The sequence below is a fragment of the Marmota monax genome, unplaced genomic scaffold, assembly GCF_021218885.2.
Source record: "Marmota monax isolate L192 unplaced genomic scaffold, Marmota_monax_Labrador192_F-V1.1 WCK01_AAM20220418_F8-fsc00002, whole genome shotgun sequence".
In the NCBI taxonomy this organism is placed as follows: domain Eukaryota; kingdom Metazoa; phylum Chordata; class Mammalia; order Rodentia; family Sciuridae; genus Marmota; species Marmota monax.
In genome coordinates this window covers 35,307,284-35,451,462 of record NW_026693571.1, presented here as the reverse complement: position 1 = coordinate 35,451,462, position 144,179 = coordinate 35,307,284, and the positions used below count along the sequence as shown (strand labels likewise).

The following is a 144,179-nucleotide window of genomic DNA, read 5'->3' as shown; positions in this document are numbered from 1 at the left end:
GCAGCACAATGTTTTCATTTCCTGTACTAACTTTGGGTTAATATTATCATACATTTGATCTCTATATACAACAGTCTCAAAAAATTACTATTTTTGTTGTAAGGAGTCAATTGTATTTTAAGGAGATTTAGATATTAACAAAGCATTTTATTTTCACCCACATCAGTACTGTTTCTCATTAAATTATGTGGATCAAGATTCCACCTGATGTTATTCTTTGATTGACAAATTTCTTTCAACACTTTTATAGTGAAATTCTGATGGTGACAAATTTGTTCAACTTTTATACATCTAAAAATCTTGGGTTTTAGCATTTGTTTTCTGAAGATATTTTTGCCAACTGTTGAATTCTAGTTTGCCAGCTTAGGTTTTTCCTTTTCAGCACTTTGGTGACTCTCACTACTGTTTCTGCACTTGATTCCCATGAAATGTCTTTTGCTATTCTTACTTTTATCTTTTTGTACCTATTTTTTTCTCTTTTCACTGTCTGCTTTTATGTTTGTCTCTTAATCACTGATTTTTAATTTATTGATTGCAATGTTTCCTGAAAGAGTTATCTTCACATTTCTTGTACTTGGGATTTTTAACTTCTTAGACTATGTCTCTACAGTTTTTATCAAATTTGGAAATTGTCATGTTCCCTCATCCTCTCTCCCTCTCTTTTAAGGACTTTAATCACGTATAGTTGAGGTACCTTGGAGTTTTTCCTCATTCACTGATACTCTGTACACTTCATTCTATCCTTTTTCTCTATTTCAATTTTAAAACTTTCTTTTACTATGTCCCCAGTTCACTAATATTTTATTCTGCAGTGTCTAATCTATGAATCCTAGTCAGGTTTTACATCTCTAGAAGTTTGACTTCAATGGTTTCTGTTTGCTTATTTATTTTTAATCTTTCAGGTATCTCTTTGACAGGTTTTTGTTTTTGTTTTTCCTTCTTGAATGTATGAAACAGACTTTCAGTACAACTCCCCAACTCAAGGAGACTAGGAGGCTGTCTTGATTTTCTTTCCAGTGTCTGGGTCTAGTTAATAAATTAAGACAGAGTTTATTGATTATTATAAATATAGAGTTTATAAATATATCAGGCTTATTCCTTCTCTTTCAGAGATAACTCTCCTATTCTGCCTGATGTCAATCTCCAAGCATAACCTTATTTAATTTTTTTTTTCAGTTCGTTACTTGTTTCTCAGACCACAGTAAATCTGGTTCATCTTAGTTCAATGTGACTAGAACTATGTATGGATTTTAGAGTGTACTTTTAACATTTTAATGTACTCTCTATTTTAATTTCATCTTTACATAACCTATATAGATTATTTAAGGAGAGCTTAATTGTGTTCAGAGTACACCTTTGAGAAAATCCATGTTTATCTATAATCACACCACTTATTTAGTGGAAATGTCTACACTAGAATCTAATGCATCACATCCAACCATAATTTCTGTACAAACAACTGTGCCAACAAAAGGACATTTTTGTGTGAAATATAAGTAATTTGGAGTTTTTCAAATATCACTTATATATGAGACTATTATATGTATGACCTTTCCCCTCATACTTTTGTTAAACTATTTCTACAGAACACTGCTCCTATTTTCTTTTTGAATAAAAGACTGAATTGTTTTAATCTGGAGCTAAAAATTTCCAAAAGAGTTGTAGATCTATAAATATAGAATTGACAATATATTATTAATGTCATCTTATCAAATACACCCTTCAATTTGAACTTTCTGCAGTTGATTTTGATGCATAAATTTACTGCTTAGGCTGATGTAAAAATATATGAAGAAATTTCCAAGGTCTGTTTTAAAGGAGGAAATCAAAAGCAAGTCCCAAAACATATTCTAAATAATGTTTCAGGGAAAGCAATGTGAAAAAAAATATTAAAAATTATTTTTTCAATATAATTTAACAATTTTATTGTATATTTAACACATTTTAATTGTTAAAAGTTTTAAAATGCAATACAAAAGGAATATGAAGCTAAATTATCCTTAATTTCAGAATCAATAATTCTCTCAGTTTTTATTTTTTTCTCTTCATATAGTTGATTATTTATATGCCTATTTCTATTATAAAATAACATAGTTAAAATATACCTATTTTGTAAAGTTACCTTTTTAAAAATATTAATACCAGCTCATAGGTTTCTAAAAGCTTCATTTCTCCCTATTTGTACTCTAATATTCAAATTATGTTTGCATAAATTTCACTGTGTTAAATAACCAAATGTTTATTACTTATGCCTATTACTAAATCTTACACTAAAATGAGCAAATCCAATAGAGAACAGTCACACGCATACATACACACACACACACACACACACACTCAGTATCCAAAATTCTAACATTTGTGTTAAGTGAAATGTCCATGGTAAACATTTAATTAACGTTTGTTGATCATCTATTTGTTGAACCAATCTTTGTTTTGGGGATGAAAAAGTCTTCTAAAGCTTGGTTTCAGGGATTTCCCCCCACCCCATCCCCCACAGTTTTTTTCCCCATAGGTGTGGTGAGCCGCTTCTGCCGTTTCTGCAGATTATGGTCGCCATTACAAGATGACGCTGGCTCCGCTGTGGTCTGTGACAAACAACTCCTTATCTGGGAGAGTTGGCACATGATTTTTCACCACCCTGTGAGAAAGCTCCACGCGGCAGCTTTGCATTGGGGCTTGGGATGCTTTATTAAGGCTGGGAGGGGCATCCAAGAGAGAGAAGAAGAAATATCAAGGGCCTGAATAAACTGCTGAAAGAAGATTCCTGAGTTGCGTCTTCCTTGCGGGCAAGGGGTCGCGACAAGTGGTGCCGAAACCCGGGAACCAGAACTTTCAGCAGTCAGGGGTGGTGCACCGGTTAGTCCCAGGTAAGTGGGATCCGCAACCAAAGCGGGGTTAGTCCCAATAAGTGGGATCTGCGATCAAAGCGGGGTTAGTCCCTAGTAAGTGGGATCCGCGACCAAAGCGGGGCAGCTCCTCTGTAATGAAAGAGAGAGCCTTACATTTTATTGCAGCTGCACTGTGTACTTTTGCTCCTACTTTCGCTTTCTTTTTTTTGTGCTTCCTTTGTTGTTGTGTCATGGGTGCCGCATCTTCAAGTCCGCTTCTCCTGGCCCTAGATGGCCTGTTATGTTCCAAGGGTCTGGAAGTGAAACATAGTACTTTACAGAGATTTTTACAGAAGATAGATATCGCTGCACCGTGGTTTGCATTTTCGGGCAGCCTTACTGTGCCTAGTTGGGATAAATTAGGCAAAGATCTTGACTTTGCTTCTGAGCAGGGCATATTAGAGGGTGGGGTGATACCCCTTTGGAAAATGGTCCATGGTTGCCTTACAGATGGTAAATGCCAGGAAGCTGTGAGTGAGGGTCAAGCTATTCTTGAGCAATTGCATGAGGAAAAATCTGAAGGATCATGTAGTGAAGTGGCAGAGAGTATTAAAAGTAACAGTAGTGAGAAGGCAAAAGAGCCTGAAGATAAAAATAGGAGAAGGCTCTACCCAGACTTGACCGAATTAAAAACGCCTGAGAACACAAGCGACTCAGAGAATTCTGAGGACCTTGATATATTGTTACAACAACTACATAAGATAAAAATGAAAAAGAAGAAAAAGGAGACACAGGGCACGCAGGCCTACTGTAAGAAGGGGAAGGGAGTTAACATCAGTCAACAAAACTCTGAGGAGGAGGAGGTAGAATATCTAGAAGAAGATATGGTGCCGATTGCCCCACCTCCGTATGTGGGGGGAGCCAAGGTTCCGGGAGATCTTTTCATGCACAAGTTTGGAGGACAGTTAATACAGATATGGGACTTGCATACCCTGTATTTCAGGACAATAACAGGGGAAGATATCATGAGCCTTTAGACTTTAAGATAATTAAAACCTTGGCAGAATCTGTCCGCACTTATGGCATAGATGCCGCTTTCACTCTCACTCAGGTGGAGGGACTTACTAGATTTTGCATGACTCCCTCAGATTGGGCTAGTCTAGTCCGCGCTTGTGTTTCCCCAGGGAAATATTAGGAGTCCAAAGTTGGCTGTTTAATGTTTCTGGCAGTACCCAAGACTCGGAGTGAGGTAGGAGGCTTAAAATTTCTGCAAATAATTCACAATTATCTAATGCTACATTACCCTCCGCAGCAGTCCGTCTCCAATCTCCGTTCCTGTTTCTTTTGGCTAATGTTACATTACAGGGGATGCTTAATTGTTCTAATGTTACTTGCTACTTGTCTGAGTGTTGGAATGGCTCCTGGACTACGGCAGTGGTTATGAAAATTCCAACCTTTGTCCCGATTCCGGTTACTACAGATCCAGAGTCATTTCCTATTGTTGAACTGATTAGAGCCCGTAGAGATTTTGGAATTACGGCAGCCATAGTGACAGCTGTGGCGGTATCTGCTGCTGCAGCAGTTATAGCTGGAGTAGCCATGGCCAGCCAGGTACAAACTGCTGCCACTATTAATCAGGTTATTCAACAAACATCCACCATACTTGAGTCTCAAAGTAGAATTAATCAACACATTTTATCTGGGATTCTGGCTGCTAATCAAAGGATAGATCTGCTTCAAGCTCAAGTTGAGGAATTGTCTGACCTAGTACATTTGGGTTGTGTTGATCAACGTGCACATTTATGTATAACCTCTGTCAGATTTTATGATTCCAGAAATGCCTCCTGCATCATCGGGGAGTATCTATCCGGAACCTGGTCCATGGAAGCAGAAAACTTGATCCAGTCTCAACTAACTCGGATTGCTGTTTTGAATAGCACCCGTGTCGAACCAGTGACTTTGGGTCAATTCACCAGTTGGCTATCCTCTGCCTTTTCCTTTTTTAAGGAATGGGTGGGAGTGGGCATTTTTGGTGCTATGTGTTGCTTCAGTGTTGTACTCTGTTTGTGGCTTCTCTGTCGCCTTAAAACTCGCCATGCACAAGAAAAGGCTATGATCATACAAGCTCTTGCAGCTTTAGAAAATGGCAACTCGCCTCAAGTCTGGCTTGCGCATCTTAAGCAGTAAACCTTTGTCATGGTCGTTACACCCCAAGTTATTATAACATTGCACTGGGATCGACATGACTTTCCTTGTTATTCTCTTAGTGTTGGAAAGCCCTTGCACTCTGCCGGTCTTACTGCCATTGCACGCAGATGGGTTTCCACACTAGTGCTTTTCTATCGCCTTGAAGTTCGTGCCTTTCTTTCAGGGTGCTGTCAACTTGTTTGTCCTTATAAACAGTCGCAGTTCAGCCTCAGCTACCCCCCTTCGTCCACCATCGTCACGATACAGGATGCGAGGCAAGGCACTGCACTTGAGTGATCCTTGATGTGGACCTCAAGGAGAGCATGTCCTATTGCATGCGGGTTCGACGCGTCCACGCCCCGCCCCACGAAAAAAGGCATCGGCTGATATGGCCTCAGATCTGGGGAAGGCGCCTCCTTAGGACTGAGCCATACTATGCAGCCACTTCTGCACAGTGGGATAGGACCTCTACTCTCGCCTGTATTGTTTTAAGAAAACAGAAAAGGGGGAACTGTGGTGAGCCGCTTCTGCCGTTTCTGCAGATTATGGTCGCCATTACAAGATGACGCTGGCTCCGCTGTGGTCTGTGACAAACAACTCCTTATCTGGGAGAGTTGGCACATGATTTTTCACCACCCTGTGAGAAAGCTCCACGCGGCAGCTTTGCATTGGGGCTTGGGATGCTTTATTAAGGCTGGGAGGGGCATCCAAGAGAGAGAAGAAGAAATATCAAGGGCCTGAATAAACTGCTGAAAGAAGATTCCTGAGTTGCGTCTTCCTTGCGGGCAAGGGGTCGCGACACATAGGGATTGGTAGAAATAAGTTAAGCATTCCAAACCTCTAGGAGATGTCACTCCTATAGTAAATAGTCCACTGCCTACTCTCAGCTAGGTGTCAAAAGGTAGATCTTACAATGGTAGGGAGGGTATCAAGGTGGCAGCAGAACCTTCAAGCATTTGAATCTTACAAGAATAAAAATTCCTATTACTCAGTAATTGCAAAAGAAGGTAGCATGAATGACATGCTTTCCAACCTATGTGGCAAACAGCTTATTCTAAATGGGGAGGTATAGTTTTTACATCTGTTTCCCAGTTATCTTGAGCAAAACAATCACTTGGGGAACCTGTTAAAAATCCAGATCTCTGTCTTTCCACCAGATCCACTGAATTAAAATTTCTAAGGGAGATTCATATTTAAAAATAAATAAAAATTTTAATGTACAATTTTTGGAAAATGACACTATATGAATGACCTTTTTCCTCAGAGTATTAAATTCTAACCAAAATGGAATCCTGTTGTTATATTGATATCTCTGCTGATTCAAAATGGATTTTAAAACCTTACTGACTTTTAAGGGCTGCTTTAACAACATACATTATGGAAGTTTGGGGGAGGATGAATTTGTGTTATGGAGAATATTATTTTTTTGCCATACCACAATTAAAAAGAATATTCATTGCAATGAAACTATTTAGATTATAAGAAATAGAATGTCCTATTTTTATTCATATAAATTTCATGTACAGATAGTGTTTAGCTTATTTCAGGATGCTCTATATAGCATTCACTCTTGAATTATGCTGTTTAGCAAGGCACTGTGGTTATCAAACTCCAAGTTGTTTTGTATAAGTTTATTTGTGGAGATGATATGTGTCATTATTTTAGGTTTCACCAAATTAATGACGATTCTTATAAAATTAGTCTTTAATTTCTTTCTCACCTGGGCTGAAACTCCTAGTGGAGAGTTTACAGAGTAAACTCTTTAACCAGGATACCATAGTCAGATTTAAGGCAGTGGGAGTTAACAGTGAGTCGGATGTACCTGTCAATTTAAAGGAAAGGTACAGAAATGGCTGCTGAATGGATCAGCTTGGTGAAACACAATAGTGGACAAGTGTGAAAAAAAGAGCTTAGGGGAAAAATTCTTCTAATAAGTTGGTTTTCTAGGTTCGAAAGGGGTGCCTTGGGAAAACCGTGCACTGGCATCCATAAATCTTGACCATCTTGTTGCTATTTGCCTGGTTACTAACAACCCAAGCAAGTCACTGATCACAAGTCTCTACCCTTCCTGTTTTGGTTTTGTTGGGTTTTGTGTGCTATCATAAGCTTTACCTATTCCTGCATTTTACTCCTTTATGTAAGATTGTTTTCCATATTGATGCTTTAAAAGATTACACGTAAGTATGGGGAAGTTAGTAATATAAGTTCAGCATCTACTAAGAGTTGCTGCTATTTATCTTTAAGAGTGCAATTTATCTCTTAACATGAAGAGAGAAGAACATAGCTATGAGGCTGATTTTCCTGCCAGTAAGGAAGTCACTGCATGGAGAACGGCAACCCTGGGGCACCAGGGCAGAGCACAGTCTATGTAATGCAAAATGAGTTGCCAAATTGGACGCACATATTTCGAGCGTGTGTATCTCTGGCTTTCCTTCCTTTAATCAGTAAATGGACTACAAGCAAGTAGCAGACATTTCCCTTGAGATAAGGTACATGCTTTGAAACACTGAAAAAAAAAAGGAAGAAAAATTCATTATATGCTATTTATTTCAGTCTGGCATGCAGATAAGATTCTTCTGTTATCATGAATTATAAAGCATCAGTTCTGCTCTTGGATTTAGGAGCCTTAAATTGTCAGAACATCATTTCCATAACTCATCCCTACTCTTTAATTAGTGTATTTGATTTTATTGATTCATTAAGAAAATAGCATCAATAGCCTCAGTAGCTATTTTACATATGCTACATTTGTACATGCTATCCTGAGACATGGTATATTCCCTCCCATTAAACTAAGACTGCATCTTAAATTATGCTAGATTCTTCAGGGAATTCTTAGTTTTTTTTTTTTTTAGTTATAAGGCTTACACCCAAATGTGTCATGATGGTCTTAAGGACTGAGTTAGGAAACTAATGCATTCAATCTAAAAATTATTGTTGGATATTATGCTCCATAAATCATTAGAATAAGGAACTGTCTAAGCTCAAGAGAAATTAACTACATTATTGGACCACATCAGTGTGCCTGTTGGACCTTACAGGAGTGTGACTGGTAGCAGGGACCAGGTGGGAATGAGAAGGAGGTTGGGGTGATGACTTCAGGCTCAGGTTTCAGAATGAATTAAAGTGAGATCAAACACTATCTCATGATCTCACTAAACAATCATTGAGGATTGAATGGAGGAAGCATAGAGAGAATGAAGAAAGAAGGGAGGGAGGGAAAAGGATCTGAAAGCAGAAAACACAGAAGAGAGTGGGGAAAACTTTAGGGCATCACAAGCAAGGATAGAGCCACATAAAGGCCCAACATGTTATATCTGTTTTCCTTGTCATGAAAGCCTTTCCCTCTTGGCCTGAGCTTTGCAGATTTCTGCTGTTTCCTGTATCATTTATGTATTAAAGGCCACAGTCACTTATGGTAATAATTTTCTGATTGCTATGGTTTTAGTCAGTGTCCCCCAGAGGCCTGTGTGTTAAAGGCTTTATTACCAACTTGCAGCCTCATTGGGAAGTGGTAGAATCCTTAGGAGGTAGGGTCTGGCAGGAGGAAGTTAAGTCACTGGAGGCTGCCCTTTAAGGGGATATTTGAGCTCCCCTCGCTGCACACATGTAATCCCCTTTGCTTTTGCTTCTCACCCACTGGGAGATGAACAGTTTGTCTCACCACTACCCACCATAATATGTTGCCTCATTAGACCACCAAAAGCCCACCTGTTCACATACTCAAAACTCTGAAGTTGTGAAGCAAAAGAAATCTTTCCTTTTTTTAAGTTGATTTTCTCAGATATTTTTGCTATAGTAATGAAAAACTATCTTATTCCTTTCAAAGGTCGTGGTAGTAAAATTTTGGAAGAAAGACAACTTTATTTAATTATCCAGTGCTATTTGCTTACCAAGAAACCTTTCTGAAAGGGAAAAACATGAAAAACAGAATTATCATGTTTAAAAGCTGATTAGACTTAAGAAATTCTGTGCTTTCCAGATCTTGTGAGTAGACAGAACACGATGACCACTATCAATTCAAGTAAACCAATTGCATCCCAACAGCCCTAGGATCTCATGTCAAAGCTTTTATATTCTTAGAACACAACAAACCACAGACACTTGGACCTTTTCCTAAATGTCTTAGGCTTTGATTCATTGCCAAAACTGTTAAATTATTTAATGTAAAGCATGGAAAATATATAATTATGAATTTGGCAAAGGCCTACAGAAGAGATATGTAAACAGAGGGTTTGGGATACACGTACTTCCTGATGGTAATTGGCCCCCTATTCTGTACTACATTTATCCAGAGGAGCTCTTCATTTTGGTGACTACTTAGCAGGTCTCGTCCACTGAGTCAGAAATTTTCTACTTCTTAGACTAACTTTACATGTTACAAATGGGAGCTTGTAATTGATGTGATTTCTATATCCTACCCCGACCCTTAGCTCTTTGGGAATCTCCCACATAGGACAGGTATATTTATATACCAGAGGACACCCACTGAAGGGTCACTTCTGTTTTTCTGTCCAGCAGTGTGTTTGCTCATACACCTTGTCACACTGTTTCTCTTAGTCTATGTTTCCATTTACAGCAAAAGAAAATCAGTGTAGGAAGGGCAGCAGAATAAAATAGACACTAGTATTGCTGTATGTATAAACGTGGCTGTATAACCAATGTGATTCTGCAACCTGTACAGTTGGAAAAATGAGAAATTATACCCCATTTGATTCAAATGTATGATATGTCAAGATCATTGTATTGTCATGAGCAACTAATAAAAAAAAAGAAAATCAGTGTCAGCACATGGCAACAGAGATATGTATTTCAACTATTTCCAAGGGATCACTTATTTACAAATGATCCATATGTCCATTGAACTATATAGTCTCAAAACCAATTTACTGTGGAGGTTTTTCCCAATTGAACTGCTCTTTGGGTATGGTTCTTATTTTCTTACTTGAACACAACCACATTATTTTTAGTGCCATATTAATTCTATGACATTATTTAAATCATCAATCCTGAATATAAATAATCAGTGCAATATCCACTCACCTGTGCAAACATATCCATGGCATTTTTTCTCTCTCATATGATATCCTGAAATTTCAATAGTGTAAAAGGTGCCAACATAATGAATATATTCTAGATATATATGCAAGAAAATAATTATCTTGATTTTATACCTTACTTTGAAGAAATATCTACTTTCAAATGGATTAAACTAACTTCATTAACATTTTTTTTCTAATCTTTTATAACATAAACCACTATTTCAATGGGTTAAAGCAATGACCACACTTGGAGAGGTGCTAGAATATTCTGTTACGCTTTGTAAGTATTAAATAAGAGAGATTTATGGGGGTTAAATATTTTGAGATTTGTTATTCAGTTTATGATACATTCATAGAATGAGATAATAGTCAGCCAATAATAATGATAATAAAAGTAGCTCATAAATACATATCCTTTACTATGTGCCAGATGTCATAATGTACATGTACTAACTTATTTATTTATCACAGTGACATTTTGAAGTGAGAAAACCCAGATGCAAAGAGATTAAGAAACTTATTCAAGGCCATACAGTAGGTAAGTCACACATGGGGAATTGTACCCAGGTAATTTAGCTCTAAAGTCCAAATGACTAAACACTACATCATGTTATTTCCATTTGAAATCACATTGCAGATAAATGAGAAGCCTTATAAACATGTTCATGATCTATTGTTTAAGGACAAATCAGTGTTAGATCACCTCCTTTAAATATATTTGTGTGTAAAATGTGTTACACACATCTATATATCTCTCTATACTTATGCTTGCATGTATACACAATACATACAGACACATAAATACAAAAAAAAAAAAAACAGAAAAAAATATTGGATGATTATTTTCTATATCAAAAGTTTAATAGAAGTTAACCCTTGGTGATGAACATATTCTTTCTTTAGAATGTTCTATATTTTCCAAGACTTTCTATATTTTCCAATAACTTGTCACTATTTTTACAATTTAAAAAAAGGTCAATTTTAAATTTTTTTTCGTGAAGGGACCACATAGTCTTTTTGTTATTATTTTTTATTTTGATTATTAAACTGGCATTAGAATAATAAAACAATATACACATAGGAGCTCAAAAACATACTAATTTTCTTTCCAAACTCCATTTGCCAACAAAGTATTGCATGGGACATGTCCAGTGTGGAATTCTTTTCTCAAGGCTCCCCCCTTCTAACTTTCATCAAATGCCATAATGTTTTCATTTCTTTGCCCATTAGGGTAGGATTTGCATGACCCTTTGTTCATGCTCTTTCTCCAGTAGCAAGCAACACTTCAACTCCCTAAGAGGTCAAAGGAAACTTCTGAGTCTCCAAGGCTTTCTTTTCCAATATGTTACCCCTATCCACACAAGAATATTTAAATCTAAATTACATCAACATTAACAATAACAAGTTCAGTGCACCCAGTCATATTAGCCACATTTTAATTCCTCAGTAGCCACATGTCACTAGTAGCTACCATACTGGGCAGAGCAAACAGAGAATTTCATCATTGCAGATAATTCCTTTGGATAATCCTGATCCAGAGGTACTCTGAGTTGTAACTGTTCTCTTTCCCTCCTAATTGTGCTGCCTGATTGAGAAAGTAGTTTTTCAAGTCCTGGAATGTGCTTGGCTTACTCTTGTAGTCACAGATTGCTTTTATTTATTTTTTCTTTTCTGTTTGTTTTACTCTTGCCAGAACATCTAGGAATAGCAGAGTTATTCCAGTGCAACGGTTAATCTCTTTCAATGTCCCGCATGGGTTCTATAGATGAGATCTATGTTTCTCTTCAAGCATAACTATTGCCATTTATTATACTAAAACACTATGTATTTTTTTTCTCAGGTTTCAGTAACATAACAGAGCACTGTTCAGGTATACCTTGGAGGAACTGTGTTCAATCATCTTGAGGAGACATCCCTATATTTCCAATTTGGGCAAATTCAAAAAAATAAAAAATAGTAACTTTGAATACACAGTATCTTATTATATCAAAGATAAGAAATCTAGAGGTCTGGATTAGGGATAGTGGGGTTTATTATTTGAGGACTTTTCAGTTTATAGTTAATAATGGAAGTTGTTATAATTGATGTGTTCATCAGTAAAGGGAAATGTAACTGCTTTTTATGATTTTTGTAGAAAAACAGAAGACGATATAAACAATTATTGCCTAATGCATGGTTCAAAAAGTGATAAAAAGGGAAATAGTCCTTACATCAAGAAATAATTTTGTTCACTAGCTAACAGTAGAGATTAAACAACAACAATAACAACAACAGGGGTTTATGCATAGTAGAGATTTATTTTCTCATGTAATAAGACCAGAGGTAGGAATTCCAAGGTTGGCTCAGCACCTCAATGAAGTCCTCAGGGGCTAAGTTTTGCCTTCCTTATCAAGTAACTGCCAACTTCAACATCCCAAAATAGTTATGGGAATTATAATCATTACATACATTGTAGCAGACAGAACTGCTAAAGGGAATCATTACATTCTGTGGGTTCTGATATTCTCCCCTTATACAACTTCTTCCCCAGGATTGTGGGCAAGACCTGTGTCTTGCTTCTTATCAATAGAACATGAAAAATGTGATGGGATGCCAGGCCCATGGTTACAATACATTATAGAACACTTTGTCTGCCTCGTGGGCTGACTCTTGAGTATTCTGTTTACCCATGTTGAAGATGCAAGCTACCTTGATGTAAGAAGCCATACTGGAGAAGTCCCATGGCAAAAAACTATGGGCAGCTCTTAGGAGCTGAAAGTGATTACCTAGCAAGAAACTCAACCCATAAGACCTGCAGTTGCAAGGAAATGAACTCTGCCAACAACCTGAGGGATCTTAGAAGAGATTTCTTCTGTAAGCCTATAGTGAGGCATTGGTCCTAGTCAACAGCTGGACTGAAGACTAAAAACTGGTGAGACTCTAAAGCTGTGTCTGAGTCTCAAACTCTTGATCCACAAACTGAAAGATAATGGATGCATACTTCTGTCAGCCACTAAGTCTATGACAATTTGTTATGGAGCAAAGAAAACTACCATGCCTATGAGAGAGAGAGAGAGAGAGAGAGAGAGAGAGAGGGAGAGAGAGAGAGAGATTCCAAGAGAATGAGCTAGAGCTAACAGTGGCAAACATAAGATGTTTTGTCAGTTTAAAAGAAGTTCCCTTGATGACCTATTGGATACCTTTTGTTAATGTCCCATTGGTCACAATTAATTACATAATCACTTATCTATTATTTCAAGTGATGCTGATAAATGAAATCATACTAAGACACAATGTCTCAATGAATAGATTCACAATAGTATTATGAAAAGTGAGGAAAAATATATTGAGAATCAATTGGCCATATTTGCCATAGCTTCCATTTTTCAGTCTTTAGGTTATTACTCTTACCATGCCCAGCAAGTTTGGGCCACTATCCTGTAATCGTTGAATTTATTTCCTGTCTATAACAGTATTTTCCAAAGATGCATTGTTTTTGCCATGTGAACTTGACATTGTCCAATCAGTAACAGTCTATTTCTCTACTGTCTTAAAATGTGTTGGTCTTTTGATCATTCCGAATATGTTGAAAGTGTCACTATTGCATTCGCTTCCCCTTACATTAGCTAACTGGAAGCTTCTGCTTCCTTCCTCTTATGAGTCAGCCATCATGTAAGAAAGGTGAACAGTTAAAAGTCACCTGTTTGGGAAGCCTAGTCACATGGCAAGGTCATGAGAATGCACCACAGCAAACAGTCCTGAAAAGATTCCAGCCAACAACTGACTACCATTTCAGTGAACATCCCAGGAGAAAATGCCAGGTGCCAGTGGTGATCATAATTTACTGTAGTAAGTTAATATTTGGGGGGGGGGGGGTTACATAACAACCAAACATTCATTCATTGACAGTTTCTTCGACTTATGTTCCAATTATTGGTGAACTCAGTTTCATTCTTAGTGATTTGTCTAATATCACAATTTCTCTATTACTCACCTCCTCTCTTCTATTGTTTGTCTTTTTTACTTTTTTCAGTCATTCACTTGTCATTTCCATAAATGTTAAACCTTTAAAGGTATCAATTTCATACACCTGAATCTCTGGCTACCACACAGGTGTTTTTAGCTATGACCATTAACTTTATGTATCCATGTGACTGAGCTAAGGGATTCCCAGATAGCCTGTAAAGCATTGTTTCAGGATTTCTCTGTATGGGTGGTTTGGAAGAGATTGGCATTTGAATCAGTAGATTGAGTAAAGATTCACCCTCTCTGATATGGATGAGTATCATCTAATCCATTGAGGGCCCAAATAGAAACAAGAGGTAAAAGAAAGGTGAATTCATTTTTTTTTTAGCAGAATCTTTTACCACCTTCCCTTAGACATCAGCGCTCTCAGTTTTCAGCCTAGAAATTTTTGCTAATTTTCCTTATTTATTTTCTATCCCCAATGTTATGTAAGTTCCAGGAGACCATTTTCTTCACCCTAATTTACCACTATATCCTAGCACCTGCAAAGTTTTATTTCCCAAATAAGAGTCTAAGGTACAGCAGAGAAATTACATTATAATTTTTAATGCAAATGTACAAAATAAGTGATACAACATAGTCTGATTCTTGAATGAAAATGCAGAACCCAAAACATTAAGAAGCAATCTACTTGGTGATTTAAAAATATATTAAGTATAAACAATTGACATCTTAAAAATCTCGTACATTCTGTCCTCTTATTAAGAAACTTATTCAATCAGTTTACAATTTCTCCAGTTGTGGAATTATCCCATCCATTAATTGATTATTTTTTGTGAAGAGAGACTCTTAAGATTGCCATCTCAGAGGGCTGGGGATGTGGCTCAAGTGGTAGCACACTCGCCCGGGTTCGATCCTCAGCACCACATGCAAACAAAGATGTTGTGTCCACTGAAAACTAAAAAACAAATATTAAAATTCTCTCTCTCTCTCTAAATAAGTAAATAAATAAATAAAAAGATTGCCATCTCAGAAATGTGTGCATTTGAGGGATCAGTTAATTGCATTCCATGTTTGTATGATTATGTCAAAATGAACCCAATATTATATATAACTATAATGCACTAATAAAAAATATTCAACAAATTCTACTCTATGTATAGTAGAGGCACATCTATAAGTAGAAGCAGAGGTATCCTGGGTACAACCATAAAAGACAATCGATTAAAGGGATGATTCCACACATGGTCTTCCTATCCTGGATCCCAATTTGTCTCCTTTTTAAAACTAACCGGGCATGGTGGTACACACATGTAATCCGAGCAATTTAGGAGGCATAGAAGGAGAATTACAAATTTGAGACCCGCCTCAGCAGCTTAGTGAGGTCCTGAGCAACTTATTGAGATCCTATCTCAAAAAATGAAAGAAAAAGGCGTAGGTGGCAAAGACTTCCTCCCATTCTGTAGGGATGTAACTTTGTGATAAAATTCCCGGGTTCAGTTTGCAGTGCAACAAAAATAATAATAAAACTAGATTCCCTTGTCCAAAGTCTTCACACCAGCAGACATGAGAAATGGATATTGGGAATGGAAATCATTTACATGTGGAAATATGTTTGACCCCAAGTATTAGGAAAAAATATGACCTTAATTTTCTTAAAAAGATTTTGTTCACTTTAGTTACATGGGACAGTAGAATGTATTTTGACAAATCATACACACATGGAGTAGAACTCCCCATTTTTGTGGTTGTACATGATGTGGCATTACACTTGTTGTATATTATATGGATTATAAGAACTTAGAAAAGTTATGTCCAATTCATTCTATCGTCTTTCCTTTCTCCCTTCCCTTCATTCCCCTTTGTTTAATCCAGTGAATCTGCATCCCTTCCCCCACTTATTGTAAGTTAGTATCCACAAAATAGAATATTCAGACTTTGGTCTTTGGGGATTGGCTTATTTCATTTATAATGATCATCTTGATTTCCATACATTTATCAGCAAATACCATAATTTTCTTCTTCTTTATGGCTGAGTTGTAATCCATTGTGCATATGCACCACATTCATTATCCATTCATCTGTTGAAGGACACCTAGGTTGGTTCTATAACTTAGCTAGTGTAAATTGAGTTGCTATAAACATCAATGTTGCTGCATCACTACAGTATGCTGATTTTAAGTCCTTTGAGTATAGACTGAGAAGTGGGATAACTGAGTCAAATTGTGGTTTCCATTCCAAGTTTTCTGCGGAATCTCCATACTACTTTCCAGAGTGGTTGCACCAATTTGCAGTTCCACCAGCAATGTATGAGTGTGCCTTTCCCCCAATATCCTTGCCAACATTTATTGTTACTTGTATTGCTGATAATTGCCACTGGGATGTGAGATGAAATCTCGGTGTAGTTTAAACTTGCACTTCTCCAATGGCTAGAGATACTGAACATTTTTAAATATGTTTGTTGACCAATTATGTTTCTTCTTCTGTGAAATGTCTGTTCAGTTCCTTTGCCCATTTATTGATTGGATTATTTGGGGGAATTTTTGGTTTTAAGATTTTGAGTTCTGGAGATTAATGCTATATCTGAGGTTCAGGTAGCAAATACTTTCTCCCATTCTGTAGGCTCTTTTTTCACGTTCTTGATTATTTCCTTTGCTATGAAGAAGCTTTTTGGTTTGATTTGTCCCATTTATTAATTTGTTATTTTACTTCTTCCACTTTAAGAATCTTGTTGAGGAATTCTGTTCCTAAGCCAACATGATGGAGAATATGGCCTACATTTTTTTCTAGTAGGTACAGGGTCTCTGATCTAATGCCTAGGTCCTTGATCCACTTAGAATGGACTTTTTTGCATGATGAGATACAAGGGTCTAATTTCATTTTGCTACATATGAATTTCCAGTTTTCCCAACTTATTCTGTTGAAAAGGATATCTTTTTTTTCCAATGTATGTTTATGGCACTTTTGTCTAGTATGAGCAAAGTGTATTTATGTGGGTTTGTCTCTGTGTCTTCTATTTTGTACCATTGGTCTTCATGTATGTTTTGGTGCCAATACCATATTGTTTTTGTTAATATGGCTCTGTAGTATAACTTAAGGTCTGGTATTGTGGTGACTCTTCTTCACTTTTCTTGCTGAGGATTGCTTTGGCTGCTCTGGGCCACTTATTTTTCCAGTAAATTTCATGACTTCCTTTTCTAGTTTTATGGATAATGTCATTGGAATTTTAATAGGATTTTGATTAAATTTGTATAGCACTTTTGGTAGTATGGCCATTTGATAATATTAGTTCTGCCTATCTGAAAACATGGGAAATCTTTCCATCTTCTAAGGTCTTCTTCAGTGTCTTTCTTTACTGTTCTGTAGTTTTCATTGTAGTGGTCTTTCACCTCTTTTGTTAAATTGTTTCCCAAATATTTGATTTTCTTTGAGGCTATTGTGAATGGCATAGATTTTCTAATTTCTCTTTGAGTTCAAATCAATAAACGTAATTCATCACACCAGTAGACTTAAAGACAAGAATCACATAATTATCTCAATAGATATAGAAAAAGCACTTGGCAAAATACAGCATCCATTCATGTTCAAAACACTAGAAAAACTAGGGATATTAGAAACACACTTCATCATTGTAAAAGCTATATATATTAACCCTGAAGCCAACATCATTCTTAATGGAGAAAAATTAAAAGCATTCTCTCCAAAGATTGGAACACGAAGGGAAGCCCTCTTTCACCACTTCTATTCAACATAGTCCTGGAAACTCTAGCCAGAGCAATTAGACAGAAAAAAGAAATTGAGAGGATAGGAAAACAAATGCTCAAACTATCCTTATTTGCCAAAGACATGATTCTGTATTTAGAAGACCCAAAAAGCTCCACTGAAAAACTTCTAGAACTCATAAATAAATTCAGCAAGTAGCAGGATATAAAATTAACACCCATAAATCAAATGTGTTTCTATAAATCAGTAATGAATCAACTGAAAGACATGAGTTTTCTAATAGGTTCACTGTTTCTTTGTGATTCTGGCATTTTAGCAAGATTGTTCAGTGCACGTTCTCGTTCTGTCCTCTTATTAATTTGTACTTGGAACACAACTCTATAGATGATAAACTAAAATATGGAGTAGTGCTCTGACAGGAAAGAAGATAAATATAATATCTTAGTGGGACAAGTCCTGCCCCTCCACTTGTTTCTCATCCTCTATCTCTGTGTCCACCACTGGCCATTTGAATATAATGAAGTTGGTGTTGTAAGATTCATTCTTGGAGATGAGAATTCTAGTAAGAGATGTCCTGAACATAGTTTCTGCTTTTTGTATAAATAAGGAAGATAAGTGATTTATGATATTAAATATAATACTGTTTTGAATTTGAATTTTAATTTTAGATTTACAAACTTACTAAAATATAGTCAGGCATATATTCTTGGTGAATAGTCTATCTGAATTCTTAGTAACTCCATGTAAAACCTGAAGATCTAATATACAATCATTGAGTAATTGTTCTTGCCAGAAATTTAACTTCTTTAGTTCTCAATTACTTCATTGCTAAATAAGAATGACAATTCATGTGGTTTAAAAGCACTGTGAGTCTATAAACAGTCTAATCTTAAAACTTTAAGAAATTCCATTTTGCAACTGAACTTGAATAAGTTCCATAAAAGTATCACAAAATGCCTATTTGTATGGTCTGTACTCAAAATTAACAGTACAGTTTCAAGTTGGAAAATGCTAACATTATCAGTTGAGAAACATAAGGACATTTCATTTCATTTTTCTGTGTGTAAGTATATACAGGAAAGATTGCTAATGCTAAAAATATATTTATGCAGATGTGAATTGCTTCAAAGGACAGTGAGGAAAATTAGAAGTTGTCAGTCAAGTTATTTGAAGGGAAGTTATTTCTGGAAGGTATCTGTAAATTTGGATAAGTAAATATCATGTAGTTTGAGAGATACAGGTAAGATTCATTGTTATACAAATTGTCCATGAAATCTAGCTAGATATCTATGTTTAGGTGGGTTAGACTACCTTTCTGAAGTTTGAACACTAGCACAGAACAATTTCAACAGCTATTATGATACACCAGTTTCTGTTTTACTTTTTTAAATGTGCATATTGTTTAATTTTTAAACAAGTTACTTTCTTAATATATGATAATGAATAAAAAGACCTTCTGTGATGACTAAAATTTAATTTTATTCCTTTTTTTCTAATAAAAATTAATAAGTGTAAGAAAGCTTTTTTTAATGCTTAGCATAGTGAATCTGTTTCACTAATGATATTGGTCCTAGATAAAAAAAATACCTATTAAGTTTTGCAAAAGAGTTTGAAAATATTTGGCTTATATTTTAGCTAAGAATGATCAAGATCAAGTCCCTCATAGAAGATGAAAAAAACTTTTTGATATTAATAATCTGGAATCTAATTAGAATGCTTTCCCAAATCTTGAAAGAACTTTAAATGAACATTGCAATATCTGTAGCATGCCACATTAGGAAGAAACCATGGGTACTAATAACTTTTAAATTGTTTATTGATAAAATATTGAAGGTAATTGTGACTACTGTCCAAGCCACAGTAAAAAAAATAGAAACAACAACAACAAACAAACAAAAAACAACCTAACTGCATTCACTCTTAATTTACAATGACTTTCTCTACTTTCTTTCAGATCAGAATACCTTTAAATATTAAGCAAAATCAGTGGACTCAGATCCTAGCACATCCTTCTCCTTAGTCACAGGGAGAGTTGATATCTCTCTAAGTTGAGCAAGGGACCTGGCAACTGAGCTACCATCTTGTAAATACAGTTGCTCAGTTTAGAAACATATCTATTGGTAGCAGTCAGACTCACAACACCCAGGAGAGAAAACTCTCTGATAACCCAGGAAACAAATTTAATCATGGGCATTCATGCATTCAGTGAAGTGACAGATGTTTACTGTCTTAGCTCATGTTGTGCTGCTAGAACAGAATACGTAACGATGGGTAACTCATTTCCTCATAATTCTTCAGACTGGGAAATTCAAAATTAAGATACAAGCATCTGGCAAGAACTTTTATTTCTGCCTTGTCACATGATGTAATGCTTCAGGCAATGAGGACATGGGGTGGGAGAAAGACAAACGGGGATGAACTTGCCCTTTTATAATGGATGAATTCCACCCAAGAGGCAGAGCCCTAAGGTCCCATTTACCTCTTAAAAGTCTAACCTCTTAACACTGTTACAATGGATATTAAAGCACAATATGAATTCTGGAAGAGACAAATATTTAAACTATAACAAGTTCTGACCTTTCCCACCTTCCCTGATGGGAAGGAGTATGGTTTCAGTCCTCAATAGGAGATTCAGCAATACAATGTCTACTGACAATGAGAGTGAGAGGAAGAGACTGGAGTCCCATAATTCCCTGTGGGTACTGGTACCATTCACCTAAGACCCTCCACTGGGCCCCATCTCTTCAAGGTTCTACCATGTCCCAACAGCACCAAGCCTTCAACATATTGGCTTTCAGAGAACATTGCAGGTCCAAGCTGTAACATCCTTTTTCCTGTCCTGTTTGTTATCATATCTCCTTAGCTTTAATTTTCTTTTTCTACTCCTTTATTCTCCATCTCATCTGTCTCTTTCACTTCCACCTTCCCTTTTATTTTCCTTTAGTTTTTACTTGGACTGCTCCAATGAGCATATATCACTCAAAAGGTTAAGGATCCCATTCTGGATACAGACATTCCAAAGAACTTGTATTTAGAGAGGGTGATATTTTGTCTAGGTCCATTATCTCAATTGTGTTTAAAAATTAAAGATGTGTCAGAGAATATAAAAAGTTGAGTACAAAATTTTGTGTTAAATTGTGTATTGTCTTCACATCTTGTGTATGAAGTGTATATAAATAAATTGTACAAAACTGAAACACAAAACAATTGTGTTTCATATTCTTTTCTGAGTCTCAGAGCTACCTGAAGTCTCAGCAATCTGCTTGTAGAAAGAAAATAGTTCCAACTTCTCCAATTTTCTATTTGATAATGGAGGAACTGATATAGATAGTTAATTATAGAATTCAGTGCTTCTTAATACTCTCCGCACCAATAAAATTGTCTTTCATTTCTTCCATCTAAAGTTATTAGTTTTATCTAAGAAACATCTTTATTTATATCAGAGTTAATAAGTCAATCCTGAAACTCCATTATTTCACTGAGGCCAACACATATTATACAATACAGGCCATTTTCCAGAGTGACAACCAAATAATACATATTGAAAGAAGTTTATGTTGCTGTTGTTGTTTTCTTTTTAAGTAAAGCAATATGTATGGCCTGATCATTTGCATTAAATTATAGACCTAGAAGCTGAATTTGACTCCATACTCACTGGCATCTGTTTGCTTACAGTCAGAGGACTAATAATATTTGGGAAAGCATTCTAATTAGATTCCAGATCATCAATATCAACAAGTTTTTTTTCATCTTCTATGAGGGACTTGATCTTGATCATTCTTAGCTAAAATATAATCCAATCTTTTATGAAAACATTCTGAACTTCCTCAAATAGGCAAGTAAGGTGAGTGGACTTTGGGGAAACCTATTAGCTCTTTGTCAAAGAACAATTAATTCAAAACAGATTTAAATAAGGGAAGTCATATGGCATTGGGTTGGGAAGAAGAAATGGAAAATAAAAACTTGATTTGTGTTTCAAGTGGGTTTACGGGATTTCTTTCAAGTCTAAAACTTATAATCAAAAGAATATAAAGCTTAAATGGAAATAATAGCAGTATGAGTCTTGGAAAAGAAACACTATCTTTTTTCAGAAAGATAATCAGTACATATGAGGGATCTTCTAGACCAACAAAACCATCATGTTTATATGGATAAATATAGAGCAACAGAGAACAGTGTAGCTATTGGACCCAAAGTTGTGTTAAAATAAGGCAAAACAACACATAGTTGACCTTAGAAGAGTTGCTTTATAGTGTAAGTAACCGTTAACAACAGAGGTAATGTCACTGAGCTGACCCTTGATTTCAGCTTCAGCAATTGTTCCTACAGCTTGGTTCCAATAACTTACATTATCAAATGATTTCATATTAAATCAATTTCCTGATAATACATAAGAATGAATCCATTTCAGCTGAAAAGTATGATGTCCATAAAACCATACAAACATCTATGGAAGGATATATTATAATATTAATTTTTATTTACTTTGTAAACATCTAAGCCATTTGTAAGAATAAACTACTTCCTTTGGGTTTTGATAACTATCTATGCCAGAATTCCCACATTAATGGAACAAAATAGGAAAATGTACTTGAAACCATAAGTTATATTTAGGTATTTGTCATGAAGCCAGATTCCATGGGTTTTGTATATCTGACCCTTTGGCATCTTCCCACATAATCAACCCTTTAACCCAGACTTGGAGTAAAGAGAATAACAGTATTTTTTTTTCCTTCTCTGTTTAACTTGGCTTTACTCCTTTTGTAGAAACTCCTTTTTCCCACAGCTTCATTCCAAACAAATTGTAATGTTAACAATACCCTAACTGTGGTTAACTCAGTCATTTTGCCAGATAACTTGATGAAAGGCCAATCATTAGATATCATTTCCTTTTTAGGTGAGAAAGCAATTAGGAATTTCAACCTAAGTTTGACTGCATTCCTATTAGTGAATTTCCTTTTCTCCTCCCTCCAGTGTACTTGAGCAGAAATTCCCATTCATGGGGAGATCCAAACCGGAAAAAAAAAATCACAACAGAGAAAATATCAAATAATCTAGAAAAATGTACTTGTTTCCTTCACAAGTCACCAATAAGTAAAAGAATGTAAGAATGTTAGGAAATGTCCACAGGAAAAAAACCTTTTAAATTGTAAATTTTTCAGGGGAAATTTGAATGGGTTGAAAACCTTTTTTAATAGTCCTCAGAGGCAAATATAAGAATTTACGACTTGAATTCATTTCCTAAATCAGGAGAAAACAAAATAATAAAATTATCTGTGACACTTTGGATAGAAATTAGAGAGCAGCTGGGGTTTGAAGAAGTAAAGCAATCTAATCCTGCAAAAAGGAGTGGAATAAGATACTATCAGGGGGTGAATTATTTCAGTCTTGTTCTTGGTTTGCTAAGGTCATTTGACAGAAGAGCAGTAACCAGGACATATTTCAAAAGTGCTCTGTAATGGGGATTAGGAGGTTGTGGGATTGTAGATCTGTTGGACACAGCACCGGGCAACAGCTTTCTGGCCTGTGTGTCAGCATTTTCCACATTGAGGTCAGTGGGACGCTAAAGTCCCATAAAGAATTTGGATGGTGTCCACAGTGGTGGGGGTAGGGAGTTGTGGGTATTAGTATTATATGATTAAAAATGATTGATAAATGCTGTTAAGTCTTTAATGACTTGGAAATTTGCTGTGCTAAACAAATGCTTTACGTTTGTTGAATCCAGCATCTCTAAAATTTCAATTAGCAAGGAGCTTTCCTTTCTGCCCCTCCCCATACACCCACACCCCACATCCTTAACAACTAATGTTTCCAAAAGTACCTTTTGATAATGGTGATCTTCATCATCGTCAGTTGTCTGAACCAAAAGTTGTATGGATTGGAAAAGAAGAGAAAAATACTAAGGACTTTGTAAATCCTAAAATATAATCAGTGGTCAATGCTATCGGGGAAGATTAAGCCTAATCTCTTTAGCACCTATAGATGAATCATGTAGAAGCTTACTATTAAACCATTCAGAATACCCCATGCAATGACAGTTTCCTTCTCCACTCTGAGCTACTCTATCCCTACCCACATACTCTGACTTACACAGTATGCCTTTTTAATTTTATTTTTCATTTTTTTTCTCTATGACAAATGTTTCCTTTATCCCATATGTGTACATCTTATCCAATATCAACTGTGAAGATTCTTAATATTTTAGAATTGCTCAAACTTGTCCATATATACAGCTTCCTTTAAACTGTCAGTTACTATTCCCTGATTGGCTACAATGTAACATCTGATCTTCCATAGACTATTGAACTTGATCATGCCAGATTACCACGTTGAAGTCAGGGGAATTGTACCAGGAATTGAAGTCAGGAGCACTTGACTACTGAGCCATACTTAGCCCTATTTGGTATTTTATTTAGAGATAGGGTCTCACTGAATTGCTTAGCATCTCACTTTTGCTGAGGCTGGCTTTAAAGTCACGATCCTCCTGCCTCAGGCTTCTGAGCTGTTGGAATTACAGGCATGTGCCACCAAAGACATCTTTATCTTTAAATATGGCCCAGTTCCCTGGTATCCCAAGTACTAAATCTACCTGTGAAAACAAATATGTCTCTAGACCTAGAAATAAGATGAAGTCATTTCACAAGTGCTACATAAGATGCCTAGTTGCAAACAATAAAAACTGACCCTGGTGACCTTGAACTAGAGATAGAATTTTTGAAGAATGAGGGAACATACAGCTAATGGGAAGGTGAGGTCCTGGCCAAGGAAACAGGACAGCACAAAGGCACCTTGGCAGCAGTTAGTTCCTAGAGTCTGAAGCAGCCTGATATTCTCACACCATAGACACTGTGTTTATTTTAACCTCCAAACTTTATGTAAGAGTCAAGTCTTACTTCTTCAACCAAAGTCTAAGTCCTAGGGAAAGCATCTCAATGGACAAGCTATAGCATCTTCCCACATCTCCTTTTACTTCCAATCCTGGCTGTTTCCACATATTCTCTCTATACTTAGATACCAAAGAACCATTTTAGTGTTAGTTAGAGTAAAACACCTCTAGCCACTCCTTGGCTTCTTTTGCTAGAAATGCTAATTATAAGCCCAGACAATTCTCTTTTTCTTGTCTCCATAGTGTTTTTTTTTTTCAAACTCACACTCAATGCTTCAAAAATACCACTTGCCTCTCTACATGTATTATCAACTCTGGTTTCCCATTTATCTGTTTAATTTCCTCTAGTGGTTGGATATTTCCACTTAGATGAATTACTCTCATCTCAAACTAAACTGATCATTTTCCCTCTCCTTCCTCTAAAAAAATTAAAAAAAGAAAGAAAGAACAAAAAAGAAAAAGAAAAGAAAACTTCTCAGCATGGTACTATCCTAAGCACATTCATGCTATCTGTTGGCTTTCCACCAAGCTGAAAAACTGGAGTTATTTTTAATTCTCAGTTAACCAGTGCTCTAGTTCCTATGTTCTCTTCCAACTCATTTGTCTTGGATATCAGTTTATTTAACATGCTTTCCATTAGTGACCCCTAGGTGCAGAATACCAGGTGCTCAGCAACAGGTCCACTGGTGGGCTTCATTTAAAATGCAAACAACAGTAAGAACAATGAGGCCCAGAAACTATTTAAGAAAAGGCACTGAAATAACAGAAAGATGGAAGGAAAGATATAAACCAAAGAAAAGAAGAAAAAAGGGAGGGAGGGAGGGAGGAAGGGAGAGAAAGGGGAAGAAGGAAGAAAGGAAGGAAAATGTAGGGTGGAATAAATAAAAGGCACTCAATAAAATTTAAGACTCTATTTTACATTTTAGTAAGCTTTTCTTTTATCTCTGTGACCAAAATACCCAATAAAAACAACTTAGGAAGAAATTTACTTTGGCTCACAGTTTTAGGTCTCATTCCACGGTTGGCTGACTGCATTGCTCTGGGCCTGAGGTAAGGCAGAACATATGGCAGGAGGGCTTGGCAGAGGAAAGCTGCTCCGTTCATGGCAGCCAGGAAGCAGAGAGGGAGAGAGAGAAAGGGGCAAGCTGCAGACATGGTCCAAAGCCACACTTCCAGTTACCTGCCTCCTCTGGCCATACCCACTTGCCTACGGTAACCGCACAGTAGTCCAGTCAGCTATTTATCCATGGGATGTGTTAATCCACTGATGAAGTCAAAGCCCCAACCATGGCCTAAAAGCTCTGGACCTAGTTGCATTGGGGATCATACTTTCAAAACATTTCAGGAGACATTAAATATCTAAGCCATAATATTGACCTGCTTTTTCTGTCCATGATTATTCACTAATTAGCTCTAACCATTAATCAACCTCTGTCTTTACGTATCTTCATTTAAGAGAACAGGCATTAGTCTGTGGGACATAAGATGGTTTCCAGTCTTGATGCTTCATAACTTTTGTTAGACTGAATCATCAGAATCCCCTAGGGTTAAGTAGAGTTCCAAGCAAGGCCCAAGTAATGCTCACAATGCTGGAGGAAACGGAAAGAGCATGTGATTAAGCCATTTTCCCTTTCTAAGAAATCAGAGCTGGAAATGCTGAGCTAAAGGTGGTATGCGGAATCTGGAAACCTGGATCCATTACAGGATGAAACATCTCTTGACCATGACTTACAAGAGTAGCACAGAGAGGAATCAAAGATATTATTTTAGGAAGAAAGTAAATGAAAAGCCTAGTAGACCACCCAATCAGCAGTCTAGGAGGGTGAGACAAAAGAGGGGTGTACACGGCACCGATGGTGTGCTTGTGTGGAAGGGTAAATTGAGTATCACCAGAAGAAGACACACAGGGGAAGCACAAGAAAACAAAGTCTGCTATTCTTATAGTTCCAAGAGAGGAGGTCACTGCAGTGCCATACAGGGCCATACAGAAAGCACTAGGTGTAGGTCAGGTGGCAGAAGACAGGAGGCAAGGGAAAGCATTAGGTCAGGGCCCTTTGGAGAGTTTCCTTAGGAAAGAAAAGGCAAAGCAAAGAAAGCAGTTCAGGACTGGGTCATTAGAATAACTTCACTAGGTTAGGGGTGGTACCTGCTTGCCTGGCCTTGGCATGATTAAGGCTCAATCCTGTACCTCCCAGGGTGCACTGGCCAGAGGAGGTCTGGATTGGATTGAATGGTTTGCGTGTGAAAAGCTAGCTCCAGGCTGAGCCCTTTATGATTTCTAGGAATTTACTAGCCCCAGGAGGGGGTCTTTTTTATAGCCAGAAAGACTTTTGAGATATCGAAATATCATAATATAAAGAATTTTTTAAAATATAGACTGTAAGCATGAAGATAGATTTGAGGAAATCTCCCTTAAAATGTTGTCACAGAATTTTAATAGACTCCTGGTGTGTGTGTGTGTGTGTGTGTGTGTGTGTGTGTGTGTGAATCTGAGCAACATATTATAGGTAAATGGTAAGAGATACATGTATTTAGGGAAATGATGTCCATCTCATTCCACCATATTTTTTATACCCCTAGCTCCCTCCCTTCTCATCCCTCCACTTTGTCCTATCTAGATTTTGTCTAATCTTCAAATACTTCCCCTCCCAACCCCACTATGAATCAGCTTCCTTATATCAGAGAAAACATTCAGCATTTGGTTTTGGGGGATTGGCTAACTTCACTTAGCATTATATTCTCCAACTCCATCCATGTACCTGCAAGAATTAAAATCAAGAATTAATAAATGGCATGGATTCAAACTAAAAAGCTTCTTCTCAGCAAAAGAAACAATGAGAGGTGAATAGAGAGCCTACTGCTTAGGAGCAAATTTTTTTCCACTTGCACATCAGACAGAGCACTAATTTTTAGGTTATATAAAGAACTCAAAAAGCTAAACACTAAAATAACAAATAACCCAATCAATAAATGGGCCAAGAACCTGAACAGACATTTCTCAGAAGATGATATACAAATCAATCAACAAATATATGAAAAAAATGTTCAACATCTCTAGCTACTAGAGAAATGCAAATCAAAACTACTATAAGACTTCATTTCACTCCAATCAGAATGGCAGCTATTAAGAATACGAACAACAATAAGTGTTGACAAGGATATGGGGGAAAAGGCACACTCACTCATACATTGCTGGTGGGACTGCAAATTGATGCAGCCAATATGAAAAGCAGTATGGAGATTTCTTGGAAAATTGGGACTGGAACCACCATTTGACTCAGTTGTCCCTCTCCTCTGTCTATACCCAAAGGACTTAAAAACAGCATACTACAGGGACACAGCCACATCAATGTAAACTGCAGCACAATTCACAATAGCTAAAATGTGGAACCAACCTAGATGCCAGACAGTAGATGAATGGATAGGGAAACTTTGGTATATATACACAATGGAACATTACTCAGCATTAAAAGAGAATAAAATCATGGCATTTGCAGGTAAATGGATGGAGTGCACAAACTTTTTTATTTTTCCGTTTGAGATACGGTCTTGCCAAATTGCTGGGGCTGTCCTTGAACTTGATATCATCCTGCCTCAGCTTTCAAGTAACTGGAATTACCGGTGTCTGCCACTGTGCCCAGCTGACTTAATTACTCTTGAGGTCTTTCATTCATTTATTTTTCATTTACTCGTATAATATAGTTATTGCATAACATTTAGGTAGTAGGTACTAAGAAGCAGAAATAGAATAAACAAAAAGAAATGGGCCATGCTCTCTCGGAGTTAACCTTCTAGTGGGAGACATAAAAAATAAGCAATAAATTGTAATGCAGTCTGCTTACATTTAACTAGGCCAAGTAGCTCACCAGGCCACATCTATAGGCCAAGGGCATATAATCCCTCATGTATAGGAAGAAGCATCACAATAATATGATCTGAACTTGACAGAAAAAAAACTTGGAACAGTGGTATAAAGGGAGAGATGCAACAAATAATTTGTCATAACTTGAGACTTGAAATGAATTTTTTCAATGTCTCTCAAGCTTACATGGGAGGTAGAGAGTGATGAGGCCTGAAGCTGGGTCAGTAAACATGAGCCAGGTCAAGGAAGTTCCACAGATCACTTTAAATAGGTAAAGCTTTAGTGCCTTGGGTAGCCATTGATGCTGACTGTGAAGTGAAAACCAGATTAAAGAAAGGCCAGGTTTGAGGAAAAGGGGTCAGTTAGGAAGTATAGGCTTTAATCTAAGTTAAAAATCATGTGGGCCTGACCTAGACAGAGATGGTACAAATGGAGAAAGACAATGGGACTTAAAGATGTTTAAAGGATTGTGAAATGCTGGGAGGTGGAGGGCCTAACAGTGAAGAAGGAAGGATGAAGTTCAGGTTTTGCTCTGTTGGTAAGGGGTGGGACCGATCCCAAAGCCGACAACACCAATGGTGAACAAGTGTGGGAAAAAGATGGCAAATTCCATTTGAAGCATTTGGAGTCCAGCATTCTAGTATAGTAGGGGTATCCTACAGGCCTGACAGTATGGAATAAGGGAAAGGTGAACTAGATATATCAATATGAGAATCACCAAATATAGGTTTTAAACAAAGCTGTGGAGTAACTAACTGCTAGGGTTTGGATATGTTTTGAGTGTGTCCCCCAATGTTCACAGGAAGGAAATTTACTTTCCAATGTAATTGAGAGGTACTGAATCTTCAAGCAGTAGGGCCTAGTGGAAGGTGATTAAGTCATAGGCAGCACTGTCAGAAGGGATTAATGTAATTTTTTCAGGACTTTCTTCTTTACTCTCTCACTGTGTGATATCTAATGCACACTGCCACTATGTGATTCCAACCGTGTGCCATGTTGTGGCACAGTCAGAAAACTGTCACCAGAGGCCCATAGGATTGGGCTGCCTAATCTTGGACTTTAATCTTTTACTTTATAAAACACCCAGTCTCAGGTATTTTGTTATTGCAACATGAAATGGGCTAAGACATTGATGGCATCCAGGGAGATTGTAAGAAATGAGAAAAAGAGAAAGGAGAAAAAATTATCCTGCATAATACCCCAAATTTTCCCATGGAGAGATTTTCTGGGGCTTTTATTAAGAACACAACAGCCTATAAATTTATTACTGTCAGTAGAAGAAGAACATTTGTTCTTGAGGAAGGTCAGAGGTTGTGCTTCCTCAAGACCTCCCACAGTTCTCAACATAAAGTGGTCAGAAGAACAATTAAGTAGTGAGTCAGACAGTTTGAGTTTTAGTTTCAGCTTAGTCTTATAGCAAAGTTGTGCCCTTAGAAAAAAAAAGCAATTCATCTTCTATGTATTAATTCTTTCATTTGTAAAGCAAGGGTACAAATATCTCCACTCTATACACAGGAAGTTTATGCTAAAACTGCATAATCTAGTTGAAAAATTCTTTGGAAACTGAAGAGTACTTTTAAAATACAAGTTAGTGTTATAATGTTCACGTTAGTGCAGGGGGGAATTCCTAAATCTATTTTGAGATCTCATAAAATATAAAGAAAATAGAAAGTCCTGTGCCAAACCTCATAAAAGCAAAATTGACAACATTTTGGATATGACTCATTCTTCTTTTGAACACCAACTATCAGATAAGGGTCAACTCATTTTAAAAAAGAAGCTTTTGGAAAATAAGACTTTGAAAAAAGCCTTTCTGGAGTCACACTTTTCCATGTGGATCATTTTGGGTGTGTCTATTATACATGAATTATACATGAATCTAAATTATACAGGAATTAGCGTATACATCTCCAAATCCTAGAGGTACTCCTAATCTTTATATTTTACTGCCATAAAATGCAGACACAGAATCTGCAATATGTATACGGGGTAAAAATGGGAGTTCATAATCTGCTTGAATCAAATGTATGAAATATGATATGTCAAGAGCTTTGTAATGTTTTGAAAAACTAATAATAAAAAAAAGAAAAAAAACAAAAGAAAAAAAATGCAGACACATCTTATGGTGGTAAAAATGATTAAAATTTCTAATTATGTCACAACTGTACAGTATTTCTTGTAGAGCTCTAAGTATTAAACAAAAGCTGAACATCGTTATGCTTACAGAAATATAAATTTCAGAAGACTTGTATAGACATAAGACACCAGGTATTATAGAGCTTACAATGCCCATGACCCTATTGAATGTATTCCCTATAATTGAGATTTCCAAACTGTAAATATTATTTTCTTTTTGACAATTTTTAGTTATTTGAATGAGAGCCAAACTTCACTGTTATTGTGTATGTGTTTGGGTTCTTGTAACTCCAGTTTAAAAACTTTACTACTCAAGTAGTTTAAGATAAATTTTTGACTCATGGTCGTATAGCAAGTCTTAGTTTAAAAATACTCTGCCAAGAATAGAACTTAGGTTTTCTATATCTCTTCATTTCCTTTGTACAATCAAAAAGTGTCCCAAAGGTGAAAAAAAAAAATAAAACAAACCCCACAAAGCATCATGCATCACAGAAAGGAATAACTATGAACTGGAGAAACAATAATACAAATTTCACAACATATTTATATTTCTTTAGGTTGTATAGGATAAAATGTTAATTATGCATTAAGGAATATATAAGGAATTGGATTTTTTTCTGTTTCATTAATTTCTAAGCTATATTTGATCCAGGCATAGTAAACATTAGGTTCATGGGCCATCTTCTGGTTTGGATAAATGTCCTCTAAAGACCCATGTGTTAAAGGCTTGATTCCAAGCCTGTAGTGCTCTAAGGAGGTGTTGAAACCTTTAAGAAGCTGGGCCTAATAGGAGGAAGTTAAATCATGGGGGAGGCGTGAACAAGATATTGGACTCCCAGTCCCTTCCTCTCTCCTACCTTCATCAAAAGGAGAGTAGCTGCTTCCACTTCATGCTCCCATGCTTGAAGGAGTATTCCATCATAGACCTAGAAGCAACAGAGCCAGCCCATCAATGACTGGGACCTCCAAAACTCTGAGCCCAAAGAAACCATTCAGCTTTTAAAATGGATCTGTCTCAGTATTCATTACACCAACAGTTAATGACTAAAACAGGCCACTCCCACCTCAAACTTCAGTAACCTATCATCCACTTTTCCAATGAGTCCTCAGAATCATTCTGGACACAATGTTCCAAGTAGTCACTCTCGATCGATTATAATTTTTGTTGGAGAAAAAACCTATTTACCACCTGGGAGGCCAACAGTCTGGATAGGTGATAAATAGCAAGAATCAAATGTATTTCTCCTCCTTTATCTACAATAGCTACATCTCCCATGTAAATTTTATTTTTGAATATTAAACAAAACTTCCTGTAACTTATCATATGCTACAATTACTTTAACATATAGGCTACTATCTCCTTTTCTATAGGTATTAACACTACTATGAGTAATAATTGTTACCATCCTACTAGTACTCTATTTCTCCTTTCACCCCTTACTACCATGCAAAATCAAGGAAGTGTTTACCAATTAGTAAATGCTCATTTAGCAATTATCACTAGACATATTTTGAACAAACTGGTAATTTAGAGAGGTAAGAGTATGTTGGTTTTGAGATTCTATGCAAACAATTGTTTTATCACTTCCATGACTATAGACTATTCTTTTTCAAAGTCTGCTAATCTTTTCATTACTATGTGTAAAACAATAGCAAAGCACATATTTATTATGCCCCTAATGTGGAAAATTATCATTATTCTTCCAGGATACATTCTTTTGACTCTTATTGGAAGGCATTTTTCTCTTTTTTTATATTCCTCAAGACTCTCGTCCAATGAGACTGCACTAATTGCATTGTAAAGTCACACCTGGTAGCCTTTGAAATCACACAGATGTGTGTTGACAAAACAGATATTTCAAGTATTGTACATGGCCTTGAAAAGAGTGTCTTAATGAGTAGGAATGGAGATCTGCTAAGGAAAGCAAGTTGAGAATAAGCAGATGTTTCCGTTTTAAATGTTCCATCTGTTGGGCCACATTTAGTGTCTGTTCCCTTTATCAAGTCAAATCTTCAACAAATTCATTGTGGTCATTCTTCGTTTAATAGTAAATGTCTGGTAGTGTATAGTTTTGACATTTGTGATCACATGGTTGCTGGACGCCATATAATGCACACTACTCATATTTATTAGAACATATAGTTCTTATTTGACAGCATGAAATAGATGTTTAACTGCCATGGGTAGGGAAGATAATATTGCATTGCATCTACCGCTATAATGTGTGATTTTACAAAATGAAGCTCTCGTAAACACCTGATGTGTTATTCAGCTTTTGGTTACTGCAATCAAAATGTCTGACAAGAACAACATAAGAGGAGGGAAATTTTATTTGGGGCTCTTAGTTTCAGAGGTTCAGTCCATATTCAGTGAACTCCAGTGCTCTGGGTCCAAGATGATGCGGAACATCATGGCGGAAAGGCATGGCAGAAGCACTGCTCTACTCATGAAAGGCAGGAAACAGAGGAAGTGGAGAAGGGGCTGCAGAAAAGATACACCCTTCTAGGGCATGCCCACAGTGACCCAACCCTCTGGTGATGCTCCACCTGCATCTTCTCTCTTAGCATTCCTGCACTGGGTATAGGAACTTTTAGGGATACTTCATATCCAAACCATAAAGCCTGAGAATACTGGCATCTAAAGTGTTTTGTATCAGCATATAATCTCTCTTTTTATAAGAGAGCCAATATCTGAAACTCACTCAGAGTTAACCTAATGAGTCCCTGCTATGAAAATCTTTTATGACTACCTATAAAATACCCCTCTGTAAGTAATAATAATTAATAGTCAGTGTATTAAAACTTAGTTGAATCAAAGCTTTTCATCTAGTAATTCTTCAGTTGACAAAATTAACTGAGCAAATTAGCCTGTTGTCCAGTAAAAGAGGAAGGAGAACCTCACTGATTCTACTGTAGAAAATATGATGCCACCCACAAAGACTCAGAATCCCCAGCATTTTTAATCTCTCTTAAAAAGCCACATATCCCACTGGAGAATTAAAATGACTTATACTCTAATTGTGTGACATTGATGAACACCAGAGAACTAAAGAGGTCTAATTCCCATGAGTCAAGCATATTGTCTGGGAAAAATACAAGTTTCCCCTCTCAGAACCAGAAATCAATGACTTAACGGTTTCTAAATGAATTTTATGACATGCTATTAAGACTTCACTGGATAACAATAAAACTGGTGAAATGTCAGTACAAAACAATCATATGAGCAAAGAACCATTTTAAATTTTAGCAAAAAGTTTTAATATATTTACTGATGGATACAAATGAACTATAACCAATAATTTGATTTCTCCTCAAATAATAGTCTCCTCAGTAAAATATAGAAAACAAATCTAATGAATGAAGTCACAACTGTCTAGGAGTCCAGTATTCATAAATCTATGATCAGTAACTTGACATCAACATACCACATAATAGCCTAGTAAAGGCCTTCAGAGCCCCTGTGTGTAATGATGGTGTTAAACTTCACAAGTCAACAGCATATGTGACTAATTCTCCTGGGCTTGTGCAGTGTGCAATCAAGACAGCAATACATGGAGTTCTGAGAGGCTGTAAGTGGTGTTATATTAATTTTTATTTTTTATATCTATTTTTTTTTGTACCAGAGATTGAACTCAGGGGCACTTGACCACTGAGCCAAATCCCCAGCTCTATTTTGTATTTTATTTAGAGACAGTATCTCACTGAGTTGCTTAGTGCCTCACTGTTGCTGAAGCTGGCTTTGAACTCCCAATCCTCCTGCCTCAACCTCCCGAGCAGAGCAGTTGAAATTACAGGCATATGCCACCATGCCCGGCTCATATAAATATTTTGATTAAGAGTTTTGATGATAGAAATTATATTGTATGATCATGATGTGAGTCTCACTTTTATGTCAAGATTGGTTCTAAAATAAAATATTCTCTAACAATTTGGTAAGAGTTACTCCAATAGCAAATATACCCCAAAGTGCTTCTATTAAATGAGATAGAAGTTCTGAATTTTGTTGGCCAGCATGTGTGAGGCTCTGGGTTCAATCTCCAATACTATAAAAACATAATTTTATTTTGTCAACATCAAACACATTTGAGAGATGTATGAAAAATATTACTAGTTTTAATAAAACTCTCAAGTATGTGAAAAAATTTGCTTAAAGTACAGATTAGAAAGAATTCAAGGTTATCTACAAAAGTGTCACTGTCATTTGCATTTCAAAGTGTTTTCTTGAAGTTGAGAGAAGGAAGGACAGTCACAGCCATCACCTTGGGGGCTCTGCTAGCCTTGCTGTCTCTCACCTGTACCACAGTTCTTGTGGACCCTGGGGAATGTGCGGAGCTCAGCAGTTTGTTTTCTATGTTCAGGGACAGGTACTCTGAGAATGGATTGAACTCCCACATGCAGAGTAGCCAGAGGACGTTCATACTTCCATGTGAAAATGGAAAAGTGAAAGAAACAACCCTGATACCCACAGGCACAGGCAGCACACGAGGCTTCTGGCCAGATTAAATGCCTCGGATGGCCACCTCTTGATGATGATAGCAAGATGAGACCACCTGCTAACTGGGCCACTCAGCTCAGATAAAGCCTAAAGGGAACAAATTCACTTCTAAGTTTGGACTTTTGAGTGATTACATGACTTTCATTTATTTCCATTCAATTGATATTTATTAATTGCTACTAAATAGTATATGATACTTATCCTCATAAAGTTTAGAGTCAAGTAGTACAGATGGAAATAAGCAAAATATGGCAATGAATCCTGAATACACACACACACACACACACACACATACCAGACAAGAAATAAAATTTGTTTTTGTTTAAGGTGCACATATAGGAAGGGAGGAACTCACATTTGAGAGGATGTGAGAGAAGACAGGTGGGATCCAGCAAAATGTCAATACCATCCTTGTATTCTTTTATCTCCAGAGTATGAAAAGAGGAAATCTCCATACAAGGATCTGCATGGGCCTGGACTGGGCTTCCTTATAGCAGAGCAGCATTGTCTATATCCTGAAGGTGGCAGTGCCTTCTATGAAGAGTGTAAGAATGTAGGGTATGACAGGGGTCCAGGGTGAGTGTGGTGATTATGAAAAGTGTCCTCCTGTTCCTTCCTGGACCACTGGACCTTAAAAGGCAGAGCAGCACCAGAGAAGGTTGTTCTTTTCCATGCCCAAGGCCATTCTTTTTCCCTGCAGATCCCACTCCAGCCACATTCATCTCCTCTCAGTTCTTCCAACATACTCAGTTCCCTTTCCTGAGGGCTCTTGCATTTGCTGTTCCTTTGGTCAGGAACATTCTCCTCCCCAGCACTCCCTTCCATTCTCATGCACACTTCAAGTCTCAGCTTTGACTTCATCTGCAGAGAACACCTTTGCCTTTAGAAGGTCTCTGTAGAATCTTTTCATAGAAGCTAGGTGGCTATTTTTAATCATATGCCTAGTCTGGTTCCCTTCTCACAAACTATGGATCAGTGACCAAAATATCAACTGTTTTGTGCATCACTTTATATCTCCCACCTAGCAAAGAACCTAGCACATAGTATGCGTTCAAAATATATTTGTTGATCAAATGAGTGAATGTGGACATTTATTCTCATTGTAGGAGAAATAAAGGAAAATGGGAGTATTTTTTAAACAAATTGTCATATTTTCTTAGTCTTCTTCCAGCTAATTCTACACACTGTTTGGAAATTTGTTATTGATTTTTTTTTCAAAAAAAACACTTTTATCTTAGAATAGTTTTAAAATTACATATAATAAAGAATTCCTGTATCCCCCTCACAGGTTCCCTTTGGTTGTTATTTGTTTTGTTTTGTTTGTCCCCCATAAACACCTTACACTAGTAGGGTATAAGGGGATATTTTTCACAACTTACTAATCAGTACTGATGCATCCCTATTAACTGAAGTCCATTCTTTATTAGAATTCCCTATGTGTGAACCTAATGACCCTCTTCTGTTCCAGCATCCCAGGCAGAATCCATGTTACATTTAGTTCTCATGCCCCCTCAGTCTTCTCTTGACTGTGACAGGCTTCCCTTGCTTTTGCTAACCTTAAAAATTTTGAGGAATATTATTCGGGTATTCTGTAGACTATCTCACAACTTGCATTATTTGATGTCTTTCTAATCGTTAGATGGGAGTTTACAGGCTTTGGGGTGGAAGGTCACAGAAGAAAAGTGCCTTTCTCATCCTATCCAGGGTGCAAACTACTAACATGACTTACCAATGTCAATGTGAACCTTGACCCCTTGGTTGAAGTGATGATTGCCACGCTTCTCCTCTGTAAAGTTCTCATATCTCTTCTTTCCTATTTTTCATTTTTTGGAAGGAAGTTGCTATATATAGCCCATATTTAAGGGGCGCCAATGGAAAAAGTAGACAACATGCAAGAATGAGTGCGGAATATTTACATCATTTATTTAGGATTCTCCTCTATTGGACATTTGTCTACTGTCACCCATTTATATGTTTATCAGATTAATAATTTATATCATCATGGACTCATGACTATTATGTGCTTTAGATTATAACCTAATATTAATTTTTAATTTTTTTTCAAAATTATCCATGTTTGAACCCTGTAAGATCTTTCAGATCACTCCTTTGACCTTCTGACATATGCCCACCATGTTCTTGTTTGAACACTTTCTCTTTGTGACCCTACAAGATGCTCCAGTCTAGAATATTCTCTGACTCTTTTCTCCATTGAGCTCTGGTTTGTTTTACTACAGTGTCAGATTACAAATACACATTTGGGCTCTAGATGAAGATTATTTTTTAAAAGACTAGTTTTAATTTCATCCAAACGTTTTAATGTAAAAAGCCAATATTACAAAAATGTTTCCCTAATGTTGACATAACATGGAGATGCTTGTATGCTTTGTTAACAAGTTTCTAGTCCCGGTCTTATTTCATAAATAAAGAGTATATGTTTAATTTATTTTTAAAGTTACTGTTGACATTCTCCTCTCTTGTTCTACTTTAGTGTAACCTCTATTTCTGAATCCCAATGGAAGATTCATATCAAATATGTTAGATCTGCCCCACTGTACCCTCAACTCTTTTTTCAAAAATCCAAAGTTGAAATATCTCTGCTTTTTAAAAATTAATTAATTTTTTTGCATTATAATTCTCAATACACCATTATATAATAATTTATCATATCTCTGATTATATATAAGGCATGTTGACACCAAATTCACATCTTCATACATGTATTTTGTATAATGATGAGGGTCTCCTTTCACCATCCGTGCTATTCCCCTTCTCCCTCCTTTTCCCTCCCACCCCTATTCCCTATCTAGAGGTAATCTTCCTCCCTTGCTCTCCCTCCCAACCCCATTTTGAGTCACCCCCCCCCCCTTATATCAGAGAAGACATTCGGCATTTTTTTTTTTTTTGGATTGGCTAACTTCACTTAGCATAATCTTTTTTTAAGCATAAGATTTAGGGGCAGTGGTGGGGGGGGGACTTTAATATCAACTTTCTCATCTTTGCTGTTCTTTTGATTTATCTAACTTGGCAGAAATGAAATTTTTCTTCTGAGAAAGAAAAGACCTCTGAACCATAGGTCCTTCTAATGTGGGGCATAGGAAATTTCTCTTATAAACAGAGGAAGTCAGATGTTTCCTTTTTCCTAACTTCTAAGAAAATTATTATAGCTAACATCTACTCCCACCTAGCAATAAAAATAACTGAATACAAATCAAAGAAAACTCTTCATTTTAGAAGTTGATCTAATTTAGAGAAATAGACATTAAGCAATAGTCTCATTAATGTGATGGGATATTTGCTGATCATACATAATATAGGCAAGTATACATTAATTGTTACAAAGTTTAATAATTAAGATATGATTGTATTAGAACACATTTAAACCTTGCAATGGTAACTAGGCAGTCTTTACAAATGGTTCAGAAGAAATTAAAGTCAAGCACTTATACAGGGAATTATAACTGTAGGTGTTTGATTCTTTCTGTAAAATTCATAGTTCAAATCAAACACTTTTAAGACAGATTAATTCACAAGTCTGTACTAAATTCATTGAAATTTTATAATTCTAAGATGTGTAATTATAAATTTTATAATTTCTAACTGAAAATCAACTATTTTTCTGGAAACCCTTCAGAGTACTAAACCTTGAAATCAGAAAGAGAGAAAAATTCAGAGGATCTTGGCCAGGATCTACTTACCATCAACAGAAGCCACTGGAGATATAATCGTGTAGGAACATTTAAAAATGGTAACTGATGAATTGCAAGAGGCTGAATGTGGACTACAGTGAGAATAAGAAAGTCCTGGGAGTGACAGTTTTGTAAGGGTCCCCACACTTTAGTGGATTTTATCTCCAGGAATGTCATCAGATTTCATTATGAAGGTCCAAGAAAACTCCCTTCTGGCTCTGGTAGGAGAAGGGAGATAGAAATCTTTGTGAAATAGCCACAGTGCTTTTTTTTTTCTTTTTTCTTTTTTTTTTTTCATAAGGGAAATTCTACTCTTCGTGAGAAAGGGTTTTCCAGAACCTGGTGGAGAAAGAAGAATGCTTTTCTTCTTTCTCCACCATTTCTGCTTCACCTAGGGAGAAATTAAAACTATGTCACAATAGACAAACAAGCCTGTCAAGATTATGGTGTTCTCTCCCACCTTCCACACCTTAACACCACACCAGCAGAGGTCCTTCACAATCATATTTGCTTGTAGTTGAAATTGCTGTAAGACATAGACTTTCGATGGGATGAGTATTTGGGGAAGCCCAGAGTCCAGGGGAGTGATAAATACAAGAACACTAAAGGGATTTGAAACCTCTGGAACATAAAGCTAAAGCAAACATCAAACACAACCAAAAACTTTCTTAACATAAATCCTCACATTAAATGACTATTTTCCTTAGTTCTTAATTACCCAATAAAACATGTCCAGATTTCACCAAAAATTATAAGGCATGTCAAAACAGTAATAGAAAACACAGCCTGAAGAATAAAAGCAAGCATTAGAAGCAGACTCAGATGTAACACAGATGGTGGGGTCAAGAGATCTGGAATTTACAGTAAACAAATTAATATGTTAGGGGCGCCAATGGAAAAAGTAGACAACATGCAAGAATGAATGGGTAATGCACACAGAGACATAAAAAACTCCAAAGAATAATAAAAAGAAAATGGTAGAAACAAAAAAGACTGTAATAGAAATGAAGAATGCATTTGATTAACTCATTAGTAGACTAGTGTATGAGCAATCAAATAATTGAGAAATTTGAAGACATGGTGATGGAATCTTTTCAAACTACATATAAAGAGAAAAAAACTGGAAAAAATAGAACAGGACATTCAAGAACTGAGGTACAAATTCAAAAAGTATAACATGTGTAATTGGGATGTTAGAAGAAGGGAAAAAAAGAGCAGAAGAATATATCTGAAGAAAAAATAGCTAATGTACAAGCTATGATTGTTCCCTAGTTTTTGACAGATTCCAAACTGCAGAAAACACTAAGCAAGATAAATACCAAAAAATATATATACTTATGCATGTAATAGTCAACATACAAATATACAAAAAAAATCTTTAAAATCTTTTTAAAAATCTGAAAAAGAGGAAGGACTATTATCAATATAAGATTAAGGTAATAATTATAGTGGTCTTCTCATTTGAATTCACGTGAGAAGAGCATGGTATAAAATGTTTAAAGCATTTGCTGTGGTTTGCATAAGCGACCCCCTGTGTTAATCAGCTTTTCACCTCTGTGACCGAAAGACCTCACAAGAACAAAGCTTAGCCTTTAGATTGGTACTGTTAGGAAGTGGTGGAGCCTTTAAGTGGTGAGACTCAGTAGAAAAAAAATCAGGTCATAAGGCACAAACACTTGCAGGTAATATTAGAACCCTACTCCTTCCTATTCTCTCTGCTTCTTGGCTGCTATGAAATAAGAAGTTATCCTCAACCACTTACTACCACAACTCTTTGCTGGCCTGACAGAAATGGGGTCAACTGAGCAGGGACCAAAATCAAAACAAATTTCTCTGTCTCATAAGTTATTTATCTCAGATATTTTATTACAATAATGGAAAGCTTAAATTCCAACCTGGAATTCTATATTGGCAAAATTAATCTTAATGGGTGAAGGAAAAATAAAGACTTTTTAGACAAATGAAAACTGAACAATTTAATTGCTAACAGATCTGTCTGCTAAAAAATGTGAAGTTATTTAGGGAGAAAGAAAATGACAGAAACTTGGATCTACATAAATAACATATAAAAAATAGTATATGAAGGGCTTTTTTCTTGTTTTAATTGGTATAATAGAAAACTGCTTAAAGTAATAGTGTTAAGAGTTTAATGAGTGATTGTAACATGACCAGTGACATGAATGGCATCAATGTCACCTGGATGGGATGCAGGAATTGGCAATATTCTATTGTAAGGTCAGTACACTACACGTGAAGTGGTGTAGTGTTTTTTGTCAATAAACAGATTAATTCAAAATGTATGCTTGGAAACTTGAGGATAAATACTAAAAAATCTTTTAAAAATAAGTGTGATTGATAAGTTAATAAGAGGAGATCAGATGGAATCATGCCAAAGGCTTGTTAAAATTAGAAAAAGCAGAAAAAAATGGGGACAACAATAGTTAAATGCAATATATATATAAAACAGCTACAAATATGGTAAATATTACTCCAACTATCAATGAACACTTCAAATGTGTACTGTATAATGCACTAATTAAAAGAGATTGTCATAATGAATTTTAAAAAATACCCAGCTACATAGTCTGCAAGAAATCCAGAAACACAGTATGAAGAAAAAGATAAGTTATAGTAAACTACAGAGTATGGTTCAGTAGAACATGTGCTTAGTATGTGCAATGCCCTAAGTTCAATACCAAGCAATCAATCAGTCAGTTAATAACAAACCTATGGATTAAGATAAATCATGTTAATACTAATAAAAAGAAAACTATAATAGCTGTATTAATCTCTGACAAATCAGACTTCAGTGTAGAGAACATTATCAAGGATGTAAAGTCGCTTTAGATAATAAGAGGGTCAATTTTTCACAAAAGTCTATCAGTACTAGTGGTGAACATATGAATAAAACAGCAAAATATACAAGAATATGCTGGTAAAACCAAAAATAAAAATAGACAATCCATTACTATTGCTGATAATTTTCAATGTCTCCATTTGAATAATTGCTATGTTCCCTCTAAAACTCAAGTCAAATTTAAATCGCCATTGTAACAGTATTGAGGAATGGGATCTTTAAGGGTTGCTGAAGATCCCCATCCTTGTGAATGAATTAATGCCTGTTTTAGTCAGCTTTTTCACTGCTATGTCCAAAAGAGAAGACAATAATTGTAGGAAAAAAAGATTGCTCTGGGCCCAAGGTAAGGCAGAACATCATGGTGGAAGAGTGTGATGGGGCAAAGCAGTTCAGAACATGGAGCTAGGAAGCAGAGAAGGGCCGTTCCCCTCACCACAGACAAAATATAAATGCCAAAGACATGCTCCCAATGACCCTCCACCTTTAGCCTCACCCCACCTGCCTGTAGTTAACACTCAGTTAATCCCTATGAGTGAATTAATGTACTGATTAGGTTAAAGTTCTCATAACCCAACCATGTCACTTCTGTAAGTTTTTGCATGGTGTCACACATGAGCTTTTTGGGGGACACCTCATCCAACCATAATAATGCCATTGTCACAGGAGTGGACTCCTGATAAAGGCGCAGGATAAGCCCAAATCTTCCCCATATTGCCTGCATGCTCCCTCACCACGTGGTGTCTGACCTCGGGTTATGACACAGCAAGAAGACTCTCAATGGATGTAGCCCTTCCACATCGAACTTCCCATCCTCTTGAACTGTACAAATAAATTTCTTTTATTTGTAAATTACCCAGTTTGTAGTACTCTGTTATAGCAGTAGAAAATGAATAAAGTCAGAAATTAATAGATTAAACAGGCAGAAAAATCAATGAAAATAGGCTTAACCTGAATAGGACTATTCATCAATTCAATATTATTGTCATATATATAATAATCAACTCATCTGAAGCCCCTGTGGACCATCTGCAAACATAAAACACATTCTTTGTCACAAAATGTACATTAACAGATTTAAAAGAATAGAAATCATAGAGCATATGTTCTTCTTAGACAACACAAAATTAGGAATTAATAACAATGACAGCTTAAAATTGCCCTAAACATTTGGAATTTTTTTGAGGGTTTCAAGTACCAGGGATTGAACTCAGGGGCACTCAACCATTGAGCGACATCCCCAGCCCTATTTTGTATTTTATTTAGAGATAGGGTCTCATTGAGTTACTTAGCACCTCAATTTTGCTGAAGATGGCAAAACTCTCAATTCTCCTGTCTCAGCCTCCTGAGCTGCTGGGATTATAGGCATGCACCACTGTGCCCAACCACATTTGGAAATTAAATAACACAATTCAAACTATGATGAGCCAAAGGAATTTTAAAATATATTGAACTAAATGAAAATAAAAATTCAACTTATCAAAATATATGGGGTATGATGAAAGTATCCAGAGAGGGAAATCTATAACATTAAACTCATATATTAGAAAAGAAAAATGATCTACTAAAATAAATAACAAACTTCTATGCCAGGAGACTAGAGAAAGAACAATTTAAACTTAAATCAAAGGAAAAAAATTAAATGATAAAACTTAGGGCAGACACTGGTGAATTGAAAAGGCAGTAATAGACAAAACCAACAAACTCAATAACCCATCTTCTGAAAGATAATTAAAATTGATAGAACCCGCTATCTAGTAAGCCTAATGAAGACAAAAATATAGAGATACAAATCACTAATATCAGGAAATAAAGATGATTATTATTGATCCTCTGGGCATTCAAAACACTGAAGTACCATTAACAACAATATATAGACAGCACACAACACACTTTTTGAAGAATTCATGTCTATGATATACTATTATTGCTTTTAATTTTTTATAAAATTGCCTATAATCTTCTTCAAAATAACCATCTATGATCTGAGCATAGGACTTTGTGAGCTAGTGCCTTTGTGCTTTGATAGAAGGATACCACTTACATTACAACTGAAGTAGGATACAAATTGTCTTTCAAATTCTTCTACATGTTAAAATGAAGTCTTTTTATTGCAGCAGGAGAAACATCACTATAAGGCAGAAAGGCCTTTTGCACAAAGTGATGGGCTGCTAAACCTCCCTCAAATCATTACAATGTAACTGCTAGTTGCAATGCTGCATTTAAAAACAAACAAACCAAAAACCTGGATTAGTTCTAATCCAGGTGTAACAGTGCAACAATAGGCATAAAGAGGAACTGTCCCAGGGGCCATTTCTGGTAAACCTCTCATTGTTATCTCCCTATTCTTTAATTAGCTGAATGAGTTATAGACATGGGCTGACACTAGCCATGTCAGTAGTATTCAAGCTATGAAAACTGGTTGAAATCTGATAGGTGCATTCTCTACTTTTGCTTCAGTAAACCCTAGTGTCTCCATGGTGGTGACTGAGTCTTGATCCCTAAATGGCTCTGTTTCCAACAGTGGGTTCTGGTTGCCAGAAGCTGACTATAATGGGAAGAGAATTCTTCTGCTAGAATATTTTGACATCTGCCACTAGTGAAACGGTAATGCCCAGTGTGGTTATACATTCTAGGAGGGGAAAGGTAATCAAATTTAGAGGCTAGGTTATAAGAGCTGTTTTTTTGTTCTTTTGCTAATGAATATTTACACAATGAGTACACGAGTACACAGTTTGTGTGACAAAATTCAAATGAGATTTGGTTTCATTATAACATGTGCTAACGTTGTGAGGAAAAAAAAAGTTAAACCTCACCCACTTCAAGAAATAATTCAAGAGAGGAGTGGAAAAGAAATTTACAATAATGGTTTTTAAAGACATTTTCCATCTAAATAAATAACATTAAATGTATTAGAATATCTGAATGTGAGATTAATTTATTCAGCTGAACCTTAAAGAATGTTCTATAAAATGCCTTATATACATTTCCCAAATAGGATTACAAATATCATTAGAATAAAATCTCTTTTACTGATAATGTAGTGTTTTGAATCTTATATATAACTAAGCTCAGTAAAACACTACTTTAAATATGGCACAAAATCTCTACAATAGTAGAGTATAATTGTTTCACATTTTCCAAATATAGACAAGTATATGACTAATTCAAAAGGCAATAGGATTTTTAAATGCTTAAAATTTTAATTTTTTCCTCTTTTGAATACCTTTTATTCATGTTAACAATAGTAAATTTTCGGATGTCTTGTTAAAAGATAAATACAGGACCTCTTTAAAATAACTGTTTAATTAATAGTCTATAACATTCAAATTCTAAAATAATAAAACATCCAGAAGAGACCACAGTGCTAGACAAATAAATATATTAGACAATTAATTGTATGGTTAACTAAAATACATTAGCTAAACATAAAGTCATCTTTATTTAAATGTTCAGTAAAAATGAAGTATCAATGATGAAGGCATTCATTACTCTGAATTATTCATCTTTTAAGAACTGATATTGAGAAGTCCCATGGGAGATGTGATTTGGGTCTAATGCTATGTGTAATTTCTGAATGTATAGTTTTGGTATAGTCAGGTCTCCTTCACATCTAAAAAGGCAAGTTTTTAATGTATAAAAACCTCAGTTCTTCTGGGGTTTGTTAGGTCCATTTAAAATTCTTCTGGTAGCATAAAACCAGTCTATTTTGGATGTTTAAACAAACTGGAAGGAAACCTATGTGGAACAAAGTTGACTTCAGGAAAAGTATTTTAAGGGATTCTTTGCTTCCCATTCAAAATTAAAGTGACATTTTGGAGTCTCTAGGGAAGAATTATATTTTAATGGTACAGATTGCTTGTACTTGATTATATAATACCATTTTGTGGAGGAAATGTGTGCTGCTTTTAGCCAGACAACAAAATGTTAACTACTTACTCTCTTTTTGAGAAGAGGCCCCCATGATGACTTATTGTCTTATATATCCTTTATTGAGACTTTTAAAATTCACAAAAGTGATGTTACTAGCATCTTTTGATTTTTATCCTGGATGCAGTCCTTCGCAATAGATGTCATTAGGGTTCCACTTTGTATATGGATAAACAAAATTTCAAATGGCAATGGAACTTTTTATGGAAACACTGCATGTTACGGTCCCTATTGATTTGGTGCCCTCTGCACCACATTCACTGAGTTCCAAAGGCCAGACTCATTCTGGGGAAGAGAGATATACAAAACATGTTACTGGATCCCCCAGCAATTCAGGTCTCCCTGTCTATAATTAAAGATATTTTTCATACTGGGCTTGGGCAGGAACAGGCACAGAGCATTGTGTAAATAGGAATAACAGCAGCTCTTTCTGTGATGACCAGGTTGGGTGGCTGGTGCCACCTGGGTCCTTCACCCTACCTAGTGCACAAGCACCTGCAGGGATACTGTAGGCCCATATCCCTTCCAGGTGGCCACTCCATTTCAACACCTTAGCCCGCCGCTGTAACCCCATGTATTTCATTAGACATCTCAAAGGTAAAGTGCCCTGTGCTCAGTAGCCAGTGCCATCAAAAGAAAAAAAAAAGAAATAAATAAAAGGCCAATGGGTCTGTATACAAACGCATCTGTTTGACTTAGACTTCTATGTAGAGTGCAAAGGAAAATGTTGGTAAGCCAAAAAAAAAAAAAAAAAAAAGTGAGAGAGAGAAAGCATAGGTCTGCCTGCCTGGTAATGTATTGGGAGAATAGGCTTTTAAATAAAAACTGGTAAGAAAATTGTAACCTCGCCAAAATCAAAGGTTACTTTGAGGAGACTAGCAGAAATACACATTTAAAAATAGGTAGCTGACCCAGGAGGATTGTAAGTTCAAGGCCAGCTTCTGGAACCCAGTGAGACCCTATCTCAAAGTAAAAAATAAAAATAAGGTTGGGGAACTGACTCAGTGGTAAAGCACCCCTGGGTTTGATCCCAGCACCAAATTAATGATGATAATAATTATAATGACAGCTTTTCTTAAAAGTTTATATTTTATTAGAGAAATAATAATTAATACAGATAAATACACAAATCTTTATACAGAAATATTTATATATGTCATATATAAGGCAGTTATATATTATATGGAAATGATTATATATTTTATATGTTGAATTATGTATAATATATAGTATGTGATATGTACATGGTAGGTGTCTACATATACATGGGGAAGAGAGAGAAAAAGAATGCTCTGAGACAAAAAAATTTATAAGTGTGCAGTTTACAAAATATTATTTAATCTCAAATGAACATGGTATCATTAGTAAATTTGTATTATTTAAAGATCAGTAAATGTGACTACATACATATACATATCTACATCAAAGATTGAAAGAATATACCAATACAAGTGGGAATACAAGAATAAATTTATTTTTTTTTTCCTTTTTGGTACAGGAGATTGAGCATGCTAAACACATGCTCCAGCAGTAAACTACATCTCCAGGTCCAATTTTCTTACACTTTCAAAAAGATTTCCCAGTTTAGTTTGCTAATTAGAATTTTAAAACTTCTTAAAAGAAGTTTCTGCCTAAAAGACATATGTAAGGCAATAATTTATTTTTAAATAATATAGAAAACAAAATATGCTGAAAAATAAAGGACAGACCCAAGATTTGATATTATTGTAAATTTAAACAAAGCCACTTGAAAATACTATTACCTACTTTCCACTTTGAATATTTACTTTTGAATGAGAATTATAATAATTATTAAAATTAATAAATTTTTGCTTTAGACAAAAAAAAAACTATTCCATAATCCTTTGTGTTGGGGTTCTCCATAGAAACTGAGCCAATAGAATTTTTATGGAGATATATATATATATATATATATATATATATATATATATATATAGTTTTATTATAGGAATTGGCTCACATGGTTTGGAAGCTGAGAATTCTCACAATCTGTCAGCTGCAAAGTACAGAACCAGGAAAACTACTGGTGTAATTCAGTTTGAGTATAAATATGTGAGATGGAGGAGGGGTAGGCAGGGATGATGGTGTGAGCCCCAGTCAGAGTCTGAAAAGTCTCAGGAGCTCTGATGTTCAGAGCAGGAGATGGGTGTCCCACTTCAAGCAGAGAGAGTGAATTCACCCATACTGGGTCTTTTTGTTTATTTAGGCTCTCAAGGGATTGGATAATGACAGTTCACATTGGTGACAACAGTCTTTCTGACCAACCCATTCAGATGCTAACCTCTTCCATAAACACACACACACACACACACACACACACACACACACAAGATCATGGTTTAATTAATAATAGTTTACATTTGATATGTAGAACTATTTTAGCCCCATTAAGTTGCCACATAAAATTAACCATTACAAGCTTCTTTATGTCATTAAAATGACCATGCTCTGTGAGATTAGGCTTACTGGGAAGATTATGAGCTTTTCAATAAAAATACAAACAATGTTAATAGAAGAGAAAAAAATAAATACCAGGTTTTGTTTCTGTTTTCTGTAAACAGCACAAAATGAAGGTCACATTTATGAGACCACACATGTTGCAAATGACATAATGGTCAGTGTGTTATGCAAGATAGTCCTGAAAACCCTCACTAACACTAATAGAATTTAAATAAAGACTGTGTCTGATTATTGGCAACTATGGTGTAATATTTTGAATGGTGGCTGCCCCAAAATATGTTCATCTGGCACATCAGAATCTTACCTTATTTGGATGAGGACTTTTGCATTTGTAATTAAGATTAGACTCTGGAGATGACTCATCCTGGATTAGGGGAGGCATTACATTCTATGACTCTATAGTACACATAACAGGAGAAAATATGGAGACATAGAAGGGAAGCCCACTGGAAGCTACAGGCAGAGTAGGGAGTGATATGACTACAAGTCAAAGAACACCAAGCGTGGCTGGCAGCAACTGAAGCCCCGGGAGAGGCATGGAGTGAATTCTCCCACAGTCCCTTCGAAAGGACCCAATCCTGCAGACACCTGGGATCCTGAACTGTGAGAAAGATGTTTCTATTGGTTTAAGCCATCAAATTTGTGGTAATGTGTTATGGTACCCGGTAAATACATTTGTTACATATGGAAATTATTAGATACATGGGGCGAATAGATGGCCTATAGATTTAAGAATCTCTAGCACCTATTTTTGAGTGGCATGGAACATGAGTGAAGTGGAATAGGTCTTACCTAAGAAAGGCCTACAGACATTGATCTTGTTTTCTTTTTAAATATGTAAAATGAGAGGCTGTTCTCAAGGAAATTTCCAATTATCTTGAGGCTAATGCTTATTTGATTAAATTTAGTTGACTGAGATGAATGTTGGGTATCTGGATGACTCAGTTTTGCTATCAGTACAGCTGAGCATTTGTATAATTTTGATATCTCCCATTTTGTTTGTAATGAGTTGACTTTGCCTCTCTTTTTGGTGGGACTTACGTCCTATGATTTGAAAAAGTTACTGCTCTCTGATCATCATAAGCTCAGCGCCAAACATTTACGTATTCCATAGTACTCATTGGAAATAATATAGGTACCTTTGTGTTTTCACTATGAATTTCTGACTATTAGAGAGGAAAACACGAAACAAACCTGAGAACATTCAAAAAGATGAATAGTGGCCTTTCCTGAAATTAACAAAAAGCATTCTTTCTTTTCTGATAGTCATTAAAACATAAGTAGAAGAGAATTTCAAGGGTTTGTATGACTATTTAATTTACTAAGCAATTTAAAAAGCCCCAAGAGAATACAACTGTACAAAGGTATTATAATTTGGAAGGATTCATTCTATTTTGTTATGAAACAAAATCAGGTTTAAATTAAGCATGATCTAAAAATAAAGTTTATATAGAAAGAATAAAAATAAAATTTATATTTAATTATAGATCCCATATTAATTATTGTTTCACTAATTCAAGTTTGGAGTTGCCCCTTGTTTTAATCAGGTTTTCATCACTGTGACCAAAAGACCTCATAAGGACAATTAGAAGGGGAAAAGTTTATTTTGATTCCCAGTTTCAGAGATTCAGTCCAAGGTTAGCTTACCCCACAGCTCTGGGCTCAAGGTGAGGCAGAACTTCATGGTGGAAAAGTATGATGGAGGAAAGCAGCTCAGGACACTACAGCCAGGAAACATCAATAGAGTGAAAGTCACAGGGACAGAATATAAACCAAAAATGTACACCCCAGTGACCTGCTTCCTCCAATCACACACTACCTTGCTTGTAGTTACCACAATTATTTCATGTCAGTGGATTAACACCCTAATTGGGTTATATATCTCATAGACTAATCAGTTCACCTCTGAAAATTCTTGCATTCTTTTATTGAAGTACATATTTAAAGGAAATGCAAAAGTAAATTTTAAACACGATTCTTCTGGGATTGGCTAATGTTCATAATTATCATGGTTATTTGAACTGTTCTTACTCCCATGAAAGAGCTGCATTAAAGATTCACAGAGAATATTTATTAAAGAATAATTAACTGCATGTGAAGAAATTGAATGATAATTTTTTTATTTCATCAATCCTTAATCATTTCCAAATTCTTTGAAACCCTCATGGGAATTGGAGGTCCTATGTTCTATTTTAATGTTCATATAATAGAGTCTCTTATAAAATTCCCTTTAAAAAAGGAGAATTACTGTTAAATACTTCCAGTATTAAAGGCATCTGCACTTTTTATGCAGGTTGAATTCACTGACATGAGACCAATGATTAACAAGTATGTTAATTATCAAAAAGTTGGTAAATAAAATTTGCTTCTGGTGACAAAAACATAGTTCACAAGTTAACAAATAAGATTTTCTGGAAAATATTTATATCCTCATATTTATAACTCAATATTTTTGAAAATATTAAAATAAATATCTTATATAATAGGAACATTGTTTACTTATTTTGGGGGAGCACAATTAAGTTCAGAAGAAATGAACATTAGACTTTTTATCTTAACATTGGCATAAATAATCTATTTTCTGGCCTAAACAAAAGGAACTGTTTATTTGGTACTGACCAGTTGTCAAAAGTGCATCAATTTTTTGTTGTTCATCTATATGCTGAAGGTGTCTGTTTTCTGAAGTGTTTCCCTTTCTTATTAGTCTAAATTTTATCCAAGGTTAAAACATCAGTAGGTAGCTGATTTTATATGACTTGTCCTACACAGAAATTAAGTGACCAAAGTCTCTTAGTGACATCTGAACCTAGAGTTTCAAATTAACTCTAATATTTGTACTCATATCCTTCATTTAATGGGTAACTTAATAAAGCCAAGATATTTTTAATCTACTGACTGTACTTGCCTTGTTTTATTTCTCTGATATAAAAATTACAAGTTAGTGTTTATTACCAAGTATGTCAAATTATTTTACATGACAAATTATTTCTGTATTTCAGCTGATGGTGTTAAGATCCTTAAAATCAATTCCAGTTTATGGACCAAGATCACTTTGTGTGGTGGTAGGAAGGGAAATTAAGATGTAACAACTCTACCGTTACGATTTTTTTAATCTAGCAAACAGTTGTTCTATAACGTATCAAATTTTATATCTTATAATTACTTATTTTTCATATCTTAATTATAATTTATATCTTAATTATAATTATATTAAATCCCAAAACAAAACAGAAATAATTTGTAGAAGAAAGCAGATAGGTAATAGAATATAAATGTTCTTACTGCTCACGATGAATAGAATAGTTAAGACCACTACATATCTTGTTAAAAGAGCCTAAACATTGTTATTTACTTTCCATGGCTTGTAAACCAAAATTATTGTTTCATAAAAGGAATTAAAATAATTTAATATCTCAGTTTTTATGTTTTATCTTATATAATTTAATTTTTATTACAAACACTGAAGAAAGCAGATATAAATTATTTAGGGAATCTTACTAATATTTGTTGAATAAATAAAAAGACACAATTAAAGCTTTTGAATATACTTGAATATTCTTCAGATCTTTTCCCCTTTCTTCTGTTTTGTTTCGTTTGTTTTGGTGGTGTTTATTTGTTTTGGTATTGGGGACTGAACTCAAAGGCACTCAACTACTGTTTGCATTTTATTTAGAGACAGGGTCTCATTGAGTTGCTTAGCACCTTTTTCTGTTTTTTCTGATGCTGGCAATCCTCCTGCCTCAGCCTCCTGAATCTCTGGGATTACAGGAGTGCACCACCACACCTGGCTCCCCTTTTCCCTTAGTTTCCTTTTTTAAAGTTAGTTTCACTGAATTTAATTCTGTGTGAAACTAAGCTGTTTTGTGTTTTGACTTAATTCTGTGTGACACTAAGCAGTTTTGTGTTTTGTTGTTTTTACTGTTAGTATTGTTTGACATGTTCTTTTACAATAAGAATTTTACCTTCCTTCTCTTAAAATACAACTAGAGATTTAACAATAACATGAACCCATTATAAAGCATCTTATTTTCTGAAATTTGAAGATATACACTTTAGAAAACTTTAATAAACACTAGAATACCCTCATATGCTTTTGTCTAGACATCAAATCACTCCTCACGCTTGCATTCACTTAACAAATATTGATATTAAGAATTTCTATATCTTATCAGGTGTCACCAGCCAGCAGGGCTGGCAACTAAAAAAACACACAAACACAGAAATACCTTTTTGGTGGGTCAGAGATGGCTTTGAGACCTCAGGTGTTACCTCCCTCGCTGGAACAAGGGGAACAAGGGAGGAGAGAGAGAGAGAGAGAGATGCTTGGTGATGTTTTGTGGTCAGCTGGTTGATTGACATCTTGGAAAGCCATACCCATCTCAGGTGCTTTAGGGATCACAGGCAGAGGGGGAGAAAAGGCACACATGTGGTCGCACAGCCCAAGAAGCACATAATACCAGACAGTCCCCTCATATGCTCAAATGCACATAGCTCACATACACAGCCCATGTATATAGTAGGAACATTATCCTGAAAATCAGGCATTATGCTGGGCATTGCATAACTTGAAAAAGTTACTTAAGCTCTCTGAACTCCAAATTCCTGATCTTTACAATTGGGATAACAATTTATACTTCTATTTGAAATGTGACTAGGGAACTTGAATTCTTCATTCAGTGATCTAAATTTTTCAAAATTATCCATGACCCTTCATGGTTTGCTAAGGAACCCTATGATTGTTTCTGTTTTATCATTTGTGTCACTGTGTTGCAATTAATTTCCAGTTTACCTTTCCTCCTCTAGACTTGAACTACAGAAGAACCATGACTAGGTCACATATATTTTTCCATATATATATATATATATATATATATATATATATATATAAACATATATGTATATATATATATATATATATATATAAACATATATGTATATATATATACATAATATATTAATGAATGAAATGAAAAAAAGAATGAATGAATAAATGAATTAAAGAGATTAAAGCATATCATTAAAGGTGTATGTTCATATCATGAAAAGTTGAAATAAATGTTTAAATGTATAGAATACATAAATATGAAATATAATCAATTTAATTAGAGTTCATACTACTCCTGAATTTTTTAAACCTTACTTTATCTCCCTAACAACTCATAAAAGAAATAAAACTATCTTTCCCTTCAGTCTCATCTTTACTTCTCTACCTTATTCATCATTCAGCCTTTTCTTACCCTAATACCATCTCTCTATGCTCCAAATTTCTGGTTAATTAACTGAAAACTGGTGAATATCTTTATACTTCATTATCCTATAATAAACATGCCATATGGACTAGTTGGATAAAATTCAGTATACTATAAAGATATATTATAGAGACTAGTTGGATGAAAGCAAACTTACGTTGTTTGCAGTAATAAATTCTTTTTCATGCTTTCTCATTTTATCAGAGTATCTATTATCAGCTCAGCACCTTTCCTGCCCCTTTCTATACTAGTTTTGCAAATAAAGCTGAGAGCACAGAAAAGGCAGCTCCTGGAATCCCTTGCCAACAAAGTGTCACTTAAATGGCAGAGAAAAGAAAAAGCACAATTCTACTTTGGCAGCAGTAGATACCAGAGAGGAAAGGGGTTTTGAGGTTTCAGTCACCCACGTGAATGCTTCAGGCAGCTGATGTCATCAATGGTATTTTCCTCTCATCCCTGCATCCCTTTTCCAGGTCTTCTGATAGTTCTGTTAGCACCCATTTTTGTTTGAAATGCATGAAGTCATTTCTGTTTTTCTGAAGAAAAAGAAATCTGGCACAGGGATTATGTCAAAATATAAATAGTTTATACCAAAAAGATTTTAAAAAGTAACAACTTAATGATGGAACACATCCTACCTTACCATTCTCCTATCAATCATTCATCTTTGCTTATTTTTCACGATACATCTATTTCCATCTGACATCCTGTCTTTTTAATTGTCTATCATATCATAGTGAAGGTGCTATGACAACAGGGATCCTTGTTTTTATTTTCCCCAATTTCTAAAATCACATCTGGATGTAACTGTTATTCAATGAAAGAATTATAATGAATGAATTAATGTTTTAATACTCTCTTTTTCTGTTTTTCTAATTAGTTATACATGACAGTAGAATGCATTTTAACACATCAGACATAAATGGAGTATAACTTCTCATTCTTCTGGTTGTACATGATGTAGAGTTACACAGGTCATGCAATCATGTATGTGCATAGGGCAATAATGTCTGATTCATTCATTAACTTACCACAGAGAATGTATGTTCCTTCTCTTTAAGTGTCAGTAAACAAATAGAAAAAGGACTCCAAGTGTGATAGGAAGAAGTACAGATGCATGTTTTCCTTTCCAATAATTTTTTCCTTATGTGATCAGTCCCCCATCTGTGTTCTTCCATTGTCCTATTCTGGTAGCCATAATATAAGTCTTTATTTAACTCTCTGGAAAAAGTCAATAAGCCCTGCACTGAGCACTATGTTCTTTGATGATTTCTTCTTAATTCTATTGTGATCTAAGGTTTGTTATAATATTAATTAAAAGAAATTCAATTTTGAGTTTCATTATTTTGATGTCTCAAGTAAATATTCTCAATATGTAAGGTTTCCTTCAAATGAACTGGAAAAACACTACTACCTCAACGAAGGGCAAAGGACATAAACAGATCATTCAAACAAATGTAAAAATAGCCAAGCAAGTGTATGAAATATTAAAAGTCACTTATGGAATTGATATATTTTGAGATTCACTTTTCACAAAGTATAGCTAACATTAAGTAATTAAGAAAAAGAATAGCAAGCATGCAGTATATCCTTTACACAAAACTGACAAGATTATAAACTGATCATTACTTAGAAAGTGTTCTGGAAAGTGCTATCAGTCACCATAAAATAACTTATCTAAACTCTCAACTCCTGGGAATGCATCAAAGGAAATTATAAGGCACATGAACAAATCCATTTATTCATTTTAAGAAGTTAGCAAAGTTGGCTACCAGTCTAAAATATTCCCCTGTAGATGAACTTACTTTTCTTCTTGTTTTTAAGAGTTCTTTTACCTTTGATTTAGTCAGTTGGTCAAAAGAATTTATAAGTGGATGTTTAAAAATTTAGTTACTCTTCTTGGAAATTGTTCAACTAACCTTAGGACGACTCAACTAAATTCTGGAAAATTCCAGCCTTGTCAGTTTGAATGTTGTCTTTTTCCTAAATTTCAGTTCTCTCCTTCTACTTTCCTTCATACATCTTTACCTATCGTCTATCTCTTTGTCTAAATTCTGGATTATTTCTTCAGAAGTATTTTCCAGGTCATTATGTTCTCTTAAGTTTTATGTAGTTTGTGATTTAGCTTATTCATGAGAATTTATTTTCAGTTATTGTATTTTCCATTTCTGGAAATTCATTTTGATTGTAGTTTCAGTCTGGTCAAGTTTTATATACTAGCGCCTTTCTTATACTGTGAATATTATTTTACTTTAATTTTTTTTTTACTTTTAAATGTGATGTATTAATTTTAAAGTATGTTATAGTATATGAAATAATAATATGAGTAAAATAGTATAAAATATAGTACGTATTACTAAATATGCCATTTTAAAAATATTTTGAAGTATGCTTATTAATTCTCTTCTGAATGATGTCATTTTTGCTTCTTGAGTATCCCCCAAAGGCCCGTGTGTGAAAGGCTTAGTCTAGTCTTCAGTTTATTGTGCCATTGGGAGATGGTAGAACTCTTAGAATGTGGGACCTAGTTCAAAGAAGTTATTGGAGATGTCCTGGGGGCATGGCCTTGAAGGAGATACTGGAACTCTAGCTCCTTCATCTCTCCTTTCTTATTTCCTAGCTGCCACGAGGTCACTGATGGCTTTGCTCCACTACCTCTCTGACATGATTTTGTGAGCAACCACAGGTCCCAAAACAATGGAGCCAGCATACCATGAATCCAAACTTCTGAAACCATGAGACAAAATAAACCTTTCCTCCTTTTAAGTTGATTATCTCAAATACTTTGCCAGACCAACAGCAGAAAGCTAACAGGTTCTACTTTGGAGGTCCTTGTAAATCTAACTTAATTTATTTAGTTTTACTTGTCTATCATTTAAGATGGCTCATGCCTCTATATATTTGGTAACTTTTTTATTACTGGTTCATTTTGCTTTGGACTTTATCTTTACAGAGTATTTGAAACTTATCTTTAAAGTGAATTCCCCCAGTGAAGATTTGTGTTTCATTTTCCCAGGTTCCTGGGGCCTCTCCTCAACACATGACCACTTAAAATACAGATTTAGCCTGAGGATTCTCCAGCTACATATTTAGTATGAGTTTCCACCCCCAAACTGTGGAAGTACAGACTGGTGATCAGGAATTCTCAGAAGACTTGCTTTCTCCCTGCTCCATTCTGAGCCAGTACCTAAAGATTAATTATAGGCAATGACCTCAGGAAAATTGCCAGCCATGGTGCTTGATCACCCCTGACTGTCTCACCTATCTCATTATTTTTCATCTCATCTTGTTACTTTCTCTGGACATTTCCTGGTTAAGCCATAAAAGCATGATTAAATTTTTATCTAGCTTTCCAGGCATTTGGTTTTGGAAATGTTTCTCTGTCCATCTTCCTTAGCCCTTGTGTTAACTTTAAAATCAGACTGAAATAGAACACAGAGTAATAAGAAAGAGATTTTGTAAGACACTATTTCCCTTAGGTAATACTGTCAACTGTTTAAACAAAGTATTTTATAAATATGAGAGTAGCAGCCATAACTGTCATTTTCTTAAAATGAGATTTCAACAAGTCTGCCTCTGCACAATTTCCATTTTCTTTGTGTCAAAACAGAGTTCCTTTTACTTTGAAACTTAAATCGGTTTCTTCTTTAAAACCATGGCTCAAGATATGCCTTTGACCCTATCTGATGAGACATCAATTTAATTTAAGAGCATCTCTGCCTTCTTGGCTGCCTTTTCCTGTCTGGGATCTATGTGTATCCTGGAGAAGAAGCATGCATTAAACACATTTATGAATGAGCTTCAAAAGAAACATCATGAGTTTTGAAGGAAACTGAGAATCAAAAATCAAAATCAATATTCATTCATTAGATATTTTTGAAACATTTGCATTATCTCAGTAATACAAAACATCCTAGATGGTGAGTGAGAGAATAAGTAAAATGACTAGATATTACTCCCATTGGAGTGTTTTATTAGAGCTATATAGTTTAAAAAAAAACTTGCAGCATTGTTATAAAATATAATTAAAAGGCAGAAGAAGCTCTTATTTATTACAGAATTCAAAATGAGAGAAGACACATTACTGCCCTAAGAGTACTTTTATTTTTATCATTTACTGTTACAAACTAGTAACTGTAGGAGGATGATCTCTCCTTCCTACAGGACAGTAGATTCTGCTCTTTTGGAATGTTTCTTGAAATTTAAGGGCTGGAGATATAGTTCAGCTGGAGTATTTGCCTAACATGCAAGTTTGATTTTTGGGGGTTTGATTCCCAACACTGCAAAAATTTAAAAAATTTAAGGACTCATAATTCTCCATGTTAAAAATATTCCTAACTTTGGGTCAATATGTCCTTCTAAAAGTGATATTCTATTAATGTTGGAATTTTTCTTTTAATTTTTTTTTATTTTTTCTTTTTAGTTATATATGACTATATAATGTATTTTGACATATTATACATACATAAAGTAAATTTTTCCACTCTTGTTGTTCATGATGTGAAGTTACACTGGTCGTGTATTCATATGTAAACATAGGAAAGTTATGCCCAATTTATTCTACTGTCTTTCCCATTTCCATCTCCCTTCCTTCCTCTCATTCCCCCCTGTCTAATCCAGTGTATCTCCACTTTTCCTTCTCTCTCTCTGCCTATTGTGAGTCAGAGAGAATATTCCACTTTTGTTTTTTGGGGATTGGCCTTTTTCACTTAGCATGATAGTCTCCAGTTCCATCCATTTACCAGAAAATGCTATAATATCATTCTTCTTTATGGCTGAGTAATATTTTCTTGGGTATATGTACCACATTTTCTTTATCTGTTCATCTATTGAATGGCATCCATAGCTTAGCTATTGTGAATTGAGCTGCTACAAACATTGATGCGGCTGTGTCACTATAGTATGCTGATTTTATGTCTTTGAGATATATACCAAAGAGTGGGATAACTGGGTCAAATGGTGGTTCCATTCCAAGTTTTCTGAGGAACCTCCATACTGCTTTCTAGAGTGGTTACACCAATTTGCAGTACCACCAATGCTTGGACTTTTTAACTGTTTAATTCAGCTATACAAGAATCCCCTGTAATAGAAGGAAGCCATGCTTCTAGAGGATGCTTGGGAACATCAATCTCAGGAGCTTTGGGGTTGTTTACATTCCAGTGTCCAAAAATAAAAGATGTTGGAGAATGTACAACTCTCTTTAACAGGCATTACATTTAATCTATGATTATTTTTAAATAGACCTTGTCATGAAAGGAAGCAAGAATAAGACAACTTTTACGACATTGGAGGAATTGAGAGAAAGTATTCTATTATTTTCTTTGGTACTTCTTTTATATATAGCTTTATGGTCTATATTTATAATGCTTTGCCCATCTGCTTCTATAAACTAAACTAATTCCTTCCTTTCTTCCATCCTTCCCTCCTTCTATAAAAGTATAGTTAGATAAAAGCACACTATCTGTGTTAGTCAGTTTTCCATTACTGTAACAAAAACCTGAGATAATCAATTTTCAAAGAGAAAAGGTTTATTTTGGTTCATAGTTTTAGAGGTTTCAGTCTATGATCATTCGGCCATGTTGCTTTGAGCAGGTGATGGTACGACAAGGTAGGAGGAAGTGGCAAAGCACAGCTGCTCACCTTATGATCAGGGTGTGAAAGAGAAGGGGCTGAATTTCTCACATCTTTCAAGGACATACCCCATTTACCTAAAGACCTCCCACTAGACCCCACCTCTTAAACATTCCACCATACCAAGTGGTCCCACACTTGGGATCAAGTCTTTACCACATGGGCCTTTGGGAGAATTCAGACAATAGCACTGCCCTTATTTGGTAACCAACTTTATGCTGGTGCTAATAAACAGATTTTCAGAAGAATGATGAATGAGTTCTTTGCTGTGGTTCTAACACTTCAGTTGTCAAGAGATAATCATAATATTTGACACCATATGATGTTAATTTTGTGTTGGGCTCTGTTCTAGGCAATTTATATGCATTACATTATTTGTTTGCTTTAGAGATCCTTTGACATAAGGTTTTGTGTCAGTTTTCAGAAATTTGAGGTATAGGGAGATTTAGTTTCTTTCCAAAATCACATATGTAGCAAATAGGACTCAAACTCAGGCAGTCTAGCTCAACCTGGGGTGTTAATAAATCTTATAATTATAAGAAGAGTTTGTGAGTTATTCCAATCCATTAGGAAATCAAGCTATCAAAATTCATGTTTTCTCCAGTCAGTTGGTAGCTTAAACTAATGTCAAGCAAAGAAATCAAGAAGATAGAAACAGTTTGAATCATTTGTGTTGAGAACCAAAGCCTGTTACATAATGTCATCACCACTGTGTACCTGTCCCAGAACATACTCAATCATCAGCTTTACTTCCTTGGAATTTCAGTGATTCTGAGTGTGATCTTCAACCATCAAAATGACCTAAGATGTCTGTCACATTGCAGATTCTTGTAGCCTATCAGTAACCTAAGAATAGGATCTCATAACTGTAGACTGGGGATCTTTATGCTCATTATTCACAAACTCTTTTCCAAATTTCAAAGGCGAGTATACCCCAGAGTGAGCTAAATTTCCTGATTTTGAGTCCCTATTATACTACTTGCTAGCTGTATGACTTTGGAAAAGACATTTAATCTCCTTATACTTCAATTTTCTAAAGGCTGATATAATAATAGCAGTTATATCAAAGTGTCTCTAAGGAAAATAAATAATGTGATACATGTAAAGTGCCTAGAACAGTGCCTGGCACAAAGTGTGCATCCTATAACATTGGCTATTATGATTGTCTCCTGAGAGTTGAAATATTAGAACCACACGAAAAAAATCATTGGTCGTTCTTTGATTATATGTTTGTTGGCAACTGACATTAATTTCTTATACAGAAAAGAGAGTCAAAAACTCCTAAAACAGAATCTGATTTCAAATGGGTTATTACTTTGAAGAGAATAGAAAAACTGTAGAAGGGAGAGAAACTAAGAAAAGAAAAATCAATATTGAAAATTTTTTAACCATCTTAGAATGAGAGCTTAAATCAACTACAATGAGGAACTCCCCTTCCTATTTTAATAGACATGTATCTATTTGGCTGAATTATTCTTTCTAAACACAAATTGTATTTATGTGAGATATCTGTGTTGAAATATCTTGAGTCAAAAACACTCTCTAAACAAGTTTCACAATGGTTATTTTGTGGTATTTGTTAACATATTCATCTTACTTGTCTAAAGGTCCCTGTAATCTCCCTGCCTTTAAAATCTCCCAGTGTCAATGGATTCTAATTTCTCACTACAAGACAATATTTTTTAGCAGCATTAAATGTATCAAGGCCTGCAGGGTACCATTTTCTTTTCTTTTACAGTTCAAACAATTTATGGAACATTAAGCTTCTTAAAGATATCTGGATAAATATTGATAACTCAACGGAAATATTATTTTACATAAATAAAAGTATAGATACCTCAAGAATTATGTTAAATAGAAGTAGTTAAAGATGGCATCCCTGTCTTGTTCCAGTTTTTAGAGGGAATGCCTTCAATTTTTCTCCATTTAGAATGATGTTGGCCTGTAGCTTACCATAGATAGCTTTTAAAATGTTGAGATATGTTTCTTATATCCCTAGTTTTTCTAGTGTTTTGAACATGAAGGGGTGCTGTATTTTGTTACATCCATTGAGATGATTATATGAATTTTATCTTTGAGTCTATTGATGTGATGAATTACATGCATTTATTCCCATACACTGAACCAAACTTGCATCTCTAGGAAGAACCCTACATGATCATGGTGCACTATCTTTTAAATTTTTTTTAATATTCTTTTTTTATTGGTTTTTCAAAACATTACAAAGCTCTTGACATATCATATTTCATATATTAGATTCAAGTGGGTTATGAACTCCCAAATACAGATTGCAGAATCACATCAGTTACACATCCACATTTTTACATAATGCCATATTAGTAACTGTTGTATTCTGCTACCTTTCCTATCCTCTACCATCCCACCTCTCCTCCCCTCCCATCTTCTCTCTCTACCCCATCTACTGTAATTCATTTCTCTCCTTGTTTCTTTTTCCCATTCCCCTCACAACCTCTTATATGTAATTTTGTATAACAATGAGGGTCTCTTTCCATTTCCATGCAATTTCCCTTTTCTCTCCCTTTCCCTCCCACCTCATGTCTCTGTTTAATGTTACTCTTTTCCTCCTGCTCTTCCTCCCTGCTCTGTTCTTAGTTGCTCTCATTATATCAAAGAAGACTTTTGGCATTTGTTTTTTAGGGATTGGCTAGCTTCACTTAGCATAATCTGCTCTAATGCCATCCATTTCCCTGCAAATTCCATGATTTTGTCATTTTTTAGTGCAGAGTAATACTCCATTGTGTATAAATGCCACATTTTTTTATCCATTCATCTATTTAAGGGCATCTGGGTTGGTTCCACAGTCTAGCTATTGTGAATTCTGCTGCTATGAACATCGATGTGGCAGTATCCCTGTAGTACGCTCTTTTAAGGTCTTCAGGGAATAGTCCGAGAAGGGCAATAGCTGGGTCAAATGGTGGTTCCATTCCCAGCTTTCCCAGGAATCTCCATACTGCTTTCCAAATTGGCCGCACCAGTTTGCAGTCCCACCAGCAATGTACAAGTGTACCCTTTTCCCCACATCCTCGCCAGCACTTGTTGTTGTTTGACTTCATAATGGCTGCCAATCTAACTGGAGTGAGATGGTATCTTAGGGTGGTTTTGATTTGCATTTCTCTGACTGCTAGAGATGGTGAGCATTTTTTCATGTACTTGTTGATTGATTGTATGTCCTCCTCTGAGAAGTGTCTGTTCAGGTCCTTGGCCCATTTGTTGATTGGGTTATTTATTATCTTATTGTTTAATTTTTGGAGTTCTTTGTATACTCTGGATATTAGGGCTCTATCTGAAGTGTGAGGAGTAAAAATTTGTTCCCATGATGTAGGCTCCCTATTTACCTCTCTTATTGTTTCTCTTGCTGAGAAAAAACTTTTTAGTTTGAGTAAGTCCCATTTGTTGATTCTTGTTATTAACTCTTGTGCTATGGGTGTCTTATTAAAAGGAATTTGGAGCCCAACCCCACAATATGTAGATCGGAGCCAACTTTTTCTTCTATCAGACGCAGAGTCTCTGATTTGATATCAAGCTCCTTTATCCATTTTGAGTTAACTTTTGTGCATGGCGAGAGAAGGGGATTCAGTTTCATTTTGTTGCATATGGAGTTCCAGTTTTCCCAGCAACATTTGTTGAAGATGCTATCCTTCCTCCATTGCATGCTTTTAGCCCCTTTATCAAATAAGATAGTTGTAACTTTGTAGATTAGTCTCTGTGTCCTCTATTCTGTACCATTGGTCCACCCGCCTGTTTTGGTACCAGTACCATGCTGTTTTTGTTACTATTGCTCTGTAGTATAGTTTGAAATCTGGTGTCGTTATACCGCCTGATTCACACTTCCTGCTTAGAGTTACTTTTGCTATTCTGGGTCTTTTATTCTTCCATATGAATTTCATGATTGCTTTCTCTATTTCTACAAGAAATGCCATTGGGATTTTGATTGGCATTGCATTAAACCTATAGGGAACTTTTGGTAATATCGCCATTTTGATGATGTTAGTTCTGCCTATCCATGAACAGGGTATATTTTTCCATCTTCTAAGATCTTCTTCTACTTCTCTTTTTAGGGTTCTGTAGTTTTCATTGTATAAATCTTTCACCTCTTTTGTTAGGTTGATTCCCAAGTATTTTATTTTTTTTGAGGATATTGTGAATGGAGTGTTTTTCCTCATTTCCGTTTCAGAAGTTTTGTCGCTGATATACAGGAATGCCTTTGATTTATGCGTGCTGATTTTATATCCTGCCACTTTGCTGAATTCATTTATTAGTTCTAGTAGTTTCTTTGTAGACCCTTTTGGGTCTTCTAGGTATAGAATCATGTCGCCACAAATAGTGATAATTTAATATTCTTATACATTTATTTTTATTATTTATTTTTATGTGGTGCTGAGGATCAAACCCAATATCTTGCATGTGCTAGGCGAGTACTCTACCTCTGAGCCCCAGCCCCAGCCCCATGGTGCACTATCTTTTTATTTTTGTATTCAATTTGTCAACATTTTATTGAGAAATTTTGAAACTCTAGCCTGAGCAATTATATGAAAGAAATTAAAGGGATATCAATAGGAAAAGAAGAATTCAAATTATCACTATTTGCTGACGATATAATTCTATACCTAGAAGAACCAAAAAATTCCACCAGAAATCTTCTAAAACTAATAAATGAATTCAACAAAGTAGCAGGATATAAAATCAACATGGATAAATCAAAGGCATTTCTGTATACCAGTGACAAATCCTCAGAAAGATAAACTAGGAAAACCACCCCTTTACAATAGCCTCAAAAATAAATAAATAAATAGAATACTTGGGAATCAACTTAATGAAAAAAGTGAAATACCTCTATAATGAAAACTAAAGAAATGCTAAATAAAGAAATTAAAGAAGACCATAGAAGATGGAAAGATCTACCTTGTTCTTGGATAGGCAGAATTAATATTGTCAAATGACAACTTCAACTAAATACATAAGATAATTATTTTCACACATCTGGTATACAACTCAGCTATACTACCAAAAGCACTATACAGATTCAATCCAATACCAATGATATTCCTCATAGAAATAGAAAAAGCAATTGTGAAATTTATCTGGAAAAATAAGAGACCCAGAATAGCCAAAGCAGTCCTTAACAAGAAGAGTAAAGCTGGTGACATCACTATTCCAGACCTAAAACTATACTACAGAGCATCAGTAACAAAAACAGTATGATATTGGCACCAAAATAGGTCTGTAGACCAATGGTATAGAATAGAGGACACAGAGACAAACCCAAATAATTACAGTTATCTCATGTTAGACAAAGGTCTCAAAAACATATATTGGAGAAAAGATAACATCTTCAACAAATGGTGCTGGGAAAACTGGAAATCCACATGTAACAAAATGAAATTAAATCCCTATCTCTCATCAGGCACAAAACTCAACTCAAAGTGGATCAAGGACCTAGGAATTAAACCAGAGACCTTGCATCTAATTGAAGAAAAAGTAGGCCCAAATCTCCATCATGTCAGATTAGGCCCCAACTTCCTCAATAAGACTCCTATAGTGCAAGAATTAAAACCAAGAATCAATAAATGGGATGGATTCAAACTAAAAAGCTTCTTCTCAGCAAAAGAAATAATCAGTGAGGCAAATAGAGAGCCTACAGAATGGGAGCAAATCTTTACCACAAGCACATCAGATAGAGCACTAATGTCTAGGGTATATAAAGCACTCAAAAACCTTAACACCAAAACAAAACAAAAACAAAAAAACAAATAACCCAATCAATAAATGGGTCAAAGAATTGAACAGACACTTCTCAGAAGAAGATATACAATCAATCAATAAATATATGAAAAAATGTTCAACATCTCTAGCTATTAGAGAAATACAAATCAAAACCACTCTAAGATTTCATCTCACTCCATCAGAATGGCAGCTATTAATAATACAAACAACAATAAATTTTGGCAAGGATGTGGGGAAAAAGGTACACTCATACACTGCTGGTGGGACTACAATTTGGTGCAGCCAATGTGGAAAGCAGTATGGAGATTCCTTGGAAAACTGGGAATGGAAGCACCATTTGACCCAGCTATCCCACTTCTCAGTCTATATCCAAAGGACTTAAAAACAGCATACTACATGGACACAACCACATCAATGTTTATAGCAGCACAATTCACAATAGCTAAATGGTAGAACTAATCTAAATGCCCTTCAGTGGATGAATGGATAAAGAAACTGTGGTACATATACACAATGGAATATTACTCAGCAGTAAAAGAGAATAAAATCATGCATTTGTAGGTAAATGGATGGAGTTGGAGAATATAATGCTAAATGAAGTTAGCCAATCCCCAAAAAACAAATGCCGAATGTATTCTCTGATGTAAGGAGGCTGATTCGTAGTGGGGTTGGGAGGGGGAGCATGGGAGTATTAGATGAACTCTAGATAGGGCAAAAGGGTGGGAGGGGAAAGGAGGGAGATAGGGGTAGAAAAGATGGTGGAATGAGATAAACAGCATTACCCTAAGTACATGTATGAAAATGCAAATGGTGTGATATACTTTATATACAACCAGAGATATGAAAAATTGTGCTCTATATGTGTAATATGAATTGCAATGCATTCTACTGTCATATATATATATATATATATATATATATATATAATTGGAATAAAACTAAATTAATTAATTAAAAAATAAAAATAAAAATATAGATATCTCTTGTGCCAATTCTCTTAACAGTCTTTGCAAATAAAACTTCTGAGTTCTGAATTGACAAATCTCAGTCTTATCAATGTATACCAATAATAGGTTCATCAGAGCAAAGGATAATGCAGCACATTCTGAGTTTTAGACAGGCTGATTTCTCTAGTAATTAATTTCTGGTTCTATTTTGCTTAAACTGTTCTTCTTTAAATCTATTTCTTTACAATAAATATCAGGCCATGTCTTTAACACTTACATAGAAATCTCCTTAACTAAATACTCAAAATCCTTATTTCCACACATCTGGTACACAACTCAGTTACAATTTCTATCACTATATGTCAAGGATATACTTTCCTTTAAATTTTCAGTAATGTTTTATTCATTTCCATCTGGGTCCTCACCACCAGTAGTTTTAACATCTATACTTCTACTAGCCATCTGTTAATGATGATTTATATCTTATCTAAATGATACAGGTTTTCTCTTCTGTGATTCTTCTGAGGCCTCACTAACAGGATTCACATCTACATTTCTCTAAAAATTACTTTCAAAGAAATCAAGTCTTTTAAAAAGCTGGTTCTACAAAGTTCTAGCCTCTGCCATTGTCCAATTCCAAAGACACTTCCACACCTTTAGATGCTTGTTACAGTAGTGTCCTTTCTCTACTCGTTTCCTTATTGCAGCCTTAATGGGTTACTCCAATGAGAACTTAAAAATGCACAAATTATCCTACAATTGTGGAAGTCACAAGTCTGAAATGAGTCTCACTAGACTGAAACCACAGTGATGGCAGGACTGCTTTGTTTTCTGGACACTAAAAGAGAAATAATTTTCTATCCTTATCCAGCTCCAAAAAGTGACACGTTTCCTGGAAAAGCCCCTTTTTATTCTTTAAGTCTGCAATTGCTGGTTCAGTTTTTCTCACTTGTGCCACTGACTCTTTGTGTTTCTTGCCTCCATCTTTATTTTTTTTTGTTCTTTTCAAATTATTTAGTAACTACTTTTGTATCCATCTTTATTTTTTAATGACCTTTCTGATAACATTGGCTGCACATCCAGATAATCTGAGATAACTTCCCCCTCTTTCAAGATACACTAATTATCAATTCTAATTCCTCTGCACCCTTTCTTTCCCTCTTTAGCACATAGTACATGGCACATTTGCAAGTTCTGAAAATTATGCCATAGGAGTCTTTGGAAGGTCATTACTCTGCCTACCATTCTACTTACTGCTAACAAACACCACCCTTCTGGCAAAATATAATGGACAACAGGTCTGTCATCATCAGAATCTCTTTTAAGTTCAGATTTTTTTTTCAGGAATGTATGTAATAAGACTTGAAATTTATAGACTGTAACCAAAATGGTCTGCTATTTCTAACTAAAACTTCATATTCCAAAAGAGACATTTTGAGTGTGCTAGCATGGCCTTAGTTATTGCTAACTACAGTGTAAAATTTATCGAATAAGATGTGTGAAAAACAGACTGAAAATAGTAATACTAAGAGGATAAAGAAAAACAGTAATGAAGAGGTAGAAGTTTATCTTCATATTTCATGTTTGATGTCATCTCAAATTGGTAAATAATATAGTTAGTGGTTTGTTTACTAAAAAATAAAAAGATCTCTCTTGATCTCTCAGCTCTGCTAAGTTTATAAACTTATTGTGGTCTGTGGAATCAGTAGAAATGACCTATTATTCACATTACTTTGAACAGATACAGCAATAGTAACCTAGAAAAAAATGTAGATAGTGGCTTTAAAATCCCTGGATTTAGAAAAAAAGCCCATTTTGACCTTGAGCATACCTAATGAATTGATTTCAGGTCAGTGCTTCTCAGACTTTAATATGAATAAGATGAATAAGAAGCCCCTGAGGATTGTGTTAAAGTAACATTCTCATTCAGTTGGTTTAAAGTGGTGCCCAAGTTTCTGAATTTCTAACAAGATGCCAAGTCATGTTTGTATGTTGCTAATATACAAACCACACCTGAAGTAGTGAGGGCTTAAATCACATCTTTGGTGCCATTGTCACTTTATCTGCAAGTGTGAAAATATTCTTATACATTTGAATATTTTTGCAGTGCAGTCAGTTGTAGGTACAGGAAGAACAAAGAATCTTGAAAAGAGACACAAACCTACTGGGCTTTTGAGCCAGACCCAACAAAGCCATAGGACAGGGGTTTTACATTGAATAATTAATTGCCCCTCTTAACATATGCGTTAAGTAGTCATGATGACTTTTCTCTCTTCAGAAAGGCAAAGCTGGAAGGCTTTAACTACATGTCAATCATGACAGACAAATGGCTCTGGAAGAAGATGAAGTGTTCAAGTATTCATTTATGCCCTCAGTAGTCTTCATTGAATCAGCATTACAAATCATGCTCATTAATTAGTTTGTGAAGATTATTTCCCTAATATCAAGGAAATATAGTTTTAATGCAGAATTTGGATGACCCATAAACTTTGGCATCAAAAAGGCAAAAATGAATGGGTTAAGCCATAGTATTCCATAATGAAAGTGATAATGACCACAGTAGTGAGTGACAATAGGGGAAGATAACAATTCCAAAGAGTCTTTACACAAACCCACAACTCATAACAATTGTAAGACAAACTATTTTCATGTAGTTTTTTCCTTTTTCTTGTTTTAATATCAGGGATTGAACTCAGGGGTGCTTAATCCACTGAACCATATCCTTAGCCCCTTTTTTACATTTTTATTTAGAGACAGGGTCTTGCTAAGTTACTTAGGGCCTTACTAAACTGTGGAGGCTGGCTTTGAACACATTATCCTCCTACCTCAGCCTCCTGAGCCGCTAGATTTATAGGAATGAACCACCACGCCTGGTCTTGTGTAGTTTTTATTTCTACCAAATGGTATCACTCTCTATTTGCTGAGGATCAGTGCCAAGCCTACCAATCTTGCACTCTTTTGCTCAGGAGTTTCCCTGTGCTAGAAAACAAAACAAAACACAAAAACAGCTTCTATTTAATCTTTTGCCAAATATGAGCAAATCTTCAGCATTAATGTTAATGCTAGTCCTTTGGAAACTATTTCCCTTCTCTGAAGATAGTTAGCTCATCTTCCTCTGATCATTCATATAATTTAACTTACTTAATAACATGATGATACCTTTTATTTATGAATGTAATTCTTTTTAATTTTCCTTTTAGGTCTTAAGTTTGTATTCCTCTAAATATGAATGGTCTACTGATCTAAGAAAGCATCATGGATTAAAGGTAAAGGAAGTTTCTGAGATGGCAGAAAACAAATAAAAAACAAACAAACAAAAATGCAGCCTGACAACTCTGAAATTTTGCCTGGTTCTAAAGCAAAAGTTTCTTCAGCTACCTGCTTTTGCATTGCTTTTAAAGCCTATTCCTAACTTACTTAAATCCTTTTATTGTTTGATTCTGACTGATGGTTGCTATGGGGTGAGCATAGTAAGCAAGACTAGGAGAAAACTGTATAAATGCCAAGAGCCTAAACCAGGACCAAACTAAATGACAGACTTGGGAAGCTCACAGAGGAGAAGGTAAATATGAACAATCTGTCTCATGGTTCCTAGGTTTGAAAACAGATCCCAAAGAGATCAGGATCAACTGTGACTTCACAATGAATAGCACCATTTTTTTTTTTGTCAGAAAGGCAACTAATAAAAACATCCATAATAAAACAAATATGTGTGTGTATGTATATGTGTGTGTGTGTGTGTGTGTGTATATATATATATATATATATATATATATATATATATATATTAGAATTAAATGTATTGAACCCAGCAGAAGCAGGACCTTCTCAAAAGAAGAAAAAATTTCTCCAAAGATACAAAAGTTTTGCACCATAGAATCACATTCACAAAGAAGTATGTTGGCTTCAAACTTGAAAACCAGGACAAGAAAACCATCCAAGCATATATCAACTTCCCAGCAGAAATGGTGGAATTTTTAATTATGGAAAAGTACAATATTTTCGGACCAGTGCATAGTGGAGGAAATGTTTTTGTTTTTGTTTTTTAAGCGTGCCAAATGTTCCTGGAGCTCCCTCCCTCTTTTCCCCTTCTCTTCTCCTGTCTTTGGAGTCAGTCTCCCCAGGGTAATTTCTAGGATGGCGATTGGGCGGCTGCAGAGACCAGGACTCAGTTCCCCTGCCCCAGTCTGAGAATAGTGGGTGGGACTCAGCGCAGAGTCAAACCACTATCAGGTTCCTATGCAGAGTTTTCCTACACTTTTCCTGCACTAGATCCTGAGGCAAAAACCAGCGAGCAGCCTGGGAAGGAACTCCTGGCAAAGGACACCTGCGAGGGAGTGTGTGCTGCCTGCGACTGAGTGACCCAGGGTTTGCGTGACTTCACCATGGTGGGTTTTGGCCCCTTCTTTTTCTTTTGCAGTCCTGTTGTGCAGAGAAAGAGAGGAGGCGGGGCAAGGTCTCAAAAGAAATAGAATGCTGTAGGGAAAAGAACCGCTAGGGATCCTTTGGGGTCAACAAAGAGAGCTACAGAGCGACATCGGGGGAAAGCAAAGGCGAGAGCGGATTGTTTTAGAGCAACGTGAACAATCGTGTCTGCGGGACACGTCGCGTCCCGCCTAGCCTGTTGAGCAGGTTGAAGAAGTGAGTCCGCCCCGCGGCTGTTTGTGCGGTGCGTGCCCTCGCGCGGGGACTGACAGGTGCCATTGCAGGGACCCCTCGGGCACCCACTGCCTCCCGCCTCTGACGCTCTTTTTCTCCGTTCACAGTGCGGATTTGCAAGGCGCGCCCCGGAGCTCCAGCAGATCTGGAAACACGGTCCCCAGGTCTGGGAAACCGCTAAGCAAGTGGTCGCGGCGTTACCCTGGGGGGTCGAGGCTTTGCGGGGAGGCTGCGGGTCTCTAGGGCCCCTGGCCAGGGCTCTTCCTTTTACCCTTCCTGGGAAGATTTCCTTGCGCTCCCAGCTGCCCAGCCCCAGGGAGCCCGGGCCCCGTTCCCACGCTGGGGAGGAGCAAGGACGCAAAGGAGACGACGCCCGGGTGTCCGGCTCAGGGCCCCGGGGACCCGCGGCGCCCGAGGGAGGAGCAGTGACCGGGTGGGCGCGTGGCCGCGTCGGCGGCTGCGCTGGCGGGGCCGGGCCGTGAGAACGTGCGGAGCGCGCCAGGCAGCTGCTCTCCCACAGCCGGGGCGCCGGGCGGCTGAGCCCTCCCGAGCCGCGGAACTCCCCGGCCTCCCGCTCAGCGGGCGACCCCTAGCAGCAGAGGGGCTTCTTCTGGACCTTAGAGCCCGCCGGGGCTGGGGACCGCGCTTGGGCTTCCCTGGAGCCTGCAGGCTGCAGGGTGGGTAAGCGATTCGCCTTGCTCCTGGGCTACATTCTGTGGTCATTGCTTTGCCTCCAGAAAGCAGCCAGCAAACTTCCAGAGGGTTGCTCAAGGGCTCCACCAAAGTGTGTGTGTGTGTGTGTGTGTGTGTGTGTGTGTGTGTTTACTGTCTCATTTCTGTTTTATTACGAAGGTGACACTTTGGAAAACGGTGGGCGGGGGGTCACCATCGACACTGCCTCTGTCTGTGTGGGCAGCCTGTACAGGATCTGCTGTGACATTTGTGTGAAGGGTCTGGCTTCTAATGTGGTCATGTGATTTCAGAGTATGGATTTCATGCATCTTTCCTGTGCTCACTGGTTTTCACATGGCTGTTCCTTTATTTTACCTTTGATAAACATTTTACATCTTTTGAAACCAGAATATTGTACAACTTATTTATGATGAGAAGACTAGTTGGAGGTATCTTGGTTCTTAAGATATTAAAACCCACTGAATTTTAAACAGGAAATATTTTGTTTTTCTCTTGAACTTCATTTATAGTGCATCCTTAGTGACTTTTTCTTAAGGATCAATCTTCCAATGGTGATTTCATTAAATGTCTACTTTATTAGAACTGGACCTGGTATAAATATTGTTAGCATTTTTCTTTACACACGGGCAAGTGTTGAAGCATGTGATGATAGTGATTTTTATATCTTGGTTCATAATGGAAAAATAATCTGTTGCTTTTTCTAAAATGGCTATATATATACTTTTTTTTCAGGAGTCATCACTTTATTTAACAGTGGTAGAAATCATGATAGGAACAAGGTAACTCTAGCAGTGTCTACAATTCCAAAGCAAAATTTAAATTTGTCCAAAAGCCATCTCAACTATATTACTTTCTCTGTGCAGGTTGAGTTTCTTTGCTTTGTTCAGTTATTAAACATCTGGGTCTATGGATCTATTTCAAGCAGTCATGGAGTATTGGAAATTGTTCTCAAACATTTGAGTTGCTGTATTTTTAGAGAGATAGCACTAATTCCCAAAGGGAATTGTGACCCATTAGAAAAATAAGAAGCCTGAAGTTCAACCAGGAAGGCCATGCTGCTTCTTGTCAAAACAACAGACTTTACATAAAGATTGTGGTGGTAGACTAGTAGGAAAGAGTAAATGTTTCACATAAGATAGACTCATTTGTAAGTCTTAAAATACATCAGCAAACTTATTTCTGTTAACTTTATTAAGTAGGAATTTGTAATGAGGAAATGGGCATCTTCTGTTTCCTTCTTGTACTGTAGGATCTTTCTAGTATATGAGGAAAATAAAAATGTTTTTCTCTCAAAATCCACCTGAATTCTAAAGTCCTTGGTTTGATATGGTGCTTCATACTGCAAGAAAACTGAACAAGCCCTTAAAGATCTTCTTTCTAGGTGTTCAGGTATAAAATAACATATGAGAGAGTTTTCTGTCATTTGAGGGAAAGGCAGGAAACAAACTACTTTCTTTCTCTCTGGCAACACACACACACAAATAAGTGTGGAAACTTCTCAATGCTCTGTATTTTTATCTCATAAATATTCTTATTAGATGATTTTGTTTTAAAACATTTTGAAAAGTTGTTATAATTAATATGCTTCAGCATAAACTTAAGTGATAACATTACAATAAAATTTTAAGAATAATACATCAATACTATTTTTAACTTTCAAGAATTTTGTCAGATATTTTTCAAAAAACATCAAAACATTTAAATGTTCAGCTAATATCACTTATTGACACATTCATTAAGATATTATAAATCTTGAATTTTGACAGAAATAAAATTCGAAATTATTCAAATTCAAAATAATACAAAGCAACAAGGAGCTAGGGTGGTGGCTCAGTGGTACAGCGCTTGCCTTGCACATGGGAGGCACTGAGTTGGATACCCAGAAGCACATAAAAATAAATAAACAAAATAAAGATATTGTGTCCATCTACAACTAACAAAAAAATTTTTAAATATTAATATTAAAAGTATTGTTGTATTTACATTTTTTAACAATTTAATGACTCTGTGTGTGAGAGTAGAATATTCTTTCCTTTTTACAAGTTGGTTTAAGATAATATGGTATGTTACTCCAAAATCCCTGATTAATATTTCTTCAGAAATAGATATCAAATTAGGTTAAGAATTAATCTCGTAAGTTAAGAGGAAATGGAAAGATAAAGCAGTATTTAGACAAAACACACTGACAAGTATGTTACTGATGGGGAAAAAATGTGATTCAGAACAACTTTCAACATGTCAGTTTCACTAGGAAGTGGCTTGGCTTTTATTTGCTAAGATATTTAATTTTATGGCACTGTTTTTATCCCACTCAATTAGAAATATTTATCCAAGCAACTTTCCTTAAACATTCCTATTTATTACTTTCCTGTGCCTTTGTAGAAACAAATACTTTCCCTTCTAAAGCATCAGTAATTGCAAAAGTTTTTGTTTCTAGGCCTCTGGATTTCTTCTGTCAAGTGCCCTGTAATAGTTTCTTTGAGTGTCTCCATATCGACTTGATACAAGAAGAAATTTGGCAATCTTTAGTTCTTTTGTTGAACCAATTTATCTTCCTATAAACCATTTAGAAAAAAAAAAAAACAAAAAGTCATTGCTGGTGTAATCTTTTGGCCATCCTGAGTCACATATGATTCTTCTATTTTCTTTCAAAACAGTTTTGAACTAATGCACCTATTTCATATTTTTTCCCCTCTTGCCTGAGTCCAGGTTAGCAGGCTTCATTCTACTATACCTGGGGGTAGGAGCTTATAGAAGCGAAGAATTATTTGAGTTTTCCCTCAGCCCAACGTGAGGAAGAATACTACTTTTTAAACTTGAGTGGCTCTTGGGGCATGATTTCCTTTGCCTCAAAAAATGTGACTCTCACTGCTTGTAGTTGTAACTTCTTTTACCTGGCATGCCCTCTGTCCATTAATAATCTTTTATGAACAGAAACCCTCCCTTTTATGAAACTGAAGCCAACTCAAATTAATTAATTCACATACCAACTCCTCTGTCTCACATGGTAAGAATTAGCAGGAAGTCAACACAAGACAATGGTGCTAGCAGTGAACACCCTGAGGAAGGGAAGTCAGGCCAACTCACTATTTAATCCTGATTTTTTTTTCTAGAGCCTACCTATCTTTATATTCTCTCTTGTTATACCACAGTATATTGAAAATACCTTTTAAAAATGTCTTAATTTCCTACCAAACTCAAATTTCCCTCAGGATGACCATCCTTGGATTCACGGTGCTCAAAGAGTTCCATACTAAGTATCTCATGAGCTGAATGCCGTCCCCATCATTATTTAATTAAGAATTTTTGTGTCTTAATGCTGCAAGTAATTTTGTTCAGGAATACAATGTAAAGCATAACATTTGTTTTGTGAGGACCTCACGTAGAATCTTATGGCCTTGGTCATGCAGAGACCCTTCCTACATGCTTTGCAGTCTGTTAACTGCTTGTAAACCCATGAGCATTTTGTCACCATCCCTTGATTACTCTTTTCCTTTCTGAGTTTAGATCTTTCACTATTTTACCTTCTCCTCTTTGCCAGTGTGTATGGGCCTCTGAAACTTTCCACCTAGAAATCTAAAATAACCAAGGTTTTTCTACATACACTGATCTGCTAGCATTTTCAGGACTCCATGAAGTAACTAGGTGTTTGATTTTGACTCTTTGACTTTGACCTTAACTTTCTCTGCTTTCCTCTGGGGACCCTCTAACACACCCCAATCCCTGGGTCTTCTTATCATTTAATATTTCTCCAATTGAAAAATCTGAGCGTTCTGATCACAACCACCTATCCTTCCAAATATTTTCCTCACTTGTCACCACCTACCACCTTCCTCTCATTTTTGCTTCCTAGAAACCTTTTATTGTTCTAATGTTTTCCTCTCATTATCACATGCATCTTGGAATAGCAATTTTAACTCTGCTCTAATCCTCAAATCTCTTCCTAGTAAACCTATCAGAACCTGCCTTCTAAATCTCAGCTTCAATTTAATGTCTGCTTTACCTTCCTTGCTATGGATTTAGCTGGACAAAGTATGTGACTGTATCTTTTGTTCAACTACAAACTAATTCACACCAATTTCAGTTTAAGGGAAGATTAACAGTGCTATGAAATTATTTTATTCTTTCCTGGTTAATTGTTCATCAAATGTCAATAGTGAGTATTCTGGATTTTTAGAGGTATTTTTAGTTTACTCCAGTTATTCTCAATCTTCATTAGAGTAGAAAACCATACTCCCTAATTCACAGAGACTGTTAAGGTAAATTTGGACAAATTTGGAAATGTTTTTGGCCAGTTCTGAATATAAGAACTATTTTCCTAAATTGAGTTATAATATTTGTCTCCATAATATTCATACTCTACTTTTACCACTTTTAGTACTCATTCAGAAGTATGTTACATATAGCAATGCTCAGACAATATTTAATTCTTTGAAACCATTCTTAATTAATATGGGTTAAGAATCTCATTACCATCAGAGATTTTCTCCTTTGAATGTACTCCTATTTTTCTTAAAATGTGATCCCTGGTGTTGAACGGAGAACTGTCCTAATATCATCGAATATACTGGATTACCTCCTTTCCATAGTGCATAGTAGATCACCTAAATTCTAATCTAACTTTTCCCCCATTTTTTTTATATCTCTTCCCTACCCCATCTCTCTCTGTATTCATACTGCAGTGTTTAATTACACATCTTTGCTTTCATTCTTCTAAAATTACATTTCTTCCTGATTTTACGTTTGACTACTTCATTTGGGACTTTAAAAAATACTTCCTGTAATTAAATGTAACCTTTACCTTTAGATAGCTTATTGTTCCGGAAGGTCAAGATCTTTTTGAATTTGGATTCCATAAAGCAGATGACCCATTTCCCCAACTTAGAGGCATTTACACATCAGTACATAATTAGTATATTCATCCAAATAACTGTAAAATGCTGAACTGGAAAGACATTTGGTATGATCTTAGACACCTTCTTCCTGCTTCAGTTAGCCCATGAATTAGTCCACTTTATAAGGCTGCTCAACCAGTTGCATAGTTAAATAACTCTTCTTGAAGTTTACATTCCTTTGTGTGGCCCAAGAGTATACTGTGATGGACCTGGTCAAATTCCTTGCTGCAATGTTTCCACTTTCTGCACAATAGATATTAAGTAACCTTACTGAAGACAAAAGGAGCTAACACTAAGTTATAATGCTATGCCCCTGTGCTCTCCAGTGCTTTGTTGGTAACAGTACTTCACCTTCACCTTTTGTTGTTGTTGTTTTTTTTTATGGTACCAGCGATGAAACTCAAGGGTCCTTTACTACCAAGCAACATCTCCAGCCCTTTTTATTTTCTTATCTCGAAACAGGGTCTTTCTATGTTGCTTAGGGCCTTGGTACTTATTGAGGCTGGTCTTGAACTTATGATCCTCCTACTTCAGCCTCCTGAGTTGCACACATTACAGGTGTGCACCACTGTGCTTGGCAGCCCTTCACATTTTGAATGCTCACATACTGTATTTTAAGAATTCATTTAAATACTGCCTGAAATTAATATTAACTTCACTGGGCTGAATTTGGTAGAATCCACCTTCATATTTTGAAAATTAAAGTTCTGGCTAGATTCCTCATCTTCTGTCAATGCTTCTCTTTATAATAATTTTAAAGATGATTTTAATAATTTTCTTATTTTATTGACAAATACTTTCAGTGATCCATAGTATAATTTTTCCATATTAGTTGGTAGAAAATCAATTTAAATCATTTAACATCATATTATAGCTTGATTTGTGAATTTGCCATTTTAATTTTTTTCTTTTTTAAAAAATCTACATGAATATTACTTTCTTGAGGAATAGGGAGGAAACAAAACAAGGACAGCTTGTCTGATCATCTTCTAAGAAGTGGATTTCTTCATTCCCTGAATCCAGTATGCATTTACTGTATCTAATAAAAATGCTATCATTCTGTTCTGGCCAGAAATTTAAAGGACTTTTTGTTTTTGTAATTTTTAAAAACTCTAGCTTGTTTCATGTTTATCAGTTGATGATTCTCTTCTGACAATGTGCCACCCTTCAGTACTTCTCTCAATAAATATTACAGATTATGATTTTCACTGGGAGGAGATACAGACTACATTTATAACAGGGTTCCTGACTTTAAAAATTTAAAGTCTGCACGTGACAGAAAACAAAAGCAAGACCTGGGCTCAGGATTATATGTGTCAGCACTTAACAATGAACTTGACATGTGTCGGACAGTTTTAATAGGTTCTAAGGAATTCAGAAGGGAGGTGGTCCTTCAGAATAGGAACACTGAGAAAAACTTTCCAGAGAGATCTAGGGCACAGCCGAGATTTTACAACAAGCCCAGAATAAGACCCTTTTGATTTAAATTATAGAAAATAGAGGGTAGAGTATTCCAGGCATAAAAAAAAGAAAAAAGAAAAAAAGATAAGAGGCTCTGAAGGGAGCAAGGGAGTTGTGTGTGTATGTGGAGTATGTGTGTGTGTGTGTGTGTGTGATCAAGGTATGGAGGCAGAAAGAGTAACACCAGACTTTTGTAATCCAGCTCTTTGAATACTCCTTATTATTGAACTTTCTGATGATTGTAAGCTGAATCATCTGTTTTCACCATTAGACTGATGCTATGTGGGAAGAGGAATTATTTTGGTTTAGTTCCCTATTCTATGCACAGACACCTAATAGAATTATTTGATGTCTCTCAGTAAGCACTCAATAAAAATGTGTGCTCTGATATGGACCTTCTTGGAGCAATGAGATTATGTTGGGGAATATTTATTTGCACAAAATATTTAAGATAAAAAGGAGTTAGATTACAAGAGGACAAAGATGTCAGGTTAGTCTTTTACTTTATTAGGTAATATGGAACCTATATTATGCTATTTTGAATTTTGGAGAACTAATATATGACAGATGCATTACTTTTAAGTAGATAAGTTCAGACTATTTGGAGTTTGAAATGCATTTGTAGATTTAACTAGAAAATTATTTAGCATTTTTATCCTGTGTCTTAGTCCATTCAGAATGCCATAACAAATTACGGTATACTGTGTGGCCCATAAACAAAAGAGATTTCTTTCTCAAAATTCTGGTTTCTGGGAAGTCCAGGATCAAGAGCCTGTCAGATCATTTGTGGGTGAGGGCCTACTAATGCATAGATGGACAGATGTCCATCATCTTCATAAGGTAGAGAGGACAAAGGATTTCTCCAGTGTCCTTTTCATAAGGGCCAAATATCCATTCATGAAGTCTCTATCCTCATGCCTTGGTCATGTTCCAGAGGTGCCACCTCCAGATACTGTCACACTGAGGATTAGGTTACAAAATATAAACTTTCCAGGAAACGCAAACATTCAATCTATATTATGGAACATAGTATTCATCCTTCAAGTTGTGAAACCCTATGACTTTGATTTTATGTTTTTACTAGGAACTAGTATTTAATTAGTTTGTTTATATGTGTGTGTGTGTGTGTGTGTGTGTGTGTGTGTGTGTATATATATATATATATATTCATATTGAGAGGAATTATCTATTTATCTCAATTGTCAATCATTTTACAGCTTCATATGTGCATTAAGTAGTTAAATTATATGTGCTTTTTATTACAATAATCCCCCTTATTCATGGTTTGTTTTCTGTGGTTTCAGTTCTCAGCAGTCAACTGCAGTCTGATAATATTAAATTGAAAATTCCAGATTAACAACTCATAACTTTTAAATGTATCATTATAATTGTTTGAGTTCATTATTAGTTATTGCTGTAAATCAATGTGCTGTTAATCTCTTAATCTCTAATTTATAAATTCAACTTTATCATAGATATGTATGTATAGGAAAAAACCATAGTACATATTTTCTTTGGTACTATCACAGTTTCAGACATCCATGGAACATCTTGGAATTTATCCCCACAGATAAAGGGCGGGGGGGCTTGCTATTCTGCTCAATTAACAAAATAAAGGACAAGTAATATCAATATTCCATCAGTATAATAATAACTTTTAAGTTGCATATTTGTGAGCGTAAAGCTTACTCAATATAACCCTGTGCAAAGTATTTAGGAGGTTACAAATGTAGTAAGGAAGAAGAATTGGATAAGGACAATAAAACTGTCAATAATTGAGATGTCAAGGTTTAAGAGAAAATCTTCTCACACTGGATTGGAACTGTATAGTGGTTACCAAAAGATTGTCTTTCCAGTGGAACCTCTTAGGGTAAAATTCCATTTTTTGCAGTTTTAAAATATTTACAGACACTAACTATAGTTAGCATTCCCCCCTTGTCCACCTCTATTCCAAATAATAATTTAAGATGCCAAAGCTTCTATTTCTGGTTCTTTTCTGCGGTGGCTGGCTCAAAGTGGTTCTGAAGCTCTTGCTATGTAGTCCCGTGCTAAAATATTGAGCAGGAGTTTGTAGGAGAGCTGTGGTTTTCCTTAATAAGAGTTTATATTTTGCTTGGAGAGCTGCCTTTCTTTTCCCTCATTTTTCCTCTTCCCTTTGAAGGTAAGAGTTCACCTTGACTTAACCTGGTTACCACCTACAGCTCAATGGCTGGCTTGTTCAAGATAAAGAAGGTCTCATTTGAGGGGTATCACCAAGTCACCCTCCACAAAAGTTTTCCCACTAGTATTGACCTGTGCCTGAACTTCTTTGGGTTGATTTAGTATTCTGGGATGTATCTCTAGGATTCCATAGGATAGCTTTTTCATAAGAGTAGTACAACATTGTTTTCCCAATAACAAAAGTTACTTTCATTACATTGCCTTCTGCCTTCCAATCAAGAGCATTGTACTTGGATATAGACTTTTAAATTTTTATTTATTTATTTTTTTAAATTTTTTGGTACTAGAAATTAAATCCAGGGATAATTTACCACTGAGTCATATTCCTGGCTCTGCTTATTTATTTATTTATTTTTTATTTTGAGACAGAGTTTCACCAAATTGCTTAGGGCCTTGCTAAGTTGATAAAGCTGATCTCTATCTTGAAATCCTCCTGCCTCATAGACTTTTTAAGTTAAGAAAGGAAGTCTCAGAATGTGGGACATAGGTAAGAAAGTAGAACCAAATAGGATCTATACCTATACAACACTATGGTGCCCAAACAGGAAAAGGAAAGCCAAAGAAACCAGAGAGGATAGTGAAAAGAGGTGTTTTATCATAGATTTGCTGCCTGTTAGTTTTCTTCATAACTGTGGATGATTAGGACAATTTTTCCACATCAACATGTCATAGCCTTAATTATCTATCTAAATCAAATCAGAGTAAAATGAGTTTAGTTCTTTTTATTGTGATATTGGATCTGTTTCAGTGCATAGTGAAAATTAGTAGCTGTGTTTGGCTATGATTTTTTTAACTGTCTTTGATAAATGATAATTGGTCAGGAAATACAGATCTCAATAATTTTTGCTGCATGCTATATATCAGGATCATTTTAAGTGGCTTATGAGTCACGCCAGTCATGCTGTGTTCATAACTCAGGCTGTTAATGTGACAGCCACACTGCAGCCTCAGATCTCTTTCTCAAATACTGCATTCAGCCAGTTGTTTTAGTTACAATGTGTAGTCAAATTCTTTTTAGTTTTCATGCCTTCATCTTTTATACATATTTTTCTACTTCTGAATACATTTACTTGTTTTCATTGTTTCCTATTTAATTCACCTTAATTATGACTCTTTTGGGAAATTGATTGACAATGTACCAGGAGAATTTAGATGCAGATTTTTGGTGTCTCCATCAGGACCTGTCATGATATCACAATGAACTGAATTTATTTCTCTACTCCAAAACTTGCTTGAAATATTCCGTAAGAATCTAGGATTGGCTTGTTCTTGAAAACCATTCCTTAAAATGTAACAATAGGAGCTTAATAAGTACATTTGAAGTATATGAATGAATGAATGTTTGAATAGATTGATAACAGATTCTGATAAAATCAGGTAGAGTCATTATCAAAAGAAGGTTCTAAAGAAAATATGATGTGATAAAGTCCAGATCAGAAACAATCTGTGAGGTGAATAGAGAGCCTACATCTTGGGCGCAGATTTTTACCCTTCACACATCAGACAGAGCACTAATCTCTAGGATATATAAAGAACTCAAATAGTTAAACACAAAAAAAAACCAAATAACCTAATCAATAAATGGGCCAAGGACCTGAACAGACACTTTACAGAAGAGGATATCAATCAACAAATATATGAATAAATTTTCATCATCACTAGTAATTAAAGAAATGCAAATCAAAACCACTCTAAAATTTCATCTCAAGTTAGTCAGAATGGCAGCTACTATGAAGACAAACAACAGTAAGTGTTGGCTAGGATGTGGGGGAAAAGGTATACTCATACACTGCTGGTGGGACTGCAAACTGGTGTTGCCAATATGGAAAGCAGTATGGAGATTTCTTGGAAAATTGGGAATGGAACCACCATTTTACCCAGCTGTCCCTCTCCTTGGTCTATTCCCAAAGGACTTAAAAATAGCATACTACAGGGACACAGCCACATTGATGTTTATCACAGCACAATTTACAATAGCTAAACTGTGGAACCAACCTAGAGGTCCTTCAATAGATGAATGGATAAAAAAGGATGTAGCATATGTACATTACTCAGCAATGAAAGAGAATAAAATCATGGCATTTTCAGGTAAATGGATGGAGTTAGAGAAGATAATGCTAAGTGAACTTAGCCAATCCCAACTAGCCAAATGCCAAATGTTTTCTTTGATATAAGGTGGCTGATTCATAGTGGGTTAGGGATAGGGAGCATGGGAAAAATAGACAAACTCTAGATAGGGCAGAGAGATTGGAGGGGAAGGGAGGGGGCATGAGTTTAGAAATGATGGTGGAATGTGATAATCATTATTATCCAAAGTACATGTATGAAGACATGAATTGGTGTGAATATACTTTGTATACAATCAGAGATATGACAAATTGTGCTCTATATGTGTAATAAGAATTGTAATGCATTTCACTGTCATATATAAATTTTAAAAAATCTCTGCTCACAAAAAATAAATAAATAAAATCACAAAACCAGTCTGAAAAAAAAAGTTATTAAGTTGACTGTGAATGTATAAAAGTATATTTTTTTGAAAAATACTAATGTATCAAGCAGTAAAAATGTTAACATTTGGAATTATTGAAAGATATATATTAGGAGGCACCTTAAAATATGACTTACTTGAAATTCATGACTTACTTTGACAGAGAGATAGTTGTGTTATCACAGGATCTAAGATTGGCATGAGAGTAAGAGATTTATGGAAAGTTTTTAGAAAGTTTAAAAGTTCCAGCCAGTTGTGGAGGTCTTCACCTGTAATCTCAGTGCCTCCAGAAGCTGATGCAAAAACAATGGAAGTTCAAAGTTGGCCTAAGCAACTTAGTGAGGCCCTAAGCAAATTAATGAGACCCTCTTTCAAAAGTAAAATAAATAAGTAAATAAATATGGCTGGGGATGTGACTCAGTGGTTAAGCAACTTGGTTTTAAGTCCTGGTACCCCCTTCAAAAAATTTTCTATATTAAGGGCCTAGTACATTTAAGCATTGTGCTAACATGCTAAGATGATGATTTTTTAAGGATAGCAATTGGAGACATAGCAGAAAATACCATGAATTTTTCAAATAATTGCTATTATTTGATATTAATTGATATTCAAGGCACAGTAGATAAATTCAACTGTCAATTGCCTGAAATCAGTAGTTCTGGTAGCTGAATTTCTGAGATTGATAAATGGAGGAATACAGTTTACTACAAAAGAGTATTTTAGGGCTGAGGTTGTAACTCAGTGGTAGAGCATTTGCCTAGCATGTGTGGGGCACTTGGTTTGATCCTCAGCACTACATAAAAATAAATAAAATGAAGGTACTTAAAAAGAAAAAAAGTGGAAAGAGTCCTGTATAATATCGATGACAAGGCTGCATTGGTGGATAAAAAAAAAATCAGTTACACAAATGTCTAGTGAGATATAAACTTAGAGCACAAAATTCCTGAGCAGTAACTAGGCATTTGGTAAAAGAATCCAATCATCATATGATTTTTTTGAAATATAAAATAATGTTTATGATGCTGAATAAATCCATGTTGTTTTGTTTGGAAGTACATGAGAAAATCTAGTCCTACACTAATACAGATTTAAAAAGAAGAATGGTATTATAGTGTATATTATTAAAAATATTAAAAATATTTACCTACTCTTTGGGTTATCACCAAAATTTCAAAGTGATAATTTCTTGAAGATTAACTTATAATGTGCAGTACAAAACTATTCTATCCATTGTTCTTTCAGGTTCTTTGAATAGTTCCTTTATGCATGCATGATTTTTTTACATCATGATCATGTAACATGATGGTCATTTGGCAAATATTTGTCCATTGAAATTTACAGATTTTCCAAATGTTGGCACACTTCATTATATAGTATCAAAAACTCACATTAATTAATTTCACCACTGACTTTGGAAATTTTAAGTATCACAAAGCCATCAGGCTCCTTGTGGTTTGAGAATGTTTTCCAGTTTCCTCTTTTGCAGCAAAAAACTCTCTTTAAATATAAGAAAAATAGAAATACATTTCCTTTAAAGTAATAATTAAGTTCCAAATTAATAGCAGCTCAAATGAAAAATCAAAAACTTAGAAGAATTATAACAACTTAATGTTATTGCAGAAAAAAACACGAAACTACAGTTAACTTATTTTTATATGTGAGTGCAAGAAAACTCAGGATTTCAAAATATTGATTTGTTGGACAGTAATGAGATTATAAATTCTGTAGCAAGTATGGTGATAGCAAGGAAGAGCAAAACAGAAGTTCTGAGAACAAACTTCATTAATCTCCAAAAATCTGCATTTACACTCTAAAAGTACTAATTTAGAAAATTCTGTAAAAACATAAAAAATTTCATTAGGATGATTAAGTCATCACATGTCATATAGCCTTTTGAGAAACTCACTTTACTAAATGAGAGAATGAGAGTGAGAAAGCACACATTATCAGAGTTTTATTATGAAAATAGTTTTGACCCTGCAGATCCTCTGAAAAGATCTCAGGGTATCTCCTAGAATTAATTTTCAGACTACAGTGGAGAAATATGTCTATAGGTCTGCTATGTCCTGAACATGATAATCATAAAGGTGCTGCAATAATTTTATATAACATCTGGGTAATAATTGACATTTATGAAACTTATAATATGTTCAAGCACTGACTCAATTTCATTACCTTAATCAAACCCCTAGAGAAATTCTGTTCTCATCACTGTTTTATGGAGGACCAAGTGAAAAAGTAACTTGCCTAAATGTCACACATTGCGTTAGTGGAGGTACCAGTGTCCCTCCTGAGGCAAGGTCCATCCTTTTGATTACTGTGCTGGACAACTTTTCTGTCCACTTTCAAGTTTTCCGATGATTCAAAATTAGTCAAGTTTTACATATGAAGAATACCATTCAGAGTCTATCTACCCTTTCTAGCATATGACTTGTAGTTAGGTTTCAATGATTTGTGATGTTCTAAATAAAATACATAAAAGAAGAACAAAGTTAATACATCTGAAAGAACTTTGACAAAAATTCATTCAAGTTAAAATAAATAAATGCTCTTCAGATTTCCCTCCTTGTCTAATGCTCTTTAAAACTGAAATATTTGGGAAACTTTTTTTTGTCTTTTCATTTACTCCTTGAAGAGTATTTTCTTGGGTGTGAAAGTTAAGGTATAAAATTTTATTTTGTTTCTGTTTTAGACTAAATTACTTTGATAAGAACTCAGTAATATTTTTATCATTTTCTTTCTTTTCATTTTTTTTCTTCTCTGGCTAGATTTAAAGTTTGTTTCTGTTATTGTTATTTCAATCTTGGAGTTTCAAAGTTTCACTGTGATTTTTCTGGGTTTGGTTTTCCCTGTATTTATTGTTCGCTTAGCTTCTTGGATTTTTAGAAATAATGGTGCCATCAAATACATGCAATAAATTCCTAGCCACTATCTGTTTAAGTGGTTTATTTTTGTTCGTTTTGTTTTGTTTTTCTGTTTGTCCTTCTCTTGTTGTTATCTGCTGCCGAGGTCGTAATTTCCTGGTCTGTTTCTATTAACTGTTTCTTATCTTGACTTCAGTACTCTCTTTTTCCTTCTCTGTTTATTCCTACCAGGCAGCAAACATTTAGTACTGAGTGCATCTGAGTCTGAGCTTTCTTGGAGCTTTACTTACGTTCAATCCATGCCTTCAAATGTTTTGAGGATAGGATTAAGACTTTCCCTTAATCAGGGTTTAAGATTTGACATATCTGAAATCCTTGTATGCTCTGTGGACAACAGTTTGTTTTCTCTGGGTCTCTGGGGAGTTCTCTTCTCTTCTGTCTTTCTTCTATTGAGAGATCTTTCCTTGCCCTGCTATCCATCAGCAGCCACTGCCTTATACTTGTTGAGGCTTTGAATACCTCTGTCTGCCTTACAGCCTTGAGCAATCCATTGATTTGCTCTTGAGGAAAGTCTCACAGATCAGAGAATTTCTCAAGTCTCCTCCTTTGCTTCCAACATTTGGCCTCCTGCCCTTGATGAAGGCCAGGATAGGTGGGGCTGTCCAGCCTTTGGCATTTAGATGGGATTCCTCAAGATTCTCATATGTCCTGCTAGCCTGTAGAGGCTCAAAGTTTGATCAATATTTAACTAGTTTCTCTTGTCTGAGATTCTGTCACCTTCCACCACTTCGTCAGGGATGAACATGGCTATGAATCTCATGGTCCTTATGGCTTTTTATTTTATGGAATGTAGCTCAGTTTATCTCAACTCTCTGAGTTCTTCATTTTTAATAACTTGGCCATGGTAAAACTAATATACAAAATTCACATATATATTAAATATTGTTTATTGAGATTTGGTCAGATGTATAAACCTGTGAAACCACCACCACAATTGAGATACCAGACATTTTTATCACCTCAAAGAGTGTCTCTTTGTCATCCCTCCCTCCTCCTCTGATCCCAGGTAGCTACTGATTTGCTTTCTATTCTAATAGATTTATAGGTTTTATATAAAAGCTATTTTATAGTATGTCTCTTGTGTGTGGAGTATCATTCAGCATGGAGATTTTGAAATTCATCTATCTTGTTGTATGCATCTCCTGAATGATATTCCTATGCATGCCTGGCTCTACAGGACTTTGATTATAGATTCATATGATGATAAGCACTTGAATTGTTTTCAGTTTTGTACTATGGCAAATAAAGTTGCTATGAACATTCACATGCAAATCTGTATTAGAATATGTTTACATTTCTGTCAAATAACATGTAAAAATGGCATAGCTGGGTGGTATGACAGAGAATGTTTAACATCTTAAGAAACCCTTAAACTTTTTCCCAAAGTGGTGGCACCTTTGTCCCATGAGCAGTGTACGCATTACAGTTTTTGGAATAAAACATTGACAAAAAACTCGACATTCTCAAATTCTTAATTTTAGGCATACTAATAGAGTTTTTTCAATGATTAATGCTATACAAATAAATGTATAGCATTAATTTGTATTTTGTAAATGTATAGCATTTATTTGTATTTTACATACAAATAAATGTTTATTGGCTAGTCATTTATCTTCGTTAGTAAATTATTTGTTCAGATTTCTCACTCATTTTCAAATCAAATTTTCTCTTTTCTTACTGACTTGTAAAATGTTGTGTGCTGTTGATTCAGCTGTCACTGATGACTATGTTGCATATATCTTTGGAGCCTCGACTTTGTCATTTTGGTATTTGATGATAGTTTCCAAAGGACAAAAATTTTTCTTAAAATTTTGATGAAGTCCAGTTTATCATGTTCTTTTAAGTTTCATGCCTTTCTCCCCTATTGAAGCATCTGCACCTCATACATAGTCACAAAATATTTCTATTGTGCTTTCTTCTAAAAGTTTTATAGTTGTAACTTTTACATTTAAATTTGTGATTTATTTAAAATTAACTTTTATCTATGGTATGAAGTATGGGTAAAAGTTGACTTTATTCCTTATGATTATCCAACATGATTTATTTAAAAACATTTTTTTTCTTTTTGTATCATATTATCTTGAAACTTTTGTTGGAGATCAATGACAATGCAATTTAGATTTGTTTTTGGATTCAATTCCATCAGTCTCTGTGTCACTCATTTTAAACCAATACCACAGTCTTCCCTCCCACCCCCCCAACTCCAGAAAGTATTTCTCTGTGTTGCCCAGGCTTGTTTTCAACTCCTGTATTTAAGCCATCCTTGTACCTCATTCCTCTAAGTAGTAGGGATTATAAGTGTGTGCCATGTACCCAGCTGCAAACTTTTGATGACTGTAGCTTTAAGATAACTTTTAAATCAGATATGTGTGCTTCCTTTTGTGTTACTTTTCTTCTTTAATGTTGATTTGTCTATTATGTATCTTCTTTTGTATCTTACCATCATTTTCTCAATTTCTACTAAAGATTTGAGTCAGATTTTGATTGGGATTGTACTGAATCTATACACCAATTTAGGGAAAACTGATCTTAAGAACATTGACCTTAGCTGACCCAAACTGACCTTAACAACAATTTGTCTCCACTTATCTGAGGCTTTACTTGAACTATCTTATCAATGTTTTTAATTTTCAGTGTAGCAATCTTGCAATTCTTTGGTCAGATTTATTTTTATGTTATTTTATGTTTATCAACACAATCATTAGTGAGTTTTAAAAATGATCATTTCCCAATATTTGCTGTTAGTATAGAAATAGCAGTGGACTTTTGTATGTAACCTTCTATTCTGAATTCTTGCTAAACTTATTTTGTTGCTCTGATAGCTTTTGTGAATCCCTACATGAGAAATTATATGCATATACAACAAGCAGCCAACCTTTTCCCCCTGTGTTTTATTTTCTTAAGTTTTTGCAATGGCTAGGGCCTAACTTCAGTACAGTGTTCATTAGACTGGGAAGAGTTTTGCTTCTGAAGAGAGCCTGAAAAGTGTTTCATTGTTAAGTATGACTTTGTAGTTTTTCATAGAAATTTTCTGATGGATTAAAAAAAAACTATGATTGATGATTTTCTGCATCTAAACCATAAATGAAAGACCCTGTACTATAACATTAATGAAACTAATTTTGTCCACTGTGTAGTGATTATTTCTATTGCTAGAAAACTACCAGTATAGATTAACAAAGCAAAAGAGATTCCCTATCCAGAAAATCCTTTCTTTCAAATTTTTTATTCCTTAATCCATTGGTCTTAACATAATCTAAGCTCAATTATTGCATTTATCATACTCCTTATTTCTATTTCTTTTCACTTATTTCTTTTTACTTTCACTCCATTATTGGTAGAGAATTTTCTCTCTTACAGGTCATCAATTCCCTTTACTCCAAAAATCAAATGGTATTTTCTCAGTCTCCCCTATCCTCCTGCAACATACACCTCTTCTTAAACTTGTCCTCTTCTGTGTTAATTCCTGTCATGCTTTTTAAATTGCTTCTTCTCTGTGTTAATCATAACATCCTTCTTCAATCTTTAAATGTGACTGTTCCTCACAGTACCAAATTTGGCCCTCTTCTTTGTATGCATGTAACACTTTGACCTTGAACAGTCTAAATGAAGCCCGTTTTTTACTTTTTCTATTTAGATGACCATGAATTCATATCTGTAGCCTGCTGAATGCATCAGAATTGAAGATTTCAATATTCAAATGCATCTTCTCTATATAGATGCCCCACTAACAGCTAAACACAAAATTAAATGTCCTTTTGGACCTACTGCTTGACTTCTGCTACCTCTTTCTAATAATGTCACTGTTATCATTGTAAACCAAACCTCAGAATCGTTGTGTGCCTCACATCTGTGAGTGGCCACCTCATATCAGCTTTAGTTTCATGATATCTCAAGCTCCCATCCTTTCCTGCCTCTTTCCCACAGTTTCCTTCATTACTTGCATTCTCTGTGCTCTTCCCATCCTTGGCATGCTCTTTTTGCAATGTCTTAATGTCTAAACCCCAGTCATTTTCAAAAACAAGTTTGAATTCTATACTTTCCAAAAAGCCTTTGTCCTTCTGCTACCACCACTGAAAATTAATATTTCTTATTAACATTGTTAACTCTCTCTTTGCATATTTTTTAATTTTTATTATAGCCACTTAAGAAAATTCAGTGTGTGTGTGTGTGTGTGTGTGTGTGTGTGTGTGTGTTTGTGCATGTGTTTATCCAGTATTTCATCTGGAAGAAAATTACAGGAAGGGATGGTTTTATTTTAAAGAGCTCAATAAATTTTGAGTGAAATATAAATGAATTTATTAACAGCCAACTTTAAAACGTGCTTCCAAGAAATAAAATACAGTATAGGCTTTAATCCAGCTTCATTTTATTCATATGTCACAGTTTTGCTTGCCTGCACTTCACCCCATATATTGTTTATGGTTAATAGTCTAATATTGACATATTTTATTGGCCCTAGTTGCATTTGTTGGATTCCCAATGATGCAGAACCCTGTGAGGAAGTAATGAACTAGAGGAAGCATGTGTGGATTTTCATTTAGATTCTTTCACAGTGGATGACAAGGAATTACACAAGCATCACTGACTTCATGAGCAACCGCCAATTTAGTGACATGCATAAACTTCTATAAACAATGAGATTTCACCTTTTTAAAAGAAGTAAAATCCAGACCTAAAACTGATAAAATAGAAAAGGAAAATATATATAAAGGAACAATTTTAAAATGTTTTTCTTCTCAAGTTGCGTAGCATTCATGTGTGCGTTCATATTTCATTTACAAAAGATCTAGGGAAAGTAAAGGGAAAAGACCAAATGAATTCAAGATTTAGGTCAACTATACTTACTTGGTGTTCATGCCAGATGACATGTAGCCAGTAGCTCTGTCTATTCATTTGAGCAGAAAAAAACTTACTGGCAGTCCAAGGTTGGATAAATGGTGATCCACTGGCAATGGCTGGCTAGATTCAGAGTGGAAACATAACTAACATTTGATTAAGTGACTAAGATGGGACAACAAGGTTATGTAGAAAACCTGTTTGCAGAATTGAAAAAGAGGCTAAACATAGCTTTTTGAGAAAATGCAACGGATGATGAGAAAATTATGAAAAAAAAGGAATCTGGAAGAACTATTTTTGAAACTATAGCCAGCCAGAGCAATTTTGCAGTGTACTCAATGTTATTGTCACATGTAGAAGAAATCCAGTCATCTGATTGGACTGAGATGAAGATGAAGCATTTATAATAATGCTCACAAGTTACTAAACAGAGACCTTAAATAAAACAAAACTAAATGGGGGTATTGGGTATCACTCAGTGGTAGAGCATTTGGTAGCATGTGCAGAGTTGTGGGCTTCATCCCTAGCACCACAAATAATGATAGTAATAATAAGTAAACACATAAAAGAACTAAGTGTTAATTTTTTTCCAAGCTGTTCATACAGTGACTGTGGGCGTATAGAAGGAGGAGAGTTTCTCTGCATTTCAGTTGAGGAGGTGATACCAATACATTAGGGTGAGCTATGGGGTTTTGTCATATTTTCTGAATCCCTGTTTCACCTCTACATCCATTGAGCTTTGGGGTTGGGGCCAAGTCACTAAAGTCTTCTGTCATCTACAAAGAGGAGAGATTGCAAGAAGTAATTTCTACCATCTGTTCCAGTTTTAAACTTTTATTATGTAATGTCTATGTTTTTACGTTAGCTTTTATGTAAGAGATACACACTGGAATAAGAGGAAAATCGTTTGGGGTTGATGGTCTGGGAGGTTTCTTTTAACTCACCCTATTTTGAATCAACTAGAGGGCATTTTAAAAATTGGTTTGTGATTTTGGATTTAATGCGAAAACATTCTCAACATGTTTTTTGCAAGTATACAGATATATACCTGCAAAATACATGGTCAGAAGCCCCACATCATTTTTTTGAAACTAATCACTATGTTAACATTTATAATGAGCTTAATTAACATTATAGTGAATCAAATGAAATACATTTTGGTGCGTGTCTATTGGTAGCTTGGTTTCAACATAAGTATTAGGAAACCTTGTCCCAGTTTCCCAGTGTTGGAGACAAAGTATCATTTGTCAAGAATCAGAAAGAGCCATTCTTATACCTGAAATCCTGACAAGGTCCCTGACTACACATGGTGTCCAGCTACTGGGTGCCTATGCCCTAGTCACTCCCAGAGACACTTCCTCCCCTGGGTTTCCAGGACTCTAATCCACCTTCTCTACTGTCTGTGTCTACCACTGAAACACTTGTTCTTTTTATCCTCGGTTTTTCTTTTTAGCTCAACTCCTTGTTTAATTTGTTCTTAACTAAGTTGTATAAGATTCTATCTAATAATATATGGAACTCTTTCATGAACTCTTTTCATGATTTATTTAGCTTGTGATTCTTTTTGTCAAGAAACTTGGGAAAGGTTCAAATGGCTGCATTAGAAGAACCATAGACATCATTATTGTCTCTTATTCCAGAATCTTCTTTCCAAATAGGACAGATTAGAACCCAAATAACTTGGCTTTACTTTACTGTTTGGTGAGTTCTATGCTAAGATCACCCTCACTTTCCCATCAAGTATGAGATGGTCTTCATATCTCCCCAGTGTTTGAAATGCTAATACAAATGTTCTACAGGTGTGATCAATGGCAGGATCTTTTTACCCTGACCAGGAACACTTGCATCTCTTATTCTAATTGAATTCTCAGTCATTTCACAAATGCTGTAAAATGAACATGTCAATTTAATGTCCCATCTTTCCTTGGCCTTCACCTAAACCTTTCTACAAAATAAGCAAGTACTAAGCAAGTAAGTGTACAGAAAAGTTAATGGTGAATTGATATTGAGCACATCTTATAAAAAGCAATGATTAGAGCCAGCAGTTTGTATAGCAAATATTAATCATTTTTCAATCTAACATTCTAGGAAAAGAAAATCATAAAACACAGAAATTCTACTTAAACTTGATTATCATGAGATTTTTATTGCCATGTTGAGGATAATGTGGATTTATAGTAAATACTATGAGTTCCAATTTCATAAGAATTCCATGATTTATATAACAGTTTTGGCTTGATAAGCAGGAAAGAGCTTGAAAATCTAGCATCCATATTCTAACATAGTTTGAAATAAATTTGACATATAACTTATTAGTTAAAAGAATTATATAGGATAAAATTGAAATGAGATCTTCCTGCTCTGAGCTGTGCTATAAACTCTATTATTTTGCCATTTAAAAGAAGGAAAAGTGGAGCTGGGGTTGTGGCTCAGTGGTGGAGCATTTTCCTCACACAAGAAAGGCCCTGGGTTCAATCCTCAACACCACATAAAAATAAATAAGTGGAATAAAGTTATGTGTCCCACTACAACTAAAAAATAAATGTAAAACAAATATAACTATTGACATAGATATTACTTTCCTAGTATTTATTAATGTTCTTCAGTGGAGATTTTTTTATTTGTAAAATACAAAGCACTTGGTTATATCACAGTACCCTTAAATAGGCTTTGCTAAGTGATATAAAACATTCCTGGATCTTCCTGAGAAGATAGCATGAATGTGTTAATTATTTATTTAGTGATGTCTGTTAAAATCAGCAGAATGCAATGAGCGTTTCCAGTTGGCTGTAGGTACCCAAAGCATTTATTGCATGATCTGTTCTAAAATTATCAGCCAGACACTGATAAATATTATCTCTGTTGTAGAAAATTGACTACATACCTAGGAGAAGAAACATCATACGTTTTGCAAAGCAAATGACTTAAGACTTGAATACAAGAATGGATTTCTTTTTTTCTTTTTAAATTATGGATCTGTCGGTGCCAGCCAAAACTAACCATCTTACGTATATTTTCTTTAATCCATAATTTAACACTGTTTCATCACCACTTTACCATTTGGGGGGTTAAATGGCAGAAGCACAGTGAAGTGAAGAAATTTTTCAATGCTATACTACTCCCAAATAGGAATTATGATAGTCAAAATGTGTTCAGTGCATTCTGGATGCTAGGACTTTTTTCTTGTTTTTTATTGCTCTTTGCTTTCCTTTCTTTCTTTCTTCCGTCCTTTTTTTATTATTTTTTGGCGATATTTTTTTTATAAATGTTGGCTTTTATTATTAGTAGTATTCATCTCACCCTTGCCCTTATATTCTGCATGTCCCACAGAGTTTCTTTTTTTTCACTTTTTTTTATTGGTTGTTCAAAACATTACAAATCTCATGATATATCATCTTTCATACATTTGACTCAATTGGGTTATGAACCCCCATTTTTACCCCATATACGAATTGCAGAATCACATCGGTATTTTTTGGCGATATTATGGATCAATCACAGGACCTTACACAAGTTATGCAAACTCTGTACCAATGAGCTACATCCCCAGCTCCTCTATGTATTGCTTGGTTTAATCTCATAACACATTTATGATATTGTTGCTATTAGTATTCTTACTTCTCAGATGGAGAAAATTGAGGTGAATTTGGCTAAGACCTTGACCAAGGTCACAAAGGTAGTACATGGCAGAGGAACATTTGATCTTTTAAATTCTTAACCTCTGCACTAACCCCATTAGCTCAGGGCACTTCTGAGCATGATATCTACCTTTATGTGAACCTATCCCTCCAAATCTTAAAGTCTCCCATTCTAATTGCCTGCATTCATGAGACACATACACTCACACATACACACATACATGTACTTTCAAGAGCCTCAAAAAAGTCCCCTTTGAAGAAGAGCAAAAATAAGTGTATTGAAGTATGTGTTTATGTTGATATTTATGTATTATATATATATTGATGTCACCGATTTAAAGGGTGTACTTCCAAGCCTTCCTGTCAGAGAAAAATTTAAAAGAGAAAATGGAGAAGTTACAAAGTCTTGTGATCATCCACTCATAATGTCCCTTAAATGAAATGTATCAGTCAGACCAATTGTTTACTAATGAAGGGTTTTTTTTAATTAAGTCACTGTCAAATCTGTGGGATTTTAGAAAATGGAACTGTATTGACAGCTTTTTCCAGATAGTTAAGTTGGCTTTTTGCCCTGCTTGCAAATGTAAGTCAAAATTGTTGAGGGTGGAGACATTTCTGCTGTAATGTGATATGTGTTCTTGTAAAATCTCAGATGCTGCAAAACTGTGCACTAAAAATAAAAGGACTATGGGAAGAAAATGTTTTGGGTGAAACCTTTCAATATCTATGAGCACTAAGTAAAGTGTTAACAATCCTAAAAATGGTATAAACTTAGTAGAAAGACAATTTAATTCTAATGAAGACTACAGTATAGTAGTAAGTACTTCCAAGATAGGGTCTCTGGTCAGATACAGCTCAGGCGATGAGTGTGGGTGAAGGAGATCTAGCAAGTGCCACTTCATACTGACATCATTTCCCTCTTTATAGTTGCATCTGAGCCAATTCACATTATAGAAATATATGATTCCCATTTGCAAATAGTGGAAAACAAAAAGGCTTTTGTAGGATTAAAAAGGAATTATATTTCTCCTTAATTCATTTCAAAATAATCAGTACATTTTTAGTAACTATATTTTTAAATGCCAAAGTATATGTAAAGAACTATCTTAGCAATATAACTATGATGAGAACCATAGCAAGGACCACAAGAGGTTGTTTTATATATTTTAGGAATAAAATATTGAAAAGTTTATCCAATTTCCTCAAAGCCTACATGACCCACCACAAATGGCAATAATATCTAATTCAAAGATGTATTAAGTATATGTATAAGTGATAATCACATTAGTTTAATAAACATATATAATTAGGATTCATACTTCCACAGGTTCTGATATTTAATTAGTTATAAAACATTCTGTAAACATTTTGTTAACCAGACTGAAAACCAGAAAATGTTTTAGAGTTATCTCCTTATCATATAGTATACTAAATTCAAAGAGGTCAGAGGATGATGAAAAAGACTGAGGATTATACTCATCTTATTTTTAATGAAGAATTAATGTTTTAATTAAACATAACTTGTGTTCACTAATGTAGTGTTAGCAAGGCAGATGCCATTGGACTGGGAGGGGATACCTGCTGCATTTGATCTTTGGAAGTGATGTCATTGACCTCTTTGTCTTGGAAGACTTCGTTAGTTTCAGAAATGCAATAGAGGTACCCTCCAGTCTTCTTAAAACTATCTGGAGACAGCTTCTAGTTGAATACCGATATAGTCTATTGAAAATGTGAATGTTCTATTCAGTAACATAAATTGGAGTTTGTTTTCCCTTATGTTAACTTTTGAAGAAATAGCAGAGATAACTTTCCAAAAAAATTTTTAACAGGATTTCCTCTCCTTTGGAACCCATAGCCAGTTCGTAGGCAAGACCTATGGATTCTCTCAAAAATTTTTCTGCAGTTGGTCTACTTTCTCATCCTCAGGGTCACCATTTCAGCCTGACACAGCTCTGCCATCTCTCCAACTTTGAATCATTTTTCATTATATATCTCAAAACATCTTTTGAAAATACAGCCTAAGTTATTCACAAACTTGCTTCTCACTTATTTAATTGATTGCCCATAAAATGGAGTTTCAACTTGTTTAATGTGGTTTTCAGAACCTTGCAAAATCCTGACCTCTACTTCTTTTATCTCTCACTCCTATCACTTTGTTCTCTCACACACTGTATTTCCATTAGCCTAGAATTATCTCATTTCATATTGCAGATTAGGTATTACTGGATCTGTCTTTATCTCCAAGCATGCACTTCTTTCTGGAACTCTTTCCCTGGCTTGGCTCTGATTTCTTATGGGAATAAATTTGGATGTCTGATTTGCATTCCTAGAGAACACTGTGTGCTTCCTCTCGTTGTGGCACATGCCACACTTGGGACTGATGTCCCAGAAATAGTTTTCCTACTGGGATGCAAACTTCTTTGAGAGCAGGGGAAGTCCCTTGTGCATCTCCCGCTGATACAGAATGCCTGGTACATAGCAGGGCATTGTAAATATTTATGGAATGAACTATATGAAGTAGGAGATAATCCAGTGATATCAAAAAATGTACTGGAGTCAAGATTATGAAAAAGAAAATACAAATGAATGGAGAATCCAAGTATATTAAAAGTCAAAAGAGTCTTGAGTTTTAACTTTTAGGCATCATTGAATTTAACACGGTGGTTTCAGTAACACACTGGAAGCAAAAACCAGAGAGTTTGGGACTTAGGAATAAATATGAATTAAGGAATTGAACAGATTCCATAGGCATGATCTCTCAAGAAGTGTAACAATAAAACATAATGATAATGCTAGGAAGGAAGGACATGATAAAGGAGTCAGAATTGGGTTTGCTTTTTAATTTTTTTTTTAAACTTAGTATTGGAGAAACTTGGAGACGTTCTCCAATTTTTCTACTACTTTGTGCTGCTTTCCTGATATAGCACATAGAAAGTTCTGTAAACATTTCCTACTGCACAGTGAATTCTAAAAGACTTATTTTGGGGATTTTATTTATTTATTTTTCTTATTTGGGGGAGAGGCACCAGGAATTGAACTCAGAGGCACTTGACCACTAAGCCACATCCCCAGCCCTACTTTGTGTTAAATTAGAGACAGGGTCTCACTGAGTTGCTTAGCCCCTCACTTTTGCTGAGGCTGGCTTTGAACTTGTGATTCTCCTGCTTCAGCCTCCCAAGCTGCTGGGATTACAGGTGTGCGCCACCATACCTGGCATGTTTTTTTCAATACTTAAGGAAGGAAAACTTTCTAGACTTTCAGTCTACCTGAAAATTAAGCTCTTTTTTTCTCATGTTTGTTTATGAAAACAGGTGCTATGGTTTGTCCTGGTGTATGCAAATTTTATCCTTACCAAAACAATTTGGTCTTGAGTCTTCTATTGGCTGCTATTAAACGTCTGGATTTGAGATTTGATTGTAAAACATATTTTCTCTTTAGTCAAGATTTGGCATGTTCAGGCTTTAGGTCTGATATTAAACATTGGATATAGTTACTTGCGTTTACGATGGAGACTCAGTTCTAATGCTGTCCAGCCATCACACCCCACCCCTCAAGCCCCATTTCTTCTTTCTTTTCTTTTCTTCTTTTTCTTTCTTTTCTTTCTTTTTTTTTTTTTTGGTGATGGTACTGGTGATTAAACTCAAGATTTCATGGGTATTAGGCAAATGTTCTACTACTGAGCTACATCCATAGACCTTTTAAAAATTATTTTGAGACAGGGTCTCAACAAATTATCCAGGCTGTCCTCAATCTTGCAATCCTCTTTTCTCAGTCTCCTGAATTACTGGTATTACAGGTTTGTGCCACAGCACCAAGCACCTATTTCTAATTTTGAAATCTGCTGTTATAAAAGAGGCATTTAGTGTCAGTAGTGTTTTCCTCAGGTCCACATGATTTTGTTACATGAAGTAAACAAGGTGTTCATGGTTAATTAAAGTTTCAGTAGAGAGTCCCCTTACCTGAACAATAATGTCTCTGATTATGAGGATAAGGCTGGTAGCTGGGTCATTATTCTCAGCCCAGCAAAGTTAATCACTGACTAGTAAAAGTGAGAAAACATTCACTATATTTGGAAATGGTTTAATCTTCAACTTTTGGGATAGCAAGTACTTCTCTACATTTCTGAGAACAAATGATCCTGCTGCTCATCAGTGTCTTGTCATCAAGTTTATTATTCTAATTTATTTTCCCCTTAATATGTTACTACATTTCTTTAATCCTCTGTGTTCTGAGTTCATCAACTAAGGGAACCATTTCTGAAATTGTTGCTGATGTTACTTATAAAAATCATCACTAGTTTAACGGAAGAATGTACTCTGTATTCCTGGTTTGTCGACCAAGAAACCAAAAATTCCTCGTTGACAAACCAAGAAACCAAGATGAACATAGGTTTCCTGTACAAGGTCCGTGTGTAATTTCACCAGAAATTACAACCATGAAGAATGCTAATTTATTTGTTTATACACATGTGACTTAATGAGACTAAACACTTAACTAATGTTGAAGTAAGCATAACTCATTTCCTGTTGCCCTTTTTAAGTTGATTAAAAACAAAACAAAAAACAGGGACATTTTCTGTAAATTAGGGTACTATGCAATACAGGAAAAGAAAGAATTTCGAGAGAGGTTGATTGGTCAGTTGTATACATCTAGAATCAGAATGAGTAGACAGATAAGAATTAAAATGTTGAGTTTGGTTCCCAGAGTTCAAATCCAATGTGAATGAGAGACTAAATTTAGTAGAAGAGTTATCATAAGCTGTATTCTGCCAAACATCTAAGTCCAATACTAGAATTCTAATATGTATTATAATAATTTATTTTAGAAAGAAGTTCCATATTTTTGTCAGATGCAATCTATAATATTCTCTTTCTCATTGCCTTCATTTTTAGAGTATCTTCTTTTGCTAGTCTTTGTAGTTATATTTTGAGATAATTGAAATTATGACATTCAGTTACCATTCTTTCTTGTTAGCATTGATGCAAATATTGGCATTTTTATTTTTTAAAATAAATAGGTATTTAAGATTATCCACCACAATCTGTTTGATTATTTTCAAGTTTTACAAAAAGTGGATCCATAGACCTGGTATGTAGCTTAGGGGAAGAGCATTTGCCAAGCATGCAGGAGGCCCCCCGAGTTTAGTCCCTAGCACTACAAACAACAAGAGTTAGATGCACATAGTTGCTTCTTTTAGAAAGAAAAAAAAGCAGGAAATGAATATGAAAAAGTAACTCTGGCCTTATAGTCAGATCAAAATGTTTCATTTAACTTACTCAGTTTTTTACAACCAGGGGTCAGCAAATGATCAGATTTGCAGCCTGATTTTACAAATAAGATTTTAATGGAATGTATCCATGCTCACTCCTTTGTTTAGGGTCCATGGCTGTTTTCATGCTGCAACAGTAGAATTTAGTAGTTGCAAACAAGGCTGCATAACCTGCAAAGCCGGCCCTTTACAGAAAATGTTTACTCATTACAGATTTAGACCATAAATCAAAATAGAAGTTAGTAAAAATAAAAAATAGAAGTTTAAAAGTCAGTAAACAATAATAGTAAGATAATATTAGCATTATGTTGAGATGTGATAAAAATGGAGATATGGATTTTTATTGAATGAAGGCTCAAAGAGAATGTGGCTGGAAACTTTAGACTTTTAGGTCTTTGAGAATTCATATAGCTGTTCCCCATCACTTTATGACCTTTGGCCTGCCTCAGTGAATGGTTGAGATAAATAATTCCATTCCCTTTGGGCAGAATATATTTTCTGCTCTTGAACACATAGAATCTTCCTATGTGCCCTATTGATTCATAAATTGCATGTGATCACAGAATTGGGGTATAACTTTAAATGACAACACATTCTGATAGCTTCTGGCAGCATCCATAGTGTCCCTGTATCTGATATGCATGTCACCTCCTGGGTGTCCAGTGTTGAATTTAGTTTTCTTATTTTTCTCCATTCAGAAAAATGAATTGTCCATTGTTCAGATCTGATAAGATAACTTACCTGTGACAATTTACATACATACTGAGAATATATCAGGTCATTGAAAAACACCGAAAAGAAAAAGAAAAAGATCACATTCCAGTACTAAAGATTGAAATATAAAACTGTGTGTTGGATGATTCAGATACCATTATCCAAATGACAGAAGATACAGATTCCTAATTGTTTTTAATATAAACTTGTAGGCCATGTTTTTTTTTTTCAGATAAACTTATCTTAGTTTATAGACTAAGCCTGATTATGTAGAAATTGGTGTTACTTGGAATTAGTCTGGGTAATAGAAAACAGGTTGGCTCAGAAGTCAGATAGACCTACAATTGCAACACTAGCCCTGTCAGTTTCTAGCTTTTCACTTGCAAGAAAATGACCTGAGCTTTGGAGCCTCTGGCCCTTTGGGGATAATAATACCTGTGTCATATGGTTGCTGATAGGATTAGTTATAAATATAGAGTCCCAAAACTGTGTCACACACATTGTAGGGAATTTGTAGCTGTGGGTTCTTTTCCATTATTCCTTAAGGTTTTCTTTTTTCTTTAGAGTAGAAAAGAGTTGGTGGATCCAGTCAAAGATCATTAGTGTTGTTAATGATGTGTTGAATTCAAACTAGACAGTTTTAGTGACAATTAACTAGCAATAATTGAGTTATGAATTATGTGGAGATTTACAACCATGACATCGACAAAAAAGTAGAAGGGAGAATATGCAGGAATGGAGATGTATATGAGTTTAGTGGGCCTGGAAAGAGAATCTTTCTTGATTTATCCAAGTGTTCTCTATATATGGATCCTCAGACACCTGAAAATTCCATATGTTCTTAGTCATGAGGAGTTCTTTGAAGAGAAATTAATTCTTACGATAATATTTTAAAGTTATTTTGCTATTTATAGTGATAAATATTTTCATTTGCAGTAGTCATTTTTACTAATCTTGTTTTTCATCTGAAATTCCATATTCCAGGTCCAAAAACATAACATTGGGCATCATTATGTCTTTCCATATATACTTTCTTCTTTAGGTATTTTTTAGGAGATATTGGTTTATACAATTCATATTTTTTTAGAAAGAAGAATGGAATAATGATGGAATAAAGTAATAAAACTAATAAAATATAGATTTAGACTTGAATTTTTGGCATGGTATTCCACTGTTAAGGAATCAAACTAGAGCAAATGGATTATAAAAATAAAAATTAGTAGTTTGTGTTAAGAACATTTTAGAAAAAAACATTTTATTTGACAAATGTTAAAATACTAAAAGCAAGTATTTTACTACAGTAGTATATTAAATGTGCACATATTAAATATCTTTGCCAGATGTTCTACCCATTTTGTAATTGGTACCTGCAAAAAAAAAAATATATATATATATATATATATATATATATATATATATATATATATATATATATATATAATTATTTACTTGAAAATGATATGACTCTATGGTCTTTATTTTCTGGCACCTGTCTTCCTCTTGTTTTCGTAAGTGTAAAAGGTCATTCCTCTTAGTCCTCTTTCTGTTCTCTTTGCCCACAGACACACCGGTCAACAGTGTCCTTGAATTGATAGTGGCTGTTGCTTATCAGGACAGCAGTTCAGCCAGAGGAAATCACAGCAGAGACAGCGCCAGCATCATGTTCTGCACAAAGCTCAAGGATCTCAAGATTACAGGGGAATGTCCTTTCTCCTTACTGGCCCCAGGTCAGGTTCCTAAAGATCCAGCAGAGGAGGTAGCAGGAGGTGCAGAGAGCTGCAAAGCAGCCCTGCCCATCTGTCAAGACATCCCTGAGAAGAATGTACAAGGAGCACTTCCACAAAGAAAGACCAGTCGGAGCCGAGTCTATCTTCACACTTTGGCAGAGAGTATTTGCAAACTGATTTTCCCAGAGGTGAGTGAGTGCATGTCCTTTAGAGAGGTTAATGATATTTTGAAATTGTAAATACATACATACATACACACACACACACACACACACACACACACTCACATATGGTTTAAGGAAAATACTTAAACACTTGCTTTATCACTTTTAAGGTTATACTAAATACAGAATATTTCCTTAAAACATGAAAACACTTTTTAAGAAGAACCATGCTTCAAATTGTGTTTAGTCTTAAAACGTTTAACATCTTGAATTATTTTCAAAAAAGATTATGAATTTTGACAAACGTTATCACTTTGAGCAACTGTTTAACTCCTGATAACCTCTGTTTCCTCATCTGTGAAATGAAAATAATAATATTATTTAGTCCCTAGAATTTTATGAGTACTAAGTGGAATCATCCGTAGCTCTTGCCATACCATAAGTACTCAGTAGCTTTATCTATTGTTTTAAAATTGAATTCTTTGAAGAATAATGTGCTTTCTGACAGGCTTTCCTGTCCTAATTCCAAAGAGTATCATTTATTCCCTGCCAATTTGCAGAAGTCTGGAAATCTCCTTTTTTTATTGGCTCTGAATCTAAAAACTGTACAAATTAGGTTTAACCCAGGCATTCCCTTGGCTCAGAGACATGAGCTTGTGATTTTCAGTGTCTCACTGTTGTTAACTCAGGAGTGATGATAAAGGAATCCTTATGCACTATTACTGGGATTGTAAATTAGTAAAACCACTATAAAAATCAATATATAGGTTTCTCAAAAGATTAGTAATGGAACCACCATATGATCCAGTTATATAACACCTCAGTATTTATCCTCAAGTACTAAAGTTAGCATTTATAGTTGTATATGTTTGTAACAGCACAATTCACAATAGCCAAATATGGAACCAGCTTAAGAGTCTGTTAACAGATGAATGAAAAAAGAATTGTGGTGTGTGTGTGTGTGTGTATATATATATATACACACACACACCTACACACACACACACACACACAATGGGGTTTTATTCAGCCACAAAGAAAAATGAAACTGTGTCATTTTCAGGAAAATGAAGGAACTTGAGAGCATTATATTATATTAAGTGAAATAAGCCAAACTAGGAAGTCAATGTTTATATAAAGAGAAAAAGAGGAAAAAAGGGATGGGATCTTATGAAACTAGAAGGAAGACTAATAGAGTAGAGGAAGGGAACTAGAGAAGGGAGGATAGGAGGAAAGAGGTATTGATGAATGAAATTTACCAAATTATATTGTTGTATTGTGTGCATGTTCAAATATGTAATGATGATTTCCACCATTATATATAGTAATTATAATGCACCAATTAAATTTTTAAAATATCTTTATATTAAAGAGAGAGAGAGGGTTAAAGGAAACTTTAGAACATGGTATTTACCAAAGGAAGTCAAATATTTAAGAAATGGAGGTGGAGAGCTCCTCTCTCCCTACAGGGCTAAAGAGAAGAGCAGTTGAAAATTCTCATGATACCTTCATCCCTTTTCGATATTCATAGGCTTATATAAACTCACTTAATCTATAAAGTTGGACATTGACATAGTCATAATTCAGCTACCATAATATGTTGATAATTTTAATTAATACAAAAATCAACATTTTACTGATGCAGAGCACCAAAGAACCCAGACTCACTGACATTTAGATATAAAAGGAATTTCAAAGAAACCTCCCTCTACCTGCAGGCAGGAAGTATCAGAGAAATTTAGTGACTTAACCAAAAACAAGCAGCTTTTAGTGGTTAGAGCAGTAACTGATTTGAAAATAAGGGTAGAATTACTGAGAAAGAGGAGACAAATTGAAGCTTAAAGGAAGATGCATCAGAACTAGCGGAAAGTTGAGGGAGCTTACTACAAATATTATATTATCACTATAGTATCTTGGCTCATGATCATTGAAATAGAAATATTTAATTATGTTCACTCCTCTTCAGTCATAAGACAACCAGCTTTGGCTATGATGAGAAATATAGCCCTTCTCAGGGGGTGTTTGTATCATAGTCTGAGAAGTGGTTAATACTCTTATTTCTAAGCATAGAGTGAAATGCGGAGAGGGGAACAGATGGTGATCATGAGAAAATTGGATTGTTTCCATCCTTTCCCTGAGTTCTGTCACGTTAGCTTTATTATTTTGTTGGATAAATTTTGAAGTGCTACATTAAGAATATATACATGTTGGAATCTCTTTTTGAAACATTCTGATTCACTTGATAGTGTTCCAAAAGGCCCATAAATTCTCCTCATTCTTTTTCCTTTTTGATCTTCTAATGAGTAGTTTCAAATGACTTATCTTTGAATTTGCAGATTCTTTTGCTCTATCAAATCTGCTACTAAAACTCTTTATTTGTCAGTTTAGGTAATATGTTATTGAACTCTGGAATTTCTGTTTGGTTCATTTTTTACATTTTCTACTTCTTTGCTTTTATTCTCCGTTTGTTCACAAAGTTTTCTTGACTTTGTCTATTTGTGCTATCTTATAGCTTACTGAGCAAACATTATTATTTTGAATTTCTTGTCAAGTAATTCATAGTTCCTTGTTTCTTGATGGTAGGTTATTAGACATTTATTTTGTTCTTCAGTTGTGTCACATTTCCCTGACTCTTTGTGTTCCTTATAGCTTTGTTCGGTGTCTATACATTTGAGTTTTTATGAGCTGGCTTTAAAGGTATTGGAAATACCTTCAACAACTGTCCAAGACAGAGATTCTGTGACCTTCTGAAACCTTTTCAATGGATGTGCATGTTCCATTTCTCTCCCGCTCTCTTGGAGAAGTTGCGGGATTGTGTGAATTCTTTTATTCTTTGAGACATGTGGGCCACTATAAACTGCCCTACTTTTTTTTCTTAATGAAATGTTCTGAAATGCTAGGTTGGAATATGAAATATAGGTTATATTTTTGCTTTATCTTTATTTAGAATAAACTGTGTTGTTTTTTCATGAACTCACAAAAATACTCAAAGAATTGACTAGTGTCATGTGGCAGAGAGGACAAGGCTATAGTATGACTCTTCTTCTTCTCCATCTGAGGTCATTTGCCATATGACAGTAAATGCCTCATTGTTGAAAACAGTTGAAATGTGTACTAATCAATCTGAATTTCATCATTGGCTGTCCAAACATCTGTTTGTCTTTGATATATACCTCTATTTTTCACTGTTTCTTTTTCAAATTGACAGATTTAATGTTCAGCCTGTTTTAGTTTCAGTTCTATCAATAATCCAAAGGAAGAAACTCAAAATAGTATTTGGCATCATAGTTCTTATTTTAGGTAATCAGATTTAACTCTTTGATTACGTTTTTGTGAGGGATGGCAAGTATTAAAATTCATTATCATTAGAAAATTTACAATGGGAGCTGTTCATCCAGAGTAGTGGAATATTTGAGTTTAAAAGGTCTTGATCATTACATCCAAATTTGTAATTTTTGTCTGAAAAAAAATTGAAGGCACATAAAATTAAAATACCAGTTTAAACTTAAAAAAACATAATTGGAGTCATGAAAAACTCTTTGCATCTCAATCATTTATTGGTCTTTTACTATTATATTGCTTATTTTTTCATAGATGTTGCCCCCTTATAATCCTGTGAGCTCCTCAGTCATAGAGTCTAAGGAGCTTTAATGGAGTTTGTAGCAAATCAGATCCATTTTCTGAATTGAATCAATTGCATTAGATATGCTCACATAAATGGTTTTACCCCATATCACAGATCTATAGAAGAAGAGGATATGAAGAGAATCATGGGGTTCTACATATGTTCCAGAATATTGGGTTGTAAGAAGAAAAAAAAAGGAACAGTGTTATAATTTACCCTTATGAATTAAAGTATACTTGGTCTATTAAAAATTGTATACAAGTGAAAAACCAATTGAAATAGTGACATCCAAAAACTATGACAATGAAATTCTGACCATCGAAAGTCAGAGTTTCTAGCCATCCAAAGTCACCTCCATCTTGCCTCAAATAGCAATTATTCATGAAATTTTCATTCAGAGTGCATTCATAACACAGGAACTAGTTCAACTGGTGAGACAGTAAATGAGGTTCATCATCTAGAGTGCTGAAAAAGCTGAATTTCTCAAGAGCAGAATATTACCCTGATATTACTAGTAACAGAGTGTTGAAATGGATATAAAGCCATAAAACCATGGGCTTGAGTGAGTTCTTTCTTTCTGCAAAATATATTAATATGGAAAAAGTTTCATAAATAATTCAGGGTTGCTGCCTTTGTAAATGAGGTCTCAGTTTTTCTTCATAGTGTCTGCTACTCAATTTTTTTTTTTTACTTTTATTACCTGTCTCTTCCACTGGGATGAGTGTACAACCTAGAATAGTACTCGCTCATAGTAGATAGAATATACATATTTATTGAATGAATGAGTTACATTCCTTCTGTTTACTATTCAAAGTCTTGAATGCTTAATCTGTAAAATTTTATTAGAGAAGTGTTATAGTCAAGTATAGAATGTTACTCTTAGAATTTCTTAGAAATTATTTCCAAACTAAACTAAGTTGAATTATCTTGTTTATATATGAATTGCTGCTCTGATCAAGAAGGTTTTTTGTTTGTTTTGTTTCTGGCACTGGGGATCAAAACCAGGGCCTTGCACTTGCTAGGTAAGTGCTCTGTCAATGAGCTACACCTATTCTGAATCAGGAACTCCTGATGGGCTATGAGGAGAGAAATGCAAACAATTCTGTCACTGGAATATTTTTTTCTTCCTTTTCCTCAGGGCTATCCCTTTGTGTCTTTCAGTCAAGACCCTTTTTGGTGTTTCATGATCTTCTCATTGCCAGCAGGGAATAAAAAAATGGTCATTTTCTTCTAACCTTTGCTGTCCTTATAAGAGAGGGAGGAGGAATGGTCCCTCTTCCTACTGTAGCTGAGTTTGGTGAAGCAGGTGTATTCCAGCTTTTCCTTTTTGGAACATTTTCCTAAAAAAGAAAGTATAAAAGTCCAATAAAAGCAGTATACTGGAGAGACATAATGAGTTACTTGATGCTGTGGTTGAAGTAGTGGCAGGGCATCTAGGGGAATTTCCCGAACCAATGAGTGATGCCTATGGATTCTATAGAAGACTTGACATTACCAAACTGGAGTCATCTGTTTAGACGCAGACTCAGCTTTATTGTCCTGTGGCTGTCAGTGAGATCATGGCTAAAGAGGCAAAGCCTGTGTACAACCTCACAGCCAAACTCACATTAGTCTGAGCTCATTGTTTCTTCCCAAGTTAGAAGAACACATAGCAACCCAGTCCCAGCTTCCAAAGTGTAAACCCACTATATTAAATCATTCAGGCAAGAAAGTTTCTCCTTTTTTAGAAACCTTCAGAATGAATTTTTTTTTATTTTTTATTGTTGGTTGTTCAAAACATTACAAATTTCTTGACATATCATATTCCACACTTTGATTCAAGTGGGTTATGAACTCCCACCTTCACCCCATACACAGATTGCAGAATCACATCAGTTACACATCCATTGATTTACATATTGCCATACTAGTGTCTGTTGTGCTCCGCTGCCTTTCCCATCCTCCACCATCCCTCCTCCCCACCTCTCCCCTCCCCTCCCCTCCTCTCTCTCTACCCCCTCCACTGTATAACCCTGAGGGTCTCCTTCCATTTCCATGCAATTTCCCTTCTCTCTCCCTTTCCCTCCCACCTCTCATCCCTGTTAAATGTTAATCTTCTTCTCCTGCTCTTCGTCCCTACTCTGATCTTAGTTACTCTCCTTATATCAAAGAAGACATTTGGCATTTGTTTTTTAGGGATTGGCTAGCTTCACTTAGCATAATCTGCTCTAATGCCATCCATTTCCCTGCAAATTCTATGATTTTGTCATTTTTTAATGCAGAGTAATACTCCATTATGTATAAATGCCACATTTTTTTTATCCATTCGTCTATTGAAGGGCATCTAGGTTGGTTCCACAGCCTTGCTATTGGAGATTTCTTGGAAAGCTGGAAATGGAGCCACCATTTGACCCAGCTATTCCCCTTCTTGGTGTATTCCCTAAAGACCTAAAAAGAGCATGCTACAGGGACACTGCTACATCGATGTTCATAGCAGCAGAATGAAATTTTTAAAATCTGCATTTTTCAAATGAATTGTTAGGTAAGGAAATGTTTAAAACATTTCTTTTCAATTTCCAGTTTGAACGGCTGAACCTTGCACTTCAGAGAACATTGGCAAAGCATAAAATAAAAGAAAGCAGGTAAGTTGAACCACTTTAGTTCTGTGACCTCCCTGTTATAACTACTAATATGACTGAAAGTAGCCAGTACTTACTGCATGCATCAACCTTTATTGAATCATTATTATATGCCAGAAATGAGCTAAGTATTTTAGCAGCTACTAATTTGAAAGTAAGTACATTTATTTTTCACATTTCATAGAAGACTAAATTAGGGTTTATGCAAAAGTTTTAGGATTTTACAACTGTGTAGGAGAATGCAGAGCTGAAATTCAGCTTGTTTTTTTTTTTTTTTCAGCTCATGATTTTAACCATGTTTCCATATACTTCTACTTTCAACAAGCTCCCATAAGGTTTATACTTTCATATATACTAAGGGGTTATGTGTAAAATATTTAGGAAGTATTTAGCAAAATATTTGGTAAGGCATAGACAGAAAAAAATCAGAACAGAGGTCCAAGTAGTGAGCTAGCAGGCACTCTTACCCTAACACACATATTTCAAAATGTTCAATCTTTAGCAAATGTATATCAAGATGGTAAGAGGAGGAGGACCCAGGCTTGGGGAAGAAGCTAAGTTACTTACTAATTCTTAAGGAAGTTCTTCAGTATCAGCATTCTCATAATCAGTTTGGCTGCTCTGGTGAATATGATCATATTCTGTGTGTATGTGTGTACTCTCTTTTAATTTTTTCCTTGAAAAGATTTTGGAGGAGACTTAATGTAAGGTGACATTTCTTTTTTTAAGCTGACATGTATCCATTTCTCAGCACCTTTATGGATGGTGAATAATTTGATCAACCCTATTTCTGATACCTTGAAATTTCAAGGATAACTTAATTTGTCAATAATACAATAAATATTTGAGTTAGATTTGCAGAATTGAACACTGGAACGCTGCAAAGCAGTTACCATCATTGGGATATTTTATAAATGCATTCATCTATCTCCTACCCATGAGTGGATAATCTGTCCTGTGGATTATCTGGGCTTAATTTTCCTGGCCAACTGACTGGTCCCAGGCTACAGGCAGCAGAAATAAGCCAAGATGGGGTCAGGGAGAGGTTCAGAAGGAGAGAGTGTGAATCTATGTGTCTGACAGAAGCTTTGTTTACACGAGTGATATGAAAAGCATTCCAGAAGGCCTCTGACCTTAATTCTCAGTCAGACTGATAAGATAGCCACAAGTCATTCTTGCCCTGCTACTGTGTCTGTCTGCTTAAGTCCTTGGCAGCCAGTTCACTGGAAATTTATTCTTAGGGCTTTGCGTCCTGAAATATTCTGACAACCACGGGCAAATATGCAGAAAGGATGTGTTCCCAGGGCCATATCTCTTAAAATAAATCTCACCACTTGGTAAGCAATAATCATTTTATTTGGAAATCTTGAAAAATAGTTTACCACTTTCCCTGTTTCTTACAGGACAAAAAGATAACTGTCCTTTTAAATGATATCATTGTTAATTGTTAACAATTGTTAATTGGATTGTTAATCCTAGGATTGCTTTGCTGATGAGCAAAATGGCTCTTCTTTGCTCTGCTTTTTTTTTTTTAAAGTGTTGGGCACTCTCTTTTCGTTTCTGTTTCTCTCCTTCACTTGCTCATTGACAAGTCACATATCATTTTCACTGTTCTCTGTTTGCCAATGGATATACACAACTTAACCCTTTTTATGCGGCTTATTATTTTCTGGAACTTGAAAAACAAACAACAACAACAAAAATACCCAATATATTAAACAGGAAATTGCCCTTGACTGAAGTTCTTTATCCCCCACCCCACTACCATTACCTTTCTCCTGTTTCAGAGAATGAGTTTTAGTGTGGTCATTATGTCACTCAGGTTGGTTGCTCAGAGAGCTTTTGCTTTGTTTCTTCTTCTGGGATCTTCTAATCATAGCATCATTTATATGAATTCATGGGTAGGGTGTGTATAGTGTGTGTGTATGTGTGTGTGTGTGTTGCATACATGCATTTGCTGGTACACATGCAAGTGATTATGACTGCTTATATTTTTTGAAGATGAATTTTGAAGAAATTCAGGTGCATGAATTGCAGTATGTGCTTTTTGGACAAACTAACCTCTGTTCACATCTCATATCATGGGTGCTGGGAAATGGCAGCCTTGACAGCGGCTTGCTCCAGCAGTGGAGGCGGGAGATCGCAAGAGCAAAGCCAGCCTCAGCAGCTTAGCAAGGCCCTGTCTCAAAATTTAAAAATAAATAAATTAAATCAAATTTAAAAAGGACTGGAGATGTGGCTCAATGGTTAAGTTCCCCTGGGTTCAATATCTGATACAAAAAACAAAGGAAGGAGGGAAGGAATGAAGGAGAGAGGGAGGGAAGGAAGGAAGGAAGGAAGGAAGGAAGGAAGGAAGGAGACCACAGGGTGAGGAAATCTCTCATTCTTTATGAAAAAAAAATTGATTAATATAGACAAATATCTAACAAGTGATTTGGGGATCTCTAGATCCAAATTTCATATAATACATACACACATATTCATGTATGTGTATACATGCATACATAAATAAATCATAGGGTGAGTTTCAACCCATTTAAATAAAATATTTTTACCTAATACTGTAAATAGTTATAACTAGTATACCTTTATATGACAAATTACTGAACTGGCCAGTTTCCCTCTTGAACATATTTCCTTGTGAAAACTTCTCAACATTATATTGAAATTATATTTAAAAATTTAAATTTACCTGATTGTAAACTTGATTCATCTAATGGCAAATTGAACCACAAATAGAACCTTGGGTGTCTTTTAATATGCTTCAGTAACTTAGTAGATTTTGTTATAATCATATCATGGGTGTCAGAAATTCACCCTCCCCATGAATTCATACAAATGATGCTATGATTAGTTAGAAGATCCCAGAAGAAGAAACAAAGCAAAAGCTCTTTGAGCAACCAACCTGAGTGACATAATGACCACACTAAAACTTAATAAATTGACAGGTTATCCTGTTGAAATTACTGAAATATTTTTTTTATTAATCAGAATGTCTGCTATTAGGTTATCAATTTCTGTGCTATAAAAATAAGTGCAGTTTGATTAAATACTATATTTCTCTGGTTACTAATTTTCTATACAAGAGTAAGAATGAAAGTATAATTTGATGATGTCTGAGATAAATATGTACAGCTCTAAACCCAAAAAGCAAGTAATACTGTGTATTTGTTTAAGAAAAAAAAACAGCAAAGCAACAGTGATACTTAAAAGTAAAATCCCTCTGTATGTGGATTTTTTTTTGATACATGATAAGAAAACTCTGAAGATTTATTACTATCTTTGTGTGGGAGGACTGGGGTTACTAGAATTGAACCCAGGGCCTCACACATGCTAAGTAAGCTTTTTACCACTCAGTCACATCTCAGCCCCCATTACCTCTTCTTGAGCAGGTCACACTCCTGGTTCTCTGCCAGTGCATATTTCCTTTAGTATTAGTCTATGTAAAATGAACATCGAAGGCAAATATGCTTCAATAAAGATGAGGAAATACTCTGTGTCATGTGCAGTTCACATACAGTTTGGACTTTCCCAACATTGCTTTGGACTGTACATGTCACTGCTCTGTTCCTGCAAAGTTGCTAGACAAAATTTGTTTCTGCAAAGCTATTACCTGTCATAATTTCTATATGTTTCCTACAATATGAATTTTTAGCATTCATGTATCATTTTATAATTTAAGATATTGAATTATTTCCAGGAGATTTTTAGAAAGAGAAGACTTTGAAAAACTAATTGCAGATCAAGCAATTGCAGCAGGTAATAGAAATATTTTCTTAAAAATACTTATATTTACTTGTGGGTGAAGTGGTCAATATTTTACATTGTGTTACTGTAATGTGATGTATTATATGTTATTGTTTGATCTCAAACGTGTCCTCTTTTTATCATCATTATTGACTGAGAAGTAGATAAGGCTAGATGGGAAACTGACTTACAGACATTCACAGGCTTTGGTCTTGAGCCCAAGCATTTCTAATTTATACACAAGAAATTCTGCTCAACAAGGTAAAATAAAGAATGTTTTTAAAGGTTGAAATCAATCATGGGAGAAAGGGTTTTCAGTGTTCCCACGTTAATAACTAGCTTGGGGGAAAAAATAGACAAGTGACTATTGTACTGCCTTTTTCAAATTTGAATACATGGACCAAGAGGTTGCCTCTTTCTAAAAGTACAATTTGTACAGAATTATGATAATAATGGCTAATTTATATTGAGCCCATCTTAGGAGCCAGATATTATTCTAAACATCATCTCCACATATCATAATAGTGTCTTGAAGCGGTTAGTGTTATTTTTCCTGCATAGCAGAGGAGAAAATGTGGTACACAGAGGTTTTGGAAGGAGAAGCTGTAGAAAGTAAATAATATATTTAAAGCAAATATTCATCCAGGTAATATTAAATAACAAGGGTTCATTCTGCTCAGAGGAAAAACAATGCTTTATAATTATCTCCACACAAAATTGAGTCTCACCACCATTGATATTAAATGGCTTCCAGTGTTTGACACACTACAGGAGGTCCTCTGAGGGGTGAGGCATTTCATAAGGAGAGATGGGAAGGCTTTTTCTAAGTGGACTTAGTCCTGAGATTCTAATTGTTGTCTTATAGTTAATAGAGATTAAAAGGTAGTTTATTACACTAAATTGGTCATTTAAAAAGATAACTCTGAGGATTTTTACTCAGAATTTTTACCAGAATTTTAGAAGCTAAGCGGTATTGATAATTTGACTCTAGTTATTTGATTTTGGTTGGAACTCTTATTAGAGGAAATAGATAAAGAGGAAACTAAATAAGCCAATGAAACTAGGTTGAAAATAGAAGTGACAGAACAGCCCTACCCAGTTGACTTCTCCCAGGTGGCAGAACTTGTGCTCTGTGTTGTCAGGGGTTCCAGCGGAGACCATCAGAGAATCCCTCGGTGAAGAGCTCTTTAAAATTTGCTATGAGGAAGACGAACACATACTCGGCGTGGTTGGAGGCACCCTGAAAGATTTTTTAAACAGCTTCAGCACCCTCCTGAAACAGAGCAGCCATTGCCAGGAAGCAGAAAAGAGGGGCAGGCTTGAAGACGCATCCATTCTATGCCTGGATAAGGAGCATGATTTCTTAAATGTTTACTATTTCTTCCCCAAGAAAATCACGTCCCTGATCCTTCCCGGTGTCATTAAGGCAGCTGCTCACACACTGTATGAGACCGAAGTGGACGTGTCCTTGATGCCTCCCTGTTTCCGGAGTGATTGCACGGAATTCGTCAATCAGCCCTATTTGTTATACTCTGTCCACGTGAAAAGCACCAAACCGTCTCTGTCCCCCGGGAAACCCCAGTCCTCCCTGGTGATCCCCGCATCCCTCTTCTGTAAGACCTTCCCATTCCATTTCATGTTTGACAAAGATCTGACCATTCTGCAACTTGGCAATGGCATTAGAAGACTGATGAACAGGAGGGACTTTCAAGGAAAGCCAAATTTTGAAGAATACTTTGAAATTCTGACTCCCAAAATCAACCAAACCTTTAGTGGGATCATGACAATGTTGAATATGCAATTTGTCATACGAGTGAGGAGATGGGACAACTCTGTGAAGAAAGCTTCAAGGGTAAGGAAAGCTCAATATTATCTTTCATATAAATTGTTATTTTATATTTGAGTACTAAAAACCATTGCATCACTTCAAATGTTTTGATTACACATTTATGTCTAAAACAACTCCCTTCTGAGGCTGTAATAATCTCAAAATCCTTTCTGCATTCATTTACTTGCTTACTTGATTCATTAATTCACAAATATTTATTGAATATAATTTGCCTTTCAAAATCCTTATTGGGTATTTAAATGTAAATTACATAAGTGTCTATATAAAATTATTTTATTATCAAATAGTTAATTTAGTTTGAATAATAAAAATATTGTTTTATAATAAGTAAAGAAAAACCACATATTGTAAGAGGTAACTAAATGAATGTTTATTTATGTGTTTGTTTTTTGCAGTGTTGAGGATCTGACACAGAGCCTTGAACATGCTAAGCAAATGCTTTACGTCTCAGCTACATCCCCAACCACTAAATTGATTTTTAATCAATACTTAATAGATATGATTAATTGCTACAGAGAGTGTGGTAGGGGATGAGTTCTGACACATGGTAGAGAACTTTGGTAATTATTTAGTTTCAGGAAAGAAAGTTTACAGTCATAGTTGATAGTGTAAAAAAAGCTGAGAGGCTTAAATGCTTATAACCCCAGGACAACCACTGTTTCTAACACTGAAACAGCTTTAATATTAATTTTTATAGTAAAATTAACATATCTACATGTGTTTTTAAATGGCTAATACGCAAAGATGTTCTTTGCAGCAAAATTATGAAAATATCAGTTTTTTACATTTTTGTTTACAGCAAAATTACTATTTCAAAATTACTTTTTTTGCTAAACAATATGTTTTGGTCATCCTTTCATATTATTGGGTATAGATCTATTTTACTTTTCTGGAAATTGTGCTATTCCATTGGATGATCATGTTCTACTTTATTTAACCAGTCTCCCATTGAAGAATATTTGTGTTGCAAATAACTGCTTCAGTGGACACACATACATATTTGTGCACATGTGCACCAATTTTCTGTGGTCCAATTTGATCATCTCTTCCAAGCCCCCATCGTGCTAGCTGGTTGGTTCTCTGTTTTGTGTTTATAAAAGGCAACATTGGTTAAATGCTACAGGCAAAGTTGAAATAGGGACATTACTTTTTCTATAGGGTCAGCTTTCTCCCAGTGAAGTCTCTGGGAGAGACTAATTATTTATTAGCCAATAAATAATATCAAAAGTGTCAGGCATAGTGGTGCATGCTTGTAATCCCAGCAGCTCTGGAGGCTGAGGCAGGAGAATTGCAAGTTCGAAAACAGCCTCAGCAATTTAGGTAGACCTAGCAATTTAGGTAGCCCAGGTTTAGTGAAATTATTTCTCAAAATAAAACATAAAAGGGGCTCAGGATATGGTAGGTTCAATCACTTGTAGAGAGAAAGAGAGAGGGTGTGGGGAGAAGGAAGAAAGGAAAGGAGGGAGCGAGGGAAGGAGGAAGAAGGAAAAAGAAAGAGAAAGAAAGAGAAAGAAAGAAAGAAAGATCTGGAGTTGTGGTTCAGCGGTAGAACACACACTTAGCACATGCAAGGCCCTGGGTTCAATCCTCAGCACAACGTAAAAAAATAAAATAAAATAAAGGTAAAAACAACTAAAAATAAATAAATAAATAATAAAAAAGAAAGAGGAAGAAAGAAGGGAAATATTAAAAGAATATATTAGCAAAATTATCAGCATGCTTCTTGGTAAGAAAGCCTTGAAGCCAAGAAAGCCTTCAATGTTTTGAATTGTCCATTGGAAATCATAATTTTTGTGTAGTGCATACACCAAAATGTTCTTCAAATATCTGCAAGCATTTTAGAACTTATACCAAATTGGAACTTTTAGAAAGCAATTTATTCTTTTGCATTAGGTTAAAAAACAGAGTTTGAATGCCTAGTGATTATCCCTGTATGTACTTCCTCTCCTTTTGTCTCAGTAAGATGCTGCAAACTTGAATAAACCAAAACAATTGGGTTCTCCTTTGTTTTGCAGGTTATGGATCTCAAAGGCCAAATGATCTACATTGTTGAATCCAGTGCAATATTGTTCTTGGGGTCACCCTGTGTGGACAGATTAGAAGATTTTACAGGAAGAGGGCTCTACCTATCAGACATCCCAATTCACAACGCACTGAGGGATGTGGTCTTGATAGGGGAACAAGCTCGAGCTCAGGATGGCCTGAAGAAGAGGCTGGGGAAGCTGAAGGCCACCCTTGAGCAAGCCCACCAAGCCCTGGAGGAAGAGAAGAAAAAGACAGTAGACCTTCTGTGCTCTATATTCCCCTCTGAGGTGGCTCAACAACTGTGGCAAGGGCAGGTGGTGCAAGCCAAGAAGTTCAGTAATGTCACCATGCTTTTCTCAGACATAGTTGGGTTCACTGCCATCTGCTCCCAGTGCTCACCACTGCAGGTCATCACCATGCTCAATGCCCTCTACACTCGTTTTGACCAACAGTGTGGAGAGCTGGATGTGTACAAGGTAAGGGTGGGGCAGGGCAATGGTCATTTACAGGCAAAAGTCACTGTGAAAAAAGTACTGTGCCTAGAATCTGAATTGTAATGTAAATGACAGGCTTTCTCTGCAGGGTCAGGAAAGCTATACCCTGGAACAGTCTTTGTGTATCAATTATGTGGGTGTTCTCCAGCCCAAAATAGCTTTGGATCTGCACAGAAACAGAGCTAATTGTTCTAGGAAAGGACTGCCACATTGTCTTCTCAAAGAATAAGCATAGAATGGAGGAGGGAGAAAGGCTGAATGGAAGACAGTAAAAAGGTAGAGTTTAAGAGTCAAGAGAGCAGCCACTTCACTGTGCAAACCGAGTTGAATTATGAAGCATGAGATATTTCAGGGTATGACTCATATAGGAGAACTTTATCCTTTGTGTCTTTAAAGAGTAAAAAAAAAACATGATGATTATAAAAAAATTCCCTTTAAATAGATTAATTCATGTAAACAGAGTTTACATGGCACTTTTGATAGCCAGTTAACAGAAATCAGAATTACCTACTTAAGGCACTTTTGCAGCTTGGTCAAGGGTAGACATTTGAATAAGACAGATCTGTCTTCAAATTTGTTCTCTACCTTGCATACACAATAAACTGAGCAAGTGAAAAACCTTTTCTCAATTCTGCAACAGAGAAATATCCACCTAGAGTTTATATGCATGAGTAACACACTAACTACATCCCATAAACTTTGTGAACAAGACTATTACAAAGGTTATCATAGAGTTATGGATGAGATATTCAGGATTTATTGAATGATTATAATTAACACTGAGGATACAACATTGACTGTCTCTGACACCTAATAAATTAGTTTTCAAAGAGTCTAACTATTTTTAGGAAGAGAGCTAATGAAGAAATTTCACATTCTGCTTGCTTTGTCAGAATTTAAAGTTTCATATTGGTTTAAATTATATTGCCTGGGGTCTGGGATGTAGCTCCAGGGTGGAGTGCTTGTCTATCATGTGCAAGGCCCTGGGTTCCATTCCCAGGACCACAAAAATATGAAATATAAGTATCTGGCCTTGTTATGGATTTTGGCATTAAGAATAAAGCACTCATCTCATTTGTAAGTCTCAAATCATCTGCTTAATTTGCCACATAACAATCTGGCATTCCAGAGTTTGAACATGAAATAAATAAAATATTGAGGAGGAAACAAATTTTATTTATGGGAATACATAAACCCTTGTGTTGTTTTACTTGAGATGCTAGAAGCAAGAACTTCCTTTTTGAAATTTCTAACAGGAAATTCCAAACAGTACTATGATTCCCTTGGTGGTGGTAGGGAGTCCCTGTATAATTGCAGATAAAATAATTGGCTTCAGTTTAGTTAAGTTTGATGACCTCTTGTGGAATTTGCTGTATTTATTTGTAGTCATTTTCTGTCTTGAGAATGTCTCCTCTCCCCGAGCTGTGAGAAGGTGTCATTTTCTCCATTTAACCTGCTGTGATTGCTAGCAGAAGTAGCCCTCTTCTATTCTGATAATTCCTTTAAGGCTACAGAGTAGTCTCCAAATACCCAATTAAGAATTGTAGAAACTGTGCTCCTTCCTACAAGCACTGCAGCCATAGAGTTTCCTGGTTAGTCTAAATGCAGCTGGAGCTAGGTAATAAATCATCTGCTCTCCCAGGATTTCCCCCCCATTTCTAATTTTGCATGAAAATATCTGGAGAGAGCTGAAAGTAAACAAGGAAGGGTCATAGCCATCAGCTAAATTAAGATCTCCAAAATGCACAACCAAGGCTCACCTCCAAGTGCAATGACTCTAAGGAATAGCCAACCTTATTTATTGCAGGACTCAGTTGTACCAGGACTTTATGTAATTTCATTTTCTTTCTGTCTCAATCTTTCAATCATTGCCATGTGTACTCCTGCATCCCTTGGTCCATTGTTTTAGCAAAATTTTATTGGTTATACAGCCTCTTCCATTTTGGGTAGGCAATGAATACAAAGAAGGAGAGAACAAACCAGGAGGAGAAGGGTCCATATGTGGTGAGAGAGGGAGAAAAGAGCAAAGCTAACAAATGCCAGATTTCTACATGACGTGACAGATGCCCTATTCTACTCAGTAGGAATAAAATGCTACAAGAGAGACTAGAGGAAACGGTGGGGTTGAGGGGCAGTCAAATTTTATCTGCAGAGAGTTTGTTCCAGGAGAAGATATAGGAAGTTGGAACACCATGTTTAAGGGATAACAGGAGGCCAGCGCCATGGAAACAACTTGAGTAAGAGGCAGGTTTGGAAGATCAAGTCAGAGATTAGCAGAAAGGTTAAGAACAACTTTGGTGATGGCATGATAAGGCTTCTGAGTGTGTAGCAAATTACCAAAGGCAAGGACAAAAAGCTTCTCTTTTGTCCCCTCTTCAACTTTATCCCTTCATTGAGGAGGCTTCGGAGTAATATGGTCTAATAGGTTATAATAAATATTTAGAGAAGAAGAAAATGCAACTACTAGAATTAGGGAAAATATTTATTTTTTAAGTTAATATTTAGGGGTTTTTTGTGGCCAGTATCACAGACAGATAAAAAAATTGCCAGTGTCAATGATAATGATGATGATGATGGTGGTGGTGGTACTTGGAATTTATATAACAGCTTGATTTTCAGTAGCCTACCAAGCATCATTACTTTTATCTTCTGATTTGACGTCTGCTTTCTATCTTTTGTGATTAATATGCACATATACTGTTAGTAATTGCTGTAAGAGCCCCAAAAGTCATTTAGGAAAAAAAAGGACTCTTTTACTTTTAAGACTATTAGTGTCTTAGTTTTGCATTACACATTTTTACTACATTCATATGACATTTATTGAGAATGACTTCATCCTACACTGTTTTATGATGAGGGAGATATAAAATGACTAAATATTTTTAATGTTTTAAGCAATTTATTATAAAACTAATATACCTCATCTGTTTCTACACAAGCTGCTTTACATGTTGGGGGAAAAATAGGTTAAACAACCTAGGAAGTTAGTTGCAACTCTAGAATAGAAGCTGCCTGACACTGTATTTCACAGGATTCTGCAGTGCCCCAATGTAAGAGGTCTAATCTTTGTGAATTTCCTGAGAGGGAAACTCTCTTCTGAGAGTACATGATTTACCCTGATTCTCCATAGGGCCTGAGCCTTGAGATTTCTGCTATTTTTTTTTGTGTGTGTGTGTGTGTGAGGGGAGCAGTGGTGTACTGGGGATTGAACTAAGGGGCACTCAACCACTGAGACACATCTGCAGCCCTGTTTTGTATTTTATTTAGAGATGGGGTCTCACTGAGTTGCTTAGTGCCTTCCCATTGCTGAGGCTGGCTTTGAACTCGTGATCCTCCTGTCTCAGCCTCCCGAGCTGCTGGGATTACAGGCATGCAACACCACACCCGGAAGATTTCTGCTATTTGATTCTTGATTTCCAATATATAATATGTGCCAGTGGGTCTTCCTGAGTTTTTATTTATAGTATACATTATACTCTACATCTAGGTGGAGACCATTGGTGATGCATATTGTGTAGCAGGGGGATTACACAGAGAGAGTGATACTCATGCTATCCAGATAGCCCTGATGGCCCTAAAGATGATGGAGCTCTCTGACGAAGTCATGTCTCCCCATGGAGAACCTATCAAGGTAAGACAGATTATATATTGTTAAGGGAATGTCATGAGACCAAAGGCTTAGGGGTTGGTTATCAAAGAATGGTGTATTTATTAGTCAGGATTTATTGCAGACAGCAAAATCTTCTCTTACTTGTTTAAGCAGGAAGAAGTTTACTAAAGAATATTAAATGGCTTAACAATTATTGAGAGAACTGGAGAAGTCATTTATAATTTGGGCTTTGAAAAATTGACTCTCCAATACAAACTTCAGGACTTCTTGTGCGTTTTCCGAGCTAAGGTCTCAGATCTTTTTTTTTCATGGTCTGAAAGCTGATTCCAGATCAACTGTATCATAGTGACCATCAGGAAACTACTGTGTTCAGAAAGCTGCTTTCTCTACTACTGGCTACAGAGCAAAAATGCACCTACTACAATATCACTCGGCAAGGTGAAAATTCTACATCATGACCATCACAAGATACTTTAATAGAAAATGGACTCTCTACTAAGCATCCCAAAGAAAACCAAAAGCTTCCACAACTGTGTTTGCACCTGGAAGCAAAAGAAACACAATCACAATGAAAATCTTGTCTTCCAAATCTTATGTAAATACATCTGATTCACCAACTTATCTGCATCTAGAAGTTGCAAAGCTGTTTGGAAAATGTAGTTTTTAGTTGGATAGCACCTGCACCTGTAGGGAAGGACATTTTGTTACAATGAATGTTGATTATGCATCCACCAATATTTTCCAAGGCATAAAACATTTCAAAAAATTTAGATGACCCAGATCTCAGAAATAATATCTTATTATAGAGAAGAAATAAAATCAGCAAGGCAGGTATTTGTTCAATAACATGAGTGAATCACATTCATTTTTTCCACTGGCAATGAATCTGCTGCTTAATTTTTATAGAATACTTCTCAATTTGGGACCTTTAGAAATGGCCCCTTAAAGTAATGTATAATCCCATCTTGTGTGCAATAAAACATAAAAGAAAAAAAATGAAAACCAGAACTGTAATAATTAGAGATTTAGCCTTGATTTTCTTTAACCAAGCCATCTGCCCAAGCCTTCACCACTATTTTTGAAATCTTCTGTCATCCCATTTATATGTGCTGACTAACATACTTCCCTACACTTAGTGGTATTAGACAAATATATTATGCATTGATTCTGTTTACTAGGAATCTGGATAAGGCATAGGAACACTAGGGTGTCTTTGCTTAACAGGATCTGAGACCTTAGCTCGGAAAACACACAAGAAGTAGAGGATTCCTGGAATACTTAGGATTGTATTGCTTGGAGCAGGTGGACCTAAGATGATGCTTCACTTATGTACCTGGTTCCTTGGTGAAGATGGCAGACAGCTCGAGCTCTGCTGGGACCATCAGCCCAGATGTTACATGTGACACTTAAACATGGCAGTCTCAGAGTAGCCACTTCTTAGGTGGTGACTTACTTGCTAGTTAACAAAAGATGGAAGCTGCATGACCTTTTATGATCCAGCCTTGGAAGATACACAATGACAGTTCTGCCGAATACTGTTGATCAGACTAATCATATGCCTACCCAGAGGAGAGCCAGCTTAGACACCATGTCTCAATAGAAGGAGCATGAAATTTGCACCTGTGTTTTAATTGCATTTTTAGAGGAGAATTATGCATTTCTTTCTATTTCTTTGTGAGTATTCATAGCAATAAAGTAAATATTAAAAATATTGAAATAGAAAACCGGTGTTTTCCACATAAATGAATTTTATACTTAAAATGTGCTTTAGGGGGTGGGATTAATGGCATGAATTTTATTATTTGCCTAATAATTTGTATTTTTTTAGATTTTTTTCAGTTTGATGAATTATTTATAAACAGCTTTAACAAAGTTACCTGAGTAATAATAGATTAGCTTTTTTGAGCTGTAAAGTGACAGAAAACATATCATTTTATGTGTTCTTACTGGCAGTCCTGTGAAATATGTGAGTTTTAGAAAATGCATGTGAAACATTACAAAGCCAGAGTATAAAGCATTTTTAGTAGGAAGGGAACATAAATATGTATCAGAAAGGAGCATACTGTGGCTTAAACAGTGTCTCATTTGACCTTCAACATTAAGAAGAATAGGCCACAATTCACCGAGATGGACAAGAGTAAAATCTTTTATGAATTAGGAGCTGGAGTCAGGTCCATTTGGCTTCAAATCTCAAACTTCTACTTCTTACCTGGTTACCTCATGGAATGGACTTGAAATGAAAAAAATGAAAACTTTTTTTTCTCCTTTTCAAATTCTGTGCTTTTTTCCAACACATCCCATATGCAAATTATTCACTGATACACTTCCTATTTACAGCTTCACTAAAGTATATCCACTCCAGCTTAGATAAGTGTAGTGGACAGAAGACAGACTGAAGTGCTGAATGTCACTGTGAGAGTCTCTAAGTTAGTGAACATGGAAACGAACATTTGGTACTCCACCTTCCTGTTCCCAGAAGCCTAGAATAAGTAATTAGTTAGGCCAAAAGTGGTCCCCAAATATGAAACTCTCCCAATAGGATCCCAATTCAGCTTTTAGTGGGAGACAGAAGTCTGTTATTCTTTAATTGTTTCCATAGAAGTCTTTTTCCAGTGTAAAGATATGCATTCAGGGCATGATGTGCATTTTAAACTTTGGATCATTTTCTTGCTCATGTATTTGGAAAGTTCTCTAAAAAAAAACCTCTGGGGTTGATATGAGAACTGGAAAAGGGGAGGAAGGGCAACAGGCATGGGAAGAATTCTCTGAGCTTTGGCTTTGGCTTTGAGGAGAATGTATTTACATATTATTTATGAAATAAGAAGATTTAAATGCCATGGTATGTATATCATATAAAAAGCTAGAATAACTATGTAAACAGAGAAAATTTGGTTTGACTAAAAGAATCCCCAAGAGAGTGATAACTTCTCAATCAATTGTGCTGAAATCATGGTTTATATTTGTGGATAAAAGATAGGCTAGGGAACTAAAATTCTCAGATTTTTTAAATTGTGTCCAAGTTACTGAGTCCTTGGCTTTTGTTTAAAATGCATATATCTAATAAAATGTTTTCAAATGGTCAACTACACATAGAATGTGAAAAAACATTTATATGGTATCTGATTCTCATTTAAAATATATTAACTTTCACTGTTGTAGTGTTAAGAATTTGTACATTTTCTTAGATCATCAAATATTAGATATTTTAGAATATTCCATTTAAAATATTCCATGTCACTGCATCCTTCAGTCATTCACAACTCTTCAACTTTTATGCCAACATATTATAGGCTGCCTCTTTTTCTAGACATGGCACAACTTTGGTGTTGCATAAACCTGAATTTTACTTTAGTGTGCGTAGAATATATAGATTATAGTTAGTGGGATCTTATCTCTGGCAATTCTAATTTTTATTTTCCTGTATCATTTTTTTCTTAAATATTACAATTTATCTTCCATAGTTAGTCATTTTGATAATGGGATAACATTTGACATAAATTATTTTTAAATGAAACATCCTTAAAAAAATCTTTTTGGGGGGTACAGCCACATTATGTTCCCCAGGTACCTTTAACTCCCAAGCTCAAGTAATTTTCTTGCCTTCAGCCTCTGGAGGAGTTGGGACAATAGATATGTGATACCTTGCCAGGCTTTGAAAAATTCCATTTTAGAGTATTAGTTTCCTTTGCCATTCTCTGTCACTATTTTGAGAAACAACTCCCAGAGTCCAGAATTTATATCTTTCTCACTTGATGGACAGAGCTTATTTTACATAAACAGCCCACAGATTCCTTGTTACGAGGCTGTAGGGACCATAAGGGTATGTGTGTTTCAGAAATTAAGGTAATAAACGTGGTCTGCTTAAGAAACCTAACCATATAAATAGAAGAGAGGTAAGGGGGAGGCTACTGATTCCTCACTAGTAATTTTTACTTGCATGTGAGAAATAGAAGGAAGTGTTAAGGAAGGCAATGGTGTGGTCGGAGCTACTGGTAAAAATAATTTAGACAAGACATTCAAACAACACTGACAAGTAGGAAACGGTTTATTTGTGACAAGTAGGAAGTGGTTTACCAGTAACTGGGAATATTGTTATGTTTTAACTTTCAGATGCGAATTGGACTGCATTCTGGATCTGTTTTTGCTGGAGTTGTTGGAGTTAAAATGCCCCGTTACTGCCTTTTTGGAAATAATGTCACTCTGGCTAACAAATTTGAGTCCTGCAGTGTGCCACGAAAAATCAATGTTAGTCCAACAACCTACAGGTACTAATGGTGTTAAACACCTGAAATATATTGTTTTATTATATAAAATTGTCATTTTTATATTACTGATTTGATTCATTTTCCATAACTCTCTTCTTGCATAGATAATATTAAAGGAAAAAGAAAAGCAATAGCTTCTAACCATCTTCACTTTAACTGGTTTTATTTTGTATTTTTTTTTTTGTTTTGTGTGGTGCTGGTGATCAAACCCAAGGTTTTGTCCATGCTAGGCAAGTGTTGTGCCACTGAGCTATACCCTAGCCCTGCTACCTTGTTTTAAAATCACTTATTAGCTTCATGAGATATTTGTGACTCAATTGTAATTCTTGACAGACGTCACATCTTCCTTCATTACTGTTTTTTAAAAAGCATATATTAATATTCTCAAGTACATCAACAGGCATTTTCACATCAGTTGGGGTACTTCAGCACAGTTCTGGTGTTAACTACCCAAAATTAGCATAGACTCATGGTAGGACACAGTTCCCAATAATACTGTCTTTAAAAACCAGATGCCAGCCATACTTCAGGGGTCCTCAAGCTACCAGCACTTTTGACTGGCTACAAATTCCAGTGTTCCCAAGATCCCCTCAAGTCAAATAATTAGATCTTCACTATGGAGATTTCATGCCACCTTCCCATGGGTTCAGGACAAGTTACCCTCTTTCCATATCATTGGGTTAACCAACCAAGATGCTCCACTAAGCTGTAGGCTTTGGTGTCTGGACTCGTTGGTTACATTATGTAGACATAATTGATTTACTCAATGGCATTGTATGAACTCAGTTTCCAACCACTCTTTCTTCTCCCCCAGATTTTCAGTCTTCTAATCACCTACTTGTCTTTTCTGGAACTCTGCCCCCATTTAGAGTCATCTTCTTAGCATAAACTCAGGTGTGATCCAAAGGCTCATGAAAAGCAAAAACATTCCTATAACTTAGGAAATCTTAAGAGTTTTGGAAACTTGCTCCCTGAAACCAAGGACTGGGATCAATGCAATTCCCTAACTATAGCAGTGGACAGTTTCCCAGAGGAAAACTGGCAGGTTATTAAACATCTCCCAGGTATGCAGAGTCTTATGGACAAGCAGGTAATGTCCACATAGTAAAAGATGAGCCATGTGTTATCTAGCACTAAGAGTACTTGTCTCCATGACAGAGTGCCCTGAACAACCTGAGTGAACAAAACCTGTCATTGGGGTATTTCTTATCCACCTTTAATCAGAAAATAAACCATTCTGTACTGATAGAAATATATTGGTCCTATGAATTTTGTCACACTCAAATAAAACATTATAATCAAAACTATTAAATAGCAAAAACATTTTCCAGAACTGTATGGTAGCCAAAACAGTAAGCAAATTGTTTTACTATTCTCAGAGATAATTCCTTTGGAGCATCTTTTTTTTTTCTCCTGAAATCTGCAACAGTATTTGCTTTCCAACCCAGACTCCCTTAAAAACCTTGCTTCCTATTTCTCAGCAGTTGGATGAGAACTCCACCATTCATCTTCATACTGTCAAATCTATCCTCACCACCACCTCAGTGCCCATGTCTTCAGCTCTTGTTCCTAGGGCACTGGGCCAGCTGCCTTGCTCCTGTTTAAATAGTTTTGCTCTGAATGTTATTCCTGTCACCTTCTCCAGAACTTTCCTGCTAGAAAAATAACTGTCTTATCTCCATGATCGATTTCTCTTGAATGAAATAATTATTCCCAACAGCCTTCAAACGTATCTTATTAATGAAGCTCTTGAAAACGTAAAAACTCGCTCATTTTCAAGTTCATCTCCTGCTATCATCTTGTATTTCTGCTCCTTACATAGGAAACAAAAAAGAAGCCATCTGAATATAATTCTTCTTTTAAAAGAGAGTAAAATTATGCTATTTGCAGGTAAATGGATGGAGTTGGAGAATATCATGGTAAGCAAAGTAAGCCAGTCTCAAAAAACCAAAGGCCGAATGCTTACTCTGATAAGTGTATGCTAATCCATGATGGGGGTATGCATGGGACAAGTGGAGGATTGGGAAAAGGGGAGGGAGGAAAAGAGAGGGATAATGAGGAGAGGAAAGACAGTGGAGTGAGACAGACATCGTTATCCTGGGAACATGTATGATTGCACAAATGGTGCAACCCTACTTCGTGTACAACTAGAGAAGTGAAAAATTGTGCTCCATTGGTGTACAACGAATAGAAAAGCATTCTGCTGCCATGTATAACTGATTAGAACAAATAAAAAATGAATTTTAAAAAAAGGAACCATCTGTCTTCAGTCTCTCTATTTTGTCTTCTCTCTCTCTCTCTCTCTCTCTCTCGCTGCTCTTTAACTCAGTCCCTTTTCAATGTTTGTCCCTTCTTCACTGGAATGGTTCTTATCTGATCCTCAGTGGACATTGCTAAAATCATGGTCATTTCTCTTTCCTTATGTTCCATATCATCTCAATAGCAATTGAATGGGCTTGGGGAGCATTCCCTTCTTTAAAAAGTTTATTCTACATCTACCTGGTTTTCTTTTTACCACAGGGCTACACCATCTGAGTGTCTATTGTGTGTAGTCCTCCCCACCAGACCCTTGAAAGTTGCAGCATCAGGCTCTGTCCCTTCTCTCTTCTGTGTCTGAAAGTCTATGAATGACTCACTTTCTGGGTGCAGTGGTGAATGCCTGTAGTTCCCGCTACTAGGAGTCTAAGGCAGGAAGACTGCTTGAGCCCAGGAGTACAAGGCCAGCCTGGTCAGCGCAATGAGAACCTAACTTAAGAAAAAAATATTAATTAATTAAATTTTAAAATGAACTTTTATGACTCTCATCTTTTTTTTTTTTAAACTCTAGACCATTTCATAATTCTCCACTGAGCTACAGACTCATACATCCTATCCTTTATTTCCTCTTAGATGACTAATTGACAGAGGAAAATGAACTTAATGGAGTGAGTTCCAATACACTATACCCTGATGAAATTCACTTCCCACCCAGCTAAGCTTTACTAATCACCTTAAAAGGACACCACTCTACCTTTTCACCAAGACACTAAACTGTACAGTGGCTGTTACTTTCTTCTCCTTACGTCTCACCATGTCCACCTACAAATTACATCCTGAATACAGCTTTTCTCACCTTTCTCAGTGCTACCATCCAAGTCATGCCGCGATTCTCTCTCCCACCTGAGCTAGACCACTTCAGCTTTACCACTCTCCCCACTTCCTTTTTTTTGTAGAAAAATAGGGTGTAGCCTTTTTCTTTTCTTATGGATTTGAATGATAATTGACTTTCACTTTATTCTTATATAGGAAATACTTGTATCCTATCCAAATAGTTAATGTTTTATTTGTGCAAGAAGTAATGTGAAAGACATTTGACAATATTCTAAGATTCATTTAGTGGTATTTCAATATTTTTCAATGTGACATGAAAACTTAAAAGGGAATAGAAAATTGAAATGTCAATGAAATATCTATGCTTTGTGAAATTTGATTAATAATGGGTATACATTTAGTGTTAATCAAGGCAAGCAGTAGATACTTACTGGATGCTATGCAAATATAAAATAGTGTTTAAGTTGGCTCCCAAGCCAATGCTATCCAGATCTAGCATGTCACTCTATGTGAATATTATGAGTGTTATAATATGTATTTTAGAGTGTAAGTAAGCCAGAATCTATGTGCATGCTCTGTTATATAATGTGTATTATATGATATGTATAAGCCAGTGTCTTTCTTCTACTCAAGTCATATTAGAGTGGATTCACCAGATACTATGCCCTATAAATTACAGCCACTTTAAAATATTGATTTTATGATAAAAGCACAATTTTTATTAGTTTTCCTATCTTACAGATGATATATTTATTGATGTACTTTAGCAGTTAATAGAATATTGGTGTGTTGTATTATACTAGACTCTTTCTTCAGACATGAAATCCAATTCAGTTGGGTTTTTCAGGGCACAGAAGAAAATCACTGCACTAAAATCTAATTCAGATTTCCTTAAGACCTGACACCACAGACGGGTGAATAGAAAAAATAGCCATTTCTGTTAAGCAGAAATGATAAATGATTTTCTGTAAGCATTACTTTAGGTCCCAGAACTATTCAATAAAGTTTATCCATGGCCTGAATCATAAATTAGAGAGAATAATTAATGACTTTTGCATTTGATAGAAAGCTAGGGAAGAAAATGGGAAGTGAAGTCAGTAACTTAATCAGTAAGGTTCTAATTTAAAATGAATTTATCATAATGGACAAGTAACAAATAATAAGGCTTGGTAGAACTGATGGACCTAAGAGGAAAATACTATAAATACATACCAAATGGAAAGTACACAGTGAGTATGTTCAATGACATCTCATTTGAGTTCTACTAATCTAGAATTCGTAAAAATTCTATTGAAATATCCAACATTTATTTTGACATCACTATTACCATTTTTTTTCACGAGTTCTTGCCCATGATTTTTCTAAGTAACATATACACAGTTCATGAATTGATAAAGGGACCATGACTTAACACTTTTTCATTTTAAGAAGCCTTATTCAATAATATTTTAATTATGCTGTTATTAGATCTTTGTTTTTTTAATACCGTGAATCACACTGCTATATAAATTATATCTCAGACTATTTCACAATATTTTATTCATTTCTAATAAGAGTCAAATATATTAGTAGAATTTTCTTGTTATTTTGAGTTTTATTTTTCATTGTATTTATTCAGTGAAGATGTCTGTTAACATCATGAAAATCTTTCTGTCAATCACACCTGAAATGGCTGGTTTAGTTACATTCATTTATTTATGTTGTCTTCTTTTCCTGGCTTGCCCAATATTATATCAGCATTAACTCTTACTATATTTATTTTAACCTTTTCAGATTACTCAAAGACTGCCCTGGTTTTGTGTTTACCCCTCGATCAAGGGAGGAACTTCCACCAAACTTCCCCAGTGAAATTCCTGGAATCTGTCATTTTCTGGATTCTTATCAACAAGGAACAGATTCAAAACCGTGCTTCCAAAAGAAAGACGTTGAAGATGGCAATGCCAATTTCTTAGGCAAAGCATCAGGAATAGATTAGTGAGCAGCTTGTTAGTCTTTGGGTCTGACTCCTTCAAGAATGTGTAGAGTTTCTGAAAGCACATTAGAATTGCAGAGACTCAAGAGCAGTATTAAAATTTCAGGAGCTAAGTCATAATCTACCCTTTCCCCATTTAACATGACAAAAATGTATTCCTTTCAGTACTTCAATTCTTCTAAGAGAAACCTCAATCAGTGACTTCTGAAGGTGTATTTCTGTAATATAACAATCACTTAACTGCCTGTACTCTGAATTCAGCACGCATTGTACATATATCAGGCAATTGTAGTCAACTGTACAGAGTGATGCAGTCACCTGAAATCTTGTGTGCTGGTGCAATGTCATGGTTACTAAAGTGTATTTGTGATAGTGTTGCCTTAAAAAAATATTGAATAGAAATTACAGTCCTAAATATTGTAAGTTTTTTCAACCTTTCAAATTCTTCATTTTATTGCATTTTCTCATTTATCTGTTAGTGTATATAACAAAATAAGCTGAGCTTTTTTTCTCTGTGCATCTTATATTTTTTGTGGTTGTTGTTCCTCTCTTTTTAGAAAATAAGCAGTCAGAAGCAATATGTAATAAAATAGTTCTGTAAGTATCAAAGAACAACTTTCATTTTTTGAAGTTAAAAATATTCTTCACAATACAATGTCATACAATAAATATTTTCTTTTGTTTAATTTTTTATTCTACATATGGCAAAGGCTCTTTTAATTCACACTAGCAATTTAATTTCTATTAAATCATTAAGATTCTATTAAATCATTAAACTATTCATAACTTTTAAAAAAAGGCTTTTAGTCTATATTAAGAGGCAATAATATTTTAATTTAATTTAGCCAGAAGTGATATGGGGTTCAAGTATGCACAATAATAAAACATTGTATATATATATATATATATATATATACACACACACACACATATGCTTGGAATAATTTAGACCTTCTTTAGCAGAATCCTCTATTGACATGCTGAGCCAAAAAAGTTCCAAGAAGAAAACTGAAATTCAGAAGTGAAAAATAATACTTCATCATTTCTTTCAACAGCTTTCTTAAGTATTTGTGCTGAACATTTTCGTGTTCATATACTATGAATCAAGTTTCCATCCTACTAAAAAAATGATTGTGAAATTTTTTTATTCTATTTGAAATAACTTGATTTGACTATCTTGATGATATTTTCTAAAAAGACTGGAAGTATTTATCAAGAAAATGATGCCATGATTTCATTGTGAAAATTTCAGAACAGTTTTCTGAAATTTGAAGGTTTTTTGATGTTTTGTTTTGTTTGTGGTACCCAATGTCTCATCTCTGCTAGACAAGTACTTTACCGTGGAGTTATAAGCCCAACAATAGAGCTTAAACTTCTATTTTTAATTATGTCAGTTTAAATTCTCTGATGAAATGAAAAAATATGCACAATTTAGTTTGGGAAAAGGATTTTATTTTCAAAAGAGATCAACTTGAAACCACGAGAAAACTGAACATTATAGTTTTTAAGTCAGCATTAGCAGATCCATAGATACAGTTAACTCTTATTTGGGTTTCCAAGAAGTAGTTCATTTTAAAAGCTCTTTAATTTTCACCATTAGTCCCCAGACTAGTCCATAGTAACATTAATAATAAAAGTCATTTCTGATTGGCCTCTACTATCCCAAGGGTACCACTATAGATAATACAATGATTACTATTTATTCAATGAAACTTGATGTCTTTTAGGACTGGATGTGTCTCAATAAACACTTCTCCCTGGTATAGAGCTACAGGGTTGGGAAAATATATTTACAATGTCACAATGATATGAAGTTGATGAAAATACACTTTTTCTTTCTGGACCTGAAACTTTATTATAGAGAAAATAATAGGAGCTCCAAGAAATTTTTTAAAAACCCATAAAATACAATGCCGTATTTATCATATATATATAATACTTCATCATTTGTTTCAACAGCTTTCTTAAGTATTTGTGCTGAACATTTTAGTGTGTGTGTGTGTGTATATATATATATATATATATATATATATATATATAATGAATCAAGTTTCCATCCTACTAAAAATATAATTGTGAAAATTTTACTTCTATTTGAAATAACTTGATTTGACTATCTTGATGATATTTTCTAAAAAGACTGGAAGTATTTACCAAGAAAATGATGTCATGATTTCATTGTAAAAATTTGTGCTCTAAAAATTTACAAGTTAATTAGAATTCAAAAGTGTCTTGTTCAGGGCTGGGGTTGTAGATCAGTGGTAGAGATCTTGTCTAGCATGTGCAAAGTACTAGGTTTGATCCCCAGTACTGAAAACAAAACAAAACAACAGCAAAAAAGAAAGTATCTTTCGTGTGGGTGTGTGTGTATATGATGTTGATATGTAAATGTACACACACACACACACACACACACAGCATAAATGGGGGGAAACGTATATAACCTGGGTAAAAAACTGTATGACAATTCCTTGTTCTATTCCTGTAACTTTTCTATAATTTTGGCATTTTATCCAAATAAAAATTTACCAAAACATCTTTTGGGAAAAATAATCTGTGGTAGTTTTCCCTAGGACAAACTAAAAAATCCTGTTAATTATGGAAAGCAGTAAATAAAAGAAAAAACAAGGCAGAAAAGAAGATGGTCCATTGACTCTGCTTTCCTCTCCAAGAGTTTTAAAGCTACTAGGACAAGGGAAATGTCAAATCTTAAGGAGGAGTGTGGTTGGACCAGATATATGGATAAGAATATTTACCTGCATAGGGGAATACATGAACATTTTGTCTGTGTGTGACTCATGCTGTAGTTGGGGTATTTTACCATAAATATAAACAGAAAGCCAGGATGTCTGGTGTAACAATTTCATATCAATCTCAAGACCATTAGCTCATAAGATCCATTTCTAGGGAAAAAGAGTTGCTTTAGTATTTTCCTGTCTTCCAAATTTCTTCTCCTAATGTTACCAGTCACATCTAGGCAGACCCTGACCAGGCCTGTTTTGGGGTCAGGTCAGAGGAAAGCGTAGGATGTAATATGTTCTATGGGGAGCCCAGCAAATGAAGGAGAAGAATGAGCAGGAGAGTTTACTCCAAATATCAGCTGGGCATAGACCTGAACCTAGCTGGTAAACTGCCCAAACAGAGCTTCACATGCAAAGCCCCAGTGAATTATAAGGTAATATAATTCTTTTATTTTAAGTGTTATTTTTTTTTAATTGGTATATACATATGTGTATGCACACATGTACAGTGAATATGTATATGTATATACATACATTTATATATACTTGATATGTTTGTATCATGAAAATACACACACACACACACACACACACATATTTTTTTCATTCAATTCTTTGTTCAAGCAACTATTATAGTCCCAAAGAGAATGGGTTGAGAAATTACTGCAACAGTTTTAAGTGTATGTATTTGAACTGTATAAATTATTATTATTAAGTAACATTATTAATATGTGTCTTTTTGATGCATACTTATTAGGGTTGCTTGATAGATCATGTATTAGCTTTCTTCTAATGTCTAAGATAATCAACTTTTGAAGAGAAAATGTTTATTTTGGCTCACAGTTTAACACATTTTGTTCCTTATTGGGCAGACCTAATGCTTTCAGGCCTCTGGTGGAAGCAGGAAGCACATTTTGGTGGGAGCACATGGCAAAGCAAACCATTCACCTCATGGCTGGGATGTGAAGAAGAGGTAGGGGCTGGGGGTTCCACAGTCTCCTTTAAATACAAGCCCCCAATGACCTAGAGACATCCCACAAGGACCCATTTCTTAAAGGTTCCATCTCCTCTAACAGCCCCAGGATGGAAACCAAACCTTTAACATATGGGCCTTTGTGGGATGTTCAAGAACCAAACTAATACAGATCACTACCTTTTAGTGAACAAACACAGAAGTTTATTTCACCTAATCGTGCACTTTGGTGTTAATTCACTCTTCACATAGTAGGACCTGGACAGTTAAATGGAGAAAGATGTAAAGGATGCAGGGATAGGGGCATGACATGTGAGGGGGAAAGAAGCCACAGGGAGGCCTCAGCAAGACGCATTGCCATTCCTGTAAAGAGGGCCATACCATTTTCTCCATAACAAATCTAATGTAGCAGAGAAAACAAGGAATTGTGATTCTCTTGTCTATATCCAAGTTAGAGGCTTGTCTTACTTAGCCGAAAACACCAAAATGTCATTTTCAATCAAAATTTACAATATTATCATGTACAGTTTTGTTGCGATACATTTCAAGTTCTGGAACATCTTGATGTCCTTTAGTAAGAAGGGGGGAAAAACACTTCAGTTATGAAAGCCAAGAGCCTATGGTAATCTAAGCAATTAGTTTATTGTAACCTGTTGAGTTTAGATTCCATCTGATTTTAGCATGTCAGCTTCTAGATTTTTGATGAAGTGTTGCTCCCTTTTGAATGCTTCTTTTATTATCTTGATGATATGCATACATTTGATATTCCTATTTTAAGCCACTTCAAACACTGTTCACTTTATGCTCATCTGCATTTTCCATGAAACAGTTTTGCTCTTAGCTACACCTGCATGTGTTTAACCTGAATAAGCTGATTAAACTGTTTTGTCCAGTCCACATAATCCACACATTATTTTTCATCCTGAATTATCCTCTTATCTTTCAGACTTTTAAAATTTTAAGTATATAATATCAGAAAATTAAATCACTATGCAAAAATATTCCAACTTGTGAATAAAATTGGCTGGCAGAAATTTATTTTGCATAATACCCAAATCCTAATGGATCTGCTAAGATATATACTTAGTCTGAAATGCTGCTAGGTCATCTTTATTGAGAAAAGAACTATGAGGTATCTTCATAATAAACTAAAATGAAACAAAGCAAAAGAAAATTCTATTATAAAAATTGGACAGTCCAGTGTTAAGTAGGATTTACCTGGAATAAGAGCAACAAAACTGGAGCTCTTTGGAAAGCTGTGGTCACCTTAGTCATGGGATTTAGAACTATCATATCAGTTCCTAGAAGTCTCTGACTTTGATTTAGATGAGGCCATTTTTGAAATTTGAGGGAAAAGGGGAATTTGTTTTCTTGTCTTACTCTTTGTAATGATTATGGGATTTCACATACAGATGAGATTTTCTTTTCAGCCAATATTCAACATACATCTCTACATCTGTTTCTAGCTTTTGGTAAATATGCATTGTATAGGTATCCTTTTTTCCTGACTTGTTATTCTTGTAATTTTGCCTCTATGTAAGGGAAGATGGCTATTCACCTTGCATTGAAAATCTTTTTCATACTAACAATACTCCTTTTAGTATTATTTTTGCAGTTGCTTTAAATAACACATTTATTTTGGGTTTTGCTTCTGGAAGAGTTCTTAAGTCTCTCAAAATATTACTCTGTGTCTCAGAAGTTTGTTAGATACTGCTGCTATATAAACATGGTAATTAAAGTGTTTAAATTAAAAAAAAATCCTCTTAAAATTTGAAATGAGTTCTATTTAAAAAGAAAAATAAAAGTAAAAATAATATTGTTCCAAGTTATGCAAATAGATTTGTTCTCATGTAGATCTTGCTGCGTGAGATAGCAGAATAAACCTACAACACAACAGTGTGGACAAACAGATTAGGAACTTTAATGTCAGGCTATTGCTGTAAACATGTAAATGAATCTAAACTCCCTTCTCAGAAAATAAGTTATAAAAAGATATACATATAGTCAAAATGTATGCCTTTAGGGATGTAAATCTTTTCGTTTCAACAAAATTCATTAAGTTTTTGAAATCACATATAAAATCAAATTTCAATAAAACTGAATTTAGAAATAAAATTGTCCCTGGCTTATACAAACATAGTTGTGTTGTATTATAGCACAAGGCAGGATCAATTTGTCTTCATTATACTCTACTGAGACACAATTTTACATCAGTCCCTACCATTTTGTTAAAAAAAGAAAGGTATTGGCTATCTTAGTTCAAAAAATGTGTATTCCTAAACTCAGAATTTTTCTCCTATAAAGCAATGCACTGTGTTCATCAGTGTCACTTGTTCTCTTGACACTGTCCTGTGGAAATTGGAACCTAGGAAATCAGTGCAAGATCACACTGATGCCCTCTTCCTGGTGATATTATGGTGAGTTAATCTTTTTTCATTGATCCAGGAGAATTGCATCTTCTGTGAGCAACCATGAAGCTGTGTCACTCTAATTTGCTAACTGGGAAAATCTCAGACCCTTCACATTTATTCCTGCAATGAGGATAGAAACCTGGCTTTCCAGAAGTCTAGTGGGCTCATACGTAGTGTTTGAGGAAAAAGTCTATGCAATTGTTAGAAAATGTGGTGACCAGAATGTATGTTCAACAGAGTTAGGAATAGTTCTCCATTTGTTTCCACTAGTGAAGAATAATGAAGAGAGTTGCAAGTCAAGTATCAGAAAGTAGGAAGGCAGGTGCAATGGTGCACACATGTAATTCCAGCTACTTGGAAAGCTAAGGCAGGGCCATCACAAGTACAGCCTGAGCAACTTTGTGAGACCCTGACTCAAAATCAAATAAAGATGATTGGGGTATAGTTCCATGGTAGTTTGTTTAACATGTACAAGACCATATAGCTTCAATCCCCAGCATTTTAAGGGGGGGGGGGATGAAGAAGAGAAAGAGGAAAGAGAGGAGAGGAAAAGAAGGGTGCACAGAGAGCTTCATGGACAGATGTTTGGTTACTGATGACTCTTCGCTGGGTAAGCAGAGTTTCCAAATGGGTTGCCACACTCCAATGACATGACCAAGCTTACTGCAAGGGATGCTAGGAAGAAATGAGAATGATTTGAATGATCAACACAATCCCTGCTATAATATTTTTTGAGGGTCTACTCATTGCCAGACAGTGTTCTATACTTTGTGCTACTCATTATTTCAGATTCCCACCTAATCAGGAGATTGATGTGTTTTGTCCAGAAGGTGCCCATCTTTAAGCCTGGAAACAAAGTAGTACTGAGGATAAGTGATAACAAAGGAAGAATCCTAATGTGGTGACACACGTAAGCCTCCATGGGGAAAGTCTGAAGTTCTTTCCTCTCCCAAATCAGGAAAACCATTGATGGTGCTCTCTAGGTTTTGTCTCTCATTTTCTGTGCCAATTAGACAATAGCCTACAATTCTTCAGCACCCGGGGAAGAATGAGAGACACCTGATTTGAGAGCAAGAAATTCCCTATTACATACTTTGGCTGTTCTCAGAGGGAAGGTGAGCCATTCCCAAGAGATCACACCCAAACAAAGAAGATTGTTATCACCTGGCAAAGGTAGGATGATATCATCTCCTGCAGGTTTTTACGATGGATGCTAGTTCCAGCTCTCTTTTTAATAATGTGTGCAGGGTGGGCCTAGAAAGGACTGAAGGGCTCCTTCCATCCTCTGATTTTGGGAGAATGGTTCCTGACAATCAGTCCTTGAAGTTTGGTTATCTCCCACACAGTCAATTACATACTGAAGGTAGCTTCTATCCAGGAAGATTTTTGCACAAAGAGCAGGAGCATGGCCAAGCAGTTGCTAAGAGAAATTCATTACTGTGAGAACTCAAAATAGTCTGTACAGAATCTTCTTGTAGCTGATGCAACCTACTTAGGAATTTCTTGTATATTTTCAGAGGAATTCCCTGCACATGAGGTACCCTTCATTTCTCAAACTTGAGATCAGGTGAAAGGAAATAAGGAGTATTATGCACTAGACTTCACCTAGAAATCAAACAAAGTACCTCTAATTATGGCCCACCTGCCTAAGAATCATTTGAGGAAGAGGGATGAGAATTATAGTGCAAATTCCTGAATAAAACTATATGTTTAGCAATTATAATAACAGTGTTAGAGCATAAGAATTTGCATTTTAAAAGAATTTCCACAAGAGATTTTCATCAGAGTTTTCAATCCCTGGAGACTACTCTGGCCCCTCTCAAAGGATTAGGGTAACTCTATTCCTGATTACAACCTGGATGACAAGTTCTGCTATCATTTCTCTGAGTATTTCTAGGTAAGCATTTCAGTCTATTGTTTTCTTGTTTCCTGAACCATGGGCATACAGATAAGGGCCAAGTAGTATTGTTTATTAGGATTCCTTCCATCCTAAGATAGTCCAGTAGGTTAGGGGATGATTTGTGTGGTTCAATATACTGAGGCTAGAGTATAGAATATAACTTTTGAGACCAAAGATAAAGAATTCTTATCAAGAATCTATGTCAAGGCATAATAGCAAAGACTTTGACTAGAAGAAGAATGGTAAAGATAAAATCTAGAAAAGCCAATCAGTTGGCTTATGATGGTCTTATTGCATTTATACTCAATTGTATAATTAATAATATTTAATAGTAAGACATGACAAATAACAGACTTGATTTTCATTCACAGGCTTATTACAGAAAAGGAATTTTTCTACTTTGAATCTTTTCCCCTAGACCAGAGATAAGTAGTAACATATGGAACTCCCCTCTTCTTTCCCAGCCTTATAACTTTGTTTTCTCAACCCAAAATCTCAATTCCCAGGAAGAACCACATCTGTCTACCCACTTTGGTATCTAAATGTAAAGAGAAAATAAAAAAAGAAATAAAGAATGCTGGGAAATAGGTCAAGAATCTTTTTTGATTAGTTTATTTTATATATATATATATATATATATATATATATATATGCATGTGTACACACAATTTTATTAGTTCATTTTATATATATATATATATATATATATATATATATATTATTCAGTTTCATTTGATAAAATTATACAAGAATGGAATATAATTTGCTCCAATTCATTCTACATTGCTTCCCCTTTCCCTCTCCTCCTTCCTACTTCATTCCCTCTTTCTTCTGTTCATTTATAATTTTTTGTTACCATATTATGGATATATGTAAAGGTGGAATTCATTCTGGTGTAGCCATATATGTGCATAGCTTAATTTGATCAATTTTATTCTATAGTTCCTTCATTTTCCTGTGCTCCTCCTCTCCCTCAATCCCCTTCCTCTCTTCCAGTGATCTCTCTTTTATTTTCATGGGATTCTCCTCCTCTTTTTCTTTGTCTTGGTCTTTTTATTTTTTTCCCTTATTCTGGTCTAGCTTCCACATATGATAGGAAGCATTTGACCCTTGACTTTCTTTTTTCTTTTTTCTAGGTCTGACTTATTTTACTTAGCACGATGATCTCCAATTCAATGCATTTACTGAATTAAGGATTTTGATGGTGATTGAAAGTGGTTTTCTTGCCATGAAAAGAGAATACAGGCAGGAAAATCTTTAGATTTGTAATGCACCTACCTATAATGAAAATCAAAAATACTTTTTTAAAACTTCCCAAATTAAAAAAAAAGGTTCTCAAATAACATTATTTCCTTGTAAAAATTCACTTCCAATATTTTAATACTTTATAAGATGGACAGAACAACCAATCCACATTCTTTACTTTTGCATCCCTTTTCTTGGAGGAAATGTGTAGGATTTACACAGTTTATGCTTTTCTCACTATCTTTTCAGTTTTCTTCATGATTTTGTGAGCTACTCAAAATTCACAAGTTTTTTGTTGTTGTTTAAGTTAATCACAGCTGGTGTCTATTGTTTGCAAGGCAGAATTGTGGTGGAAACATCAATACCTTCCTGACAATCCTGGGGAGACATGCTTACTTTCAAGAAAGAGTATGGCTGTCTGTGATAAGAGCGTCCTCTCTTAGGTACTGGTTATAGCAATATGGTCATTTAAACAATGAAATACAACTTGGCCCCCAGGAGAACAGGGGATTGATAGACAGTAATAAGATATGTGTGGAGGCACATGGGGAGACTTCCTACTATCATATTGACATCTCTAAAAAGTTAACATAGAAATGGAACTTGTAGATATGTCTTAGTCAGCTTGGAGCAATATGACAAAATCACATAGACCAGGTGGCTTAAACAACAGACTTTTATTTCTCACAGTTCTTGAGGCTGGGAAGACTAAGATCAAGTGCTGAGAGATTCAGTTCCTTTGGTGACCCTCTTCCTGACTTGCTGAAGGCTGCCTTCTTGTTGTGTACTTACATGGTAGTGGGGATGGTCTGGTCTCTCTTGCTATTCTTTTGAGGATACTAATCCCATCTTGGAGACCCAATATGCATGTCTTCATCTAAGTCAAATTTCCTCCCAGAAACTGCAAATGCTACCACACTGGCGGTGAGGGCTTCAACATATGCATTTTAGAGGGACACAAATACTCAGACCATAAAAAGGTATCTGGGAGATCTCAGAATTTGGTTTAGAAAAGATTGGTGTACTGTATTAGTATGCTATTGCTGCTGTAACAAATTTCCATAAACTTAGTGGCTTAAGACAATGGGAATTTTTCATCTTACAGTTCTGGAGTCCAGAAGTCCTAAAACCAAGGTGTCAGCAGGGCTACCTTCCTCCTAAAAGTTCTAAAAGATAATTCACTTCCTTCCCTTTCCTGCAACCAGAGGCCATTAGCATTTCTTGGCTCAATGGCCACTCCCTTACATCTTTTAAACTCTGCTTCTTTGGATTTGATTCTCTTGCTTCTCTTTCATAAGGACCCCTGGTGATAAAATTAAGTCCATTTAGATAATTCAGTGTAATCTCCCCATATCACTCCCTGAATCATATTTACAAAGTCCCTTTTGCTGCATAAGGTGACAGATTTATGGGTTCTGGGGGTTGGGATGTTGAAATCTTGTTAAAGGGGACAGTATTATTCTGTCTATCATAGCATTCATAAGGTTATATCTGTAGGAACATCCAGATCAAAACTCAGGATTTCTTAACTCATTTCACACTATAATGCTATTTTTTTCATGTGAGAAAACCTTAGAGTTACTAAAATCAGTTTTACCTAGGATCAGACTGAAGAAACCACAGTTTTCCATAGCAGACCAAAAAAATAGGTCTGAGTTGCCTTGGAAATTATGGCCAATTATTTGCAGACTTTTTTATTATTCTCTTGGCAGGGATGAAAGTGAAAGTAACAAAGTACACAGAAGATAGAATAAAAACATTTCAATGAACTAAAGGCTTATTATTTTAGAAGATAAAACATAATAAGATACTCCAGGATGGCCTGATTTTCATTCTTTTGGAATAATAAGATGGAAAACATCTGGGGCTGCTTTATTCTGTTGACTTTGGTGCCCATCTGTGTGGCTGGAATGATAATTAGAGAAGGGATCAGGAATCGTGTCTTATATTCTCTATAATGTGAGCATTGGATTTAAGCAAATTATTTTAACTCAAACATGACACATGTGAAAAGGATCTATATATTTCATAAACACATTGCTTAAATGAATTATAAAGCTCACATTTGACAAATATCTACCATGTGTCAAGCACTGTAATATGTGTCCTTTACAAATGTTATCACACTTAATCTCCACCATTGTTTATTTTCAGGAGAGGAAACTGAGACATAGATAGTTTCAGTAATTTATAGGTTAGGAACCACTAAGTGGGGTCCTGCAGTAGGGAAGATAGCTGGGGCTCAACTCTGAATAAAGCAGAGCTAAGTGGAAATTGGCCAAGAAGACATGCAGGGGGTCAGAGAATTAAAAATGACTAAGAGGAAACATCAGGGATAATGGAGATTCTGGCTAAACTGACCTAACAGAATTCCTGCTGAAGACAGACCAGCATGACTAGAAATCACTCAGGCAAAGGTGAAGGAGAAGGAATGTAATTGAATATATAGAGTGGTCAGATAGAGAAGGCAGGGATTCTAAACTACTCAGCAGGTTCTTCACAAAACTCCATTTTACAAGAAAATGCACAGATGGAATTAACTGAAAATCCAGAAGGCTTTCTAGTGTTTGGCCAAGCAAAGTGTCTCCATCCCTTCATATGTGAGTCATTGGTTTATTCAGTTAGTAATCCCAATGCAATCAGTGACAGAGTTGTGTAGTCGTCATGAAAAGTGTCAAGTGTGCTGTTTTCTTTGATCCTCATAGTACCTTTATGGAAGAAGTTGAGTCAGGCAGTTTTTGCATTAAAATGAGACGTTCCATTGATTGGCCAAGCAAGTAACTTACAAGGCTGATCTAATCACCATGTTTCAGCTCTTTTCACCATGCATTTATTTACTACCAGGAGACAGATCCCAGCTCTATAAAGTAGACAAAAAGGATTTAGTTACATTAATTGTTGATCCCAAAATAGCAGCAATAGTAACAATCTTAAAAACAAAATTAGATAACAATTTTTGAGTATTTAATATTTTCCACTTACAGCTTTAAGCATCATAGTTGCATTAAAACAGTCACTGGTAACAACCAACATGAGAGCTAGGTACAGTTTTTAATCTTCTTAACACTGGAGCATATTGACCCATTTTTTTCTTTTCTTCTCTTCTTTTTTTTCTCTCTCTCTCTCTCTCTCTCTCTCTCTCTCTCTCTCTCTGGATTGGGGATTGAACCCAGGGGCATTTTACCCTTGTCATTTTTTTTTTTTTGAGACAGGGTCTCACTAAGTTGCTCAGGGCCTCAGTAACTTACTGAGGCTGGCCTTGAATTTATGATCCTGCTGCCTCAGCCTCTCAAGCCACTGGGATTAGAAGTGTGCACCATTGAGCAGAGCTGACCTGTTATTTTCACAAATAATATTTATCACTTTATTTTACAAGTTAGAAAACTATAGTTGAAAAGAAACTAAGTAACTTGTCCAGAAATCTGCAATTAACCATTACACTATGCTATCCCCTTAGCTAACTTTATTCTTTGTTCTTTCAATGGAGACAAGATAAAAAGAGAAATAAACAAATACTTGAATTTGTGGTTCCTGTTTGAATTTCTCTTTATATGCATAATAATAAATGACTGAATTTTCACTTCAGAAGAACAACATTATAATGTGATATCTAGAGGTTTTTAAGAGTTATAGACTGCTTTTTAAATATCCATGTAGCTCAAGTGCTAGATTCTGACTACCAATAGGTAAGACCATATTTCATTTAACTTGATTAAAATCTCAAAATCCTTCAGGATTGTGAGAAAAACAATTCATTATATTACTTCTTGGTGAAGGTTTTATTTTATTTTATTTTTGTTATTTCTCAACAGGAAAGGTACATTAAATTGGTTTCCTGGATTAGGGATGTGGCTCAGTGGTAGAGTGCATGCCTAGCAGGCTTAAAGTAAATACATTTGGTGGAAAAACAAACATTTAAAAGAATTTGGTATAGAAAAAAAGTCACTTTAGCAAGACAGTTTAAAAATATTCAATAATCCTCTTTTTGCGTGACAAAGATTACAGTTAATATAGAAGAATAAGAAGGAGAAAGAGAATAAGAAGAAAAAAAAAGAAATTTGATTAGAAATAAGACTTATTGAATTTTTTCCCCATATATCCAGAACCATAATATAGAATGACATTTTGATTGTGCTTTTCTCTTTGCTCATTGCATTCTAATTTTTTTGCTTCAAGTATTGAGTTATTGTTTCAGCAAAAAAATATGACAAGAGGAATGATTATTGTGTACCGATGAAATACTAGAACCAGAAGCTTCAAGTTAAGTGATAATTGAGCTCTGAGCAATGCAGATTAAAGAAGCATGTGAACTGAAAGCAAATTCTTGTTACAAATTATTGAAATTAAAGAACATGCCACTCTAAAAGAATGATCCATAACAGAAACCTAGATCCATTGTTGCGACCCCTCGCCGGCAAGGGAAAACACGACACAGGATTCTTCTTTCAGCAGTTTATTCAGGCCTTGTTTCATGTATCATCTTCTAGTGACCCCCCGCCGAGCGCCCAAGCATAGCCTAATAAAGCTTACTCAAGTCCAATCCCAAGCTGCCATGCGGGGTTTTCTCATAGGGTGTTGAGGGACAGCGCACCAACTTTCCCTAATAAGGAGTTGTTTACCAAGATCCACAACGGAGACTGGCGCCATCTTCTAATGGCGGCAACGGTCTACAACACGGCTCACCACAATCCATGATTGAAAAAAATGGGAAAAATGCCAAGCTTTGAAAAACATTTGCATGGACCTGAAAGCACCTTATAATTGTGCCTCTCTTTATTTACAATCTAAGGTTTATTATTATTATATTGACTGGAAAAGTTTTAAAAACAATGGTCACTATACTTTAATATGTAACTCATACAATTAATTTTTTATTAGCTGCAAATGTGAGTCATTTCATCTGACATTTCCGAAAGCCACATATTGCCTTATATGTATTTGTTTTTCATTCATTAGACTGATCTTCAAATAGTCAGTGTTGACGTTAGTGCTGGTTGAGCCATTCCTAAGCTCCTCCTTTTCCTCTTTAATTGATTCTCCTTGACTGGAGACACACCTAGAAGAATGAAATGTATTGTTTCTGAGAATATGGCATAATCCAATTCATGATATTATTCCTATGCTCCTTGGTCAGCAGAAGTGACATTGGGTAGGTGACTTGAAGAAGCATGGTGACCCGTTGTTGAGCTCTTCCATGGCTGACAGGAACCCTTCTGTTCCTTCATGTCACATTCTTTGTGGAATCTAGTAAGCCAAATAAAAGTCAAGAATGGTTTAGTGAACAGAACTTTCTTTAGACTCATAGTGAATATGAGACAGAAAACAGAACAGTGTAAATATTTACAAATGCAAATATATGTTGGGCCAAAGGACAGTAAGTGCAAAAATATACTGGACAAAAGAAACAATGAGGGTGGAAATTTGAATTGAAGACAAAGAGAGATTAGTAGGAACACTCAGTTTTCAATTCCCCTCATAGCTTTTCCACGTGAACTTTCCCTGTTCTTCATCCCCAGAGAACAATTTTCTCTCCTTCTTCACCTATATAAAGTCTAAGATGGAGGAGACCATAGCATAATTTAGACTGAGGCACCATGGCTACACTACTGTTCAAAGGAAGAAAAACAAAGACATGGTTAAGAAAAAGTTTTTGTTTTTTTTTAACAGGTTAAAAACATTTTTACATCTATGCTGAATCAAAATGTACAGAAAACTATAATGTAAAAAGTGCCTTGGTCTCTCCAAGAATTAGATGATAGTTACATCAACACTTTCCAATGTTTCCTTCTGGCAGGTTATGTTTAGTACATAGTATATCCATGTGTGCTTTTTTCACTCAAATAGCACATTATTCTTCACAATCCATTTAAAAATTGGTGATGACTCCATTCATGTGTCTTTTGTTTACCTAATAATGTATCTTTCTTTATCATTATGTATCAAATCTCTTTCATGCATTTTCATAGTTTAATGTGCCATTTGGAGGGTTTAAAACATAAAGGTTATAACAATTATTTGCATATACAATTACAGCATAATGAATCCTACTATAATGTATAATTATAATGCACCAATAAAAATTTTAAAAACTAGTATTAAATAATGGATCAATATTTTAATAAGTGTACAAAGTAAGGTGTCCCATTTTATGAAAGACTATTTAATCATAACATCATTGATGGAAATTTTTTAGGTTCTTGGTTGTTTTGTGTGCTAGATCATTATTTCTGTATCAATTATATGTCAACATATATCTTCAAGTACAATTGTATTGTTTTGACATTTTC

At 35.4% G+C, this 144,179-nt stretch overlaps 1 protein-coding gene across 8 annotated transcripts; it reads left to right on the top strand.

Moving 5' to 3' along the window:
* The first annotated feature begins 69,802 nt into the window (after positions 1 to 69,802).
* Gucy1a1 (guanylate cyclase 1 soluble subunit alpha 1) lies at positions 69,803 to 131,158 on the top strand. Of its 8 annotated transcripts, none has more exons than XM_046459072.2 (10): positions 69,803 to 70,021; positions 70,400 to 70,456; positions 100,999 to 101,351; positions 107,512 to 107,573; positions 111,271 to 111,329; positions 112,460 to 113,169; positions 115,182 to 115,667; positions 119,173 to 119,316; positions 123,406 to 123,560; positions 128,424 to 131,158. In XM_046459072.2, exons 3-10 carry the CDS (start codon positions 101,097 to 101,099, stop codon positions 128,623 to 128,625), a joined length of 2,073 nt encoding a protein of 690 aa, XP_046315028.1. In that variant the 5' UTR covers positions 69,803 to 70,021; positions 70,400 to 70,456; positions 100,999 to 101,096; the 3' UTR covers positions 128,626 to 131,158. The 8 variants fall into 8 exon arrangements, with proteins under 8 accessions (XP_046315028.1, XP_046315029.1, XP_046315027.1 ...); XM_046459071.2 differs by lacking the exon at positions 69,803 to 70,021 and adding an exon at positions 70,073 to 70,274; XM_046459074.2 differs by lacking the exon at positions 69,803 to 70,021 and adding an exon at positions 70,073 to 70,302.
* The last annotated feature ends 13,021 nt before the right edge of the window (positions 131,159 to 144,179 follow it).

What these genes read in the sequence shown, in the direction of transcription:
- Gucy1a1 (XM_046459071.2), top strand. An exon ending in TCTGGAAACACGGTCCCCAG is followed by an intron (nt 70,457 to 100,998) that starts GTCTGGGAAACC and finishes CTTTGCCCACAG; the next exon opens with ACACACCGGTCAACAGTGTC. An exon ending in CCCATGGAGAACCTATCAAG is followed by an intron (nt 119,317 to 123,405) that starts GTAAGACAGATT and finishes TTTAACTTTCAG; the next exon opens with ATGCGAATTGGACTGCATTC.